The sequence below is a fragment of the Oncorhynchus masou genome, chromosome 31 (assembly GCF_036934945.1).
Source record: "Oncorhynchus masou masou isolate Uvic2021 chromosome 31, UVic_Omas_1.1, whole genome shotgun sequence".
NCBI classification, from domain to species: Eukaryota; Metazoa; Chordata; class Actinopteri; order Salmoniformes; family Salmonidae; genus Oncorhynchus; species Oncorhynchus masou.
In genome coordinates, this window is record NC_088242.1 from 78,305,458 (window position 1) to 78,420,544 (window position 115,087).

The following is a 115,087-nucleotide window of genomic DNA, read 5'->3' on the forward strand; positions in this document are numbered from 1 at the left end:
AATATTGCTGTCATTTGCTTTGCAGTTCATTCTGGTATGTTCATTTTCACATAGAAACGTAACATTTTGGTAAGTTAGCAGACACTCGTATCCAGAGTGATTTAGTCAGTGCGTTCAACTAAGGTAGATAAACAACACATATCACAGTCATAGCAAGTAAAACATTTCTGTAACAGTTACTGAGAATGTTGATGGGCAGGCTATTTGCAAATGTATTTCTGTAGTTTATTTTGATTTTTATGGTATTTTGTAATAGTATTTTGTACTTTTTGCCCATCCCTGGCTGTGTGCTTCCAGACATTGCCCAAGGCAGCTCGATCTCAGCATAGACCCAAGCACTACAATGTTTTGGACCTGCATTGATGTTTCACCATTGTTGCACTACTGTGCATTTTGAGATGCAATAATCAATGTAAATATTAGTATCAAAATTGAATGTCGACATATTTCAGCAGCACGTCTTATTTTATCATGAAATGCTTGATGTGCCCAAAATGTGTAACTGTGTATTAGCATTGCTTACATTGTCATTGTCTCCTGTCAGTATCTGCAGTCGAAGTTTATGTTTGAAATGGGAGGTCATCGACAGTGTTTCACAGAAATACTGTTAGCAGACTAATATGGCTGGCTGGATAATAACCAAATCAGTGTTCTAGCAATATGACATTCTAACCAAAACCAGATTCAACATTTCTAACCAAGGCATTAAGAAAATTGATTCCTTGTACTATCACAATCAACCCACTTCAAGATTTGAGTCATTTATTTTAGCTATGTACAGGTAACAATGAATTTCACAATGAACAGAAAAGAAAATCACATCTCACCAATCTTTCCTCTTAACAGAAGTCACTAATTATAACCACTATCTCTCTCCCATTCAAACACACACGCTCTCAATTTTAAATGTTAATTTCTCTTAGATAGATATGATATACTGGCTGTAGCTGTGCTGTTGTTGCGATTTGCAGTTGATACAATTATTTGAAGACATTATCCTGTTTTATGCTTCTGGTGTGCACTAGATCTCGTGGCTGGCGTCTTCAGGCAGGACAGAGGGTTTAGGGTCATATCATAACACTAATCTTTCTGGACCATCCCTCAGCTCACACACCTGTTCCCTACTCTGATCCTGGATCCCTTGTACCCACAACCTAGTGTGAGGATAGGTACAGGTGGGCTCCCACAGTCCTGGAAGTGGGGCTAGATGATCAGAGAGTTCATATTCCTGTGATTAACAACAAAAAACTACTTGAATGACTGACTCTTCCCTCACTCATTATGTGATTATTTTTCCCTTATTCCTGCCCGAATCCTTCGGTCTCCTCGATGGCAAACAGAAGTTTCTCTCGCAGTTGCTCCAGACTCTTGTAGGGTGGCAAGTCTAGGCGATTGAAGCTGTGTGAGTGATTGAGATGGAGAGAAAATATAGAGTGAGGGATCAGTTTGTGTTCAGTAGGGGTACACACATAGACACAAAACGAATTGATGTTATCATAGGACCGATAACATACAATAAATCAACTATGGCAAAGGAATTCAGGAAAACATGTCTCACCAGGTGTGGCTTCTTGGAAGCCAAGTCTCCTTCCCCACCTTGTCTATACAGAATTTTTGTGGGCCATTACTCCCTAAGGGAAAAAGAGACTGTTAGATTCTTAGGCAAAAGACATTTGACAGTGAAAAGGGTGGTTACTGAATGGAGGCTGAACTGCACCTATGAGTTCAGCAAAGCCTCCGACTGGCAGACGGCATGTTCCTGTGACAAACTGGAGCAGTCGGATCCGCTTCTCATTGTCCATCTCCTTTACCACCTACATAATACACAGGTAAGAGTCATGACATGGGCAATATGTACACATAGTGAGACAGACAATCACACACAGCAGTAAAGGGAGGCCAATGTACTGTACCTGCCAGAACCAATGTATCTGCTTGCTGTTCTTGGTGTAGTGCCGATAGATGGTGTTCTTCTGCCAGTCGCTGAGGTCTATCTCCTGCATCCCACATAGCATCAGCTGGAGGGAGGAATGAGAACATACCATTAACCCACAGTCACAGAAAGAGAATCTGCAACAAATAGTCCCCTCTACCAACTTAAGTCATTGTGAAATCTCCATAACCTATAACTCCGCCTATCTAACCGAGCACACTTCCTGCATTTTCTTCCAGCCTCATTACGTACCTCCAGCTCTTTCTCGTCGAAGTAGCGAAGCCACTCAAGAGGCACGACTTCATTGAAGCCATCCAAGAAGGCTTTGGTCTGCTCCTCCACCCCGCGTGTGAACCGCCAGTCTGTCAGCAGACTGTAGAGAGACAGGGATGAGAAAATAGCATTTTATAGGCAACAAGGAAGGACGTAAGTATCAAGATGAAACAAGATGAATGCTAGTCTGTGGCACACCAGTGACGGATAGCACAGTGACTGACAGAGACAGACAAGAGGGACAAAGTAGTGATGGAGATGGCTGACCTGATGTACTCCTCCTTGTTCTCCGTGGTGACCAGCTCGTCCTCTCCGTCATCCTTCAGCTGGTGGGTGGACACCTTCCCCAGAATCTCCATATCCTGAGCAAAGTACAGCTCCACCCCACCCTCCTCCAAACTGTTATCTCTGTAGACAGATCACAGATGCATCGTAAACTTATTGAAGCTTTAAGCTGCACAATTATGTCAAATGCTTCCATCACACTCTTCACATACTTTTCAGATTCACACAATTTGCCACAAGGGCGCACACATTCAAACAGACATAATGAAGGGGCGGAGTACTTACTTCACCCACATGATGGAGTTGTAAAACTCAGGGTCAATAGACTCCAAGTCTTTCAGAGTGGGTTTCTTGTTGAGCATACGCTTGTAGAACGGCAGAGTGAAGCCAGTATCGATGAACTTGCCATGGTACAGGGCCTAGAGGGAGAGGGGAGGAGAGAGTGGATGTGATAAGTACTACACCAAAACATGTCATAAGCTTCATCTCTCTCCTGTGCTGATACACATAGATGAAGACACATTTAGCCTAACCACAGTAAAGTGATCACACACACACGCACCGTTTCAATACTAACAGAACGCACACACAGAAAACACATACAAGTCTGTCTGTGTGTGGAGAAGATTGATTCAGTTAGTAGTGAAACGGTGGATAAGAGGTGTGGTCTGTGTCCGGCAGTGAGGTCATGGGGGGGGCTGTTGGTTTAGGGGCCTGTCTTTTCTGGATATTGTCACAGAGAGAGTTGGGTTTGGAAAGATGGGCGGTGGGGGTGGGGAGGGTTCTATACTTGGTTTAGGAACACGGCTTTAAAACGACTTAGAGATTAAGGAACACATACACAGACCGTCATACACTGTGCTCTCCTCTCCTGTTCCTAAAAATCCTTCTGTGCAACACATCCTCATCATATGTTAAATTCTAACCATAACTATTGCTGTAGTTTACTTTTGTTGTTGCAAATCTGCACCAAATTTGCCAATTAAGCATCACTCACCATGGCGATGAATCGCCCTATGAAACGGAAGTATGTGAGGTGGTCAGGGTTGATGGAGGAGGCGGGGTTGATCTGCAGGCAGTAGTTGTTCTTCCCAGCATACTCAAACAGACAGTACATGGGGTTCAGCACCTCATGGGACAGCAGGAAGAACCACTCTCTGTATGGAGGAGAGACAGGGCAGTACACATCTATATCTATCAGAGGGACAGGAAATCTACCTATGTGTGAGGGGTACAGATTGTCACTTTTGACACTGCTTTTTTGTATTGTCTACAGAGTAGTACAGCATTAAAAACATCTCATACATTACAAAATCACACATTTGACAACAACAATATGAGACATTCTGACAGCACAAAAAAGCATTACAGTGGCTATAATTTCTAAATAATCAGAATTGGGTCCAGTTTCTGCATACACTTGCTCATTAATAAACAAATGTAACTCAAAAGAAACTAATAAACTAATGAATAAAAGCACAATGTCAAATTCACAAATAATTCAATATGTATATCATAATTATAACATGGAGGACATTAGCTGTATGGCAGTTTCAACAAAAATATGTAATTTAAAAAAATGATCAGATATTTGGAATATCGGTTTTATTCTGGTAATGACCTTTCCATTTATCACCATAGTAAGTGCTGTAATTTATGCTAACATTTTAAAATGTCACCTCTATAACCAAATTCCAAAATGGCTTCCAAATTTCCCGTTTCTATCTGCAAAATATGAAAGAGAAACTGCCATAATGAGGAATGGTCCAAAACCAACCAGGGTTTCTGGACATTTGACCGGCAACATTTACCGGACCCATATGCATTGGGTGTGTAATATGATTAGGTCGTCCACCCATGGTGCTCAGAATGACAGAAATCACATTTTGATTATGGTAATTCATAATAACAGAACATGCAAGTCAAGGATGGAAAGATGTGCAGTCCTTCTTACCGAATTCTGATGTGCAATTTGAAGATGTTAGAATAACTGTCCACATGTACTTTTCCTCAGCCAACAAGATGAGTAACAAACAGCAAAATCACTAGCCTATGTCAATCTACTATCCTCCATAGTACAAAAGTTGACCTATTCTATTGGTCAGCTTGTCAAGCGAGAAATAACCTATTTCAAACAGACTCTGGGACAGTTGTGGGAACGATAGAACCCAAATTCATTCAACCAGTTGGCCTAGGCTACATAATATATATTTTTTAAAGCAATGAGTGATGCAACAGATCAGAACATTTAGCTTAAAATGTTGATAAACCATTATTTCTTCACATTATAAGCACAGTAATGCACACAAGGCAGTAGGCTACCCGTGAATGTTCCTTCCATAATACAATTAGCAGGAAAACACCAAAACATCCATTAGAAATGCTGAAAGAGATATCTAATAGGCTCATTTGAAGCAAGGTAAGACTCATATGTATTAAAACGTTCACGTTTAAAACAATGAAGTAAATGTTTTCAAAATGCATACTGCCTCCAACTCATTGCAAAGTGGTGATGAAGCCTGCCTTCCGTTGCCGTTTGAGATACTACAGCAGCAGCTCTCCAACTGCCTGACAGAGTTTCAGCTCAAAGGCTCAGTATGCTGTACGCGTGTGATATATAACGTATACACTGTACACGAGGCAATGGCATTCCAAGAAAATCGCAAATTAACCTATGGACTGATAAGCATGACCAGTCAAATGTATTTCCATCAATAAATAGGCTAAAAAACATTTTTCCTCAATGGGATTTTTTCATCTTCTCCCAGACAATTGGCCGGTGCCAATTTTATTGATTGGATTTTCAATATTTATAGATTTTTATCGGCCAAAAGCCAGCTATTACTGGATAATTACAACCCTGCAACCAACACAGAGACATGACTGAAAGATTATTCAAAATCTTTACCTTTACACAGTCAGCACATGGACATACAAATATACATACTAACACACACAACACCATAAAGCACCACGAAGACAAGCAGTATAATGTAGAATATGAATGCATGTAGAGAATGAAGCCCCGGCCACCACCAAGCCCCTGACCTTTGCCCCCACGGCCGGCCAGCCAGTCCCGGGGGTCGTACCGGGGCTGTGCAGACACATCCAAACATCCCGTCCGTGGTTCTACCCTGTGGTAGAACAGCATGACGTAACCTACCATAGGGTAAAACCACTGGCGCGACACCGGAGACAGAGACACACGCAAACACAGACCACGTGGAGGAGCAGGAGGAGGAGCAGGAGGAGGAGCAGGAGGAACAAAGCCCGGGATCCCACCGCTGACACCAACCAGTGGTGGAAACACTGTCACAAGTCCACAAACACCAAAACACATACAGACAACAGATGACAGTGCAAGAGACAGGGAGTTGATAAATGATGGATGATGAATAATTAAGTGAGGAACACAGGGTAGACAAAGAATACTTATAGCTGAGGTAAGAGAAAGAAAGACAACTGTTGTAAGAGGCAGAAGGCCAGGCATGCAGGCAGTAGACGGCCATCTTACCTAGCAATGCCTCCATAATCAAGACCTTCCTCTCCCCTCATGATGATGTAGAGTCTTCTACGCAAGTCATATGGTTTCACATTCATGATCTGAGGAAAGAGGACAAAACACAAGCACATACATCACAACAAAGAAACTGACACCCTACGATCCTGTATTAGTTGTTAAAATACAAATAGTGGTAAAAATGAATAGATAAACAACAGCAACCCTCATGCATGTTTAATTACATAACATTTAAAATAGAAATTCCTCAGCAGGGAAACCGACTCCACGTCATCCTTACCTGCTGAAATGAGTCCTCAAATAGAGTCTGTCTGGACACTGAGATTTTCACATGGCTGGGTAAGGCATTGGACTGGAGAGGCAGAGAGAAGTGTAAAAATCTATTTCCTCAATGCTAGACATTAGGCAAAGAGATCGAGTCGGCACAGTAGAAAATAACTTGGCTCGAGATAAGACCCTGTTCTCATAACAGAGGTCTGAGAAACGACAATCAGCACTTACATGGCACAGGAAGCGGAACTGGTGGTACTTCCACCTGAAGCTGCGATCATAGGCCCCGGGAGAACTACCACTTCTCGACCTACAGAGAAACAAATGGAGAGTCTTTTTTGCTGTACCAGCAAGAAATAAAGCCAGACTTCAAATTTGTGCATGTCAGGGGAGGGATATTGGAGCTGTACTGGGCAAAGACAGGCCTGTCATGGCTGTCCTGTGCACAAATGCTTTAGAGACAGGAAAATAGGCCCAGCTGTGGAGCTGCACAGTGAGGACTTTGGGCAGTATTCTAAGGAGGTGGTCAGATCTGATGTGCAGCAGGAGCTGGGTTAAACCCAGAGATGGAGGTATGCCTTGGTGTGCAGCTGTGTTAGTACAAGCTACACCACTTCACTACAGACATTCTGGATAAGTGCCTCGTCAGCAGAGCAAAAACTGAGGGCGAGAGACCGAGCAAGGAAGGGGAAATACGGAGGTTGAACAAAAGAGGCCTCTAATACTCGCTGATTCGCTTTGTTGAACGCTGCCAGGCCCAACTTGGTTTTGGTTAGGAAGTTTCAGACCACAGAGGCAACCCTTTGGCTACAGATATGGACTGCAGCAGTATCAAATGTAAAACTTTTGAGACAGTTTAAGAACCCTCTATGGCCTCTCATCTAAAAATATAACACCAAGACCTTCATATGTTTCAATATCAGCATGAACACTTGCTCTCTCTCAATCACACACATCCATACGTACACACAGACAGAGTCAGATAGCAGAGCAGTCTGCGTTGGATTTGATTTGTTGGCCCACATCTGTTAATTTTCCCGACTGTCTTTTTTGGAAGATGTCAAAATTAGGGCCATGCATCAAGGCAAAACACATGTGTTTATATTAGTGTGTGCTTGCTTGCATATGTGTGTACGTATATATATATATATATATATATATATATATATATATATATATATATATATATATATATAATATAAAATCCTCTTTCTTGTATCTAGGCTAGCTATCTATGCCCTAAAGATAGTCAACTTGAATTCGCTTAGGTTCAAAGAATCCAAAAAAAGATGACAAAAGCAGGCTAAGAGAACCCTACATACATCATCCCTGACAGAAAGGAGTCGTACAGTGCTTTTGTCAGTAGCTTTTATAAGGAAATGTAACTGCCCTTATCTGCAGATTAATATTTACCCTGACTCAAACCCGGGACGAGGGTCTTTAAAGCTGGTGGTGCGAGAGTTGTGATCCACAAAATATCGGACTCCCTCAGCGGTGTACTTCATTTCCCAGCCAGGGGGCAGGGGGGGTTCCTGGATCATCCTGTAAGAGGGAGAGGGCAGTGAGCAGAGCCTAAACGGGAGGCTCCCCAAACTAGGCACACCTGTCCCCCCCGGCCCCGGCTCTGGCCCCGGGCTCTGGCCCCGGGCTCTGGCCCCGGGCTCTGGCCCCGGGCTCTGGCCCCGGGCTCTGGCCCCGGCCCTTTCCCCGTCCCACTAGAAGCTCTCCCTGCCCACGACTCAGAACCTCAGAGCTCAGTGGTGATGATAATAAGACCACACGGATGTTATACAACATGAAAATATAAATATGAGGGAAAATATAACTCAAGTTCACTGGGGGGATGAATGAGGGAGTGAATTAACTAAATGATGAATTAATAAAATGTTATGACATTGTAAAATTATCTAAAAAATCCCTAATACAATTAAGATAAAGCAACCATCCACCATTACTGTAGTTTTGTTGTTCAATTTGATGTGAGGGGACAGCAATGCCATCCACACTAGTTCAGGGTTAGAGATGCCCGAGGCCTCTCTTTGACCAATTAGCTTACAATACTAATCTAAACCCCTCCCACACAGCTTAGAGGGCAGCCCTAGTGAGGTGACATGGCCTACTATGGGGTTGATACAGGACACTGTCCTATTCACCAATTATTGCAAAATATGAAGGATCTGTAAATTACGTCTATGATTATGATAACATGGTTGTGCTGCATAGTGTTGGGCCCTCGAGCTAGCAGTCCCTATCTTACACTAGTTCATGTAATATCAGTGAAAATATGGTCGCAATGTATGGTGACATTTCTCTGAGACACCTGTGTGTACAAACATGAACACGCACACATACGATGATACAGAACAAACACACACTCAAGCATGATCCCTCACACTTTCACAGTGGAGCAGACAGATTGGCTTACCCTTGGGTTCTTGGGTCCTCCCACTGTGTGGTCCGTGTGTTGTGGTTGACAAAATACACCCTCCCATTGTCCTGCCGTTTCTCTACAGGGACCAAGAGAAGTGGCTACAGTTAAAAACAGGATGGATCATCAGTGTATTCTTTTGTTACCTGACAGAGAGGCTGTACTGTGTGGGGACTTGGGACGTGTGAATAGTGAGTGAGAATCAGAGAGAAGAGGAGGAAAGAGAAAAAAATGGGTGGCTGAATTTCGCAAAGCTGTTTGCAAACTGGTGAATCTGAGTGGCATTTCTCTCAAGCTTGTTCCAAAATACCTTTCTACAATCCACCTCAGCCTTTCTGACTTGGCTCTGGTGGAGACAGTGTTGGAGACAGACGGGCCATGGGGCTCAGAGAGAATGTTGCAGAGGTGTAAAGGGCAAGAGCGAAACTGTGAGGGAAAGTAGAAGTATTATTTTATTTAAAAAAATATTTCACTAGGCAAGTCAGTTAAGAACAAATTCTTATTTACATTGACTGCCTACCAAAAAGCAAAAGGCCTCCTACGGGGACTGGGATTGAAAATAAAAATAAATGAAATAAAAAGTATAGGACAAAACAGGAGAGGAGAGTAACAATTTGCTGATTAATTTATATTTCGAGCAGTCGAGGAGCTAGACTAGTAGATATATATATATATCTCTCCACCCCCACTCGCCTCTTTCAATGACAACATGGAAGATAATAACATGGTAACCATGTCAACTTCCTCAACCAAGAACGTGTGTAGAGTGTGAGATAATATGTTAAAGTTTGTACATCTCCGTGTTGCTTTAGTTTCCTGACCATAGTTGGTGCTCCCTCCCTCCCTCTTCACTCCCCTCTCTCTCTCTCTCTTCACTCCCCTCTCTCTCTCTCTTCACTCCCCTCTCTCTTTCTCTTCACTCCCCTCCCCTCTCTCTTCACTCCCCTCTCTCTCTCTCTCTTCACTCCCCTCTCTCTCTCTCTCTTCACTCCCCTCTCTCTCTCTCTCCACTCCCCTCGCTCTCTCTCTCTCCACTCCCCTCGCTCTCTCTCTCTTCACTCCCCTCTCTCTCTCTCTCTTCACTCCCCTCTCTCTCTCTCTCTTCACTCCCCTCTCTCTCTCTCTCTTCACTCCCCTCTCTCTCTCTCTCTTCACTCCCCTCTCTCTCTCTCTCTTCACTCCCCTCTCTCTCTCTCTTCACTCCCCTCTCCTCACTCCCCCCTCTCTCTTTCACTCCCCCTCTCTCTCTCTCTTCACTCCCCCTCTCTCTCTCTCTTCACTCCCCCTCTCTCTCTCTCTCTTCACTCCCCCTCCCCTCTCTCTCTTTCACTCCCCCTCCCTCTCTCTCTCTTCACTCCCCTCCCTCTCTCTCTCTTCACTCCCCTCCCTCTCTCTCTTCACTCCCCTCCCCTCCCTCTCTTCTCCCCCTCTCTCTCTCTTCTCCCCCTCTCTCTCTCTCTCTTCACTCCCCCTCTCTCTCTACACTCCCCCCTCTCTCTCTTCACTCCCCCTCTCTCTCTTCACTCCCCCTCTCTCTCTCTCTTCACTCCCCCTCTCTCTCTTCACTCCCCCTCTCTCTCTCTCTTCACTCCCCCTCTCTCTCTCTCTTCACTCCCCCCTCTCTCTCTTCACTCCCTCTCTCTCTCTTCACTCCCCTCTCTCCCTCTCTCTCTTCACTCCCCCTCTCTCCCTCCACTCCCCTCTCTCTTCACTCCCCTCTCTCTTCACTCCCCTCTCTCTTCACTCCCCTCTCTCTTCACTCCCCTCTCTCTTCACTCCCCTCTCTCCCTCTCTCTCTTCACTCCCCTCTCTCCCTCTCTCTCTTCACTCCCCTCTCTCCCTCTCTCTCTTCACTCCCCTCCCTCTCTCTCTCTTCACTCCCCTCTCTCTCTCTCTCTCTCTCTTCACTCCCCTCCCTCTCTCTCTCTTCACTCCCCTCCCTCTCTCTCTCTTCACTCCCCTCTCTCTCTCTCTTCACTCCCCTCTCTCTCTCTCTTCACTCCCCTCTCTCTCTCTCTCTCTCTCTCTCTCTTCACTCCCCCCTCTCTCTCTTCACTCCCCCTCTCTCTCTCTCTTCTCCCCTCTCTCTCTCTCTCTCTCTCTCTCTCTCACTCCTCTCTCTCTCGCTTCACTCCCCTCTCTCTCTTCACTCCCCTCTCTCTCTCTCTTCACTCCCCCTCTCTCTCTTCACTCCCCTCTCTCTCTTCACTCCCCTCTCTCTCACTCTCTCCTCTCTTCACTCCCCCTCTCTCTCTCTTCTCCCCCTCTCTCTCTCACTCCCCCTCTCTCTCTTCACTCCCCTCTCTCTCTCTTCCCCCTCTCTCTCTCTCTCCCCCTCTCTCTTCACTCCCCTCTCTCTTCACTCCCTCTCTCTTCACTCCCCTCTCTCTTCACTCTCTCTCTTCCTCCCTCTCTCTTCACTCCTCTCTTCACTCCCTCTCTCTTCACTCCCCTCTCTCTCTCTCTTCACTCCCCTCTCTCTCTCTCTTCACTCCCCTCTCTCTCTCTCTTCACTCCCCTCCCTCTCTCTCTCTTCACTCCCCTCTCTCTCTCTCTCTCCCTCCTCTCTCTCTTCACTCCCTCTCTCTCTCTCTTTCACTCCCCTCTCTCTCTCTTCACTCCCCTCTCTCTCTCTCTCCCTCTCTCTCTCCCCCTCTCTCTCTCTCTCTCTCTTCACTCCCCCCTCTCTCTCTCTCTCTCTCTCGCTTCACTCCCCTCTCTCTCTTCACTCCCCTCTCTCTCTCTCTCTCTTCACTCCCCTCTCTCTCTCTCTCTTCACTCCCCTCTCTCTCTCTTCACTCCCCTCTCTCTCTCTCTTCACTCCCCTCTCTCTCTCTCACCCCTCTCTCTCTCTTCACTCCCCTCTCCTCTCTCTCGTCACTCCCCTCCCCTCCTCTCTCTTCACTCCCCCTCTCTCTCTCTCTCTTCACTCCCCTCTCTCTCTCTCTTCACTCCCCCTCTCCCTCTCTCTCTTCACTCCCCCTCTCCCTCTCTCTTCACTCCCCCTCTCTTCCTCCCCTCTCCCTCTCTCTTCACTCCCCCTCTCCCTCTCTCTTCACTCCCCCTCTCCCTCTCTCTTCACTCCCCCTCTCTCTCTTCACTCCCCTCCCCCTCTCTCTCTCACTCCCCTCCCCCTCTCTCTTCACTCCCCTCCCCCTCTCTCTTCACTCCCCTCCCCCTCTCTCTTCACTCCCCTCCCCCTCTCTCTTCACTCCCCTCCCCTCTCTCTTCACTCCCCTCCCCCTCTCTCTTCACTCCCCTCCCCCTCTCTCTCACTCCCCTCCCCCTCTCTCTTCACTCCCCTCCCCTCTCTTCACTCCCCCCTCTCTCTTCACTCCCCCTCTCTCTTCACTCCCCCTCTCTCTTCACTCCCCCTCTCTCTTCACTCCCCCTCTCTCTCACTCCCCCCTCTCTCTTCACTCCCCCTCTCTCTCTTCACTCCCCCCCTCTCTCTCTTCACTCCCCTCCCCTCTCTCTCTTCACTCCCCTCCCTCTATCTTCACTCCTCTCCCCCTCTCTCTTCACTCCTCTCCCCCTCTCTCTCACTCCCCCCCCTCTCTCTTCACTCCCCCCCCTCTCTCTTCACTCCCCCTCTCTCTTCACTCCCATCTCTCGCGCTTCGCTCCCCCATCTCTCGCGCTTCGCTCCCCCATCTCTCGCTTCGCTCCCCCATCTCTCTCGCTTCGCTCCCCCATCTCTCTCGCTTCGCTCCCCCCTCCCTCTCTCTCTTCGCTCCCCTCTCGCGCTCTCTCTCCGCTCCCCTCTCTCCGCTCCCCTCCCCACGCTCCCCTCTCTCCGCTCCCCTCCCCTCGCTCCCCTCTCTCCGCTCCCCTCCCCTCGCTCCCCTCTCTCCGCTCCGCTCCCCTCTCTCCGCTCCGCTCCCCTCTCTCCGCTCCACTCCCCTCGCTCCACTCCCCTCGCTCCACTCCCCTCGCTCTCTCTCTTCACTCCCCTCGCTCTCTCTCTTCACTCCCTCGCTCTCTCTCTTCACTCCCCTCGCTCTCTCTCTTCACTCCCCTCGCTCTCTCTCTTCACTCCCCTCGCTCTCTCTCTTCACTCCCCTCGCTCTCTCTCTTCACTCCCCTCGCTCTCTCTCTTCACTCCCCTCGCTCTCTCTCTTCACTCCCCTCGCTCTCTCTCTTCACTCCCCTCGCTCTCTCACTTCACTCCCCTCGCTCTCCAGCCCCGCTCGCCTCGCCTCGCTCCACTCCCACTACCCTCTCTCCAATCCCACTCTCTGACATCTTGATCTCATTAGCAGACGTGTGTGGAGTGCGCAGGAACAGTAGCCCTCATGTTGCAACTCTTACTAGCCTGTTCATTTCCCCCTCTCCTTCACCTCCCTCCTGAATTCATCTCCTCCTTTATTTTACTGTTCCCGCGCTCCGTCAAGTCATTCTCTCCTTTTCCTTTCTCCTGTTAAGAGTTTCTTTCAATCGACCCCCTCTTCTACGCCCCTCAGATGACATACAGAAATACATTACAGGAAATCCATAAAAATGTAAGTCCAAGGTATAATTGAGGCTTTTGCCTGCGATGCCGCAACATGTTGAAAACTAATCATGGTTAGAAAATAAGAGTGAGTGTGTATGTAAGTGATAAGTATGTTAAAATGGGAGACGGAGAGAAAAATGCCAATGACCATTACTTTTGAGTGTTTTGTGTATACATTGTATAATTTTTGCGTGGGAATATATTGGAATGTATGAGAGTAGAGAGCTATAGGAATATATAAGTAGAGCATATTACAACCAATTCCTTGAGATTACACTTGATACAACAACTAATCAATAATAGCAGGGGAAAAACTGAAATCTCCCACATTTCAATCAAATCATATGGTGTTGACCAATAACTAACTGTATGGAGAGTTATGCTGAATGGAAGAATAAAGGGATCTTCAGCATGAGCTTCTATGATGAAGGACAAGGCTGTATATCACAGTGTATACAAGATAGTGAACATTACAGCTGGGCCTACAGCGGCGTGTATCTGTAGGTCTGTGTGTCTGTCTGTGTGTGTGTGCGTGTGTGTGTGTGTGAGAATGACAAACAAACCAACTCTCCCACTTCAACACAAAAACAAAGTCCTGTGCCCTTGAAAGGCATTCAAGACATCAGAACCCACTCTCATAACAAGTAGTGCAGGTGTCGCGATGTAGCCAATGCCTCCCCTGCATCACTGGACGCAGTAGTATTTCCCCTCACTCATCTCACTGGTTTCAGGTCCTGGGAACACTGACGGCTAGAGCCGGGACGATACCAGTATTGAGATACTCGTTAGTATTGTGGTGAGGAAATAAAACGCGAAGCGGATTTCACTTCTTTAGGAAAACAGCCCTGATGTTGGAAACAAACATTATGTTCTCATCCAGAGTAACATTTATTGATTTCCCAAGCTATAGCACACTATATTTTACAGCAGGTTTTACCAAAGAGTTTGGTCTACTTGGTGTTGAAATTTTTGCCATGGAAAAAACGTTGCGATACTGGTGTCGTCACAGCCTTACCGAGGGCCGCTGACTACAGGACCTAGTATGAGTATGGTGAGAGGTGTAGATGAAGGTGTACTTACCCCATCCTGAAGGGAGCGCACCGAGAGGGTCATTTTCCACAGCAGGAGCACCAGACGACTGATGGATAAAGAGAGAGAATACGTTTCCAGTTAGGAATCTTTCCTCTCCTTCTTCCACCTTTCAGTCTTCTTCTCTCACGCTCTTCACTGCAGCGGCTCTGTGTGAAATTCTTCTGTCCGTACACAAAGCTCTCAACCAAGTTCTCACACTGGTGTGAGGTAGAAAATAAACTCAGAAAACCAAACATACAGGAAAAAAAATAATAAATGCAGCAAATGCCTCAAAACGCCACAGAAACCTCAAGTGTTTAACACCTCTAGTCTAGAGGAGCAGGAGCGAACAGAGTGGAGAGCGGGGTGTCACAGGGAAGTCCAGTCTTTTTTGAGGGGTGCTAAGGCGTACCCCAGAAGGCTGAGGTGACCTCTCCCATGCAGCTGGAACAGGAGACTGACAGAGAGGCTCAGACGCAGCTCGTATGCCTTCCAAAAACTACACGCTCAGGAGGAGAGAAAAAACAAACTGTTCCAATGAGCTCACTGGCTGGCCTTAAGACCCACCCCGGCTTCTAACCTCCAGCACCCCTCTCTACCCCCCCCCCTCCCCCTACCACACCAATCTGCAGAGGTCCTCCTCTTCTAGATATGCTGTGAAAGTAAGCAGGGAGGCGTGATGTCTGAGCGAACTGAGGGAACATTCATCCTTGTTCCAGACTGCCCACCCCTTCTGACAAAAGCACCTTTATTCACCCTGCACTGGAACCAGTGTGGTTTACTCAGCCTGTGCATACAGAGAGAAAGAGAGAGTGTGTGTCACTGTACGGAAAATGTGTATATAACAAATACTGATTGAATGTGTAAGAGATTGCATTTGATTCTGTGTGTGTGTGTGTGTGTGTGTGTGTGTGTGTGTGTGTGTGTGTGTGTGTGTGTGTGTGTGTGTGTGTGTGTGTGTGTGTGTGTGTGTGTGTGTGTGTGCATTTGCCACTGAGTGGAAAGATGTTTGTGAGGAGTTAGTGCACAGACTGTTGATTCCATGACTGAGTATGAAAGCTGTACCTTTGGATGAAAATCTAATTTATGCATTCATTCTCCTCACCTCAGGTCTGCAAAACTGCCCTCCAAGCAGTCCATGTGTCACTGAAGGTAACGCCACACAACTTCACTCAGCATTTCCCCAGAATAATCATACGGTGCCCCTTTATGAGAATTCATCATGGAAACTTTGAGAAGAACGGAAGGAATAAGATAGTAAAGAGTGAAAAGAGGAGGACGATGCATGTGGGGTTAAAGGGGAATGTGTGTGTGTCACTCGATCTACAGCCAATCCATGTATGAGACCCACCCTTCTGTGTTTCTGTGACTAAAAAAGGTTAAAAAAAGAAGGAAATAAAGACATGACATCATCTGCTATGCCCTGACCATTCAGTTCCTCACCAGAGGATGTGAAAGAGAGCTAGAGAGAGAAAGAAGGAGGAAAAGACAGGGAAAACAAGAGTGAAAAATTAAAAGCAGCAGAGGGGGTGGTAAAAAGCGCGATAGTAAGGAGAAAGACGTACTGAGATACTATATATGGTGATTGAGTGGTAAGTGGGTGATGTGAGTTGAGATATTATTCTTGATAAAAGTATTTAAATTGCAACAGACTCCTATCTCGCTTCAGGATGCTGAGAATTACAACAAAAAGGCCAGTTAGTCTCTAAACACTGACAATCTTGCCAGAACCATATGAATGACCGGCACTATGAGTGGGAAAAGTCACATAGACCTACATTGCACACTAATTTAATTTAGTTCCTCTAATGTTAGCGCTGGAAAAAAAGTCTTAAAAGAAGTTCACCCAAAGGGGCAAAACAATGGTAGTGGTGGAAGTAGGACCCCTGATAAAATGCTCAACAGTGACTAAAATACTCAAACTAGCTTAAACCAGGTTGTATAATAATGTGGTATCTTAGAAAGGTGTATAGAAGGTCCAATGCAGCCGTGTTAATCTCAATATCAATTAATGTCTGGGTAATAATAACAATTAAGTACCTTAAACGTGATAGCTTTCAATTCAAATGGTCAAAAGGAAACCAAAATAGCTTCTTAGCAATGGGCAATTTCTCAGGCTAAATTTTTTCTAGGACTGTCTGTGAGTGTTCTGAGTGGGGAGGGGAAAACTGAACATTAGCTGTTATTGGCAGAGAGGTTTGGAACTCTCTTTCTTATTGGTATATTAACTATACTGAACAGAAAAATAAACAAAACATGTAAAGTGTTGGTCCCATGTTTCATGACCTGAAATAAAAGATCCCAGAAATGTTCCACAAAAAGTGACATTTCTCTTAAATAGTGAGCACAAATTTGTTTACATCCCTGTTAGGGAGCATTTCTCCTTTGCCATGATAATCCATCCACCATTTTTTGGAAACAGGATGCAAGATGGAAACAGGATGCACCTGAGCTCAATTTCGAGTCTCATAGCAAAGGGTCTGAATACTTACGTAAATTAAGTATTTCTGTTTTTTTATTTTATTTGCTAAAAATGTCTAAAAACCTGTTTTCGTTTTGTCATTATGGGGTATTGTGTATAGATTGATTGTTTCAGTTCATCCATTTTGGAATAAGGCTGTAACGCAACGAAATGTGAAAAAAGTCAAGGGGTCTGAATACTTTCCAAAGGCACTGTATATTCATTATTTAGCTGGAATGGAATCTTTGTATACCGTATATTTGACTGTGCTACGTGGGTGTCTCACCTAGCTATTTTAAGATGAATGCACAAAGTGTAAGTCGCTCTGGATAAAAGCATCAGCTAAATGTCTAAAATGTCAAATGTAAATGTTTTACACACAGATCTCATATTACTGTATATTTTTTTTATAACAATATTGATGTCACAAATGTATTATTTGTACAGTTATTTATAAAAATGTTTAGTTATTTGTATTTATTTTACATTTGACTGTGTAACACCTAGCAGTACTACTTCATTCTCTGAGAGTGAGCCAGATATATAGCGTTTTGCAAAACAACATGATTATTTGTCTCTCTAAAATGATAGATTTCAAACAAATACATGTCTGACATGGAAAAACCCCATGCCGTGATTAGAAAGTGAAAAAACACCACATCTCTTTCATAAGTCCTTTAAACAATAAACGTTCATTTACCAACATTTCTCCAAAAGGATATATAGTGTTTTGGAAAGAAACTTCATATATCAGCAGCATACCACCCTGCATCCCACTGCTAGCTTGCTTCAGAAGCTAAGCAGGGTCCATCCTGGATGGGAGACCAGACTCTGTTGGAAGTGTTGGAGGGCCAGTAGAGTTCACCTTTCCCTGTAGTCTAAGGAGATCCCAATGCCCCAGTGAAGGGGACAATGCCCTACATAGGGTGTAGACCTTCAGATGGGACGTTAAACGGGTTTCCTGACTATGTGGTAATTAAATATCCCATAGAATGTATTGTAGGCCTCCTGAGTGGCACAATGTTTTAAGGCAGTGCTAACTGTGCCACTAGAGATTCTGGTTCCAATCCAGTGGTCTAAGGCAGTGCTAACTGTGCCACTAGAGATTCTGGCTCCAATCCAGTGGTCTAAGGCAGTGCTAACTGTGCCTCTAGAGATTCTGGTTCCAATCCAGTGGTCTAAGGCAGTGCTAACTGTGCCACTAGAGATTCTGGTTCCAATCCAGTGGTCTAAGGCAGTGCTAACTGTGCCACTAGAGATTCTGGTTCCAATCCAGTGGTCTAAGGCAGTGCTAACCGTGCCACTAGAGATTCTGGGTTTGAGTCCAGGCTGTCGCAGCCAGCTGCAACCAGGAGACCCATGGGGCGGCGCACAATTGGCCCAGCGTCGTCCGGGTTAGGGGAGGGTTTGGCCGGCAGGGATGTCCTTGTCCCATCCCGCACCAGCAATTACTGTGGCGGGCCAGGCGTAGTGCACGCTGACACAGTCGCCAGGTGTATGGTGTTTCCTCCCACACAATGGTGCGGCTGGCTTTCAGGTTAAGTGGGAATTGTGTCAAGATGCAGTGCAGATCGTTCGGGTTGTGTTTCGGGAAGACGCATGGCTCTTGACCTTCGATGAGACAAGACTGTAACAAGCAATTGGATACCACTAAATTGGGGAGAAAAAGGGGTTTAAAAAAAGAAATATGAACTTATTGTAAGAGTGGGGATGTTAACCCTGGTGTAATGGCTTCATGCCCACCCTGGTCCCATTCCACCATGGTCACCTAATCACTCCTATTGGGCATATATCACTCTCTACCTGATAGCTGGTAAGTGTTCTGGCACAAAAATGATTGCCGTGGATGAGGTGAGTTTCCCCCCCTACTCTGTAAAGTGCTTTGAATACCTCAGTTAGCAGAAAAACACTATATAAATACAATCAATTATTACATATAAAACAGGAAAAATCGCATTTTGAATGCCTTGGGCCTTTAAGTAGGTAGTCAATGACTCTGACTGCTCTTTGTGTTATGTACTGTGTGTTATATACTTAATCTATGCCTTGGTGTGTACTGTGTCACATAGTTGTTCATATGTGTGTGTGTGTGTGTGTGTAAGCGATGAGCGAGCAAGCATGTGTGCTCTCACAGCTGTAATGTTGGGAGTCAAGTTTGATATTTCTGCCTTAGCATGTGACAATGAGCAGGGTCAGGGGCCAGTCTACTTTATATCGACCATGACATTATAATGGGCTCAGCTCACAAACGCACCAGCACATATATGCAACATTCTCGAACCTGGTAACATTTGATACAAAGTAACAGAATGCAAGTGAATGATCTCTCTCAAACGACGAGCAAAGCTAAAAGTATAGTATAGACTAAACGTGCTCTTATCTGGCCATGGAGGGGGGTGAGTGACGTCAGAGTCCCAAGCAGCCAGCTGATCACCCTCCTCCTCCCAACTAATTTTGCACAGACCGGCCTAAAAATAAGCAAGCTAACAGCGAAGCGGCATTCCAAAACAGAGCAGCAGACCTGCCAGCTAGTTCTCAGGGACTCATGGTTACTCATAATCAATGAGGTGGATGTTATTTTGAAAAGAGGTTCGGAATTAGCTTGTCGAGCAGACTTGGGTGGGTGGGAGCAGGGAGGTTTTAATAGAAACCAATGAGAGTTTCTGCTCATTTCAGTAATTTGATATACCATGGAACGGCCATTTCAGATTCAGAATGCTTTATTATTTTTACCTCAACAAATGCCCTCTGTACCTTTGTGTTATACCCAGAATTCTATGCTGAGGGGAAGCTTTTAGAGGGCCACACCTAAAGGGGCTAAATAAGTAGTACAGACAGTACAGTAGTTCTATGTTGAGTTACCTGGTAGAGGAACCTCTGGCTGAACTGGTGCATTGCCCCTTGGAGCTGGTTGCGCTGGGACTGCCACTGCTCATAGTTCCGGACTGATTCTTCTGTGGGCCGCTGCCACGTGGTGGTTCTAGTGTTGTGGTCCACATAGTAGAACCTGCCTCGCTGGTCCACACGCTTCTCCCAACTGTACAGGGACAGAGAGAGAGAGGAGTGAGACTCAGTCAAACGTACAAACGGACATACACACACAGACATATATAATTATGGACATAGACAAGCTAGGATATGCAAACAACAGATTAAGATATGCATTATTCCACAGAAACACATGTAAACCAACACAAGCACATTCCCAGTTCAGTACAATTGTGTTTTATTTGTGTGCAGGCTGCTGCTGCTGTTCTCATATCTCTGACTAAACCAGAACAGTATTTGGAAGACAAAACAGCAAATACTTCCATATGCTAACACACACACAGCTCAGAAATTCCTCAAAAAGGAACTTTGAGAGACGCACTGTAACATCCCTCCCTGTTCCCTGTGCTGCTGTTTCCCTGAGACCATAGATAACAGTATTGTGGCTCCTATATCCTATAGAGCAGTACTGTGACTCCTATATCCTACAGAACAGTACTGTGGCTCCTATATCCTACAGAACAGTACTGTGGCTCCTATATCCTACAGAACAGTACTGTGGCTCCTATATCCTACAGAACAGTACTGTGGCTCCTATATCCTACAGAACAGTACTGTGGCTCCTATATCCTACAGAACAGTACTGTGTCTCCTATATCCTATAGAGCAGTACTGTGACTCCTATATCCTACAGAACAGTACTGTGGCTCCTATATCCTACAGAACAGTACTGTGGCTCCTATATCCTACAGAGCAGTACTGTGGCTCCTATATCCTACAGAGCAGTACTGTGGCTCCTATATCCTACAGAGCAGTACTGTGGCTCCTATATCCTACAGAGCAGTACTGTGGCTCCTATATCCTACAGAGCAGTACTGTGGCTCCTATATCCTACAGAGCAGTACTGTGGCTCCGATATCCTACAAAACAGTACTGTGGCTCCTATATCCTACAGAACAGTACTGTGGCTCCTATATCCTACAGAACAGTACTGTGGCTCCTATATCCTACAGAGCAGTACTGTGGCTCCTATATCCTACAGAACAGTACTGTGGCTCTTATATCCCACAGAACAGTACTGTGGCTCCTATATCCTACAGAGCAGTACTGTGGCTCCTATATCCTACAGAGCAGTACTGTGGCTCCTATATCCTACAGAGCAGTACTGTGGCTCCTATATCCTACAGAGCAGTACTGTGGCTCCCATACTGTCTGGAACATGAGAGCAGTTAAACCCCTACGCTGCTAGAAAAAGAGCTCAGCTCAAAACCCATTAATGCAGACCCACACCACGCCTTTCATCTGAGCTGCACTAAGGTTGGAGGTTGGGTGTGTGGCAGCGCCATACTAACTTAGACCAGGTACGTGTACCAAGCAATAACCACTAAACCCGGCAGCTGTAGTCAGAACCAGCCCAGCCTCCGAGAGGCGAGACGCTAATTGAGCCTCATATGGGTCCAGAATAGCGCTGCATACATGTGCTCTTTCTAAGAAAGGACTTTTGTTCTCCAGACCGTTCCCTTCTGTGGAAAAAGTGAGACGGGGCAGGAGTGAGCTTTACCTCAAACAGGCTTCTCACACAGCGCAAATGAAAATCAATAAATATTCACTGAAATAAAATGGCAATAAAAGGCTCTGGTACCGCCACAAGAGAGAGCTGGGTTCCGCAGCACACAGTGAGAAACACCACTGGAAATCAACAGAGACTCAAACAATCAGTGCTGGTGATTCACAGCCTGTTAAAAAGATGAGAGACCAAATGGCCAAACACATAAAACACACTAACAGACCTGACACACTACTACTGTAAGAAAAGGACTCCTCTAAATGGATAGGATAGTCTAAGTTGGGGTGGGGAGTGGCGCAAACCAATTATTCAGTAATTTATCATATTTAATGGAGTCAGCTTCTTCCAGCCAGAGAAAATAAGTCTAGTTTCAGTTCATTTGACTGTCCAGAGTCAGACCCCCAGGAATGTTACTGTGCTGTGAATGAGTCTGCCACTCCCTGACTGTGGGCCGACTTCACACCCCAACACCACCCTGCTAGGATCCTCCAGCTCTGTATGTTTATATAGGCAGCAGTCTGAGCTAAGGAGAAACATGCAGGGAATGTTCACGAGTGGGCACGATCTCCCCTTCACAGAGAGAGATACTGGAAATTGGCAATGTGAACATGTTCCCATGACAATAAAGCCCTTGAATTGAATTTAAATACCCAGCACCCTCCTCTGATGGTAGGAAGTGTGAGATAAAGAGAGGAATAGGGGGAGTAGAGGTCAAAGTGTGTAAGCTGACTGACCCAGGTGGAAGTGGTCTTTCCCAGGTGGTGGTCTTTGTGTTGTGGTCCACATAGTACACCCTGCCATGGGGCAGAACTCGTTGCTCCCAGCTGAGAGGCAGAGAGAGAGAGAGGCAGAGAGAGGCAGAGAGAGAGAGAGGCAGAGAGAGAGAGAGGCAGAGAGAGAGAGAGGCAGAGAGAGAGAGAGAGGCAGAGAGAGAGAGAGAGGCAGAGAGAGAGAGAGAGGCAGAGAGAGAGAGAGAGAGAGGCAGAGAGAGAGAGAGAGAGAGGCAGAGAGAGAGAGAGAGGCAGAGAGAGAGAGAGAGAGGCAGAGAGAGAGAGAGAGGCAGAGAGAGAGGCCGAGAGAGCGAGAGGCCGAGAGAGAGGCCGAGAGAGAGAGAGGCCGAGAGAGAGAGAGGCCGAGAGAGAGAGAGGCCGAGAGAGAGAGGGCCGAGAGAGAGAGAGAGAGAGGCCGAGAGAGAGAGAGAGGGAGGCCGAGAGAGAGAGAGAGGGAGGCCGAGAGAGAGAGAGAAAGAGAGAGAAAGAGAGAGAGAGAGAGAGAGAGAGAGAGAGAGAGAGAGAGAGAGAGAGAAAGAGAGAGAGAGAGAGAGAGAGAGAGAGAGAGAGAGAGAGAGAGAGAGAGAGAGAGAGAGAGAGAGAAAGAGAGAGAGAGAGAGAGAGAGAGAGAGAGAGAGAGAGAGAGAGAGAGAGAGAGAGAGAGAGAGAGAGAGAGAGAGAGAGAGAGAGAGAGAGAGAGAGAGAGAGAAAGAGAGAGAGAAAGAGAGAGAGAAAGAGAGAGAGAAAGAGAGAGAGAGAGAGAGAAAGAGAGAGAGAGAGAGGCATGTTAGGTCAGTCAAGTTACATGTGAGGAGACCATAATGCCAATCAGACACACTCAAGCACCTACACGCAAACTCTTACCCAGTGGGTAGTAACTCTGGAACCGGCTCTGTGGTAGTGGTTGGGTTGGCGGGGTCTGGGTTAGCTCCAGCAGGGGGTGCCTCTGTCGGAGGAGGGAGGATTGTGCCGTCTAGCCCAGGAGAGGGGCTGCTGCTGCTGGGGGCTGGGGACCGGGCCGGCGGGGAGGATGGTGGGGGTGTATGACGAGTCAGGCTGCTACGGCCATTCTCCAGCCCGTTGGCAGTCAGCTCAACTTGACCTTTGGAGTAGGGCAGGTAAAGGAGTTGATTGACCCACACTGGGAAAAATGTATCAATTCTAGTGTCAAGTGAATGGAGAGTGACAGAAAAATAGTTTCATGTCGCCAAGGTTATAGTACCTGCACTCCCAGGGCTGCTGTGAGAGTTCTTGGCTGAGTGGTTGCGACCAGAAGCCCCAGGACTCTGCTCCTCACTTGGCTCTCCATTAGCCAGAGCGACCCCCGGGGAACCCCCTTGCGAATCCTCTGCAGATTGTCTGTGAGTCCTGACCAGAACACGTACACAGACACAGGGAAGGGGTCAGGATCAATCACACCACATAAAATTAAATTCTCTTCATCTCCTAAAATGGACAGAATGTAGATTTGCGATGTAAAGCTAAGCTACTGACGTAAATGTTAATATAAAATATGTTTGCAGCTGAAACTTTGGAGTAGAATAAAGAAAATGTTTGATACTTTGACTTGAAAATGTTGAAAAAGCAGCTCAACACATCTCACACACAGGCAGCAGGGCATGCATACACACCAACAAAGAAGAGTCAGTGTGAGAATTTTCCCTCTCAAAATATACTCATATTTTCCTAAAACTAAATATAGGTTATTTCCAACAAGTGCTTTTATACAGTAAAAACATGTTGGCTTTTACCCCCCAGACATCAGAATGCTGAGTACAAAGCTGGATCATTATCAATGGAAACTTGAGTAAGGTTCTGAAAAGTTGTCTATTCACAGTGAGTTTTTCCCCCAACCAACTACCTATACTAAAAGAGGGACAGAAGAACAGTAATTTGGAAAAGGACAGGAGAACATATAAACCTTTTGGCTTTTTCCCCCATTGGGAAAGGGGGGGGGTACATGCTTCTCATCATGGGAGAATACAGAAGCACCAAAAAAACTTAGCATAGAACTCCGCACTTCTCTCTACACCTCCCTTTCTACTCCTCTCTTTAGGGACAGGTGGATGGAGCCGTTGAATGGTGTTCCAAACAAAAAGGTCCACAGCAATGCCCTCTAATGTTTTCAGGGAAATACCATACATCTGTGTGTTGCAGTATATCAGTGTCTCACGCTTGGCATGCTCATTATCTGTAACTTATCATTGGTCTGAATATGGCATCTCTGTGTTGGATCACTGCATTGACCATTTCCCTCAAAGGAGTATATTTGTGTTTTAAGTAAGACTTTGGAGAGGCCTTGTGTGCTCAGACGTATGTGTACAAGGGACTAGAGAAACGTATAGTAGATCTCTATACATCCAAACTGTGAAATGAGTGAATCTATTTGTGTGAAATAGTTTGTTCATACAACCTGTATTCTATAGGGGTATGAATCGAGTACAAATAGCTCAGGTCAGTAAAAATAAGTATTTGTATGTTTGTTCGTTCTCACCTGCCGCGGGGGCTGCAGGCTGTACTGGAGGTTTCCTCACTCTGCGTCCTGCGTAGGTTTGATCTGTCCGACTGCAGTATCTCTGTACAAACAGGACAGACAAAGGACACACCATCAATACACCAAACTTCATTATAACCATTAGTAAGAAAATAATATATACCATCCAATGTCTATAGAGAATAACAAAAATCACAGAACACTTGACGGTTACAATTTCAAAAGACCAATTTTCACTGCTATAGAATGTGGTCTGTGACTGAATGAGTGTGTTCATTCCCTGCCCTGACTGAAACCACAGTCCAATAACATGCCTTTCATTATAAAACAGGGACACATAATAGGAGTGGGCCACGAGCTGCAGTAACTAACCACCAAGAAATCAGTATATATGACAAAACAAGAAAGTATAGTGTGTAGAGAATCACTGTACCATCTAAAACGCTGTAAAATATATTTTACATGACCCCAAAGATCGTATTTTCAGCTGGTGTACAAAAAAAGAAAGACGCAAAAAAAACAACATTTTTTTTTTTAAAAACTGAAGGACGGGAAGCATAAAAACCGCACACATAAAACAGATCTACCACTTCTTAGACTTGCTATCGATGCGAATGACAGATCTATAATTCTTTCTTCTAGATCTATAACTAACATTTCTATGTGAATTTGGTCGGATCGGCCAAAAAGTTACATATTGCAGCTTTAATGTGTTAATAGATAACTCAGATCCTGCCTCAGGTAAACAGGTAGTTACTGAGAAAAACAAGCCTGTGTGCCTGTTTCACCCGTATGAAAGGGCCTCTTGTGAGACTCCATTGGACACGTAATATAAATGGTCTAGTTGAGGAGAAACCACTGTCTCATACTGCCCTGAATGCATCATCCAATGACATAGCTAAGTCTAGCGGTTGCCCTCATACACCCCCTGAGAAACATGAGACAGATCTGTTTGTTTGTGTTGCCTTAGCTAAACTTTCCGGAGATGGAGGGACAGTAAGTCGGAAAGTGGTTAAAGGGGGAAACCATCTGCTGGTGGCACACTGCTACTTGAAATCCACCCAAAAGTTCATGTTTCAACGAGTTGAGCCAAAGCGGATTGGATTCCATGTTTTCCCCTAAAATCCATCTAACTGAAGAGCCAATCCCACATCAGCAGCCAGCTTCCTCACCAACTCCATCCCCTCAAGAAAGTTGATTTTATTTGCCTTTTGTTATTGGCAATATTTACATATGGTTTAACAACAGTTTCACAATTATTCTGAACATACTGTGTGTGTTATATATATAAACACATACATACATACATACATATATTCAGGACCCTGAAGACAATTCGTAAAAATCCAAAGAACTTCACAGATCTTTATTGGAAGCGTTCAAACACTGTTTCCCATGCTTGTATAAACAATTAATGAATATGAACCTTTGGAACGGTCGTTAAGACACTAACAGTTAACAGGCGGTAGGCAATTAGAGAAAGAGATACTCTGAATGATCGGCTATGAAAAGCCAACTGACATTTATTCCTGAGGTGCTGACCTGTTGCACCATTGACAATCACTGTGATGATTATTATTTGACCCTGCTGGTCATCTATGAACATTTGAACATCTTGGCCATGTTCTGTTATAATCTCCACCCGGCACAGCCAGAAGAGGTCTGGGCACCCCTCATAGCCTGGTTCCTCTCTAGGTTTCTTCCTAGGTTCTGGCCTTTCTAGCGAGTTTTTCCAAGCCACCGTGCTTCTACACCTGCATTGCTTGCCGTTTGGTGTTTCAGGCTGAGTTCATGTACAGCACTTTGATATATCAGCTGATGTAAAAAGGGCTTTATAAATACCTTTGATTTGAATTAAGGTCAGTTATGAAAACTTATGACACTAAAGAGGCCTTTCTACTGACTCTGAAAAACACAAAGAAAGATCCGAGGTCCTTGCTCAAGTGCGTGAACGTGCCTTAGGCACGCTGCAAAGAGGCATGAGGACTGCAGATGTGGCCAATACATTGCAATGTCCGTACTGTGAGACGCTTAAGACAGTGCTACAGGGAGACAGGACAGACAGCTGATCGTCCTCGCAGTGGCAGACCACGTGTAACAACACCTGCACAGGATCGGTACATCCGAACCTCACACCTGCGGGACAGGTACAGGATGGCAACAACAACTGCCCGAGTTACACCAGGAACGCATAATCCCTCCATTAGTGCTCAGACTGTCCGCAATAGGCTGAGAGAGGCTGGACTGAGGGCTTGTAGACCTGTTGTAAGGCAAGTCCTCACCAGACATCACCTGAAACAATGACGCCTATGGGCACAAACCCACCGTCGCTGGACCAGACAGGACTGGCAAAAAGTGCCCCTTACTGACGAGTCGCGGTTTTGTCTCACCAGGGGTGATGGTCGGATTTGCGTTTATCATCAAAGGAATGAGCGTTACACCGAGGCCTGTACTCTGGAGCGGGATCGATTTGGAGGTGAAGGGTCCGTCATGGTCTGGGGCGGTGTGTCATAGCGTCATCGGACTGAGCTTGTTCTCAACGCTGTGTGTTACAGGGAAGACATCCTCCTCCCTCATGTGGTACCCTTCCTGCAGGCTCATACTGACATGACCCTCCAGCATGACAATACCACCAGCCATACTGCTCGTTCTGTGCGTGGTTTCCTGCAAGACAGGAATTGTCAATGCTCTGCCATGGCCAGGGAAGAGCCCGGATCTCAATCCCATTGAGCAAGTCTGGGACATGTTGGATCGGAGGGTGAGGGCTAGGGCCATTCACCCCAGAAATGTCCGGGAACTTGCAGGTGCCTTGGTGGAAGAGTGGGGTAACATCTCACAGCAAGAACTGGCAAATCTGGAGCAGTCCATGAGGAGGAGATGCACTGCAGTACTTAATGCAGCTGGTGGTCACACCAGACACTGACTGTTACTTTTGATTTTGGACCCCCCCTTTGTTTAGGAACACATTATTCCATTTCTGTTAGCCACATGTCTGTGGAACTTGTTCAGTTTATGTCTCAGTTGTTGAATCCTGTTATGCTCATACAAATATTTACACATGTTAAGTTTGCTGAAAATAAACGCAGTTGACAGTGAGAGGACGTTTCTTTTCTTGCAGAGTTTATATGTCTGTTGCTTTATATGATGTGCCTGCATGTATAAGAGTGTGTGCAATGTACATGCATAAGAGTGCATGTGTTTGTCCGTTTAGACCTGTATATACGTAAAGGTGGGTTCTGTCTGGTCTGGATGTGTTTTTCACTGGCTGCAGCACAAAGGTCTGTTTATGGTAGCAGTGTGTGTTAGTGTGTCAGAAAAACTGCCAGGGGAAATGAGGGAAAACACTAAACTAACAGAGCTGCCTTCAGAGAGAACACAGAGGGCCTTAACACACCTTCCCCCTGCAACACGGCGCACACTTGAACCTTTATACACCCCCCCCCCCGCCAGAAGGCACACACTCCAGACCTTCATACACGTAGCCCCTTAAAACCTGCCCTCAAGAGCACACACTCCAGGCCACTATTCACTAACACTCCCCCTGCAACACACACACACACACACACACACACACTAAGACTTCAGAAAGCACATATTCATTCCCTTAATAGACCTCTTCCCCCTCCCTTCCCCCTGTCCCACAGTGAGCCCCTACCCAGCCAGGCAGAGAGGAAACCCCCCGGATCACAGGAGCCGATTGTCCTGCACAACTCACAGAAACCAGAGTCAATTACGCAATTTTGAGAAACAAATTCCACATAAGCACTCCCAAGCGTGTGCATGGCTATGCGTGATGACGGCGTGCAGGTGTGAAAGAGCGCTTGGGGAACACCAAAGTAACAAATCTGAATGGAACAGGGTTTGTAAAGCCTATTCATCGATTTAAGAACAATATTAACCTTCATGCACAGGCATAAACACACACAATATACAGTACCAGTCAAAGGTTTGGACACACCTATTCATTCAAGTTTTTTTTGTTGGTTTTTTACTATTTTCTACATTGAAGAATAATAGTGAAGACATGAAAAATATGAAATCACACACATGGAATCATTTAGTAACCAAAAAAGGTGTTCAACAAATCCAAATATATTTTATATTTGAGATTCTTCAAAGTAACCACCCTTTGCCTTGACAGCTTTGCACACTCTTGGAATTCTCTCAACCAGCTTCACCTGAAATGCTTTTTGAACATTCTTGAAGGAGTTCCCACAAATGCTGGGCATTTATTGGCTGCTTTTCCTTCACTCTGCGGTCCAACTCATCCAAAATCATCTCAATTGGGTTGAGGCCGGGGGATTGTGGAGGCCAGATCATCTGATGAAGCACTCCAACACTCTCTTTCTTGTTTAAATAGCCCTTACACAGCCTGTAGGTGTGTTGGGTCATTGTCCTGTTGAAAAACTAATTATAGTGCGACTAAGTACAAACCAAACGGGATGGCGTATCGCTGCAGAATGCTGTGGTAGCCATGCTGATTAATATGCCTTGAATTCTAAATGACAGTGACACTCACAGTGTCACCAGCAAAGCACCCCCACACCTCCTCCTCCATGCTTAACGGTGGGAACCACACATGCAGAGATCATCAGTTCACCTACTCTGCGTCTCACAAAGACACGACGTCTGGAACCAAAAATCTCAAATTTGGACTCATCAGACCAAAGGACAGATTTTACTGGTCTAATGTCCATTGCATGTGTTTCTTGGCCCAAGCAAGTCTCTTCTTCTTATTGGTGTCCTTTAGTAGTGGTTTCTTTGCAAAAATTCGACCATGAAGGCCTGATTCACGCAGTCTCCTCTGAACAGTTGATGTTGAAATTGTGTCTGTTACTTGAACTCTATGAAGCATTTATTTGGGCTGCAATTTCTGAGGCTGGTAACTATAATGAACTTTTCCTCTGCAGCAGAGGTAACTATTGGTCTTCCTTTCCTGTGGCGGTCCTCATGAGAGCCAGGTTCATCATAGCGCTTGATGGTTTTGCAACTGCACTTGAAGAACCTTTAAAAGTTCTTGAAATGTTCCGCATTGACTGACCTTAATTTCTTAAAGTAATGATGGACTATCGTTTCTCTTTGCTTATTTGATTTGTTCTTGCCATAATATGGATTTGGTCTTACACCAAATAGGGCCATCTTCTGTATACCACCCCTACCTTGTCACAATACAACTGATTGGCTCAAACGCATGAAGAAGGAAAGAAAATCCACAAATTTACTTTTAACAAGGCACACCTGTTAATTGAAATGAATTCCACGTGACTTCCTCATGAAGCTGGTTGAGAGAATGCCAAGAGTATGCAAAGCTGTCATCAAGGCAAATGGTGGCTACTTTGAAGAATCTCAAATATAAAATGCATTTTGATTTGTTTAACACTTATTTGGTTACTACATGATTCCATGTGTGTTATTTTATAGTTTTGGTGTCTTCACTAGAAAATAGCAAAAATAAAGAAAAACCCTTGAATGAGTAGGTGTGTCCAAACTTTGACTGGTACTGTTTAAACACACAAAGATACACATTTATGAACCATACGCTCAGAAACCCAACCCTGACTTGTGCTGTGTTCATTCACTAGGAAACACTCTGGCTCTGTGATTCGGAATGAAAAGGCTTGTGTGTTATTTCATACACAGATGAGAAATGCATGAACTGAGAAATTCAAGCCACCTCTATAAGTCAGTTTAATGTGTTGTTATTCATTAAAAACACCACGTTTAACAAACTCAAGAGGCAAGTCCAATCTTTGTCTCACAAAAGTATATTTGTCTGCTGTTTGTAAACAGAAGACGCTGCTTCACTGTTTGGGTGGGCTTTTTTACCACTCATTTGTATACATGCAGTAGTAAAGTGTTGACAACATAAAAAGACCTGTCACTGTCGTTAACCCTATCTGTCATGAAAACACAGCAAAAATCTGCTTCAAAATCAGACTTTCATTTATATGCCTGTCCAGTCCTTACATTTAGCCTCACAATGAAGTGTTTGGCCATTTTCTTTTCAGGACAAGTATGAACAAATTAATTTCACATAAACAGTCACAATAATAAAAAATAAGGTCACACAAAGCAAAAACGTGATAAAAATGACTTTATATGAATGCTGAAAGTACAGAAATGGTTCGCTCAGTGGGAAATTAATATCCAACGAGTCCTTGACAACTGTGTCGTGTTTGTGACAGAAACAATGTGATCTTATTACAGTATTACAGACACTACGTCCTGGGATTTCCTATGATCTTCTATGTAGAAGAACCCCTTACCTTCTAATGACTCTTGTGTTGCTTTAGAGCAAAACATGTTACATGTGTGTGTTTGTGAGAGATCTCAGCTTTGAGATCTCTTTTAATAGTTTGCAGCTCAAACCATTTGGACTTTACAGAGGTTTTTATAAAAAGATCCAGCCCGGGCCCCTTCAGGATCCGCCCTTGTCTCACAAACAGCGCTTCTAGCTTAGCCCTCATTAATCACACAGACTAATTGCTGGTCTAGACAAATTCAATAGTACAACCCAGAAGTCTGTAGCTCAAACTCAATGTTTTAAAGGGGTTACAAGTCCAAAACACGCCGGCGTCATGGTGAGACTAAAGAGTTACCAGCTAATTATGTTTCCGTGTCATAAGTTATAGTGGATATTTAGCAATAGTATCAACTAGTCCTAGGTGCAAATTTGGAAAGTTGTAATTGTCAAATAGCCACATAAAACTCTTTGGTCTTCTTCTCAACATGTGAAAGACTGTGTGCAAACTTGCACACTAGTAACATGATGGCTCAAAATATCACTATTCTATCACATTACGTTACATTAAAAACTCCACCGCAACATCACAAAGTACACTCTTTGCCGTTCTCTAAATGAGCCCTGCACTTCTTGCTTGGGTGGAGTCTGAAAAGCACAAGTCACTAACTGTAAAGTGAGTGAATATATACCAGAGAGCAAGATAGAGAATACGAGAAAGAAAGTGTGTGGGAAGATTTTTTTGCATTAAAAAAGAGTGTGCACTCTTTTGTAAGTGTTAATGTGTGTGTGTGTTTTGCAAGGCGGGACTCACTGTCTGTTGCTGTGCTGCCATTGGGCAAAGATCCCAGATCAACAACCAGGCCGTCCAGACAGACGTTCAGCTCGCCTCCAGCTACAAGTGAGCCTTTGTTCTCGGTCTGCAAGACCAGACTGAGCTGCAGATTCTCCACTGGAGGGTTAGGGGGAAGTGTGAGATGGAGGGAAGGAAAACGAAATAGAAAGAAAATGAAGGATTTGGGAAAAGTAAGATAGATGATAAGAGATAGGTTATTGAAGAGCAGTGATCTATCAACTGCGTATAGAAAACCTTTCTTTCTTTGTCATGTTTGTAAAAAAAATTAAAGACTTCCACAATTTTAAACTTGATCTTGCAGTTCGGTAGAGGGTAACCCCAAATATTTTAAAGTAGATAGAATACTACAGTAGCATGACTGGGAGTCCTGCTAACTATCCATGGACAATGGCCTACATAAAAATAAACTTTTATTGTCTTACTCTTGCCATCATGTGTACGCAGAGTGTCAAGCAGGTCAATGGTGGCAGTCCCTAGTAACTCCTTCCTCAAAGTGTGGCAGCTCCACAGCTTAAGATCTAACCGGCTCTGAGGCGTCACATTCCTACACAAGTCATAATCAGATACAAAGTGAAATAGGCCTACATCACACACACACACACACACACACACACTCTAAACAATATACACGCATCAACAACAGAGTAAGTGAGGTTGAGATTAGGTGGGCTCACAGGGTGAGGTCCTCATTCCACTGTAGCTCAAGGTGTCCAGTTCGTTTGCCCGTTTTCTTGGTTTCACTAGTCAGGCCATCTGCAGTCACCTCCACAAAAGAGCTGAGTCTGGAGCGGGTGGGCAGCTTGGGTGACTGAGGCTTTGCTGAGACCACTTGGTGAAGAAGAAAAAAAATAAACAATTGTTGAACATATAGCAAAATACAAAAAAAGACTACTGTGGTACACCAACTCCAGCCAATCCCTAACCTACAGTTTGTAATACAAATACTTATTACAGCTACTCTGGATTTGTAACAAACAAACAAACACTAAAATGCAAATGCCGCCCTCTAGCTGTCACAGGCAAACAGGGTGGTAGTTTAGGCACAGTGTACTTCTGTTCATAAATGTGTTGTTGATTGCTCCATATTAATGTGATGCTCACTTGGCCAGTGAAATGTCAAACCTTTCTGGCTACCGTGGCTATCCATGTCAAAATTAACATTGAACTGAATTCCATATCCGCTCAGGAAAACGTGGGCCGAATAACTGTTAGGATACTGCTGAATCTTTTCAACAGGGAGGACAGACCTGAAATGTTCCAATTATTTAAAACTGTCAAGGTGAATTAAACTTGTTTCATTTGATCTTATACGAGTGGGGGAGTGAGTGATGGGTGGCAGCTTAGTAGTGCATGCAATATTAACTGAGGAAAAGAGAGAGGAAAGGGAGTAATAAAGTGCAGGGAGAACAAATGGAAAAGTGGAATAACAATGGAGGCTGAAAAATGAAAGTGGGACAATAATAGCTTGGGGTGGTTCAGGTTACATTTACATTTAAGTCATTTAGCAGACGCTCTTATCCAGAGCGACTTACAAATTGGTGAATTCACCTTCTGACATCCAGTGGAACAGCCACTTTACAATAGTGCATGAGTTTAAGAGAAATGTACACAGATACGGAAGAGGGTGAGTATTAGAGTAGGTTACAAGAGCAGGTGATAGATGAGAGGAATTAAAAGCTGCGTATACCTTTCAAGGTCAACTGTGATTTCTCTGTGGTCTGGATATTGCCGGTTCTTGTCACACTGGCTGCTGCCATGACATCACAGCCCTGAGAAAGACACAGGCACAATCTAAGAACACACATAACCGACATGACACAGCAAACTCCGAAGTGAATCACTCACTGCAATACATAAAAATTGCTATCTATCTATTTCCCCTGTGTAACCTCCTTTCCAACATACACAGTGGACCAAAACACAACACTGGGAGGCTCCTCAGAGGAAGGGGAGGACTATCCTTCTGTGAATTTCAAAAAATAAAAATTGTATTGATAACATTGAAAAAGTTATCCTTTTTAGATAAAGATGGACTAAATATATTCACATCACCAATTAATTGATTTAAACACATTGTTTTGTAATGAAGGTCTACAGTAGTCTCAGCAACACTCTGTAGGGTAGCACCATGGTATATTGGCTTCAATACAAAACCTAGGAGGCTCTTGGTTCTTACCGCCTTCAATTGACTTACACAGTAATTATGACAACTTCCGGAGGATGTCCTCCAACATATTAGAGCTCTTGCAGCATGAACTGACATGTTGTCCACCCGATCAAAGGATCAGAGAATGAATCCTGCACTGAAAGCATAAGCTACAGCTAGCTAGGAGTGCAGTGCATAAAATGTGGTGAGTAGTTGACTCCTGGAGATTAAGACAATAGTTGAACAGTTTTCAACAAATTCATTTATTAAAAAATTAAGGAGAAGCAAGAGATAGAGAGTCATTTTCTTTCACTTTCAGTTTCTCTTACTTAGCTAGCAAAATGCAGCTGGCCAGTTTAGTTACTCAAACACCTGGCTCAAACAGAGGGATGCTATGTTAGCTAGCTGGCTATGACTATCCAACACAACACTGGAACTCTTCCAAGTAATAGGTAAGCTTTAGGTTTAACAAATGTATTGCCACCGGTGCCCGCCGGTGTAACTGCTTAATGACTATACACTGTAATGTTACTGCATGATTGTAGCAAGTTTACTAACGCATTAGTTCTATTAGCTATATTGACTAAAACGTTACTTTAGCTAATATGGGGACAACGACGTAGGCTGTGTGTAGCAGTTTTGACATGGTTTGGCTTGGAAAGGTTTTTTCGCTAGGTCACATACAGCTGATGTGTTGTTCATTGAAGTCCACAAACGAAGGGAATAGGTGAGAGGAGGAGAGTGCATAGAGGCGAGAAGGAATACAAGGTGGCTGCTATGAAAGTGAACTGTGTTTATGTGTGATCAGGGGTGTATTCATTCCACTGATTCTGTTGAAAAACATTTCTCAAACGGAAGCGAACAAAGCAGGGATAAAAAATACCTGAATTTGTCTCGTTTGCAAATGTTGGACTAATGATTACACCCTATATCAGCTAGATGCAGGCAAGAGTGTGCAAGGTGGTATTGAATGCATGTATTTATTTAACTAGGCAAGTCAGTTAATTAAGAACAAATTCTTATTTGACAATGATGGCCTACCCCGGCCAAAACCTCCCTTAACCCAGATGATGCTGGGACAATTGTGTGCCGCCTTATGGGACTCCCAATCACAGCCGGTTGTGATACAGCCCGGGATCGAACCAGGGTCTGTAGTGATGCCTCGAGCACTGAGACGCAGTGCCTTAGACCTGTGTGCACCTACGTTGTCAACTGTCATAGGCTAGGATGTAGCAACCTCATGATGGGTATAGTGAAAATTTGAGTATCAAATCAGATTTTATTTGTAACATGCGTCTAATACAACAGGTGAAGACCTTATAGTGAAATGCTTACTTACAAGCCCTAACCAACAACGCAGTTAAACAAAATATATGTAAAAACATACTTAAAAATACAATTAAGAAAAACAAACAAAAAATTCAAGATCAGCAGTAAAATAACAATAGCGAGGCTATATACAGGTGGTACCAGGCAGTGGCAATGTGCGGGGGCACTGGTTATATGAGGTAATTGTAATATGTACATGTAGGTAGAGTTAATAAAGTGACTATGCATAAAAAATAACAGAGAGTAGCAGCAGTGTAAAAAGGGGGAGTAGCCATGTGATTAGATGTTCAGGAGTCTTATGGATTGGGGGTAGAACCTGTTTAGAAGCCTCTTGGACTTAGACTTTGCGCTCCAGGACCGCTTGCCATGCGGAAGAAGAGAGAACAGTCTATGACTAGGGTGGCTGGAGTCTTTGACAATTTTTAGGGCCTTCCTCCGACACCGCCTGGTATAGAGGTCCTAAATGGCAGGAAGCTTGGCACCAGTGATGTACTGGGCCGCATGCACTACCCTCTGTAGTGCCTTGCGGTCGGAGGCCGAGCAGTTGCCATACCAGGCAGTGATGCTCTCGATGGTGCAGCTGTAGAACCTTTTGAGGATCTGAGGACCCATGCCAAATCTTTTCAGTCTCCTGAGGGGGAATAGGTTTTGTCGTGTCTTCTTTCTGACTGTCTTGGTGTGTTAAGACTAGGGTTGCAAAGGGTTGGTAACTTTCCGGTTTATTTCCTGAATTTTTCCGGAAATTTTCCATGGGAAGTTAAGCCCGGAAATTTGGGGAATTTTGCTTAAATTCTTTAAAAAGTTAGCTTATAACAGTGAACCTTTTTGTGGGATACACATAAGTCAATTCTATGTATTGCGGCATATTTTGGTTAAACTATACCCAATTCAATGGAATTGCAACAATCTGCATGCACAGTGCATTCCTCCATCACATATACAGCTGATTCTCAAGATCTAATGAGATGCTATTGAGCCCACACTACTACACTGTCTGAGCCAAGGACTACATGCTTTCTGGTAAGTTTTGATTACAATACTGGGTGGTGTGAATATATTTTACATGACATACATAATTTTTTGTTAACTAGTAAATACATTACATTACATTTAAGTCATTTAGCAGACGCTCTTATCCAGAGCGACTTAGTAGCCTACAGCATAGTGTTTAAATAATTTCTAATTTGTTAAAAATTTCTGCTAGTTAGTTTTTGCAACCATGTGAGTTTTAGCTTGCTTGAGGCTGCTAACTGAGGAGTGTCAATTCACCCGTTTCCATACATGTTTAATTTAAAAATATATATCTTACAAAGGAGTTGTTTAATCTAACTGCACATGGAATTGTATTTTAGTTTTTTTTGCTATTTTTTTTCCTAATCTTTACAGAAGAATTCCAGGGCACTCTGATGTGTGGAGACATGTCACTGCTGCTAAGGTAGAAGGAAAAGCTGTGTACATTTGCAAATACGGTGCAAAATCATATGCTAAGAATGCAACAAAGATGCAGAATCATCTGGCCAAGTGCATAAAGTTCCCTCAGTACTCACAACAAGCAACCTCTGACAAAAGTCCCTCTACTTCTATTCGAGGTGAAAATTATGAATCCTTATCGATAGCAACAGCTCATTGTCCTCCTGGAATCAATAGGTTTTTTTGACTCAATGGCGGAACATAGAGAAATACTGATGAATATCTTGCTCAAGCTGTGAATGCAACTGGTTCACCTCTGATGCTCACAGGCAATGTGTATTGGAAGAGATTTCTGAATGTTCTTCGCCCAGCATACACCCCTCCAACCAGACATACTTTATCTACTCACTTGCTAGATGCAGAGTTCAAGTGAAGGTCAAGCAAATCATAGAGAAAGCAGACTGTATTGCAATCATCTCTGATGGGTGGTTGAATGTTCGTGGGCAAGGAATAATTAACTACATCGCCACCCCTCAACCAGTATTCTACAAGAGCACAGACACAAAGGACAACAGACACACCGGTCTCTACATTGCAGATGAGCTGAAGGCAGTCATTAATGACCTTAGAAGATTTTTGCACTGGTGACAGACAATTCTGCAAACATGAAGGCTGCTTGGTCTAAAGTGGAGGAGTCCTACCCTCACATCACACCCATTGTCTGTGCTGCTCGTGCTCCTCAAGGACATAATGGCACTGAAAACAACAGATACACTCTACAAGAGAGCCAAGGAAATGGTTATCAAGTTATAGCAGCAACCTACTTCACCAAGCAAAATGAGAAGAAGCTGCCCAGAAACACCCGTTGGGATGGTGTGGTCATCATGTTTGACAGTCTCCTGGAAGGGAAGGAGTCTCTCCAAGAAATGGCAATATCAGTCTGCCAATATGGACAGCCTCATCAAGAAGATCCTCCTGGATGATGTATTTTGGGAGAGTGGTAAGCAGCCTGAAACCTATAGCAGTAGCCATTGCACAGATTGCGGGAGACAATGCCATCCTGTCTGATGTTCAGACTCTGCTTGTAGATGTAAGAGAAGAAAACCGTACTGCCCTGCCCACATCACTATTGCTCCAAGCAGAGGAAACTGCAGTTCTGAAATACATTAAAAAAACGTGAAGACTTCTGCCTGAAGCCCATACACGCCGCAGCGTACATGTTTGACACCAAGAATGCTGGCAAGAGCATCCTGTCTGGTGCAGAGATCAACAAGGCCTGTGGTGTCATCACTACTGTGTCTCGCCACCTTGGCCTGGATGACGGCAAGGTTCTTGGCAGTCTGGCGAAGTACACTTCCAAGTAAGGGCTTTGGGATGGAGATGAGATATGTTGGCACGACTGCCATATTGCATCAGCCACCTGGTGGAAGGGACTTTGTGGATCTGTGGCTATTTCCCCTGTTGCCTTCATCATCCTCCAAATCCCACCAACATCAGCCGCCTCAGAGTGCAAAATGTCCTTGTTTGGGAACACACACACCAAAGCACGCAACAGGCTGACCAATACAAGGGATGAAAATTTGGTGGCCATCCGGGAAAATTTGAGGCTTCTTGAGCCTGACAAGTCATCCTCAACAAGGTTGGAAAGTGACAGTGAAGATGAGGCCTCTGAGTCTGATGTTCAAAAAGTGGACATTTTGGAGGTCCAGGGAGAAGACATGGAAACCCGAGAGGAAGACAACCATAGCTTAAGCTTCTAGACTATAACTTTACAGATTCTGGGAGATGCGATGGATCATTGGGGATCATTCAATATTCCCTTTCTTTTGTTGTTCAGTGAAATCATCCCATATGAAGAGTCAACTCATTTAATTAAAGTTCCATTTGTAACTATATAGTTTTTACATTTCTATTGGAAGGATTTAATCATTTGCAACTATGTCTACTTATGATTTTTTAAATTTAACCTTTATTTACAGTTGAAGTCAGAAGTTTACATACACCTTAGCCAACTACATTTAAACTCAGTTTTTCACAATTCCTGACATTTAAATCCGAGTGAAAATTCCCTGTCTTAGGTCAGTTAGGATCACCACTTTATTTGAAGAATGTGAAATGTCAGAATAATAGTAGAGAGAGTGATTTATTTCAGTTTTTATTTCTTTCATAACATTCCCATTGGGTCAGAAGTTTACATATACTCATTAGTATTTTGTAGCATTGCCTTGGGTCAAACGTTTTGGGTAGTCTTCCACAAGCTTCCCACAATAAGTGGGAAAAAAATTCCGCCTGACAGAGCTGGTGTAACTGAGTCAGGTTTGTAGGTCTCCTTGCTCGCATACGCTTTTTCAGTTCTGCCCACACATTTTCTATGGGATTGAGGTCAGGGCTTTGTGACGGCCACTCCAATACCTTGCCTTTGTTGTCCTTAAAGCTTGGTCGCAAATGGGTCTTCCAAATGGACAATGACCCCAAGCATATTTCCAAAGTTGTTGGCAAAACGGCTTAAAGATAACCTTCTCCTTAATGCAACTGCTGTGTCAGATTTCAAAAAAGCTTTACGGTGAAAGCACACCATGCGATAATCTGAGTACAGCGCTCAGCCACCAAAACAAGCCATACAGATACCGGCCATGTCGGAGTCAACAAAAGTCAGAAATAGCTTTATAAATATTCACTTACCTTTGATGATCTTCATCGGAATGCACTCCCAGGAATCCCAGTTCCGCAATAAATGTTTGTTTTGTTCGATAAAGTTCATCTTTATGTCCAAATACCTCCTTTTTGTTCGCACGTTTAGTTCACTAATCCAAATGCAAAGCGTGTGCACTAAGTCCAGACGAAAAGTTTTAAAATATCATTAAAGTTCGTAGAAACATGTCAAACGATGTATATAATCAATCTATAGGATGTTCTTATCATAAATCGACAATAATATTCCAACCGGACAATTCCGTTGTCATTAGAAAGGAAATGGAACGGAGCTCACGGCCACGCGCCATAAACAACTCATGGCTTTCAGCTGAGCCACCTGCTTTGAGTGGTCTTATTTCTCTCCCCTTTCAAAATAGAAGCCTGAAACAACTTTCTAACGACTTGACATCTAGTGGCAGCCTTAGGAAGTGCAATCTGACCCCATTTACACTGGATAATGGAAAGGCAATCACTTGGAAAAACTACAAAGCTCAGATTTCCCACTTCATGGTTGGATTTTCTCAGGTTTTCGCCTGCCATATGAATTATGTTATACTCACAGACATCATTCATACAGTTTTAGAAACGTCAGTGTTTTCTATCCAAATCTAATAATAATATGCATATCCTAGCTTCTGGGCCTGAGTAGCAGGTAGTTTACTCTGGGCACGCTTTTCATCCGGACGTGAAAATACTGCCCTCTAGCCCAACGAGGTTAACTTCCTGACTGATGTCTTGAGATGTTGCTTCAATATATCCACATAATTTTCCATCCTCATGACGCCATCTATTTTGTGAAGTGCACCAGTCCCTCCTGCAGCAAAGCACCCCCACAACATGATGCTGCCACCCCCGTGCTTCACGGATGGAAGGTGTTCTTCGGCTTGCAAGCATCCCCCCCCCCTTTTTCCTCCAAACATAATGATGGTGATTATGACCAAACAGTTATATTTTTGTTTCATCAGGACATTTCTCCAAATAGTACAATCTTCGTCCCCAGTTGCAAACCACAGTCTGGCTTTTGTATGGGAGTCTTGGAGCAGTGGCTTCTTCCTTGCTGAGCGGCCTTTCACGTTATGTCGATACTGAACTAGTTTTACTGTGGATACAGGGTAGCAGGGTAGCCTAGTGGTTAGAGCGTTGGACTAGTAACCAAAAGGTTGCAAGTTTGAATCCCCGAGCTGACAAGGTACAAATCTGTCGTTCTGCCCATGAACAAGCAGTTAGGCTGTCATTGAAAATAAGAATTTGTTCTTAACTGACTTGCCTAGTAAAATAAAGGTGAGTTTGAAAGTAGGCCTTGAAATACATCCACAGGTACACCTCCAATTGACTCAAATTATGTCAATTGGCCTTTCAGAAGCTTCTAGAGCCATGACATTTCCTGGAATTTTCAAAGCTGTTTAAAGGCACAGTCAACTTAGTGTATGTAAACTTCTGACCCACTGGAATTGTGATACAGTGAATTATAAGTGAAATAATCTGTCTGTAAATAATTGGAAAAATTAATTGTGTCAACTGTAACTAGGCAAGTCAATTAAGAACAAAATCTTATTTAAAATGACGGCCTAGGAACAGTGTGTTAAGTGCCTTGTTCAGGGGCAGAACAGACTTTTACCTTGTCAGCTCGGTGATTGAATCTAGCAACCTTTCGGTTACTGGCTCAATGCTATAACCACTAGGCTACCTTCCACCCCCAAAAAGGTAAAAGGTTTATGTTTGTCTCTCCATATTATATGGTAAATATAGACAATGCAAAAAACATCAACATTTAAATGGTATTAATATTAATTTGCATATATTTATTTCTGTTAATTCCCATGGAAAGTTTCCAGTTCTGAATTTCCCCAAAATGTGCAACCCTAGTTTGGACCATGATAGTTTGTTGGTGATTTGGACACCAAGGAACTTGAAGATATCAATCTGCTCCACTACAGCCCTGTTGATGAGAATGGGGGTGTGCTCGGTCCTCCTTTTCCTGCAGTGCACAATCACCTCCTTTGTCTTGATCACGTTGAGGGAGAGGTTGTTGTCCTTGCACCACACGGCCAGGTCTCTGACCGTCTCGTCGGTAATCAGGCCTACCACGGTTGTGTCATCGTCAAACTTAATGATGGTGTTGGAGTCGTGCCTGGCCATGGAGTCATGAGTGAACAGGGAGTACAGGAGGGGACTAAGCAGGTACCCCTGAGGGGCCCCCGTGTTGAGGAGCAGCGTGGCAGATGTGTTGTTCCCTACCCATACCACCTGGGGCGGCCCGTCAAGAAGTCCAGGATCCATTTGCAGAGGGGGGTGTTTAGTCCCAGGGTCCTTAGCTTAGTGATGAGCTTTGAGGGCACTATGGTGTTGAACGCTGAGCTGTAGTCAATGAATATCATTCTCACATAGGTGTTCCTTTTGTTCAGGTGGGAAAAAGGCAGTGTTGAGTGCAATAGAGATTGCATCATCTGTGGATCTCTTAGGGCAGTATGCAAATTGGTGTGTATAGGGTTTCTGTGATAATAGTGTTGATGTGAGGCATGACCAGCCTTTCAAAGCATTTCATGGAGTGCTACGGGTCGGTAGTCATTTAGGCAGGTTATCATAATGTTCTTGGGCACAGGCACTATGGTGGTCTTCTTAAAACATGTTGGTATTTCAGACTCAGGCAGGGAGAGGTTGAAAATGTCAGTGAAGACACTTGCCAGTTGGTCAGCGCATGCTCGCAGTACACGTCCTGGTAATCCGTCTGGCCCTGCGGCCGTGTGAATGTTGACCTGTTTAAAGTTCTTACTCGCATCGGCTGCGGAGTGCGTGATCACACTATTGTCCGGAACAGCTGGTGCATAGCCGGATTTCTAATAAGCTTCCGGGTTAGAGTCCCGCTCCTTGAAAGAGGCAGCTCTACCCTTTAGCTCAGTGCGGATGTTGCCTGTAATCCATGACTTCTGGTTGGGGTATGTACTTACAGTCACTGTGGGGACAACGTCATTGTTGCACTTATTGATGAAGCCAGTGACCGATGTGGTGTACACCTCAATGCCACCGGAAGAATCGCGGAACATATTCCAGTCTGAACACGCGGAACATATTACAGTTCTGTAATTTAGCATCTGCTTCATCTGATCACTGTTTCATTGACCGAGTCACTGTTGCTTCCTGCTTTCATTTGAGCTTGTAAGCAGGAATCAGGAGGATAGAATTATGGTCGGATTTGCCAAATGGAGAGAGAGCTTTATACGCATCTTTGTGTGTGGAGTAAATGTGGTCTAGAGTTTTTTCCCCCTTTGGTTGTACATTTAACATGCTGGTGGAAATGTGGCAAAATGGATTTAAGTTTCCCTGCATTAAAGTCCTCGGCCACTAGGAGCACCGCCTCTGGATGAGCGTTTTCCTGTTTGCTTATGGCCGTATTCAGCTCATTGAGTGCGGTCTTAGTGCCAGCATTGGTCTGTGGTGGTATGTAGACAGCTACGAAAAATACAGATGACAACTCTCTAGGTAGATTAGTGTGGTCTACAGCTTATCATGAGATACTCTACCTCTGGCGAGCAAAATCTTGAGACTTCCTTAGATATCTTTCACAAGCTGTTGTTTACAAATATACATACACTGCTACCCCTTGTCTTAGCAGAGGCTGCTGTTCTGTCCTGCCGATACAGTGTAAAACCCGCCAGCTGTATGTTGTTCATGTTGTCGTTCAGCCACGACTCGGTGAAACTTAAGATATTACGGTTTTTAATGTCCTGTTGGTAGTTTAATCTTGCTCGTTGGTCAATGATTTTATTTTCCAATCTTTGCATGTTTGCCAAAAGAACAGATGGCAGTGGGGGTTTACTCGCTCGTCTATGGATTCTCAGAAGGCAGCCTGACCTCCCACCTCCTTTTTCTCCATCTTCTCTTCACGCAAATAACGGGGATTTGGGCCTGTTCCCGGGAAAGCAATGTCCTTCACGTTGGACTCTTTAAAGGAAAAAGCTTCTACCAGTTTGTGATGAGTAATCGCTGTTCTGATGTCCAGAAGTTATTTTCGGTTATAAGAGATGGTAGCAGCAACACTATGTACAAAATAAGTAAAATAAGTTTCAAACAATGCAAAAAAAACCAACCAAATAACACATTTTGTTAGGAGCACGTAAGACGTCAACCACCCTCTCCGGAGCCATTCTACATGTAGTAGCCTAAACCTAGCAATGTTACATTGAGCTGGGTGCTTTCACACAAGTTTGGCTCCAGAGTTAATTAAGCAATTAACATCCCATCATGCTTAGGGTCATGTATAAACATTTTTCATGTTTACTACCATGGTTTTGCCCCCATAGAATGACAATGTTTCCATCCACAGGGCACGAGTGGTCACTGAATGGTTTGATGAGCATGAAAACTATGTCAAACATATGCCATGGCCGTCTCAGTCACCAGCTCCCAACCCAATTGAACACTTATCGGACTTTGTTGAAAGTTGTAATAGTAAAACGCACAAGGTGCAATTTCGAAATTGGGTAGTGTGTCATCAGTTTTCCCCATCATGTCAGTCATTGCATACTTTAGAGAGATATTTATAACTTGTCAGAAATGCCCAGATCAATTAGCCCATGTCAGATGTTTTTTAACTAGATTTATTAGCCCATAGATTTTGTAGTAAAGTTTGAGTCACTCAAATATCACATGAATACACATTAGACATGGCAAATGTATTGAATTGCAATAAAATGAGCTTTGAAACAGCAACATTTACTCTGCACCCAATGATAAAATCTGCAGAATTGCAGGAAACAAGCTTTAAACCTGCAACATTTTCTCTCTGCCAACAAGAGGGGTGTGAACAGTTTGTGTCATGAACAGTGCTTGTGCCCATAGAAATCGACGAGGCACATGTGTGAGGCATGAGTGAAAATGTTAGGGAACCCCTTCACTATGAGATAGTCATAGGAGACAGTCGTAGCTTGAATAGTTTAGTCATTTCTGGGTGTTATCACGTCCTACAATACACCTTTTCGATCCAGCATAAATGTTACTCCAAAAACAAACCGTTAACTAGACATCAGATCCGACCCACTTGCTCCTCCGCATACACATCACTGACAAACTGAAATGGTCCACCCACAGACAGTGTGGTGAAGAAGCCTGAAGAAATTTGGCTTGGCACCTAAAACCCTCACAAACTTTTACAGATGCACAATTAAGAGCATCCTGTCGGGTATCACCGCCTGGTACGGTAACTGCACCGCCCGCAATCGCAGGGCGCTCCAGACGGTGGAGGCAAACTACCTGCCCTACAGGACATCTACAGCACCCAATGTCACACAAAGGCCAAAAAGATCAAAGGATAACAATCACCCGAGCCACTGCCTGTTCACCCAGCTATCATCCAGAAGGCGAGGTCAAGTACAGGTGCATCAAAGCTGGGACCGAGAGACTGAAAAACAGCTTCTATCTCAAGATCACCAGACTGTTAAATAGCCATCACTAGCGCCTTAGAGGCTGCTGCCCTACATACATAGACTTGAAATCACTGGCCTCTTTAATAATGTTTGCATAACTAATCTCATATGTATATACTGTATTCTACTGTATTTTAGTCTATGCCGCTCCAACATTGCTCATCCAAATATTTATATATTCTTAATTCCATTACTTTAGATTTCTGTGTATTGTTGTTTGGTATTACTGCACTGTTGGAGCTAGAAACACAAGCATTTCGCTAGCCTGCAATAACATCTGCAAAACACGTGTATGTGACCAATGAAAATTTAGTTGACATTTTTTTTTTTATGGTAAACGAACGGAGTGACTATCTTCATTTATCCACCATCTTTGGTGTGATCCCAACAAAAGGGAACCTAAACATTTACTGCGTGTAAGATGCACAGGGTGAGACATCGCATTTGCTGATAACTACTAGCTTAATGTACATCGATTAACTGTACACATCAACAACTCAAAGTGGCTCATTGCCTCCATATTTAAATACCCTGCCAACAAAAACAAAACACGGAAGATGGTGAGCTAACGTTATAGCTCCTAGCTAGCCAACAGCTTTGTGTGGGCATAAGGACATGACAGCCACCATTTCCCGTAAACGTAGTTAGATAAATGTGTACTATTGAAGAAATGTTTTCTACAATCCTGTTTTACTTGACATTACTGGCAACGTATTTCGTTTATTTTCTCATAAATACCTTTTTCAGCTGTGGTCCTCTGGTACCGCCAGCTGGTTAACTTTCATTTCCGCCTACCTCAATGACGGGGTCACGTGATTCACAGTAAAAGGCGGGCGCAATGAATTGTGGTTCACAACATGCAAATACAGGTACAGTAATTTGATCGCTTTAATAAACCAAAGATAACAATGCATGTTTATTTAAAAGTACATTTGCACCCCTTTATCGGCAAACCTATATGTGACAAAAAGGAGAACACGTACTGGAAAGATAATCACAAATACATAACTATCTGAAATAAAATCAAACAATATATAAATACAATAGAAATGATCTTCCTAGAATCTTCTGACAGTTTATGAAATCTCGGTCAGAGGGCAAGCACATCACAACTATCACATTTCTTATAGCTTTATAAGCTTGCCAAAGTATCAAGTACAATTCAGCTATATACTGTATTTCACTCCGTTCACACTGTGTGTGAATTCAACATGGTGTGGTTGGCCAGTAAAGAATTAACAGCACAATTCAATTGGAAGCTGTACTGTATAATTCATTTTGTGCTTGAACTCAACATGGTTTGGTTTCCCAATAGTTTTCACCAGGCAGTTAGTTACCAGTAGTCTGAAAAAAGTGAATAAGCAGCCCTTTCTTTCATGTGTGATTGAGTCACATAATGACAGGACACAGGCTCCAAAGATTCAAATTCAAAATAATTATGAATAGCTGTGGTGTATATTTTGTTGGTCTTTCAACAAAAATAAAAAATAGATATTAAAGCTGTGATGACTCCCAACAAATGGACGAATCCTAAACTGGACAGTAGTCTTTCAAAGATATTGAAAAGTGCTGGAGCCTATCCAAAGTCAGAATAAGTGAGTGACCATGACAAACAGTCAGCAGCGGACAGTCCAGGAGGACGTTGGCCATGGTGACTCGTGTAGTGGTCGTGGAAATAGATAATCACAGCCAGAGAAGGACCCAGTAGCAAGCACAGCCACACCAGCCCACTGCCATAGTTACCCCTGAAATAGTGTCCAAGGTAAACAGCTACCAGGAGCTGGGGCAGGGAAAGAGAAGGGGGCGTTAACATTCATGTTCAAACACACACTGCATGAACACATATAGACCTATACTGTATGGTAGTTCAGTGTAACTCACCTCAAAGAGCATCATGATGAAGATCCCTAGACGACAGTTGTACAAGGGCAGAGCAATGAGATACTGGCACAACAAAACAAACAAAATGTTTATACATAAATCAAATCAAATTATATTGGTCGCATACACATACACAGATGTTATTGCGGTTGTAGCGAAATGCTTGTGTTCCTAGCTCCAGCAGTTGAGTAATATCTAACAATTCACAATAATACACACAGATCTAAAAGTAAAATAATGGAATTAAGAAATATATAAATATTAGGACGAGCAATGTCGGAGTCTAAAATATATAAAAAATATATAAATATATGCTGGAATTTATAGACATTAAAGACATTATGGACAGTACGTGGATAGAATATATAGTATATCTGTAGAATGCATAGGATAGTATAGTATATACAGCAATAGTTAAATAGGATGACATTGACTTGAATACAGTACACATATGAAATGAGTAAAACAATATGTAAACATTTTAGTGACCACTGACCAGTGTTCCATTATTAAAGTGACCAGTGATTCTATGTCTATGTACATAGGGCAGCAGCCTCAAGTTGCAGGTTTGAGTAACCAGGTGGTAGCCGGCTAGTGACCGTGTCTAAGTTCAGGGCACGGTACTGGGTGGAGGCTGGCTAGTGATTACTATTTAACAGTCTGATGGCCTTGAGATAGAAGCTGTTTTTCAGTCTCTTGGTCCCAGCTTTGATGCACCTGTACTGACCTCACCTTCTGGATGATGCTGTTGATGTCCTGGAGAGCAGGCACTGTGCCCCTGGTGATGCGTTGGGCAGACGACACCACCCTCTGGAGAGCCCTGAGGTTGCAGTTGGAGCAGTTGCCATATCAGGCAGAGATACAGCCTGACAGGATGCTCTTCATGGTGCATCTGTAAAAGTTTGTGAAGATCTTGGGGGCCAAGCTGAATTTCTTCAGCCTCCTGAGGTTGAAGAGGCGCTGTTGCGCTTTCTTCACTACACTATCTGTGTGGATGGACCATTTCCGATTGTCAGTGATGTGTACCCAGAGGAACTTGAAGATTTTCACCTTCTCCACTGCGGCCATGTCGATGTGGTTGGGTGAGTGCTCCCTCTGCTCTTTCCTGAAGTCCATGATCAGCTCCTTCGTTTTATTGATGTTGATTGACATGTTATTTTCCTGGCACCACTCCGCCAGGGCCCTCACCTTCTCCCTGTAGACTGTCTCGTCATTGTTGGTAATCAGGCCTACTACGGTTATGTCGTCTGCAAACTTGATAATTGAGTTGGAGGTGTGCTTGGTCATGCAGTCATGGTTGAACAGGGAGTTCAACCATGTGGGGCCCCTGTGTTGAGGATCACAGTTATTCAATCACAGTACAAACACATGCATTTAATACATAAACATATCACCTGCTGCATGATTACCACCATCATTTGAGTAAAGACCACCTGAAAGAAGAGGCAAAAATTAAGAGGGTGGATAATAGTGTGGCCCTCATCTCACCATTTTTACCAGCCTCTAACAAAAGACGTTGATTTGGACCCTGGGGGTCAAGGGGAAGTCTCACTGGTAGCATAGAGTGGGTTCCAGGAGGAAGAAGTAAAGGTCTGACAGTGCAAAGTCAATATCATTAACTCTCTATGTGTTCTTTGTCTACAACTAACCAGGCAGAAATTGTGTACGCCAAGAAAGAAGAATTGTTCTCACCTTTAATATTCAGGTGTTCTATGTGTTTGTTTGTTTCATGTAATATACACTTGTCAGTCCCTGGAAAATGTATATATATTTTTTTAACTAGGCAAGTCAGTTAAGAACAAATTCTTAATTACAATGTCGGCCTACCCCAGCCAAACCCGGACGACACTGGGCCAATTGTGCACCACCCTATGGGACTCGCAATCACGACTGGTTGTGATACTGCCTGGAATCAAACCAGGGTCTGTAGTGATGCCTCGAGCACTGAGATGCAGTGCCTTAGACCGCTGCACCACTTGGGGGCAGAATGCAGATATTTACCACAACAAAAATCCAAACTTTGCAGTTTTTCGTTTTTTATGTGTTATTTCTTACATTATTAGCCCAGAAAAGTTTTTGTGCTATTACATACAGACGAAAATAACTTTTGGATATCAGAACGGCGGTAACTCATCAGGATTACCAGCATTACGACCAGGAATACAACTTTCCCGAATTGGATCCTTTGTTCAAACCCCCCAGGGCAATTGAACTGATTCCAGAGGCTGATCCAAAACACCGGCAGTGGAGAAGAGGTATTCGGAGTGGACATTACTCATTTCATATGTATATACTGTATTCTATTCAACTGTGTTTTAATCTATGCTGCACCGACAATGCTCTTCCAAATATTTATATATTCTTAATTCCATTTCCTTTACTTTACATTTGTGTGTATTGTATTGTTTGTATTGTGTGTATTGTTGTGAACATTTTAGATATTACTTGTTTGATATTACTGCACTGTTGGAGCTAGAAACACAAGCATTTCACGACACCCACAAAAACATATGCTAAACATGTCTATGTGACCAATACAATTTGATTTAATTTGAACAAGAGAATAATTATCTTCCCTGTCCACTACCCACAATCAGTGGTAACAGCATCAAACCAACCATCAGTAACTACTGCACCCACTAACACTAGAAAGTACAAAACAAACTGGATCGAACTGATATCCCTGGATATGAAACCGACCCCCTGACGACACCAACTGTTGGTTTCTTGGTAAGAATAAAGCTTGAGCTCAAGAACAGTGTAGGGCCAGAGAGAAAAGTATGTTCCTCCTGATGGGTAGACAGTCAAACAGTCTGACCAGACAGGGTGAGTCATCATCTCAAGTTGAGGTGCAAATTCGCACAAAGCAACAGTGGCAAGAAAAAGTATGTGAACCCTTTGGAATTACCTGGATTTCTGCATATATTGGTCATAAAATTTGATCTGATCTTTATCTAAGTCATAACAATAGACAAACACAGTCTACCTAAACTAATAACACACCAAAAATTATACATTTTCATGTCTTTACTGAACACACCGTGTTAAAATTCACAGTGCAGGGTGGAAAAAGTATGTGAACCCTTGGATTTAATAACTGGTTGATCCTCCTTTGGCAACAATAAACTCAACCAAACGTTTTCTGTAGTTGAGGATCAGACCTGCACAGCGGTCAGGATGAATTTTCGACCATTTCTCTTGTGGTGTCCCAGGAGGTCTACCCTGGGGGATGGTAATAAGAGGGGAGGTGCGTGAGGCGACGTTGGCTCCTTCTGCTGGGAATACGGGAGCTAGGTACCCTGACACGGACGGCGCTCAGTGTAGGTAATTAGAGGAAAGTGCCAACCAGCCGTGGAGGCCAAATAAAAGGAGCACGGTGGCACACCACGAGAGACCAACACCAAGCCACAGTAGAGAAGAAGGACCGAGCCAAACTTAAGTGATTTTCTTTAATGTTTATTTTCTGTGTTAGTAAAGTTGTTTTTGTGGACTAAAGCCTCCCTGTCTCTGTGTCAATCTCTGCACGCTCAACACAACGGTTTACCACACTCTTTACAAACCTGTTTCAGTTCAGCAATATTCTTGGGATGTCTGGTGTGAACTGCTCTCTTGAAGTCATGCCACATCATCTCAATCGGGTTGAGGTCAGGACTCTGGGCCCCTCCAGAAAGCTTATTTTCTTCTGTTGATTTCTTTCTGTGTTTTGGGTCGTTGCCCTGTTGCATCACCCAACTTCTGTTGAACTTCAATTGGCGGACTGATGGCCTAACATTCTCCTGCAAAATGTCTTGATAAACTTGGGAATTCATTTTTCTGTCGACGATAGCAAGCTGTCCAGGCCTTGAGGCAGCAAAGCAAACCATGATGGTCCCTCCACCATACTTTACAGTTGGGATACGGTTTTGATGTTGGTGTGCTGTGCTGTGCCTTCTTTTTCTCCACACAGTGTGTTCCTTCCAAACAACTCAGCTGTAGTTTCATCTGTCCACAGAATATTTTGCCAGTAGCGCTGTGGAACATCCAGGTCAGAGAAAAAATTGGACAGCAGTGGGTTCTTCCGTGTTGTCCTCCCATGAAAAACATTCTTTAGTGTTTTACATATAGTAGACTCGTCAACAGTAAGTCTTTAGCTGACACGATTATACTTAACCTCATTGAGCATCCTGCGCTGTGCTCTTGCAGTCCTCTTTGCAGGATGGCCACTCCTAGGGAGAGTAGCAACAGTGCTGAACTTTCTCAATTTATAGACAATTTGTCTTACCGTGGACTGATGAACATCAAGGCTTTTAGAGATACTTTTGTAACCCTTCCAACTTTATGCAACTCAACAATTCTTATGTCTTCGGAGATCTCTTTTGTTCAAGGCGTGCTTCACATCAGGCAATGCTTCTTGTGAATAGCAAACTCAATGTGTGAGTTTTTTAATAGGGCAGGGCAGCTCTAACCAACATCTCCAATCTTTTCTCATTGATCGGACTCCAGGTTAGCTGACTCCAATTTGATTTTGGAGAAGTCATTAGCCTAGGGGTTCACATAATTTTTCCAACCTACACTGTGAATGTTTAAATTCTGTATTCAATATAGACCAGAAAAATACAATTTGTGTGTTATGAGTTTAATTAAGCACACTACTTGTCTATTGTTGTGACTAAGATGATCAGATACATTTTATGACAAATCTATGCAGAAATCCAGGTGATTTATAGCAACTGAGCCATAACCTAGAATGGTAAGTGCAGGTCAATATCTGTGCAGATCATATTTGTGGTATTTAACTGTTGATTTTGAAGAATCATATAGAATGGCAGGAAAAAGTGTCAGTTATCCCAAGTGCCCCAGGTGTAAACAGCACCCTGCACTGGGGGACAGTGTTCCCTAGAATCAACACATCAACCTTTGTGAGACAGTTCACATAGCTGAGCCGCTCCTATTTGAAAAGCCGGGGTAGACTTGTCTCACCTTATCCAGACACCTCAAGTAGCAGAGCAGCAATTGCAAACATATTGGCAGCTGCAAGAGTGAGAGAAGCATGAAGGATGAGTGAGTTTATTACTCATATTCCTTAACAGTATATTCCTTGTGCAGTTGTTTGAGGTAGGGTACTGTATATCAAAGCTGACAATAGTTCAGGGATGACAAAGCCTCACCCAATATGAGGTAGACAGATGGCCAGTCAGTGTCCTCCATAAGGTGTTCCAAGACCTTCTTCAAATCAATTAAGCAGCCATGTCTGTTCAGAAGAGGTCAGAGAAAAAATAAAACACATGAATTGCAAATTGTGTTTGTGTGTCATGTACTCACTGTATAAGGTTATCCATGAACAGGTGAGCATGGGTCAGGATCTGAGTGGGAAAAACCCAAACAAAATACACCATTGGTCTCTTCTCTTTCCCTGCATAGCTCATTTAGTATCCAGAGAGAATGTCTCACCAGAAGGATAATGATCCATTTGAGTATCTCTCTATAGTTTGTGAAGTCAACATGTTATTGTGACAAAATGAAGCCTACATGTTATTCGGTCAATAACACTGGGATCATGGGAAGATCTGGAGACTTTTGGTATACTTTTAATATGAATGTGTACCAGAACATGTCAATGCCTGGATGTGGTTCAATGGGAAGATCAGAGCCGGAACTGCCATTGGTATGACTCTTCCTCTTCAAGTGAAGAGTAGGAGTTCAATGCCATACAACTCTCCTTCCGTGGCCTCCAATTGCTCTTAAATACAAGTACAACTAAATGCATGCTCTTCAACCAATCGCTACCTGCACCTGCCCGCCTGTCCAACATCACTACTCTGGACGGCTCTGACTTAGAATACGTGGACAACTACAAATACTTAGGTGTCTGGTTAGACTGTAAACTCTCCTTCCAGACCCATATCAAACATCTCCAATCCAAAGTTAAATCTAGAATTGGCTTCCTATTTCGCAACAAAACATCCTTCACTCATGCTGCCAAACATACCCTTGTAAAACTGACCATCCTACCAATCCTCGACTTCGGCGATGTCATTTACAAAATAGCCTCCAATACCCTACTCAACAAATTGGATGCTGTCTATCACAGTGCAATCCGTTTTGTCACCAAAGCCCCATATACTACCCACCATTGCGACCTGTACGCTCTCGTTGGCTGGCCCTCGCTTCATACTCGTCGCCAAACCCACTGGCTCCATGTCATCTACAAGACCCTGCTAGGTAAAATCCCCCCTTATCTCAGCTCGCTGGTCACCATAGCATCTCCCACCTGTAGCACACGCTCCAGCAGGTATATCTCTCAAGTCACCCCCAAAACCAATTCTTTCTTTGGCCGCCCCTCCTTCCAGTTCTCTGCTGCCAATGACTGGAACAAACTACAAAAATCTCTGAAACTGGAAACACATCTCCCTCATTAGCTTTAGGCACCAACTGTCAGAGCAGCTCACAGATTACTGCACCTGTACATAGCCCACCTATAATTTAGTCCAAACAACTACCTCTTTCCCTACTGTATTTAATTAATTTATTTATTTTGCTCCTTTGCACCCCATTATTTTTATTTCTACTTTGCACATTCTTCCACTGCAAATCTACCATTCCAGTGTTTTACTTGCTATATTGTATTTACTTTGCCACCATGGCCTTTTTTTGCCTTTACCTCCCTTATCTCACCTCATTTGCTCACATCGTATATAGACTTGTTTATACTGTATTATTGACTGTATGTTTGTTTTACTCCATGTGTAACTCTGTGTCGTTATATGTGTCGAACTGCTTTGCTTTATCTTGGCCAGGTCGCAATTGTAAATGAGAACTTGTTCTCAACTTGCCTACCTGGTTAAATAAAATAAAATAAATAAATAGACACAGGCCTCAGTTTCTGCTGCAGACATCTCAGCCTCTGTGTTGATTGTGTCACAGCACATGAGACCAAGTTCAAAAGTCAAATCAAGATATCCACATAAACGTCTATCTGGAAAAAAAGCAGAGTTTGTCTTGTTGCAAATTGCAAGCATTGCTATAATCTTCATCAATGTAAAAATTACTTGACAAAAGTAGTGAATTTCACTGTCTGTGAAGCAATTTGCATAGTGATTATTAGGCTACTGTATATTATTTGCCCCTGAGACACCACTACCTTGTCGATTACATGAGGCATTCATTCAATGAACGCAATATTGTTACTCACTGTCTCAACATTGTTGCTGTATTTATGAGGGATATCATGAAAATAACCATGTATTAATAGGGTAGTCGGTTCTGACCTGACATTAATTGCCTGGAATTGATTATCTTTCTGCAAATCATTTGAACATGAATATCACACGTCTCAATTTTTCTGCATGTTCACGATGCACGCACCTTCCCTTTCACGTGCTAGGGAGAAACTCAATTGAATATTTCTAGCTTTCTCTCGCCTTCCCTGCTTCTCAAACTCCATTGGATGAGAAAGGTAGAGCGCCCTTCTCTCTGACCTTCTCCTCCAATGGATTTTCAGAAAGAGGCGAGGAGAACGCGATTGAGATTAACCACAAAATATCAACGCCCGGTTTTGCAGCCGTGACTAGATTGGGCTCGAGCAGCACCGAAAATGTACATAAATTATAATTTGGTGGGTGCTAATATTTGTCTTATTTCCCACATGTACAAGTGTGTATTAATACGCATCTGTGAATTAGTCATTTGTTTTCTTTCCATATCCCAACTCTCCAGGAGACACCTTCTGAGAGTGGTGTCATGGCCAGGGTCTGCCATTACCAACTCTAACCCTGGAACAATTAGGATTACGTGCCTTGCTCAAGGAAAAATTGTTCACCTTGTCGGCTCAGGGAGTCGAACTAGCGGTTACAGACCCTTCGCTCTAATAGCTATGCTACCGGCTGTCATGCCAGCACTTCATTCGTCAGGACAGGTTGTAGGCTCCATTTACGCGTTTGGCTGAGTACTGAAAAGCTGGGACCCTGTAACGCTAATTAAAGCTAACAAAATCAACCCAGTTTCCTTTCCTTAGTGGTAACTACAATAATGAAATCTGATCACTTATTCAGCCAAAACAGGCCAGTGGTGCACGAGTTGTATACGGTCTGAATATCAAGTAATGATCGCAAGACACCATTGCGATTCTGTAGGTTTCTCTTCAAACATTGATGTGACACCTTGTAGCCTACATTAGTAGGCTACATATACCCAAGTCACAATGACTGCTCACCTATGCTCTAATTCACCACTTTATTTAGATTAAAAGGCAATCACTTTCAAGCTGGATGAAAATGGGGGTTTATTGAAAAAAAAAGGTTCATTACACAAAATACTATTTAAAAAAAATAATCCTGCAAACAGCTTCTACAATGTGGAGATGTAGACAAAACAATATGGTGGATGATGTAGAAACAACAGACGATCAGTAGGTGAGCTGATATGGTTGGATCAACATTTCTCCTGCCAATATCACAAATTTGCTACCATCAAATAAATCCATCATTTGGAACTGGGTCTGCTTCTGATCTCTGTGAGCAGTGTAGAACTGGCTAAAACTGCAGGACTCAGTTGATCGTGAGGACATCACTCTGGATTTCGTGGCTCAGCTGGGTCTGTAAATCACTCAGTTTCTTTTTCAGCACTGCCAGAGCAGACATGACGATGGTCTCCGGTCGCAGTGAGCCACATGTCTCCACGTTGTAATAGAACCTGCAAGTTTGTGCCACAACACAAATTAAAAGTGACATCTCTACCATCTTTCCTACTGATCATTATTCACCATCTTTTGTCATCACATACTACTTTAACACCATCAAAACCTGTATCACACAGTCATCATTGGAATGCGACAGTTGACACTGAAGGACACAAATGCTCAATAACAGACATGTAATTCAATACATTGGTACTGACTGGTAAAGAACCATTTAGACTCCAATTAACTGATACTCACCTCTCAGGTTTGCCATTGGGGTCAAAGGGTGCTTGCACCTCATCCTCCTCAATCTCTGAGTATTCACTCTTTGGCCTGAGACAGAAAAACTCTGGGTCAATTCACAGTAACTCTCCCCCTCACAGAATAAGGTCATGGGTCTCCATTAAGAACATTAAAATGTTACCCACCATTCCTCTGGCCGTGGATAAACAGTGTGCCTCAGTGCATTGTCTGGGTCATACTCAAAGGACACCCCTGCTGTAGGGTTCCACTTGGCATGCTCCTTGCCAAAACCCTTTTTGGCATAAGCTCTGAGACGCAGCTCTTGACCCTTCCTAAGCTTCACCAGCAAAATGTCTGACGAGAGGAAGGAGTCAGAGCCAAGATGAGGAAGATGGTAGAATGATAATGCGAGAACGGCAATGAATGTAAGAGACCAAATATTTATAAAAAAAAATACTTTAATAGAAAACCATTGGAAAGAGCAGCCTACCATCCTGTTCAACATAGTCATTGGGATCATTGTCTCGACTCTTGGAGGTCACCTAAAGATCAAATAAGATAAGTCAACTCGCTTCTGAACAAAATAATAAGGGGAGGAAAATCTGTATGTGAATTACTGTTGAATGGAAGCACACTCACAGGAATGACTCGAGGGTGGTTGGACAGCAGGTCTCGTGAGGTCACATGGCGGGTCTGGTCCTCTGTGCAGCGAACGTCTAGTGTCAGTTCAACAGAGCATTCTGGGCAGAAATCGTCACATGTACAGTCCTGCGGTAGACGGGAATAGGTGAAAAGACAGTGGTTTTATCTTCAAGTGAGCATTGCTAGCAACATAACTTTCAGCCATTGTCTGGTCTTCATCAGGTGTCCAAATGCTTACTCTGGAGTACTGCATCTTGTCCACAACATCATCACTGGTAAGGGGAATAAGACCTGGAAAATGTGACCATAGACTGAGTTAGTGATTAGTACAATATTGGTATAAAAGGAGAAAGGAAGAAAAAAACCCGTAGAGTCTTATAATACATTAACTACATACCCACTCTGTGAGCAATAAACTCGTCGTGGATCACAGAAGAATTTGCATCAATTTGAATCCAATCAATAGCTGAAATTAAACAAGGACATGAACACTTCCAAAAATATGAATCATTGTGGGGACTGGGGAGGACGACTAACAAATGTCTACACATTCATGAGATTATAACAACCACGGGTGATGCTGTATCTTACCTAGTCTGATTAATCATGCCTGAAAAATCATCTAAAATGTTCCTTACAAGCCAGAATGATGAATAAAATTACATTTAAAAACTTACTCTGTCTGTGCTGTTAGTCTTTCAGCTTCCCGTAATTTGAGAAAATATCCACAGGAAAGTATTGTTTACCCAACTTTTTAGAGAGAAGGTAATATGCCTCTATAAAAAGTTGAGTAAACAATATTTTCATGTAGGTACTTTGTCTCAATTTTTTAGAAGGATAATTGCAGACTGCAATTAGGGGCATTTCTGATATGAAGTTACACCCATTGATGCTCGCCATTGGTCTGTGGACATTTCTTTCGCTTCAGGGACATCAGTTGTTGACTGTAGCAATGTAGCTGAGCCTAACCCCAACCCCTTTCCTAACCTCATTCTCCTAAACCTGCCACACCAGTAATGATCCTAACCAGCCACGTTAATGATCCTAATCTCAATTCAAATTGTATTTATCAAATGCGCCGAATACAACAGGTGTAATAGACCTTACCGTGAAATGCTTACTATCAAGCCCTTAACCAACAATGCAGTTAAGAAAAATATTGACTAAATAAAAAGATCAACAATAAAATAACAACGAGGCTATATACAGGGGGTACTGATACTGAGTCGATGTGCAGGGGTACAGGTTAGTTGAGGTCATATGTATAATACCGGTCAAAAGTTTTAGAACACCTACTCATTCGAGGGTTTTTATTTTGACTATTTTCTACATTGCCAGTTTCATCATAGCGCTTGATGGTTTTTGCGACTGCACTTGAAGAAACTTTCAAAGTTCTTGCAAGGTTCCGTATTGACTGACCTTCATGTCTTAAACGGTTCTTGATATAATATGGACTTGGTCTTGTACCAAATAGGACTATCCTCTGTAAACCCCCTTACCTTGTCACAACACAACTGATTGGCTCAAAACGCTTTAAGGAAAGAAATTCCACAAATTAAAAGAGCGTCTGCTAAATGACTTAAATGTAAATGTAAATTAACATCTGTTAATTGAAATGCATTCCAGGTGATGACCTAATGAAGCCAGTTGAGAGAATGCCATGTGTTATTTCATCGCCGAGCAGTTGCCATACCAGGCGGTCATGCAACCAGTCAGGATGCTCTCGATACAACTGTAAAACTTTGAGGATCTGAGGACCCATGCCAAATCTGTTCAGTGTCTTGAGGGGGAAATAGGCGTTGTTGCACTCTCTTCACAAATGTCTTGGTGTGTTTGGACCATGATGATCGTTTTCCTGTAGTTCACAATCTCCTTTGTCTTGATCACGTTGAGAGAAGTTGTTGTCCTGGTGCCACATGCTCGGAGTACACGTCCTGGTAATCTGCCTGGCCTTGTGAATGTTGACCTGGCGAGCGTGATCACACAGTCATCTGGAACAGCTGGTGCTCTCACGCATGCTTCAGTGTTGCTTGCTTCAAAGCGCACATAGTAAGTTAGCTCTTCTGGTAGGCTTGTGTCACTGTGCGGCTGGGCTTCCCTTTGTAGTCCGTAATAGTTTGCAAGCCCTGCCACAGCCGACGAGCATCGGAGCCTGTGTAGTAGGATTCAATCTTAGTCCTGTATTTACGCTTTGCCCGTTTGATGGTTTGTCTGAGGGCATAGCGGGACTTCTTATAAGTGTCTAGGTTAGAGTCCCGCTCCTTGAGAGTGGCAGTTCTAGCCTTTAGTTCAGATGTTGCCTGTAATTAATGGCTTCTGGTTAGGGTATGTACGTACGGTCAACAATGTCATTGATGTGCTTTGATGAAGCCGGTGTCTGATGTGGTATACTCCTCAATGCAATCTGATGAGTCCCGGAACATATTCCAGTCTGTGCTAGCAAAACAGTCCTGTAGCTGAGCATCTGCGTCATCTGGCCACTTCCGTATTGAGTGAGTCACTGGAACTTCCTGCTTTTGTTTTTGCTTGTTTGCAGGAATCAGGGGGATAGAATAATAGTCAGATTCGCCAAATAGAAGGGGAGAGCGAGCTTTGTACACGTCTCTGTGTGTGGAGTAAAGGTGGTCTAGAGTCCCCCCCCCTCTGGTTGCACATGTAACATGCTGGTCGAAATTAGGTCAACCAGATTTGTTTTCCTGCATTAAAGCCCCTGGCCACTAGGAATGCTGCCTCTGGATGAGCATTTTCTTGTATGCTTATGGCTTTATACAGCTCATTGACTGTGGTCTTAGTGCCAGCATCTGTGTTGGAAAATAGTCAGCTATTAAAAAATAGAAAACTCTTGGTAAATAGTGTGATCTGCAGCTTATCATGAGATACTCTACCTCAGGTGAGCAAAACCTCGAGACTTCCTTAATATTTAATTTCGCACACCAGCTGTTATTGAGAAAGACAACGTAGCTGTTTTTTTTTTGCAATTGCACAGGAAAACCAGCCAACTGTATATTATCCATGTCTTTGTTCAGCTATAACTCAGTGAAACATAAGATATTTGTTTTTAAAATCTGCCACGGTACTTATCCTAACATATGTAAACAAATAATCTGTGTCGAGAAACCAGTATCATAACACCAGAATTGACCAACGGCAGGCACAAATTGGCGTACCTGATAACGGAACGCCCACATCAAGAAACGCCTCGAATTGCGGTTTGCAATTACAACATATTGCAAATTTCGAGCAGCTGAAGGACATCTCACATACAACCGGTAGAGTAAGTTTAAATGTAATTTGCTATAAACATTCTGTCTTGTAAGGACAATTTATTTACACGATTTTGCAGCTATTCGTTTCAGGCTGTATATACACTAGTACCAATTAATTATCTACAGCCTGATTTAATCACTCTTACCTATTGTTGCAACTTCTGACATAAAGACACGTCGGATGGAATTCGCAACCCTGTATAAATAAGATAACACACGTGAAAGAATGAATGTGAAACTTTAGACAATAGCAGTCTCTTGTAATAAGAATATATCTAGCAGCAAGCCCTCCATGTCGTCGAGCACCACGACCCCAGATAAGAGCCAGGAGAGACAATGGTTTAAGCCCCGGTGCGCCACCCTTGCAAGCCAACTAACGTTAGCTAGTTAGTCACGTCTGTTTCCATTGCAACTTGTTTATTCACGTACAACGATCAAAACATTTACAGCTGTGATTATCAAGTTTATCGCAGGCGCGATAACATTGGCAACCCTATCGCAAGCTGGCTAACAACTTTTTGATAATCAGTTGAATGGTTACTCACGACAGGTCGGTGTTCTCAATGACAAATTTAACATTCTCATCCGTCAGTTCTGTGATCTTCACTATTGGCTGGTTAGCATACGGCATGGTTAACGTATAAGAAAAGCAATTTACATTAAAGTTTACACGTCTTGTCGGTCTAAACAACGCCACCGGGAAGGCCTCAAATTGCTTACCGCTTATTGGCCGAAATAAATCAATCGTCTGATTGGTCAGTCGTGGTGGGCGGGTTCTTTTTAACATCCGGGTCACACCGTGACGTCCAGAAATATGTTTTAAATGTAAAAAAAAAAAAAAATGCAGCAAGATAAAATCCACGCAGTGTTAACGCATTGTAGGAACTCCTAGAGATAGGTGTTAATACATACAGGATATATCTAATATAGATTTGTTTCTTAGTTGACACTTTTCGATTATGCTTTGTCCTCATCCTAAATCAATTTGGGTGAAAAACAAATAGAAAATTGTTCTGTTGTAATTCATCTGTAATTTATTTAGGAACTCTCAATGGAGCCGAACAAAAATGTTTCAAATACAATCACATTTTTGTGTCCTTCATACAAAAAGGGATAGGAGTGGGTATGAGGGAAAACCAATTGAAACACAAACTCCTGACTGGCAGAGATTAGAGGGGATGGTGGAACAGAAATAGCCATCTTGTTTCACCGTCTCTGGTTAATTCCGGTTAGATTTTTCAGCTGAAAAATAGAGAAATCTCCAGGTCACTACTAAACACACAAAATACAATTGGAACTAAACAAATGCAGTGCCTGGTATTATCATTTAAACACTGCAGAATTTTGGGGGAAAAATCCACCTAAGGTTACAAGCAATGAGGCTGTGCGTGTTCAAGACACAGATACAACATATCTTCACAATGTCTAGAGAAGCGTTTAAGCTGTCAATGTGTTATAATAATCCTTTATTCTGTGCATCTCAAACATGCATATTCTCTCTAGCATCCTCACCGTAACAGCAGCTCCCATAAGCCCCTGCACCACTGCTTCTCCTGTGGATGCCGCCTACAGGACACAATAGCAAAAGATGTCAATTACACGTATTGAGTTCCCTTAATATAGGTTGTATACTAGTGATGTCTTTCTAATGATTTATACATTTTACATGTCATTACTGGTGACCATTTACCTACACTACCGTTCAAAAGTTTGGGGTCACTTAGAAATTATTGTTTTTGAAAGAAACACTTTCTGCCCATTTAAAATAACATAAAATTGATCAGAAATGCAGTGCAGACATTATTAATGTTGTAAATGACTATTGTAGCTGGAAACTGTATATTTATTTTTAATGGAATATCTATATAGGCATACAGAGGCCCGTTATCAGCAACCATCACTTCTGTGTACCAATGGCACGTTGTTAGCTAATCCAAGTTTATCATTTTAAAAGGCTAATTGATCTTTAAGAAAACATTTTTGCAAAAAGGCTTTAATGATCATTTAACCTTTTAAAATAACTTGGATTAGCTAACACAACGTGCCATTGGAACGAAATTTCAGCCATTTCCAGATTCAAGTCATTTTACAACAAATGTCTACGCTGTATTTCTGATCAATTTGATGTAAATTTAATGGAAAAAAAAGAGGTTTTCTTTCAAAAACAAGAACATTTATAAGTGACCCCAAACTTTTGAACGGTAGTGTATATTAAGAGACTATACACAGACTGAGGAAATGGTACCCGTTTGGTGGCGTCGGCCATGTTGACAATATCCTGGATGCGGTTGTCAAGGAAGTTCCAGGTGTCCTGGAAGTCTTCTGAGGAGTCCTGTACCATCACCAGCTCTGTGGTGTTATAGATCCCGGTCAGTGCAGCTCGTTTTGTATACCAGTTCAACTGAGATGAGAACAGAGGGAAAACTGAAAAAATAGGATTTTGATAAACAGACACAGCATAGTGGTTGTTGACAGACTATCCTAAAATCTTCGTCATGATGGAAATATAAATATTTGGATTAGACAAATGTCAGTAGCACACATGTAAAATAGGGATATTATAGTGCATAGGAGATGGATTAAAGGAGTAAACTGTGCTAAAAGTGAGAGGTGGTGAGTAGTAACCTTTGCAGAGGCAGGCCAGATATTATGAGGTGATGATGAGGTGATGATGAAAAGGGGTGAGGAAGACATGGGGAGAGGGGTATTTAGGCGGATGGGATCGACTCACATCTGTGGAGCGGTCTCCAGCATAGTACCAGATATCATCCACCAGGGTGGAGAGGTGCTTCAGACTGTTTGGTATGTTGTGTGGCAGAAACAGAATACTCAAAGCCTGGAGAAAGGAAGATGTACTTTAATCAGCAGGAAAAAAAAATACATTTGTTAGAGTGTAATAAAAAAAATAATTGGGAGAGACTAAGAATGTGGATGGCAGTGATACATTTCTAAGTAAGCTGTGTGGCACATTTGTGCACAGCTCATAATGGCTGGAACTGAGAAAATGGAAAGGCATCAAACACATGGAAACCATTTGTTTGATACCACTCCAACTATTCCGCTCCAACCATTACCACAAGCCAGTTCTCCCCAATTAAGGTGCCACCAACCTCCTGTGGTGTACAGGTGTAATAAATGGTTGCCTCTATTAGTGTGTTAAAGACGTTACAGGATTAGGCTACCTTATATCAAGGAGTAGCTTCAACTGGTTCAACGTGAGGGGATTAACTGTCAGTTGTCAAGGTCTAGGGCACATAGGGCCCAATTGTTATACTGTGTTGTGTGCAAGATACCTGTGGCCAATTATTTATGTATGGGGTCAACATCCTCAATCTGGTTTCCACTGCATCCCTAAGAAACTCTGCAGTTCTCTTTGGTCTGCAAGAAAATCTGCAGTTAACACATGCTCACATACATACCAATAACAAATCACATACATGTCTGAATCCTAACTGCAATATCATTCTTCCACCTGCTAATTTTAGAGTGCGGGAACTTACTCTGCCTGACCAAGTTGGACCTGATTGTGATGCTCTGCCAGTTGCTCTGTTAGCTGGGTATTGGACTGAGCTATGAAGTGCATGACCAGGTCCCCTGCCCCATTCTGGAACATTCCACTGGAGGCTGCTGAGAGACCCAGGGTCTGCTCAGAGGAAAACAGTAATAGGAAAGCAAAAATTATATTTAGTCACATTACCTTAAACTCATCATCCACACAACTACAGTTAATCCAACATCCCTAAACTCACTAACCTCAGCTCCTGCTGAAATGGCTTCAACAGTCCAACCATGTAGTGGGACAAAGTCCAGCGCAGCGTTAAGGATGCGCACTTGCAGTTGCTCCTCTGTTTCATAGTCTTCTCCTTGTTCTCCACTCTGGTCTACATAACTGCACCATCAAATCAAAGTTTATTTGTCACGTGCGCCGAATACAACAGTTGGAGACGTTAGTGAAATGCTTACTTACAGGCTCTAACCAATAGTGCAAAAAAGGTATTATGTGAACAATAGGTAAGTAAATAAATAAAAACATTAAAAAGACAGTGAAAAATAACAGTAGCGAGGCTATATACAGTAGCGAGGCTATAAAAGTATCGAAGCTACATACACCGGTTAGTCAGGCTGATTGAGGTAGTATGTAATGTAGATATGGTTAAAGTGACGATGCATATATGATGGACAGAGAGTAGCAGTAGCGTAAAAGAGGGGTTGATGGGACACAATGCAAATATCCCGGTTAGCCAATGCGCGGGAGCACTGGTTGGTCGGGCCAATTGAGGTAGTATGTACATGAATGTATAGTTAAAGTGACTATGCATGTATGATAAACAGAGAGTAGCAGCAGCGTAAAAGGGACACAATGTAAATAGTCCGGGTAGCCGGACTACCCTCTGTAGTGCCTTGCGGTCGGAGGCCGAGCAATTGCCGTACCAGGCAGTGATGCAACCATGCTCTCGATGTTGCAGCTGTAGAACCATTTGAGGATCTCAGGACCCATGCCAAATCTTTTTAGTTTCCTGAGGAGGGAATAGGCTTTTTCTCGTGCCCTCTTCACGATCGTCTTGGTGTGTTTGGACCAATCTAGTTTGTTGGTGATGTGGACACCAAGGAACTTGAAGCTCTCAACCTGCTCCATTACAGCCCCGTCAATGAGAATGGAGATGTGCTCGGTCCTCCTTTTCCTGTAGTCCACAATAATCTCCTCATTCTTGGTTACGTTGAGGGATAGGTTGTTATTCTGGCACCACTCGGCCAGGTCTCTGACCTCCTCCCTATAGGCTGTCTCGTCGTTGTTGGTGACGTTGTTGTGTCATCAGCAAATTTAATGATGGTGTTGGAGTAATGCCTGGCCATGCAGTCCATGATCCAGTTGCAGAGGGAGGTGTTTAGTCCCAGGATCCTTAGCTTAATGATGAGCTTTGAGGGCAATATGGTGTTGAACACTGAGCTGTAGTCAATGAATAGGATTCTCATATAGGTGTTCCTTTTGACCAGGTGGGAAAGGGCAGTGTGGAGTGCAATAGAGATTGCATCATCTGTGGATCTATTTGGGCGGTATGCAAATTGGAGTGGGTCTAGGGTTTCTTGTTATCAGCCTTACAAAGCACTTCATGGCTACGGACGAGAGTGCTACAGGTCTGTAGTCATTTAGGCAGGTTGCCTTTGTGTTCTTGGGCACAGGGACTATGGTGGTATTTCAGACTCAATCAGGGACATGTTGAAAATGTCAATGAAGACACCTACCAGTTGGTCAGCACATGCCCGGAGCACATGTCCTGGTAATCCATCTGGCCCCGCAGCCTTGTGTATGTTGACCTGTTTAAAGGTCTTACTCACATCGGTTATGGAGAGCGTGATCACACAGTCGTCCGTAACAGCTGATGCTCTCATGCATGCTTCAGTGTTGCTTGCCTCAAAGCGAGCATAGAAGGGATTTAGCTCGTGTCACTGGGCAGCTCTAGGCTGTACTTCCCTCTGTAATAGTTTGCAAGCCCTGCCACACAAGACGAGCGTTCGAGATGGTGTAGTATGATTCAGTCTTAGCCCTGTATTGACGCTTTGCCTGTTTGACGGTTCGTCGCAGGGCATAGCAGGATTTCTTGTAAGCTTCCGGGTTAGAGTCCCACACCTTGAAAGCGGCAGCTCTACCCATTAGCTCAGTGCAGATGTTGCCTGTAATCCATGGCTTCTGGTTGGGGTATGTAAGTGCAGTCACTGTGGGGACGAAGTCATCAATGCACTGATTGATAATGCCAGTGACTGATGTTGTGTACTCCTCAATGCCAACGGAAGAATCCTGGAACATGTTCCAGTCTGTGATAGCAAAACAGTCCTGTAGCTTAGCATCTGCTTCATCTGACCACTTTTTTTATAGACCGAGTCACTGGTGCTTCCTGCTTTAATTTTTGCTTGTAAGCAGGAATCAGGAGGGTAGAGTTGTGGTCAGATTTACCAAATGGAGGGCGAGGGAGAGCTTTGTATGTGTTTCTGTGTGTGGAGTACAGGTGGTCTAGAATTTATTTCCCTCTGGTTGCACATTTAACATGTTGATAGAAATTTTGTAGAACCGATTTAAGTTTCCCTGCATTAAAGTCTCCGGCCACTAGGAGCGCCACCTCTGTGTGAGTGGTTTCCTGTTTGCTTATTTACTTATACAGCTGACTGAGTGTGGTCTTAGTGCCAGCATCTGTCTGTGGTGGTAAATAAACAGCCACGAAAAGTATAGCTGAAAACTCTCTAGGCAAGTAGTGTGGCCTGCAATTTATCACAATATACTCTACTTCAGGCAAGTAAAATCTAAACTTCCTTAAATTTCATGTACCAGCTGTTGTTTACAAATATGCACAGACCGCCCCCCCCCCTTCATCTTACTGGAGTGTGCTGTTCTATCTTGCTGGTGCAGCATATATCCCGCTAGCTGAATATCCATGTCGTCATTTTGCCACGATTCCGTGAAACATAGGATATCACAGTTTTTGATGTCCCGTTGGTAGGATATTCGTGATCGTACCTCGTCTAATTTATTGTCCAATGATTGTATGTTGGCGAGTAATATTGACGGTAACTGCAGCTTTCCCACTCGCCTCCTGCGGGTCCTCACAAGGCATCCCGCTCTGCGTCCTCTATACCTGCGTCTCCTCCTCTTGCAACTAACGGGGATATTGGCCCTGTTCTGACGTTTGGGGAATGTCCTGTGCTTCCTGCTTGTTGAAGAAAAAAATCTTAGTCTAATCCGAGGTGAGTAATCGCTGTCCTGATATCCAGAAGCTCTTTTTTGCAGTAAGATACGGTTGCAGAAACATTATGTACAAACAATGCAAAAAAAAAACAGAACACAGCGTAGACGGTTGGCATACACACGTCAGAAGTAACTTAAGAACAAAATGACAATGTTGTTCCAGTTGTAATGTAATCTCTCGCGGACAGATGCACGTAACAAATTGTAGCATCTGTCAATTGGAACTTTGTTCTGGTACTCACGATTTTTCAGGTGTGGCCAACAGACTGGCTGAGAGTTACGGTTTAGACGGGTGGAGATTTCGCTAATCTCGTTAGTACATTTTCTAACATGTCTCCCCCCAGAATTTATTCGAGCATCTGACACACTAAAGATGTTAGTTCTGGGTGTCCAAGATCAGCAGCAATGTCACAATGTGGTATGGTAATGTTATGCATTGTTACGGTGTGTAAGTGTCAGTTTGCAGTATCATCCAAACCTGATGTTGGGCTGGGGAGCCTCCTCAGCAGCAGCAGCTTCCTGCGCTGATGTGGCTGTGTCATGTTTAGATGGGTGAGCTTGATAATGTTCGTGGAAAGTTGTAGTTGGGGATGCGGTGGAGGATGGAGGGACTGGGATGGACTTGTCCTTGTCCTCCTGAAGCCGAAGTGCAGCACAGTGCAAGCCTCGTCTCAGGCCATTACACTGGGGACTGGATGTTTTTGGAACCACCACTAGAATAAATAATCAGAGAAAGATGCTGTAATTATGTTCATACTGAAACTTTGCATCCTGAGCACATGTATTAGCTTAACTTATACTGAACAAAAATATAAAATGTCAAATATTTTACTGAGTTAGTTCATGTAAGTCAATTTAAATAAATAAATGAGGCCCTAATCTATGGATTTCACATGACTGGGAATACAGATACCTTCAAAAAAAGGTAGGGGATGGATCAGAAAACCAGTCAGTATCTGGTGTGACCACCATTTCCCTCTAGAAGCGCGACATCTCCTTTGCATAGAGTTGATCAGGCTGTTGATTGTGGAATGTTGTCCCACTCCTTTTCAATGGCTGTGCAAAGTTGCTGGATATTGTTGGGAACACGCTGTTGTACACGTCAATCCAGAGCATCCCAAACATGCTCAACGGGTGACATGTCTGGTGCGTATGCAGGCCGTGGAAGAACTGGGACATATTCAGCTTCCAGGAATTGTACAGATCCTTGTGACATGGGGCTGTGCATTATCATGCTGAAAGCGGCAGATGAATGTCACGACAATGGGCCTCATGATCTCGTCACTGTATCATTCAAATTGCCATCGATAAAATACAATTGTGTTCATTGTCTGTAACTTATGCCTGCCCATACCATAACCCCACTGCCATCATCAGGCACTCTGTTCACAACGTTGACATCAGCAAACCGCTCGCCTACACACCACCATACATGTGGTCTGCGGTGGAACGTACTGCCAAATTCTCTAAAACAATGTTGGAGGAGCCTCATTGTAGAGAAATTAATATTTAATTCTGGCAACAGCTCTGGAGGACATTCCTGCTGTCAATCATGTCAATTGCAACCTCCCTCAATTTTAGACATCTGTAGCATTGTGTTGTGACAAAACTGCATTAGTGGCCTTTTGTCCCCAGCACAAAATGCACCTGATTAGCTTCTTATTTACAACGCTGGGCCAAATGTGCGTCACCCTATGGAACTCCCAATCACGTCCGGTTGTGATACAGCCTGGAATCGAACCAGGGTCTGTAGTGACGCCTCTAGCACTGAGAAGTAGTTGAGAAAGGCTCAATAACAGCGACGTAAACAAATCCATGCACAACATTTTAGAGAAAAGCTTTTTGTGCGAAATAAAAATATCTGGGATATGTTATTTCAGCTTATGAAACGTGGGACCAACACTTTTTATATTTTTGTTCAGTATAGTTGCCAAATAATGGGTGGGGGAGTCCCTATGTAGCTAGGTTGTTTGTGAAAATACAAGCAGGCTGACTGGACTCGCCACCCTCTCACAATTTAAGGGGTCAATTATTGCATATTAACGTTACCTAGCTACGTGTATTGCAATAAAGAGCTTAATACTTGCAGTTGTGATAACTAAGTTAAATGTTTTCTTGCGCTGAGATGTAGCTTGCAATGAGTAGTTAGCCAACATTATGTAATCTAATTCTGTCCTTCATTATCACCTTCTCCGATAAGTGTGTTCCCATTGGTTGGCTAGCTCGTTAGCAAGCTCTCTTGCGATTTAGACCTAAATCAATCTACACGATTACCAAAAACAAGTTCCTGAGCTAATGTCTAGACAGAGACCAACTAGCAAGTCTTGGCTCACCGCTGCAAAGACATCGAAGGGCTCTTCCAACTCGAAGTCCTTGTAGCAGCGCCGCCATATCTAGCTACGAACTGTTTTTTGAAGATATCAGACGCGTCATTTTACGCGACTCTCTTTAAGCAGCACGCACGTCGAATATTTCCCAGTTGTTTTGAACGAGGCAATTGTTTTGACCGGAGAGGTAAGTTAGCAAGCAGGTGATCTAAATTTGACCGAAACCCCTTTGCCCTATTTAATGTTCAGAAGTCTCAAAGTGAAAGCGGAATTACGACACGTTTTGTTGAGTTTGCATAGCGAAAACATACATTTTGATTGGAACTTTTTAGCTTATACTAGCTAGCGTTAAATGAACTTCTATGTCACGCCGTTACTAGCTGGCTGGTTGTCACAAAGACAATTAAACGAGGCGATAAGACCAATATAATTTATAGAACACAAGTTGTTTAAATATGCTTGATGGAGTCTGTTTGACTGGTAGTAACGTCGTTTGCCAGAAACGTTTTTGGTTTCTCGTCGGTTCTAGAATATTACACATTTCATGTGTGTTTATTATGAGGTTGGATTCTAGCCCTGAACTACAGAGATACTAACATTAATCCTGATGTATGTGTAACTGATGCAAGGTGCTGGCTGTAACTAGTCCTGAAAATGTGAAATCCTAACATATATCAGTAAAGCATTGTGTATTATTTATGTTTCGCAATCATTCAGGTCATGTGACTGCTGCTATCAGGGTGCTTTAGTCAAAGATGATCTATTATATTGACAAGATAGTCGAGTGACCGCTCTAACAATGAAAATGCATGTCCTCAAAGATGGAAGGCAGGCGAGATCAGTGATAGGGCAGATACGCGTGTGAATAACAGGTGTAAAACTCCAATATAAGTTGCCGAAATGCCACCTGTGTCAACTTATATCACTGCATTCGTAACAACCTAGCCATTACGAAGCATATTTTCGATCAAATAAGCCCCAAGTAGCAAATTAGCAATACATTTTTAATTGACCTGCATAAAAAAAATACTAAAGGGAAATGGGGGAACCTAGTCAGCTGTACAACTGAATGCTGGTGGTGGTGGTTTCTTTAGTCGATTTTAAATTACATTGAGTTAATTGATTGCTGCTTTGCAGGAGGACATGGCAGACCTTGGTGTGAAAGCAGGAGATAAGGTGCTTTTGGTGTGGAGCCAGCCTTCGTCCCCAACAACCCTGAAGGAGCTGGCAGAGAGTCTAGGGGCCATGGTTGGCACCGATGGCCGAGTGTCCCTGGAGAATATGGAAAGACTTATGATGTGTAAGTTTATTATCTATGCGTATTCATCTGTAATTGGTTTATTTTTATTTAACTAGGCAAGTCAGTTAAGAACAAATTATTATTTACAATGACTGCCTACACCGGCCAAACCCGGATGATGTTTGACCAATTGTGCTCCGACCTATGGGACTCTCAATCACGGCCGGTTGTGATAGTCTGGATTCGAACCAGCGTGTCTGTAGTGACGCCTCTAGCACTGAGATGCAGTGCCTTAGACCTCTGCGTCACTCAGGAGCCCATAACTCCACCCCTACCTACATGTACACTTCACCTCGACATACATGTACAGATTACCTCGACTAACCTGTACCTCCGCACATTGACTCGTTATCCCCTGTATATAGCCTCGTTAATGTTGTTTTATTGTGTTACTTTTTATAATTTTTTAATTTAGTGCATTTGGTAAATATTTTCTTAACTCTTCTTGAACTGCTTGTAGGTAAGCATTTCTCGGTAAGGTCTACACATGTTGTATTCGGCACATGTGACAAATAAAGTTTGATTTATAGTGACACTCATTCACCTGAGGATCTGTTACAACACTTAGCCTATGCTTGTTCTTAAACCAATGCATTGACATGTGGGTCGTTCCACCTCAAAAAGCACAGGACAGAGGATTTTGACACCCACCATCTCAGATTGTTATGAAATTGTTTCTGTAGTTAGAAACAGATATGAGCTTTCCTGCAACATTATTTTGTTGCATTATTTTGTTGAAATAATAAAGCTCGTTGATTGCACCCAAATTGACATTTTTTTATTATAGGATTCCTGTAATGTTCAATAAATATATTAAGTAACATCTGATTTGGACCCCCCCCCCCCCCCAAAAAAAAATGTAACAATGAGTAAGGATTACAAAGAAATGGTCAAAAGCCACCCACATCCCACGCCAATACACACCACTCCCACCCCAACAATCAGTATACAGTATCAGTTCTCTATGTCTAACAAGTAATATGGATCTGCAGCTCTGAGTATTGTTTTTTCATGTTATGTAATATATTCCCAGTGAATTTGGTGACGTTTTCCCTCCCTGTTGTTAGGTTTATGTCCCATCCTACATCCTGATATTACCAAGTTCTGACCACTAGATGGTGCTGTTCTGTATTCTTTTGTTTTGTTATGACAGCAATCCATGCTTTCTACCTTTTTAACATTTGTGGCACAAATCCAATGCAAGTTAGTAGCTAGGTTTCCAACCAATTTAGCGACAGATTTCCATGCAAATATTTTAGAATCTGCATAAAGAAAATATGCATATTCTCACAGCAGTGGTGTATCCACCAAACTGACTTGTTGTGGATAAAAATCTGTGTGTGACAACCTGAATAAAAATCAAAAGTTCAACGTGTTTCCAAAACTCTACCGATTAGTTTTATCACAAACTGTTGTGTTAAATAGCAAATGTGTCTACTACTCTGGTCTTGGCACGTGCGCTCTAGGCATCAGTTTGCAGATAAGCTACTGTAGGGTATTCTACATGATGAGATTATTAATTTGTCAAATGGCAGTCAAGCATCAATCATCATGTCACCAGAATATTATCAATATTTATTTGAAAGGAGCTTCAAGATCACCATGTACTATTTCATCTGTAGCCTAATAAACTGCATGGTTTCCCGAATTGTAGTGGGAGGACCACACAACATATCATCTCGTAAATCCAAGTTTACTTCAATATGATGGTTATTATATAAATATTTGCGCATAAAAGCATTTCCACCGCCATTCTTGTATAATTAATTTAACTGACACAAAAAGATCCCACCAGGTCGAACGAACAAATTCTGTTTGCATTTAAAAACCTAAACGTCCTGTTTCCATCACAGCTGTCATGATTTAAAAAAAAATAGTGTCTTTAATCGCATAAAAACTGTGGATGGAAACGTGGTTAATGGTACTTAATATTAGCAGTTTCATGCTTCATGTCCAAATCATCCTAAAGTAGCTTACAATACATTTTATAACTAACTCAATAGCAAAAATGCTATTATAGCTAACGTTGACTTGCATTGGATTTGTGCCACAAATGCAAAAAAGTTGGAGTATGGCAAAGTAAACAAAACCAAAGCATGGGTTGCTGTCATAACTTGTCCATAAACTGCTTACAGGGTTAGGAAACCAATATGTATTTTTCCCTTTAACATTGAGGGGGGCTTTTTGAGGTGGAACGACCCACATGTGGACCCACATGTGGAACGACCCACATGTCAATGCATTGGTTTAAGAACAAGCATAGGCTAAGTTTTGTAACAGATCCTCAGGTGAATGAGTGTCACTATAAATCAAACTTTATTTGTCAGAAATTACCTACTAGAAAGAACAGCACCATCTAGTGGTCAGAATATCAGGATGTAGGATAGGACATAACCCTAACTGCTCCATACTACATTTATTTTATATTTAATTTTAATTTATCCTTTATTTTACCAGGTAAGTTGACTGAGAACACGTTCTCATTTGCAGCAACAACCTGGGGAATAGTTACAGGGGAGAGGAGGGGGATGAATGAGCCAATTGTGACCGTGATGGTTTGAGGGCCAGATTGGGAATTTAGCCAGGACACCGGGGTTAACACCCCTACTATTACGATAAGTGTCATGGGATCTTTAATGACCTCAGTCAGGACACCCGTTTAACATCCCATACAGTACTTGTCAGACATAGAGAACTGATACTCGTTGTTGAGGTGGGTTTGGCGTGGGGGGCCGGGGGTGGCTTTTGACTATTTAGTTGGATTCCACATGTCTTATTATTAGAAAAAAAGTTTGGTTCAAAGCTGGTGGGTGTCATGGGTGTGAACAACCCATGTCTGATATGTCTAGCTATATATACAGTTGTTATAAGGGCATCGGATTGTACAATTTTATTAACTACATGCTCTTTTCTCTCCTTTCCTCAGCTTCACATGCAGCATCAAGCTACGACTGGGTCCTCTCAAGTGTACTCTCTGACAGCTTTTCTGTCCACACCTCAGAGACACTAGCAGAGATGGCCAGAGTGATCAAACCTGACGGAAAACTAGTGCTTGAAGAACCTGTTACAGGTAAGAAGGTGGAGAATGCAAAGTGTTTGAGTGTCCTGGTCATGATTGAGGACACGTCGCTCTGGATAAGAGCGTCTGCCAAATGACTTAAATGTAAATGTAAAGGACTCAGATTCTTGACACCTGTCCTTAGGAACTGATGACCAAAAAGTGAGGACTGCTGAGAAGCTTATGTCAGCCTTGAAGTTGTCTGGCCTGGTGTCAGTGACTGAGGTGAGTGAACCAGCACTGGAATGTCATAGATTCACTCCTCCAGGCACTGTGTACTTTACACATTTTTTTCTTTACCAACATTGACAGGTCAGTAAAGAACCCCTGACCCCAGAGGCTGTGTCTGCCCTGAAGACATACACAGGCTTCCAGGGAAACACTCTATCCAGGGTGCGCATGGCTGCTTCGAAACCCAACTTTGAAGTGGGCTCTTCAAGCCAGCTGATTCTTTCCTTTGGGAAAAAGACCTCAAAACCAGGTATGTGGAGTTCTCCTTCCTTCTGTTAACATTTCATACTATTCCTCCTGGTCTCCTTTGAAAATGTAATTGATTTTGTTTCAGTAGACAAACCTGTACTTGACCCCAATGCTGCCAGGGCGTGGACCCTGTCAGCCAATGACATGGATGATGATGATGTGGTGAGTGATTGATTTGTGTATTTTTTAGTTTTTATATTTCTCTGATGGTGATTGTCAATATGCCACTCCCTTGTCTTGTCAGGACCTGGTAGATTCAGATGCGCTGTTGGATGCAGATGACTTTAAGAAGCCAGACGCATCCTCCCTCAAAGCGCCCTCCTGTGGTGACGGAACCACCAAGAAAAAGAAGGCTTGCAAGAACTGGTAAGAAACACCCCTCACTCTTCTTTGGTTCCAGAAAAGAGAGCTCACCCATACACCAACAAGTTAGTTGGTATCATCACAAGTTCAACTGATTATTGAATATCTCTAGTGCAAATATGGAGATAATCACACATGGTTGCCTTGTATCATAACTATTCTCTTGTAAATGTCCCCCACAATGAAATTGGGGAGGTGACTGTGGATTTGTCTCCAGATTAAAAATGCGAACTTTGAAAGGTCACACCCCTCACCCTGTTTGACCTTAAGTCATGAAATTCAGTACATAGGGCCGTATCCCCACAAGGAACACATTTGCCTCAGGGACCCATCAGGTCAGATTTTCCACCATTTTAAATTTGGTTTAAAAAAACTCTGCTGGCACCAAATGAGTGGTGTGTGTGTGTGTGTGTATATATATATATATATATATATATATATATATATATATGGACAAAGGTCTCTCAATATAATATTTTCTGGAATAGTACCTGGCCACTATTGACCAATAAACATGGGTGCGGTCTGGCACAAATGTATAGAAATCAGTCAATGATATTCATATTGTAACACAATTTTGGTGCATATGTTGCAAACACTGAAGTATCAACATATGCGAGGACATTCATATCAACCACACGGTGACGCTATAACAAGTTATAACAACGCTATAACAACTATAACAAGTTAAACCATGTTTAACTCGGTGCTGAAATGAGTCTAGCAAACCTACGCATTATCCAACACAACTGGCCTGATTTTAACAACTTGGGTGAATGATGCTTCTTGCCATAGAGATCTGGCATTTACAAAATGGCTCTTAGTCCAAGGGGTCGCTGCATCATTTGTGGGGGACGGCATGCTTACTGTTGCCTTGTTTGTCATTACTCCTATGTAGCTCATGTGGTCTTGCTGAGGAGTTGGAACAGGAGAGCAAGGGTGCCAAGACAATCAGCCAGCCCAAGTCAGCCTGTGGAAGTGTGAGTGTTACTCTTTGCCCATATGCCACCAGCATCTTTATGAAGCCAGTTTGTAATTGTTGACCTGATCTTTTGACCTGTATTTCAGTGTTACCTGGGCGATGCCTTCCGATGTGCCAGCTGTCCGTACATTGGGATGCCTGCCTTCAAACCTGGGGAGAAGATTGTACTAGCCAACACAGGGCTAAATGATGCCTAGGAACAACCACAATATATACTTTCTGGAATATCACATTCCTTACATCATTCTAACCTCACACCCCCTGGAGTCAATGACCAATGCCAGGTTCTCACTGAGATGGTCAGAATGGCTCTTCTACATCTCATGTATAAGAGCAAAAAGCAGGTAGTTTGAAGTAGCGAAACAATCCAGATTACAGGCTTATTTGACCATGTAAAAACTGTTCCTGGACATACAATGAAGATTTCACAGGGCACTCACCATATTAACATACAGGTGTCCATAAATGTGTTTGTATTACTATCTGTATTGTTTTCTACAATAAGTCATTAAATGGGAAATCCTGAAAATAGACTAAGTCATTCACAGACTCAATGACAATTTTTCAATCATGGCCTGTTTATATATTCACTTTCACACTTAAAAGCACAAGAATACAGTATAAAACACACCATCCATCAGTATTTGGTTTTACTAGAGTAATTTGGGGCTGTATTTGCAATGTCTGTCCTCTTTATAGAAGCCAACCCAGAGATGTCCAATTTCATGTGTACCACTACAGATCACTGTGAGGCAACTGTGAAGTCCATTTTGATATCCCCGATGCTGGGTTCAAAGGTGAAACTATAAGACACTGAGGCCCTTCCATCCCCTGAGCTCTCCCATGGGGACCTGAAGAAGTACACGCCTTGTTTCCGATGGAGACTCCATTCACAGGCACCCTACAGGGGAATAAAGAGGGGTTCATTTACTATACAACCATTTTGGATCAGTGAATTTATTTAACCTTCATCAGGGATTCATACTGAATTACAATGCATTAGTAGTATTGAATGAGTGATGTTAGTACCTCTTCACTGACTGGTCTCGTCAGGCCCATGCTAACTTTGATGTCATCATTCAGTTGGTACTCCATCCACAGGGCCACACCATGGCAACGTCCCCTCCTGTACAGAAACACAAATGGTGTTGGGGACCATTTGGAATGCCGTTATCAGAGGATATTTGAGAATGTGCTCTGGCTAGGAGATAATGACAATTTACTTACCGGTATGAGAAATAAAATTCTGACCAAAATAAGAGTCCATACCTTGTAAATGGTAGTGATCCCTGACATCTGATTGGCTGTTCAGGAACACACTGTAGGAAGTCAAAGGTCATGACAGCTCTGGGCTGGGTCAGGGCCCGACACGGGTACTCCCATAGGGGCTGTGGCTCGGCCTCATGGGACTCACGGAAATCCAGAGACTGCTGCGCGAGGAGCGTTAAAGAGGTGCACTGCTGTGAGTGAAAGCTAATGAATAGACTAGAGCAGTGCCCATTCCCATTGCTATCTTCGATCACATTGATAAGTGTATTTTTCTCCATTCACTTAAAGGTAGTTTAAGTTCATATTGAAAGAGGTGGATTCTAACCTGAACCATCTCATCCATAGGTCCAACATCAAAGCCTTCACATGTACCACAAGGAGCTCTTATCCTCCACAGATCCTGACAGAGGTTGAGTGAATGAGAGAGGCACAAGTTCAAAAGTTTACTTTTCATTTTGCTACAGATGCCAATATCTCTTACCTGAAACTCCACAGCGACCATGCACAGAGTGGCAGAGCAAGGCAAGATGGTGGCATTGGGTGTCAGCAGACGGACCAGGGCAGTACGACAGTACCAGAAGTACAGGGAGTGCCAGGGCAGAAGACTGGTGCTGAAATAGGGCTCACCTATCAACACTGATATCTAGGGGACACATGAAATAATATAAATACATTAATCAAATAAAAGCAGTAGAAAAGAGTAACAACTTTTACAAGTGTAAAATAGTGTCTGTACAGACACTGAGGGGATTGTAATACTGTATATCATATACAGATCACCCCCAACAGTGTTACTGTTAATACCTGTTCCCCCGCCAGGTCAGTACTGGACAGCTGGTCAGGACGAATCCCCAGAATCTGAACTCCTCTCATGGAGTTGGCATTCAGCACCTACAGAGATATACACGTTTTTAGCAACCCTGTGTTCATTGACTTTCACTAATAGATTTGAACAAAGTAACAGCTTTTGTTATGGAGACTCTCACTTGTTCAATGACCTGCTTCAACATTCCAGAGTTTTCCAAACTGAACACCTGGATGGATACAGACAAACCTTAGTGTAGCTTTGTTGGAGTCATTTCAAATACCAAATAGGTGAGTAAACATATACAAGTAAGAGCATGACAAAGTCAAAATAGTAATACCTTCTTAGCTCCAAGCATGTGAGCGAAGATGGGTAACAGACTCCCATCACTGACCCCTACGCACACGCTGTCTGGTTTTATAACCTACAATTGACAAACATCCATATTCATTATTTGTATCTAATAGTAGCTACACCATATCCATTATGGCAAAGCCGCACACACCCTGCTCTATGCCTGACCCTCAAACCTCATCACTCACACTGCGTAGAGCTCTGACGTAGCTCTGTGTGCGCTGGCGGTCGTTGAGCTCCCCGAAGCGTGTGCGTGTCCACACCAGGTGAGCCTGACAGACGCAACATGGCCGGCAAGGTGGTGCCTCACTCAACATGCCCTGTTGACTGAGAGGACACATAATAAATAAATCACACACAGCTCTGATGAAACAACCTTTACTCACCCTTCTTTGTTTGTGCAACATTAGGTAACTACAGAGTTTTGCACATCGAAGTAGTCTATAGTGTGTGTGTGTGTATAGGAGTTAGTTACCGGTCTGGCTGTAGGCTGTACCACAGGCTGTAGTCATCATGGGAAACAGTAAGGCTAAGTTCCTCTCCCTCTGCCACCCTCCTCTCCACAGGAAGGAAGTAGTCTATAGTGTGTGTGTGTGTATAGGAGTTAGTTACCTGTCTGGCTGTAGGCTGTACCACAGGCTGTAGTCATCATGGGAAACAGTAAGGCTAAGTTCCTCTCCCTCTGCCACCCTCCTCTCCACAGGAAGGAAGTAGTCTATAGTGTGTGTGTGTGTATAGGAGTTAGTTACCTGTCTGGCTGTAGGCTGTACCACAGGCTGTAGTCATCATGGGAAACAGTAAGGCTAAGTTCCTCTCCCTCTGCCACCCTCCTCTCCACAGGAAGGAAGTAGTCTATAGTGTGTGTGTGTGTATAGGAGTTAGTTACCTGTCTGGCTGTAGGCTGTACCACAGGCTGTAGTCATCATGGGAAACAGTAAGGCTAAGTTCCTCTCCCTCTGCCACCCTCCTCTCCACAGGAAGGAAGTAGTCTATAGTGTGTGTGTGTGTATAGGAGTTAGTTACCTGTCTGGCTGTAGGCTGTACCACAGGCTGTAGTCATCATGGGAAACAGTAAGGCTAAGTTCCTCTCCCTCTGCCACCCTCCTCTCCACAGGAAGGAAGTAGTCTATAGTGTGTGTGTGTATAGGAGTTAGTTACCTGTCTGGCTGTAGGCTGTACCACAGGCTGTAGTCATCATGGGAAACAGTAAGGCTAAGTTCCTCTCCCTCTGCCACCCTCCTCTCCACAGGAAGGAAGTAGACACTCTGCATCCAGTGATCCCGCCACTAAAAAGACAGACACAAACATTACTTCCTCAAACTGTATCACACATGTACATCCATGACATACCCACTGCACTTACAGGAGCGGACTGAGGGTCTGGGTAGGTCCAGCTGGGAGCCATGGAACACACAATGGAGCCGCTGGGGTCCATGTCCATGTCCCACCAGGAGAGGACCACTTGAGCCCGGCCACTGGACTGAGCTGGGAAGCTGGAGGAGTGGGACTGAGGGGCACTGCTCACTGGCTTACTGAAGTCCACACTGAGAGGGAGAGAAGAGAGAAAAGCATAAATTACCACTGAATGGAGAAGATTCATTGGGAATAAATGAATAATACATGCTTGTTCAACAATGTGCATCTCACCTGAACATGGTGCAGAGAGGCCCTAGTGGTGTGAAGCGGTGAGGGGGCACCTGACTGAGCTGGATGTCACAGACCGAGTGGGCTCCAGCACAGTGGCTTACAGCAGGAGGAGGCAGCAGTTTGCGACCATCCACCTCCATGGGTTGTAACTGTGCCCAACTCCACAACTGCTCTGACTCCACTAGCTGGGCATACACTGTGGCACGGTGGGGCACAGCCTCACAGCCCGCCTACAGGAGAAATACACATCTGCTTCACACGTCGGACTATTTCTCACAACACACACACGTGCACGCAAGCACACACAGACACACCTACCTGGACCAAGTTGAGATGAGCGTGTTCATAGCTGGGTAAGGCTCCCTCTCCAATTAGTTCAGTGTCAAACAGCTCTGTGACAAGGACATTGGCTCGAGTCTGCATGTCTCCACCTGGAGTGGAAACACATGTAGCAGACATATGATAATACAGTTGAGGTTATAAAGTTTCCCTGCACAGTTAAAGAAAAGTGCTCCAAAGTGGATGTAACTGCACTGTATGAGGCATATTTCAGAAATCTTTCAGGTCACAGTTCATTACATGGGTTATTGTTAAGGTGATTCAAAAACAAACTTTGCACTTGCCGTCAAACTTGGTGTTAGTCACACACAGGAGTGATGCTGCAGCACAGGCCATTTGAAAAGACATTTTTGAATCAGCACAACTGTACATCACATGACTGTGTGTGTGATAAGTGTGACTTACCTAGGCCAACTGTCACTTCTGTAGAGTGTTTATTGATGATCTTGATCTTGTCTGAGAAGCCATTTTTCTTCACTATTCTGAAAGCAGCGTCTGCCATGGGCTTGAAAACCTATTGGATGAGACAAACAAATCACAATTAAATTGTGTTTCAAAATCAATTCTTCCATAGAACACCTTTTCCTATATTCCATTATCCTGTCATTGATGGTGAATTCTAAACGCTATCGGATTGATTTGCCAATGGTGTGTGGGTTTCAGCAAACTCATGCTCACCTCTACAGCGTAGCAGTAGTCAGCCCCAGCTGTGACAGCCATCATGGACAGCAGTCCTGTTCCAGTGCCAATGTCCAGTACGATGACTTTCTCACCCCGGGCCTTCACTCTGCTCACAGCAGCCCTGATGCCCTGGTAGTATTTCTCATTCTGGAGGGCAGACAGACAGAGGTTAAGATACATCAGTGGTTCCCAACCAGGGGTACTAGGCCTACTGGTAAAATGCACATGAGGGGTACTTCAGGGGTACCTCCGGGGCAGAGAACCACAGAAACATACAGGGAAAGTACAAACTGTATGTTGTAAGTGTTATTTCCTGTCAAAGGAAGCATGGACACACACTCACCCTATCGTGATCGTGCAGCATATCAGCATAGCAGGACCTGAGAAACAAACCGGTGATCACAATTTGATCAGATACGGACGTGGGAACACTGCCTTAACGCCCCGGACGCTAAATCGAGCTCACCTCAAGGTTAAAAAGTGATTTGACAAAAATACAGAAAATAGTGCTTTGTATAGCTAGTGCAATAAATTAATATTAAATTATATACAAACGAAATGTTGCATTGGCGGAATCTTTTAATGGAATATAAGTGGTTGGCTTGCTAGCATAACGTTAACTACCTGGCAATCTCTTGATGGTAGTCATACTCTTCACTCTCCTCGACCCAATCCAACGCGCCTGTGGCCGGGTTGGCACGTCCGCAGAAAGTCTTCATTACGGTAGCTATATATCGTTTCCGATGCCGCGGCCTTGATTCAATATAATATATTGTATTCCAGAATAATACCGCTTTTACACTAATCCCTACCAAATTGGATTATGGCAGCATTGCTTTAACGGGGGCAGACATGTTTTTTCTCCCCCGGAATGTGAATTGGGGTGTATTCATTCCGTGAATTCTGTTGGAAAACATTTCTCAAACGGGACAAAATGGGCGGAAACTACCTGAATGTGTCCAATAGAAACTCAAGTTTTACTCCGTTAGCTTCTGTTTTGTTCGTAAACAGTCAACGGTTCCCGTAATGAATACTCACCTGATGTCACCTTCCAAGTCATATGACTCGTGTCAAATTAACCCCTTGTAATATGAGCGCCTCTGCTCTTTTTTCTGGCAGTGTATACTTGTGATTGTAACAGATTCATCAACTATTTTTCCAAGTAAAAAGTAACGAAATCCACAGATTTTCATTTAGAATGTATTGTTCATCTGAATATACATACAATGAATAATACAGTAAAATACATCACATTACTACAGGTGCCCCCCGATGTTCTGTAGGTAGTTTCTTGTGGTAACAATCAATTCAGAACATCAAACGGATTGATTTACATTGGAATTGTAATGTATTCATTAAGACCATCTCACCAGACAATATCCATAGTACCACCCTGTGAAGCTGGACAAGCATTTCACTGCATCTGCAATAACACCTGCTAAACTGTGTACAAGACCAATAAACATAGATTTGAACTCTGCAGACCATCAAGCTTGATATACAATCCACTATGCGTTGGATGGATGTATTATAAAGTTGATATAATTTATGAATCACAAGCTGTGTGTTGTGTGGATTTAAAGGCTGCAAAATTGTAGTCAGGCACACTTGGCAGTAGGTAGACAGAATGGCATGCTAGGAGTAGGGACCAGGATGTCAGAGAAGATGGGTCGGTAGCCAGCAGGAAGAGGAGGAGTGCTCTGCTCCAGGAGGTCCAGAACTGTACCCCTCACATCCCTGGAAACATCTCCCCTAACATCCAGCAACACTGACACATGCTCATCACTGAGGGGCACAGACAGAAGACCAACACAGAAGATCAACACCTGACTACTGAAGAGACAGCTGTACAAGTGTCCCTGATATAATCATGTCTTAGGAGTGAGGTCATTAAGGCAAATGTTAGATGTGTTAAAAAACATGAATTGAATTATAGGAAATTGATATGGTAAGGATTGTGTGTATACCTGATATCAGGGTACTTGGCCACCAGTCCAGACACCTCAAGCGTAAGCATGCCAGGGTCTTTAAGCCGGATGAAGTCAGCCAGAACAGGCAGTAAGGCCATTGGGTTCACCTCACTCACTGATCCCTCCACTTCCTAAACAGACACAGTGCATGCATGAACATGGAATACTGTAAATAAAATGGTGTAGTGAACAAAAATGAAGGAAGGGGTGGGTATATGTTGAGTAGGGTGTGGGTTGGGTATGTAGTCTGTGGACCGTGGGATAAAGGACAGAGCAGAGCGGAGCTGAGTGTCCCACTAAACTGGGTGTGGCTAAACTCAAGACTATCCTCACCACCAGGCCCTGGAAGAGATCCCTCAGATGCTGGGCATCCAGTGCCATTCTCTGGGCCAGCTGGCGCCGCTCCTCTGCATTCCGACACACCAGCCTCTTCTGCATCAACACCCTCACATACTCCACCACCGTCAGCCACTGACACTCTTCCTGCAAACGCTACAGGAACAGGGAGGGGTCAACAATACCATACAGAAGACTAGTATAAGTCAGCTACAGACTAATTTGATTGTCAAAGAGCCTGACCTGCCGGCAAGGTGGGCGAACACGACTATACAGCTCAAAATGGCGCTCCAGGACACCACATAACTTCAGGGTAACCGTGACGTCTCCCTGGGCCAGCCAGGAGCGAGACAGTAGTCCCTGCAAGAAGGGCTGGAGCTCTAGCAGCAGCTGGTCCATCACCAGGCGGCAGGCCCTCCTCACTGCTCGGTCCAGAGCAGCCAGGGGGCCGGGGGGAGTCCGGGAGAACCGGCTGGCTGAACGGGACGAGAGCTGCTGCTGCAAACTCTCTGTGGAGGTCCTGAGGAGAGGATAGGATAGGGGGAGAAACAGAAGATAGGAGGGGAGGGGAAGAAGAGGAAAGGAGTTGAGAGGAGAGGCAAGGACAGTCTTGAACAAACTCTATAATATACTGCATGTATGTGTATACACAGACTCACATTGATGAACGAACAGAAACAGATAGCACTGACAAAAATAAAACAATGTACAGAAGCTCACTTGAGGATGATGCAGTTGCTTATAGAGGCCAGTAGATAATGGAGGTAGAACTTGTTTTGATTTGTGCTCTGATCCCTGCGGTGCTCCTTCCCAAAATCCACAAGAGCCTCCCGAAACCTGGAAACAGAGGGAGACGGAATGAGAGACTTACATGATGGAAAGAGAACGAGGACCCCGTATTTAATTGCAGTTGCAATAAAATATCATAGGTTGCATTAGACCTTAAATGTGTGAAAAGTATCACTGATTTTGTGCCACATTCGCAAACGTACTGACATAAGAACACTGACCCACCTATTGAGGAGGTTCTCCATCTCATAGAGCCCCATCTGTATGGTCTGATCCCGAAGTGATTCACTAACCATCAGAGCCACCCGTGCATTCTCCTCCAGCATCTAAGACAACCACAACACAAACACAATATCAGTTCAACTCAATCACCGGCCTCAAAACACTCAACGTGTCGCCACAAAAGAAACACAACATTGCCACAACTCATGTATCTGCATAGAAATATAATTTAACCACATTTTAAACCAATATTAATGTAGAGGTAGTGAGGTATGTATGTTTACCTGTGTGATGATGGTTGGCAGGCTGGTGAGGTAAAAGCCTTCGTGGTCTGTGTCTGGTTCCTGGTCTCTCTGCCAGTCTGTAAGCTCCACCTCCAGGGCCTTATGCATCCACTCAGACACACTTTTCTACAGCACAATACACACTCCACTCAACCACACTTTTCTACAGCACAAAACACACTCCACCACACCTTTCTACAGCACAAAACACACTCCACCACACTTTTCTACAGCACAAAACACACTCCACCACACCTTTCTACAGCACAAAACACACTCCACCACACCTTTCTACAGCACAAAACACACTCCACCACACCTTTCTACAGCACAAAACACACTCCACCACACCTTTCTACAGCACAAAACACACTCCACCACACCTTTCTACAGCACAAAACACACTCCACCACACCTTTCTACAGCACAAAACACACTCCACCACACCTTTCTACAGCACAATAAAACACTAACTCCATAGGGACCTCCTGAGTGGCGTAGCGGTCTAAGCCATGGCATCACAGTGCTAGAGACATTACTACAGACCCGGGTTCATTTCCGGGCTGTGCCACAACCGGCTGTGGCTGGGAGTCCCATGGGAAGGAGCACAATTGGCCCAGCGTCGTCTGGGTTAGGGGAGGGTTTGGCCGGTGGGGTGTTACTTGGCTCATCGCACTCTAGCGACTCCTTGTGGCAGGCCGGGTGCCTGCAGGCTGAACAGTTGAACAGTGTTTCCTCTGACACATTGGTGCAGCTGGCTTCCGGGTTAAGCTGGTGGGTTTTAAGGAGCGCGGTTAGGCGGGTCATGTTTCAGAGGATGCATGACACTCCACCCTCGCCTCTCCCGAGTCCATTTGGGACTGTCAGAAATGCGACGAGATCAAAAATTGGGGAGAAAAAGGGGGTAAAATACAACAATAACAAAAAACTCCACTGAGACAGACAGGGATATCCCACACCACAGTGTACATGCACAGAGGCATTAGTACACAGACATACAGGCACACTGACAAACAAACAAGACCTAGTTAGAAACACAGATAGATAGGCAGACAGACAGACAACTCAAAGACCCAGAAGTCTCACCCACCCGCACACTGTGTACGTATTTGTTCTGCAGCTGTTCCAGACACTCCTGGGAGATCAGGGGTCCCAGCTCCTCTGACTCCAACTCCACCATTAGGTCTGGATGCCCCATCATATCTGAGCTGCACACATACAGTACACACTGATCTAAGTTACCAGAGTCTTCAGTAATTTTGGTAATCAACAGAAAATTGATTAAAATCTATGGTAACTTTGGTCATTTATACTTGAATAACTGAAATTATATATAGCATTAATTTGTCCATATTGTCCATGAGTTTCTAGTAGATAGATCATATGGTTCAAGAGAAAATAGCCTAATTAATGAAAAAGCATTTATTCAACAATAGCATTATTTTCAATTACCTTTGCAACTCCTCAAACTATTGACTTTTTTCACAACTGCCACCAGTTTGACACAAAAACATTGTCAACAAATACATAGACAATGCCATAATCAAATAAATAAAAATATAAAGGATATTTAATTCTCAAACTCCTGTATTGAACACCAATGGTATTATGGTTTATATTTAGGATAGTTTTTTACAGCTTAGTCATTCAATGTTTTATTTTGAAATCATCGTATGCAATTATTTCATATAATAATGGGATAAGGCCAGACAACGGGCCAGAGATAATTACAGACACCTGTGATAACCTGAAGTTCACGAAAGGGCCACTAAATACATAAAATCCTTGAAAGATACCAACATTCTGTAAGTTTACTGGTAAACTTATAAAGTTTCCAGTAATATACCCTTCTTTTGCAACCCTATTAGCACATAAAAACATATTTTGGCTCAAATTGTTTGGTCTATATTTGCTCACCTGTTGTAGATGTGTAGAACCCAGTTAAGAACAGCAAAGATCTCCCCGCTCTCCAGCTCCCATCCGCTGACCTGGCCCAGGTGTGACTGTAGACAGCGGTGGCAGGCCCGGAGGTAGGCCCTGGTCAGGTTATAGTGGGGCGGAACGCAGTGGTCCAGCAGGTGGCGCACCGTGGCCAGGTCTCCCATGATTCCGTGCTGTAGGGCAGACAGGTGGCCTGCAAGGCCAGGCCCACGGGTGTGCAGGTAAGAGACGCTACGGAAACGTGCAGACACTGCCTCTTCCAACACCTAACAGAGTACAATATCACTGTAAAGCACCTGTGCAATGCTACTGTCAAAACATAAGGAAAACCATCCATGTATCTCATTAACATAGGACCTAGGCCTATTGCATCATGCTCTATTCCAGTCATTTATTGTGATGTACATGTGTGGGCTCTTGAACGATGCTCAACCCTATCATTGAATCTCACAGTATTCAATTAGTGTACATTCAAGTCTAGACATACTTGGAAGAAGCGCTCCCTCCAGCAGCGTGGCCGTCCAGAGGGAAGAGGCCTGCTGTGCCCCCCTACACCTCCTCTCTCCTCCAGCATGGCCTGATCCAGTGCCTCCTCTCGCTCCACAATCCTCACAGCAGACACAAACGGCGTAGGGTTCTGCCGGGCTAAAGCCAGTCCACTCCCCACCACTGCCCACAGCTCCTTCCCCAGAGCCTCCACCAGCTTTCCAACGCCTGAGAAGTAGTTCCTGACCAGCTCCTCATCCTGGGCACTGAGGGCTGTCCCAGGGGCCCCTGCTCCATGGAGCTGCCACAGGATGTCATCCTGCCAGCACTCCAGCTCCATCAGACGTGCGTGGGCCTCCAGGAGCCGGCGAGATTCTACCAGCCTCTCTGTCTCCGATACCATGCTCTGTACTGACAGGTAACAAGGGAGACACTGTAGTTTTAGCCAAGTTACAGATTGACATAGTTATTAAAGTTTTGGCTGGAAGGGAGTCAATTATTCCTTAAGGAACAGGATATGTGCATTTATGGGAGTCTCTCTGAAGATTCAATTAAGTTTTATTTGAACAGATTCATGAAATATTTTCCCAGTTGTGAAGCTACAGAACCATGGAAGCTGTTGGGGCAGTCTCACCAGAGTAGAGGCGTGGCAGGTTGCTAACAGCAGCAAGGAGTTGACAGTGATTGACAGAGACTTCTCGCATCATCTCCAGAGCCTTGACTCCCTCTGCGTTTCTGCTGGACTCCACCCCTGCCTTCCCCAGGGCACGGGACACCTCTTTCAGCTCTTCCCGGGCCTCACGAAGCTGCTCCAGACCCCAGCCCACCCCCTCTAGGTAGGACTGGACCACTGACTGGAGGAAAGGCAAGATATGTAGGATCTCACAATCAGAAAATCAATCAAGGCACAAGTGGAAGTGCCATATAATAATAATTTGTTGGGTGCTTATATTTGTCCTATTTCATGTACAAGTATGTATTATACAAATGTGTGAATTAGAAATGTTTTTTTTTTGCATATACCAACTCCCCCGAGACACCCTCGGAGAGTGGTGGTACGGCCAGGGTCTGCCATTATCAACGGCGACCCTTGAGCTATGAGACCAGGGCTGCCCAACCCTCTTCCTGGAGATCTACTATCCTGTAGGTTTTCAGTCCAACCCTAATTTAGCGTATCTGATTCAGCTAGTTAAGGTCTTGTTGAGCAGCTAATAAGTAGAACCAGGTGTGTTAAATTAGGGTTGGACTGAAAACCCACAGGACTGTAGATCTCCAGAAAGAGGGTTGGGCAGCCCTGCATTAGGCCATCAACAGATTTTTCACCTTAACATATATTATGTTAACATAGACACAGATTAATAACCTGCCATCACATAAACATTTTGAAAAATCAATTTCTCCCTCAAGTTTTTAAAATTTCATGTGGAAAGTGACAATAGCCTCTAGTGAGAGCAGGTGTGTTTGTCGTTACAGAATACCTTGAGTCTTGACTGGATGGACGAGGTCCTCTGGCTTTCCCTTTTGCGGTACTGTCCTAACCTCTCCAGATGCTCAGGGCGACAGAACACACCCGATGCCCACTTCAGGGCCGCGCCCCTGGCCAAGCTCTCTGCCCTCTCCGCCTCTGGCCACACCTCTGGGAGCGCTGCCGCATCGGTCAATCACACAAAAACAAGCTCAATTCACCAGACATTATGTGACAGGAGGATCCACGTGAAAGTATATATCTCTGTCTATCTTTATAGAATAAAATCCCTGTTTTGTTCAGCTTGTATGTGTGTGGGGACATGAGTGATTATGAGTCAATGGAGAGCAGCACAGTGTGTTAATCTGTGTGTGTGCGTGTGCAATTTAAACAAACAGCTCTGTCTCACTGGTGGTCATGAGACAGAGCTGTTTACTACAAGCATTAAATGTGACATCAGCATTTCTGCTGCACAATAAACCTATGGAGAATGAGACTAATGTATTCGTTAACAGCACCATCATGCTTGAAATACAGAAAAGAATACGCTTCCTCTGTCTTAAACACAGAAACAATTCAATTTGGAGAGGATGAAAGATATACATGCAAATGTATTACAATCTATTATTTCCTCTGTTGTGAGTTAGTGAGAAGTGGGTGTTGGTTAGAGTCAGTGGGTACAGTCTGTTTTAGTTGTTAGCAGTGTGTGTAGAGTAGACGTCTGTACCTTCAGGTTTGTCACCACCATTCTTGTCTCCGTCTGACATTTAGGTTCAGTTCAGCGGTCCGCCTGTCCACCACCAACAGTGGCCTACCCAGAGGGCCAGAACACCACTGAACGAGGGGGATGATCAGAGCCCGAAAGAGAGAGAAGGGGTGGAGGAACGAAGGCACATAACCATTGTACTGACGGCCTTCCTCTCACACTCCCAGACACATCCTCTACGCAGAGGCCGGCAGGAAGGGAGGGAGAGGGGGCAAAGAGGGGGAGGGCAAGAGGGAGGGGACTCCAGCCAAAATACAAAATCCAGATGGATGGGGGGAAAGGGGGAGAGCTAGGGGTTATGGTCTTGTTTCGAAGAGTGCCGCTCCTTGTCTGAAATTATTATTTTCCTTTACGGGCAAATTCATTTTATACATACTCGTTGATAGAAAAATGCATGCATACAGTACTTACCATTAGAAATTAAGGGGAAAACTCTTCCATATTTGTAAGACATTGTAGTTTGTAAAGCAGCTCAATACAATGAGCAAATGATGTACTGACCTTAAGCTGTACATTGGTCTCTGAGGAGCGAAGTCCCAGTAAAGTCCTCTGATCCTCCACAGCTGTTGAGATCTGGGACAAACTAGGGACGTTTCACAACTGCTACCTCTAAAGGGAGTTTGTTTATTTGTGTATCAGTCAAAGCCTCTGACCTCTCCCCACGTCTGTGTTTACATCTCCTCGTTTCCTGGACCTCTTCAAAACACACTGAACTATGCCAAGTGGCCCAAACACTAGCCAACAACAGCCTCAGTGGGGGTATTATTACAGCCTTGGTATTCGTGATGGGATTTCTTACAACTATTTTCCTTTCCAGTTTGTAACACAATCCAGTTGATGCAGCTTCCACAAATCAGTGAGGCAGTCAATTAGAGTTTATTTGATGTAAAGCCTCCTGCACCATGTCTTTAGTGGTTCATATGCCAAGTACCATAATGGGTTCAGGCCAGGTATCTAACAAAACAAAAGACTAAGAGAAACTTCCCAAATATGACAGCAACAGATTGGGAAGAGGATGTTATATTGTCTCCTCTCAGGGTGGGACTGTTGTAATTTCAAGGCCAGTGCCCCATTGTTCTTACTGTATCTTACTGACCACCCGGATCACTAAAGTCACTGGATGTCTATCATTACTTGCCCCACAACATTGGCCTTGTGTGCACTGGGCATCTCACCACTCATGTCAATGATATGCTAGCTATATGCCCAGTATACATACCAAATGGCATCATATTGCCTACAAAGTGCACTACTTTTGACCAGGTCCCACATAGTACACTACATTTTAGAACAAGGTGCCATTTAGGACCCCAGTTTGCTGGCTGAACACAACACTTTGAGGCGTGGTCTGTACAGATGTGTACCCCTGTGCCACTCCTCCACTGTCATCACCTTGAGCTGAGAACAGCCCCACCTCCACCCAGAGGGGCTCAAGGGAACAGGAAGTCTATTTCTGTAGTAGTAAACCAAACACAGGGAGTACTTCCTGTCTGGCATTCCTGACCTGGGCTGAGTTCCTGCTCCACTTCAACCCCATTCACTTAAAGGCCCAGTGCAGTCATACATGTAATTATCCTGTTTAATATACATATTTCCACACTAGGTGTTTGGAATAATACTGCGAAATTGTGAAAATTATTTTGATGCCCTTTTAGTATAAGAGCTGCTTGAAAAGACTGCCCAAAATTTCAGGCTGTTTTGGTGGGACGGGTTCTTTGCCTGCCTGGTGACATCACCAGGTGTCAAATCAGTTTATGTAAACTGTGTGGTTTGAGCTCTGAATACCGAATGGCTGACAGCCATGGTATATCAGACCGTATACCACTGGTATGACAAAAACGTCTATTTTTACTGCTCTAATTACGTTGGTAACCAGTTTATAATAGCAATAAAGCACCCTGGGGGTTTGTGATATGGCCAGTGTACCACGGCACTCCGCGTTGTGCCTTCGAACAGCCCTTAGCCATGGTATATTGGTCACATACCACATCCCCTCAGGCTTTATTGCTTAAAATAGACCAATAAGATTATCAAACTTTCTTGCCACTCTCATAGCCCAGCAAAATTCTTGCTTGAAAATTCTCTTTGCTAAGAAGCTATTTTGTTTTTTATGGCCAATTCAATTGAAAACAATCACAATAAGTTCCTTCATTGTTACCCAGAAATTATTTTATAGAATATTAGTCATTAATTAAGGTCACACTGCATTGTGTGTGTCAGCTTTAAAGACTTTGCGGACAATAAATGCTACATTTGAGCCCATGGGGCTTTGAACTCAATGTTCATATTCTCCATATAAAAATGTACAGGGTAAAAAAGAAGGAGGGACATAAAACAAATGCATCAGAATGTACACAGCCATTTTTATTATTTACTTGTAGTACCTTCATCAAATCAACTGCATATAAGAATGTTGACAGGTAGCTGATAACATCCACATACAAAAAGAGAATGACAGATTGACAGCAAATACATCAAGGGGGGAGGGGTGGGGAGAATAGGTTAACATCAGAGTCTACAGACAGCAGCAAAATTCATCATGTCCCTTTAGGGTCCTACTAGGATTTATCATCAGATGAGGCACTAACATTATGCCGAACATCTCCTTCAGACGTACATCATTCTATACTCTCAATTGCCTTGCCTGGGTAGCTGCCATTTTTGTGGTCTGGCCCCTTCCGGGTTATGCACAACACAGCACTACATTTTGAATGAAGGAACTCATTAATGGTCAGTATTTCCAATTGCACTGCAATTCTACTTAAATCACTAAATTAATGAGTTTTTAGATTAGGTATTTATATATTTTAGAGGTAGACTATATTATTTCTGAGAGACATATTTCCACACTTTAGAGGGTATGACAGCAATGCTGTAGTACTGAAATAATGCTGTCCAGTAGACATGTCATGCTTTGTAGTGTTTGGCTTATCAGAATTATAACTACACTATTGGCCTAATCATCCATTTAGTGTTAGGGCTCTTCTGCACGAGCTTTGATAGTTATTCAGTAGTGTTTCTAGATTATATGGATGTAGTTAAATTGTCCACTTCAAGCTCAGTTAAATAGTATATAATGCTAATAGGCCACAAGATGGAGCTCTATTTTAAAGAGCTATTCAAAGTGACAAGGCAAAAATATCACCACGTATAAAATAACCTCCCAATGGTAATCATAAGAATCCATAAAGATATATATATAAAGAGAGAGAGAGAGGGATAGATATATATAAAGATATAGCATAGCATTATATAATAGTGTGTTACAGACTGCTCTCCCTTATGTTCCCACTGCTGGCCTGAGTGTTGGGCTGTGCTCCAGCATGATTCAGGGCTCGGTGAGTCCAGGCATGCAGGTCCAGGAGAACCTGGTTCAGCTTCTCCATCCAGTCCTCTCGATCCTCCCGCGTATCTGCTGAGAACCAGCACCTGAAGAACAGAGAGATCATGGAACAGAGATTGGATTCAACACTTAATGGGAATAACGAAATGTCATGCTAGATCTATGAAGATACACCACCGTCTATGACATACACAGATATGCTTACTTTAGCAGGATCCGTCATTCACAAAACATTCATATTGAAGACATCCATGACCACTTGTTGTCAAGGAATGGTAATTTGCTTGTATCATGTGAGTAGTTGTCTAGCATGAACTGTAAAGTAACAACTATTAAATATAATCTTACTTGGCCAGAGCGAGCTGGTCATTCTGTTGTGCAGTCTGGATGCCACTGACCAGTTCAAAAGTATAAGGGCGAGCACAGGAGTCCCTCTTCACTGGCTTCACACTTTGACTAGAGGAACTAAACAAAGAGATACTGCCTTCTGCTACCTGCAAGCACAACAGACAGTACAGTAGAGGGAATAACAGAATGTTTTTAAGAGTTCAATGACCATAAGAACTATCAAGTCAAGGTGTAACTTGGTCTACGAGAAATAAAACCGAGAGCTCCAGTCTATAGTCGTCTGTCACTTCAATGCCCACCTTGCTGCCCTGGTCATTGGGGTGGTTCCAATAGGACATGTGGTTTCCCTCCAGGACAAAGAAGCGGCGATGCCAAGCTCCAAATCCATTCACCACCTCAAACATTGTCTGAATGGAAGGAGAAGGGAGAAAGAAGGGGTGGGTGGAAGATGAAATACAGTAAAGAAAGTATAGAGGACAGAAGCAGGAAAATATTCACAGGAGAGATCCCAATGATTTGGGTTTAAACAAAACAGTAACTCACAAGGAAGCCCTGGTGTTGGACGTTAGAGTGGCTCTCGCTGTCTAGTCGCAGGTAGATGTTTCCCTCTAGTGGAGATAGGAAGGGCACCTGTGCAGAGAGGAGGGGGAACTAGCAGGACATGGATGCCAGGGTTGTGCTGCTTGTAATAGTGCATCTAGCTACGGAGGTAAACAAAACATGCAGTGGAAAGCAATATGCAATGATTGTATTTTGCTCTAAGTCATAGGAACATACATTTATTTCTACACACATTTTCATCTACCTATAGAGTACACCATCACTGATATTGAAGCCAGTGTAGCTAAGACTAATTATTGGTTGTTGATACCAGTGTTGCTGGCCACACACTCAGAGGCATGAAAGGGGTCAAACGGAGAAGCAAAGAGAAAAAGTAAGAGCAAAACCTTTTCCTGAAACTCATCTCCCAGGAGTCTCCTGATTTTGCCATCAAACTGTATCTGTGCACAAGTGGAGACACAGCACAGGGGGTGGTAAAGGTTACGTCACTAGTGATCCCCACCCAGACACGGGAAAACTTTAAACCAAAAACAAACTAAAGTCATGTGAGGAAATGACAACCATTCCAATCTGTATATCGCAACTGACAGAATTACAACGGGTGGAAAAATCTGAAATGTGACATGACATAATAGATTCAATCAGATGGTAACCCACATCCTCAAGTGACCGTGAGTGAAACAAGCTAGCAATCAGGTGGTTCAAAATCAAAAAGGACAAGATAAATCCACAAATGCAGTGACAAAAACATCAATCGCCACATCTTCCCATAATGCAGTAAAAACATCTGATACCAATCATCCAGGCTGGAGCACTGCAGCAGGTGACTGTGACATGCTGCCAGGTGGTGAGTCTACCTTGTCCAGGGGGAACTTGCTATGGCCCAGGGAGGCCAGGGAGATCTTGTGAGAACCAACCAGAGAGAAGTGGCTGGTGCGGCGGGTGTTCATGGCTGGCATGGTAGAAGCTGTGGGCGGTTGATTTGATCTAAATCAAAAACTGCCACCACTCAGGATGAATGTTTTCTTCAGATTATATGCAACCGGGACAATAATACTTACATGTCACACGGTGGTTGGATCTCTGTTGAAAAGCAACAAGAAAACGTTTTCAGATGAGAAATGTGTAACAAGTAAGGAAAAAGGGGCGGCAGGGTAGCCTAGTGGTTAGAGCGTTGGGCTAGTAACCGGAAGGTTGCGAGTTCAAACCCCCGAGCTGACAAGGTACAAATCTGTCGTTCTGCCCCTGAACAGGCAGTTTACCCACTGTTCCCAGGCCGTCATTGAAAATAAGAATTTGTTCTTAACTGACTTGCCTGGTTAAATAAAGGTAAAATTAAATCTATTCCAAATTAAATGCATGTGTGCCTTTCTGCACTCTTACCGATCAAATATGTATTCTCTGACATCCCAGATCTATACAGTGTCCTAACATATATAGCATTTCATTGAAAAGGGTCATGCAGATACATACACAGTGAGTGGGACATTTCAAGTATTAGGCAGATAAGAAAGCTGATCACCTTTATGGTGCTTAGAAGCTTCCTTGGGGTGATCTTAAAGAAGAACAAGTTGTAAGATCAGAAATTAGCTTCGTGCAGAACACTCGCATGTATACTTCATTGTAATCTATAGAACATTGGACAGCATTTCTTAAATCAGAAGATTAGCTCACTCACCTTTGACCTGGAAGAGCTGCGGAGATCCACATTACAGGTGTTGCCTGAGGTGTGGGACTGAGTAATAGAAGAAAGTTTGGAAATAATACATACAACCTATTAACACCTTTCTCAACATTGACCCTCTATTGTAAAGATTTACTAATACACCCGTTTTAAGTGACACATTCAGTAATACGTTCCATCTCACCAGGCTGTAGACCTCAACATCAATCTCAAAGTTGGAGTGAATGTCCTGCCTGAAGGGACACAGTACAGAATCAGAAAGACTTGGACAGACGAGGGGTGAAAGCCATTCAGCCATTCAGCAGTAATACAGTAGACATTACATAAGCATCTCCTTCAAGGCACGGACAGACCAGTAGGATTGCCGGCCGAGAGTACTTGGCACCTCTGAACAGAGCCGGCCGTAATTTGCAAACTGATTCTATATGTAGAAATACGGCCAAAATGATGGCCGTCAGTCGTCCACCGGCGAGTGGTCTCTATAACACGCACACCGACAGCAAGCAAACGGCGAACAAACAGCCCCCTACTGTATAGACCGACAATCGAGTTGTCACCTTTACTCCACATACTCCATATGTGGAACCAGTGGCGGGACTCACAGGGTGATGGAGGTGGGGAAGGAGATGGTGTCTCCATTCTGGGCATCCGCTGCAGTGGCCAATGGGGTCGCAACAATGTTGCAGGGTCCATAGCGAATCAGGACAAAGAAATAGTGAGTTGGGCGACCTTTAGGGAGGAGAGAAATATTCAGGAGACTTGTTCATTAATAATCTGGTATGGTGTCTTGAGCTGACCATGAATTGGACTACACTGTTTTGTGCATTTAACCTATGAAGAGGCAAACAACTAACCTCTGCAGCTGGCAGATTCAAAATAAACTTTACATTATAAAGGTGACAACATGCATAGCCTATCGGATGGTAGGTACCTGTTTGTGTGCGGGCTGAGCAGACAAACTCCACCTTGAGAGGGAGCTGGACACTGTTGATGCTGACGGTGCCCCTGCAGGGGTGCTGGGACATGCTGGTGTCCTCCTCACCATCACCGCCCTCTAACTCCCCTGAGACCCCCCTCTCCCTCAGCCTGGTCACCTCAGCCAGCAGGCCCGCCAGCTTCTCACCTGACACACAGAGAGAGAGAGAGGGGACAGTCAGATGACAATACAATGGAGACTAATCAAGAGGTTCATCATTCACTCCAGAATAGAAGGATTTGGGAGGGAAAGGAGAGGAATAACCATAGGACAGAGATGAGTTTGTGTAGAAACTAACTGAGCAGATGGAAAAACTGGAATCATGGCGCTAGAAGGTGGATATGACCAGCGGCAACTCACAGGAGACGAGCAGTAGTTTCTCAGCCTCGGCCTCCTCCAGGGAACCTCTGCCGTGGTCCTCGTCAGTGCAGCAGCTCAGGGCCTGCAACGTCTGATTGATGACCGTCTGCAGCTTGGCAGCCTCCTCATTCAGAACCTGACCAATCACAGCAGGACAGGATATTCACTCCTCCCAGCCATAATCATTTAAATAATATTTCTTTACAGTGTCAGAGGCATAGTTATGTTATCCATGTGGTAATTTGTCAATGCCTTCACATAAAGGAACGTTTTGGATGAAATGCTACAGTGGTAGTCACACTCCATGACACAGAAGACACACTAGACTCAACCGCTCCAAGTTGTACTACAGACCATGATCCTGTCCTTCGTGTTGACAGTTTGCTGGGGGTGGGACTTCTCAGCGGCATGCCTCTGCAACCCTGGGGTTACACTCTGAATAGCTGGCTTGGTGCTCTGCCTCTGGGTACGGTAAGCATCGATGCTGTTAATCAATCAATGACAAAACACATTGGAGTCATCAGTCACAGGTAGAAATCACAAGCCAATAATATTTTTGTTGTACTTTTTACCTACATTTCTTGATAGTCAATTGGTAGTTACAGTCTTGTCACATCACTGCAATTCCCGTATGGACTCAGGAGAGGCGAAGGTCGAGACCCGCGCGTCCTCCGAAACACGACCCCGCCAAGCCGCACTGCTTCTTGACACACTGCTCACTTAACCCGGAAGCCAGCTGCACAATGCGTTGGAGGAAACACTGTCCAACTGGTGACCATGTCAGCGTGCATGCGCCCGGCTCACCACAGGAGTCGCTAGAGCGCAATGGGACAAGGACTTTCCAACCGGCCAAACCCTCCCCTAACCGGACAACGCCAGGCCAATTGTTCACTACCTCATGGGTCTCCCTGTCACAGCCCGCTGTAACACAGCCCGTGACTGAACCCAAATCTGTAGTGACTTAGACCACTGTTCTACTCGGGTGACTGCCAATCATATCTTTTGAAAGATTTTCATAGTAAATATGTTTTTCCAATTTCACTCATGTTAGCTGATCATACCCCCTCCCACAGTTTTGTTTTTTTACACCCTAATAACAGACTCACCATCAAGCTTTGATTATTTGAATCAGCTGTGTAGTGCTAAGGCAAAAGCCAAAATGTGCACCCTGGGGGGGCAGGACAGAGTTTGGGAAACCCTGGTGTAGAGGACATGATGGCTCACCTGTAGAGAGGGGCACTGTCGGCAGGGGGAGTGGTCAGCTCTTCAGGAGTCAGAGGTAGGGATGGTGGGGTGGCTGGCTGACTAGCTGCAAGTCTCTGCAGGGATATTAAAACACTTAGATGTCAATTTGGAAGTGTAAACACTCCAAGCTTTAAAACTGCAGGGCAACACTTTCAGAATCACATTGAACAAGGTGACCCTGGCACCCTTTGTCTGTCTGCAGAGCCTTACCATTGGAGTGACCACAGCTTCCACAGACCTGCTGAGAGGAGAGAGGATGCAGCTGGGTGGGAGGGTCAGCAGCTCATCTACACTGGAGTCCAGTTCCCTGATCTCTTCCAGGTCTTCACCCTCCTCAGCTTTCTCCTTGTCCAACTCTGTTTTCTCCTTTCTGCGCATCACTGTGGCTATGCCACCGTCGTAATCCTCAGTGCCTTCCTTCTCCCTTCCCTGGGCAGAAGCCTCCAGCATATCCTTAAACATCAGGTCAATCATCTCAGCAGTGCTGGTTTCATCTTGAGAGCTCAGCTCAGCCTCTGTGGATATATCCCCATACGCAGTAAGTTAACATTCAAACAAACTATTGCTGTAGTATGTCTGGGACCTGGTTTTCCAACTTGTAACAAATATTTCAAATGGCTCATCATTTGGTTGTTCAGTGTAAAACAAAAATTGATAGGGGTGTGAGGTGGTGGCAGTGACCCATTGAACAGATTGTTTAGAATGGAGTGCACTGCAGACAGTAAAATATGACCAGTATCTTTATAACCCAGGTGTGTAAGCGACTGCATGTACAGTGCCTTCGGACAGTATTCACACCCCTAGACTTTTTCCAATTTTGTTGTTACAGGCAGACTGAATTTAAAATGGATTCAATTTAGACTGCGCATCACTGGCCTACTCACAATACCCCTTAATCTCAAAGTGGAATTATGATTTTAACATGATTACAAATTATTAACCAATTTAAAGCTCAAATGTCTTGAGTCAATAGGTATTCAACCCCTTTTATGGCCAGCCTAAAAATGTGCTTAACAAGTTTGCGATAGTGTTTAACATTTTTGAATGACTACCTCATCTCTGCACCCCACACATACAGATAATTGTAAGGTCCCTCAGTCAAGAAATTAATTTCAATCACAGATTCAACCAAAGACCTGGGAGGTTTTCCAATGCCTCGCAAAGAGCACCTATTGATAGATGGGCAACATTTTTAAAAGCAGACATTGAATATCCCTTTGAGCATGGTGAAGTTACTAATTACACTTTGGATGGTGTATCAATACACACAGGCGTCCTTCCTAACTCAGTTGCTGGAGAGGAAGGAAACTGCTCAGATTTCACCTTGAGACCAATGGTGACTAAAACAGTTAGAGTTTAATGGCTGTGATAGGAAAAAACTGAGGATGAATCAACAACATTGTAGTTACTCCACAATGCTAACCTAATTGATAGTGAAAAGGAAGCATGTACAGAATACAAATATTCCAAAACATGCACCCTGTTTGCAACAAGGCACTAAAGTGATAGTGCACAAAATGTGGCAAAACAATTAACTTTGTCCTGAATACAACGTGTTTTGTTTGAGGCAAATCCAATACAAGCCATTACGGAGTACCACACACACACACACGGTGCATCATGTTATTGATATGCTTGTAATCGGTTTGGACTGGGGAGTTTTTCAGGATAAAAAAAGAAACAGAATCGAATGGCAAAATCATAGACGAAAACCAGGTCCAGTCTGCTTTCCAACAGACACTGGGAGATTAATTCAGCTTTCAGCAGGACAATAACCTAACACCCAAATCTACACTGGATTTGCTTACTACTAAGACAATGAATGTTCCTGAGTGGCTGAGTTAGTTTGGACTTAAATCTGTTTAAAAATCTATGGCAAGACCTGAAAATGATTGATTAAGAACCAATTTGACAGAGCATGAAGAATTTTGAATACAATAATGTTACACAATCCAGGTGTGGAAAGCTCTTAGACCTTCCCAGAAACACTCAAATCAAATTTTATTTGTCACATACACATGGTTAGCAGATGTTAATGCGAGTGTAGCGAAATGCTTGTGCTTCTAGTTCCGACAATGCAGTAATAACCAACAAGTAATCTAACTAACAATTCCTAATCTACTGTCTTATACACAGTGTAAGGGGATAAAGAATATGTACATAAGGATATATGAATGAGTGATGGTACAGAGCAGCATAGGCAAGATACAGTAGATGGTATCGAGTACAGTATATACATGTGAGATGAGTATGTAAACAAAGTGGCATAGTTAAAGTGGCTAGTGATACATGTATTACATAAGGATGCAGTCGATGATATAGAGTACAGTATATAGGTATGCATATGAGATGAATAATGTAGGGTAAGTAACATTATATAAGGTAGCATTGTTTAAAGTGGCTAGTGATATATTTACAACATTTCCCATCAATTCCCATTATTAAAGTGGCTGGAGTTGAGTCAGTGTCAGTGTGTAGGCAGCAGCCACTCAATGTTAGTGGTAATCGCTGCCAAATGTGCTTCTACAAAGTATTGAGTCAGGGGCGTGAATACTTATGTAAATATATTCTGTATTTAATTTTCAATAATGTGCAAAAATGACTAAACATATTTTCACTTTGTCATTATGGAGTAGTGTGTGTGTAGATGGGTTCGAGAAATAAATAAATATTTAATCCATTTTGAATTCAGGCTGTAATAACAATGTGGAATAAGTCCGGGGGTATGAATACTTTCTAAAATCACTGTAAGAAACCCAAATTGTTTATTTATCACCTCACCAACTTGTGCCAACAGCCCTAAACCACATTGTCTCACCTGACATACCCTCTCTTCTCCAGCTAGATGAGGAGTCCAGCTCACACAGGGCCTAGTCATTGATCATTTCTGGCTCCAGGGTAAAGGTGACTTTCTTTAGCTCTTTTGCCTCTGACTGCAGTTCACAAGCCTGATCCTGATCTGAATGCAGCTCAGAGTCTTCCTGTTCCCTGTCTGATGAGTTTGTGGTCAACCCCTGCTTATGACCCAAAACAGAACCCCCCTCCCCTGGTCTTCACCTTCAGCAGATGCCACACCCTGGACCTAATCTACAAGACTTTCTGGCTTCCCTTGTTCTTCAACTCCTGAAGATTTCATCTCTTCTTGCTCCTGACATAATGGAAACCCAACCTTCTCTAGTGGGGACCCCACTTCCATCTGCTCCTCACCTACAAAGTACCCCATCTCTTCAACTACAGAATACCTAATTTCCTTCTTCTCCTCCTCTAGTGGGGACCTCATCTTCCCCTTCTCTTCCTCTATCATGGACCCTACCCCCCCCCCCCCGACTCCATTGACACTTGCTTATCATCTAAAAGGGAATGGGACTCATCATCCAACTGTTCACCTATATAGAAGTGCACACCCCTCTGCTTCTCACTAAGGACTGAACCTCTTTCCTCCTGCTTGTTACGAGCAGAAGACTCTGCCTTGTCCTGCTCTTTCACTACAGGACCCTCTGCTGCCTCATGTCGTTTATCTGGCAGAGCATTTCCCTGACAAATGTCCAGAGTGCACTCTGCCTCCTCTGTCATGCGTCTCCTCAACCTCTTGTGGTGGGACATTCATGTTGTAAACTGAGGCTCTCATCTCACATCTTTATTCTACATTGACATTTGCACAAAACTCTGATTAACAGGAACAGTTAGATTTTTCTCAATATATACCGTTAAAGTGTCTATCTCCAAGCTCTTCATCTGTAATAGTGACTTCTCCTCTTGTAGTGTCTTACCAATGTCTTGGATTGGAGGCTCCACTCCATGGATCTTAGCAGTGACAGAATTCTCGGTAAAGCTGCCATCCTTCACCCAGAGAGGCTCATCACCAGTCACATTGAGGTCTGCCTGCTGGACAAAACATTTTTTTTATTTTTTATAGCTCAGGCCAAAATACAAGCAAGCACCTTTGTTCCTCTCATGCACACATCTATGAAGCCTTTTGTAATACACATATTACAAAAGGTACCACTATGTGAAGGACCAGGTGAACCCTTAAACCCAATTACCATTCACATGACTTTGAAGAGGACAATGATTGTCAGTGACACCTGTGACATTGAGACACCCCGGTTTCTCCACAGAACCAGTTACACCGAGTCTAATGTCCATATATGTAAACTCACATTCCATGGTTGGAACGGTGGCCACTGCAGTCTCCTGCTATCGCCAACCATCATCCGAGGGGAGGATGAGGAGACAGGTGGGGTCGCCCTCTAATGATCTCACAACAAATACCATTGTTCTATCAGGAACCGAGTACTTGAGCTCAACCAAAGAGCCACAAACATAACCCTTAAGAACAATATGCCATTACCAGACAAGGGGAGGGTAACACCAAACTTACCTCAGTCAGTGAGGAATCAGAGAATCTTTGATTTAGAAAGACATTCTTTGCAATTGGCTGGGCCCTTAAGAGTCGCAGCTCCTCCTCCCTTTCCTGATTGGTCAGACAAATAGAAGCCTTTAGACAGACACTTCCCAGGAATCTTAACAATTGTGTAATATCAACATTTCAACAACCTCTAGATAAGCTCCTGCTGTTCTCAAGAGAGTTGGTGAGCACACAAACCACATCGAAAATCTTACTTCACTACCTGGCGTATGCGGCACAGACCTGACGTATGCGGCACAGACCTGGCGTATGCGGCACAGATCTGGCGTATGCGGCACAGACCTGGCGTATGCGGCACAGACCTGGCGTATGCGGCACAGACCTGGCGTATGCGGCACAGACCTGGCGTATGCGGCACAGATCTGGCGTATGCGGCACAGACCTGGCGTATGCGGCACAGACCTGGCGTATGCGGCACAGACCTGGCGTATGCAGGAGACTTTCTTGGAGCTGGGTGTTTCACTGTCCTCAAGTTTAAGCTGTAAGTTGGTAACGGCGTTGGAGAGGGTACGGGGGCACCAGTTTCCTGGCAGAGGGCTGGCCAGACAGGTGGTGGGGGCGTTAAACCGCTCCACCCGTGAGCTGAATTCTGCCTCACCTGAAAAACAGACCAGATGCTCCTATCATACAACAACCTCAGAGCAGACAAGTGTTCTCCCTCACATTCAATGACTGATAATGATGCATTCTTTACATTGGCAAGTGAGTGTTGCACACTGTAAAGAAGCATTAAAGGTGAATGTGTAAGATTACTCACCAATAAGAATGTGCTCTTTGAACCCTTCCTGGATTATAATGGATGGTCTCGGAGCCAGTAGAGGGCCTCCTACAAACAAAACAACCACCATTAGTCACTGTTTCTCAATGACAACAGATCTAAGTATTGCAAGTAGGTTATTTTAGGAGGGAGAGTTATTAAATCAAACCTGGTCACATGCTCCAAATACAACAGGTGTAGACTTTACCGTGAAATGCTTACTTAACGAGCCCTTTCCCAACAAGGCAGAGTTAAATAGTACAAAAAAATGTTCTAAATAGAAAAGAGTAACAATGAATATCAATAAAGAGGCTATAATACAAGGATAGCCCTAGTATCATGATGACTCGCAGTTCCATTACATAAGTCATTGGAAGAAGGCATTTTCTGTACAGGGAGGTTTTATAAGACTCAACGCTTGGTCTGAACATTAACATGGATTGCTGGCGGTATGGTTTTTGAAGCACAAGGACCTTTTCTTTCATATCTGCGAGAAATAATCTTCAAAGAATAAAAGGTTAAATTGATACACCTTTATAGGGTCAGGTTTCCCACACAGCCATATTTTTCATGTTACAGTGCTTGTTTACAGGAAAACAGAGTGGACTACCTGTGCAAATTAGCTATGTGCATCTCCGAAAACCTGTGTGTAAATCTGGAAGTCAGACGACACAAACATGTTGTCACTGAAAAATAATGCAACTATTAAAACACTGTACAGTAACTATGTACTTTGCATTTGTGAAATTTTGAAGTGATATTAAAATAGAGGGATTTATGTTTTCAGAACCATACCACATTTGAGAATTGATTCACGTTTAGATGGATTGTTTGGCCATTTGGGCTGCCAGAGCCAGTTCGCCTTTAAAAAGAACATGTAAGGTCCATGAGCTATAAGGAGTAAGGCTCCTTTAATCCATTATTGGGCTATATAAAAATCCCTTTTTCAGGACCCTGTCTTTCAAAGATAATTCATAAAAATCCAAATGACTTCACAGATCTTCATTGTAAAGGGTTTGAACACGGTTTGCCATGCTTGTTCAATGAACCATAAACAATTAATGAACATGCACTTGTGGAACGGTTGTTAAGACACTAACAGCTTACAAGCGGTAGGCAATTAAGGACACAGTTATGAAAACTTAGGACACTAAAGAGGCCTTTCTACGGACTCTGAAAAACACCAAAGAATAGATGCCCAGGGTCCCTGCTTATCTGCGCGAACATGCCTTAGGCACGCTGCAAGGAGGCATGAGGACTGCAGATGTGGCCAGGGCAATAAATTGCAATGTTTGTACTGTGAGATGCCTAAGACAGCGCTACAGGGAGACAGGATGGGCAGCTGATCGTCCTCGCAGTGGCAGACCACGTGTAACAACACCTGCACAGGATTGGTACATCCGAACATCACACCTGCGGGACAGGTACAGGATGGCAACAACAACAGCCCGAGTTACACCAGAAACGCACAATCCCTCCATCAGTGCTCAGACTGACCGCAATAGGCTGACAGAGGCAGAACTGAGGGCTTGTAGGCCTGTTGTAAGGCAGGTCCTCAGACATCACCGGCAACAACGTCGCCTATGGGCACGAACCCACCGCCGCTGGACCAGACAGGACTGGCAAAAAGTGCTCTTCACTGACGAGTTGCGATTTTGTCTCACCAGGGGTTTGCGTTTATCGTCGAAGGAATGAGTTACACCTAGGCCTGTACTCTGGAGCGGGATCGATTTGGAGGTGGAGGGTCCGTCATGGTCTGGGGCGGTGTGTCACAGCATCATCGGACTGAGCTTGTCATTGCAGGCAATCTCAACGCTGTGCGTTACAAGGAAGACATCCTCCTCCCTCATGTGGTACCCTTCCTGCAGGCTCATCCTGACATGACCCTCCAGCATGACAATGCCACCAGCCATAATGCTTGTTCTGTGCGTGATTTCCTGCAAGACAGGAATGTCAGTGTTATGCCATGTCCAGCGAAGAGCCCGGATCTCAATCCCATTGAGCACGTCTGGGACATGTTGGATTGGAGGGTGAGGGCTAGGGCCATTCCCCCCCAGAAATGTCCATGAACTTGCAGGTGCCTTGTAGGAAGAGTGGTGTAACATCTCACAGCAAGAACTAGCAAATCTGGTGCAGTCCATAAGGAGATGCACTGCAGTACCTAATGCAGCTGGTGGCCACACCAGATACGGACTGTTACTTTTGATGCTCCCTTTGTTCAGGGACACATTATTCCATTTCTGTTTGTCACATGTCCAGTTTATGTCTCAGTTGTTGAATCTTGTTATGTTCATACAAATGTTTACACATGTTAAGTTTGCTGAAAATAAACACAGTTGACAGTGAAAGGACATTTATTTTTTTGCTGAGTTTACAAGGAGATAATTGAGATAATATGTACATGTCAAATCAAAATCAAATTTTATTTGTCACATACACATGGTTAGCAGATGTTAATGCGAGTGTAGCGAAATGCTTGTGCTTCTAGTTCCGACAATGCAGTAATAACCAACAAGTAATCTAACTAACAATTCCTAAACTACTGTCTTATACACAAGTGTAAGGGGATAAAGAATATGTACATAAAGATATATGAATGAGTGATGGTACAGAGCAGCATAGGCAAGATACAGTATATACATGAAATGAGTATGTAAACAAAGTAGCATAGTTAAAGTGGCTAGTGATACATGTATTACATAAAGATGCAGTAGATGATATAGAGTACAGTATATACATATACATATGAGATGAATAATGTAGGGTATGTAAACATTATATTAGGTAGCATTGTTTAAAGTGGCTAGTGATATATTTTACATCATTTCCCATCAATTCCCATTATTAAAGTGGCTGGAGTTGAGTCAGTGTGTTGGCAGCAGCCACTCAATGTTAGTGGTTGCTGTTTAACAGTCTGATGGCCTTGAGATAGAAGCTGTTTTTCAGTCTCTCGGTCCCAAGTACAGTGCCGTGCGAAAGTATTCGGCCCCCTTGAACTTTGCGACATTTTAGGCTTCAAACATAAAGATATAAAACTGTATTTTTTTGTGAAGAATCAACAACAAGTGGGACACAATCATGAAGTGGAACGACATTTATTGGATATTTCAAACTTTTTTAACAAATCAAAAACTGAAAAATTGGGCGTGCAAAATTATTCAGCCCCCTTAAGTTAATACTTTGTAGCGCCACCTTTTGCTGCGATTACAGCTGTAAGTCGCTTGGGGTATGTCTCTATCAGTTTTGCACATCGAGAGACTGAAATTTTTTCCCATTCCTCCTTGCAAAACAGCTCGAGCTCAGTGAGGTTGGATGGAGAGCATTTGTGAACAGCAGTTTTCAGTTCTTTCCACAGATTCTCGATTGGATTCAGGTCTGGACTTTGACTTGGCCATTCTAACACCTGGATATGTTTATTTTTGAACCATTCCATTGTAGATTTTGCTTTATGTTTTGGATCATTGTCTTGTTGGAAGACAAATCTCCATCCCAGTCTCAGGTCTTTTGCAGACTCCATCAGGTTTTCTTCCAGAATGGTCCTGTATTTGGCTCCATCCATCTTCCCATCAATTTTAACCATCTTCCCTGTCCCTGCTGAAGAAAAGCAGGCCCAAACCATGATGCTGCCACCACCATGTTTGACAGTGGGGATGGTGATGAGCTGTGTTGCTTTAAGCCAAACATAATGTTTTGCATTGTTGCCAAAAAGTTCAATTTTGGTTTCATCTGACCAGAGCACCTTCTTCCACATGTTTGGTGTGTCTCCCAGGTGGCAAACTTTAAACTACACTTTTTATGGATTTCTTTAAGAAATGGCTTTCTTCTTGCCACTCTTCCATAAAGGCCAGATTTGTGCAATACACGACTGATTGTTGTCCTATGGACAGTCTCCCACCTCAGCTGTAGATCTCTGCAGTTCATCCAGAGTGATCATGGGCCTCTTGGCTGCATCTCTGATCAGTCTTCTCCTTGTATGAGCTGAAAGTTTAGAGGGACGGCCAGGTCTTGGTAGATTTGCAGTGGTCTGATACTCCTTCCATTTCAACAGTATCGCTTGCACAGTGCTCCTTGGGATGTTTAAAGCTTGGGAAATCTTTTTGTATCCAAATCCGGCTTTAAACTTCTTTCCAACAGTATCTCGGACCTGCCTGGTGTGTTCCTTGTTCTTCATGATGCTCTCTGCGCTTTTAACGGACCTCTGAGACTATCACAGTGCAGGTGCATTTATACGGAGACTTGATTACACACAGGTGGATTGTATTTTTTATCATTAGTCATTTAGGTCAACATTGGATCATTCAGAGATCCTCACTGAACTTCTGGAGAGAGTTTGCTGCACTGAAAGTAAAGGGCCTGAATAATTTTGCACGCCCAATTTTTCAGTTTTTGATTTGTTAAAAAAGTTTGAAATATCCAATAAATGTCGTTTCACTTCATGATTGTGTCCCACTTGTTGTTGATTCTTCACAAAAAAATACAGTTTTAAATCTTTATGTTTGAAGCCTGAAATGTGGCAAACGGTCGCAAAGTTCAAGGGGGCCGAATACTTTCGCAAGGCACTGTAGGTAGGGGTAAAAGTGACTAGGCAATCAGGATAGATAATATAAATAAAGAGATTAGCAGCAGCATGTCTTATCTTACCCTCATGTCTCTGGGTTAGTTGCTGTACTCTGGAGCGGACAGAGCAGAGAGCGGGGGTGTCTGGCTTCACCTCCAGCTCTGCACAGCAGAGGTGGTCTCTTGATGAAGATATCTTGTTAGGACTGACGTTCTCCTCGCCCAACAACTTCAGGCGACGCCTCTTCTGAACATCATTGACCTCTAAGACAGGATAAGGAAGTTCATTATAACGGGTATGCCCCAAATCTGCACTGTTAGTTAGGTGTTTGTTAATTACACATTGACAACACACTCACCTGACGAGGGGACATTGTCCTCTGTGTCAGACAGAGGACCTTTATGTCTCTTCAAAGCTGTCGACAACCCACTTCGATGTTTCCTATCCATGCTCCTATAAAATAAACACCAAATGAAGTGCAGTGCCCAGCTAGCGATCGATTATGCAAATGAGCTAACTATCTGATTTACCCAGCAGCAGGTTCAGCTACGAGCCTGCTGCGTACTGCTGTTAGCTAACGTATGTGGCTGAAACGACTTGCCGTTAGCTAAAATGTGTAGGATATAACATCCTCTTACCTTAACAGAAATGTCAGTGTGTGGCAAACAAGTCACGACTGGGCATAAATTGCAGTGAAGATTCAAACGACTTTGTTTATTCCACGCCTTTCCTACTTTAAACTTTGAATTTCAGCGGGTTCTCGACGTACGTCTGTTGTGCTTGAAAACATCGCCCTAAGACTACCGTAACGCCAAGCGTTAGTGCGCAAAACTTTTGGTATTGTATTTATGGTAGGTAGACGATTAACTTCCAGAGCGGAAGAGGCAAGGAACTTCAATAACTAACTTTATTAGATCCTTGAAGTCTTCCAAACTCTCGATTTGCCAAATACAACCAAAATCCAATACAAGTCAACAGTAAACATGTTGTCCCCCACGAATGGTGCAGTGCCCCCATTTGGGCCAATTAGTGATAACAATTCAAGCACCAACGGGACAGGGGATATGCTCGTTCAAAGTTTGGAATTTCAGTTGATTACTGTAAGCGCCCCCTTTGGGTTTATCGTCGTGATATCGTCATTTCAACATACTGTACGTATTTTATCAAATGGTAGGCTCCAGTAGCCTACAATGACATATCAACTACTTGATGGCCAACAGATGCAAATGTAGCCTATCATTCTCCACATTTAATGTCATTTTCATTGTCAACTCAAAGTACAAGGAGTTCCATAACTTTAATTTCAAATTGAGCAGCGCTCCAGACCCTAAAACTGAGCATGAGTGAAACCCTTCGCTTAATACTGTTATCCATAAGAAAAGTCAACATTATAATTCAGTTTACTTTAAACCACCTCTGAGCGAACTTATCAAAAGAGCTCTAGTGCGCCTAAAGTCGTCTTCCAATGCTTTGTCGCCGTTATATCAGGTTTAGCACGTGAATATGTTTTGAGCGTCTGCCAAATGACTTAAATGTAAATGGAAAAAGGGTGTCTCCGTAATGACCAATCTAAATAGCCAACCAACAACTGGTAAACAGCACGATATGGGGGCATGCTGTTCTGTCTCCGTGACTCAGCTGCCTCTCAAAGCACACACATCCCTCCACCACTCACTTACTTACTCAGTAACAGCCTGCTCACTGCCTGATAGTCAGCAGCAGCAGATCAACAGTGAAATATATATATATTTTTAAAGATACATGCCAAGGCTGGCGCGGTGCAATTTAAAAGTGGCCCAAATACCCACCACCCGCAACATAGTTTTCAAAGTAGCCCAATTTCGCACGAAAATCGCTCACATGGCAACACTGATCATTAACCATGTTTAAAAAAGGCAATAGCCTAAACATATAGTCCTTCACGACTGATGTAGCGCCTCCATTGGGTCAGTCAGTGTAATTGAGTAAATTATGGATCTCTATGGCAAGACACATCATCTACTCAAGTTTTGTCAAAATCGGGCCAGTGGTGTCTGAGATATTGTGTGTGACAAATGTACATACAATGGATTACAATAGTGTCCCCCTTGGGCATATGAGTGTAATTTTGTAAATGCCGGATCTCTGTGGCAAGATGCATCATTCACATACCTTTTGTCAAAATCAGGCCAGTGGTGTCTAAGATATCGCTTGGGTTAGCTGGACTCATATCCCTCAGCATGTGTGCTAAATTTCAGCTCTCTGAGTCAAACATATCCTGCGTCTCGCCCGTCCATAAAGAGTTCTCCGAATCCTGAGAAGCTTTGGAGTGGGCGGATTTCCTTGTCCTTCTCGCCAGCCGTGATTCTGGGAAGCTCCATGATAAGAAATGTGACCGTTCCTGGTGCAAAAACAATGTCTTATCCCAGAGCTCGAGTAAATCACATTACTAAGCTGCTCCCGACTGTATTACGCCAGGACATGGACATCGATTCTATCGTAGTCCACATGGGTTTTAATGGCATTATGAAGGGCAGCTCTGAACAGTTTAAACTGGATTTGAAAGGGTTGATTGACTCTCTGCTAGACACTAACAAAAGTCCCATCATATCTGGCCCTCTGCCATCTCTAAATCGCGGTATTGATCAAATCAAATCAAATTTTATTGGTCCCATACACATGGTTAGCAGGTGTTAATGCGAGTGTAGCGAAATGCTTGCGCTTCTAGTTCCGACCATGCAGTAATATCTAACAAGTAATCTAACAATTTCACAACAACTACCTTATACACACAAGTGTAAAGGAATGAATAAGAATATGTACATATATGGATGAGTGATGTCCGAACAGCATAGGCAAGATACAGTAGATGGTATAGAGTACAGTATATACATATGAGATGAGTAATGTAGGGTATGTAAACAGTATATAAAGTGGCATTGTTTAAAGTGACTAGTGATACATTTATTACATCCCATTTTTAATTATTAAAGTGGCTATAGATTTGAGTCAGTATGTTGGCAGCAGCCACTCAATGTTAGTGATGGCTGTTTAACAGTCTGATGGCCTTGAGATAGAAATTGTTTTTCAGTCTCACGGTCCCAGCTTTGATGCACCTGTACTGACCTCGCCTTCTGGATGATAGCGGGGTGAACAGGCAGTGGCTCGGGTGGTTGTTGTCCTTGATGATCTATTTGGCCTTCCTGTGACATTGGGTGGTGTAAGTGTCCTGGAGGACAGGTAGTTTGCCCCGGGTGATGCATTGTGCAGACCTCACTCCCCTCTGAAAAGCCTTGCGGTTGTGGGCGGAGCAGTTGCTGTACCAGGCGGTGATACAGCCCGACAGGATGCTCTTGATTGTGCATCTGTAAAAGTTTGTGAGTGTTTTTGGTGACAAGCCAAATTTCTTCAGCCTCCTGAGGTTGAAGAGGCGCTGTTGCGCCTTCTTCACCACACTGTCTGTGTGGGTGGACCATTTCAGTTTGTCCGTGATGTGTACGCCGAGGAACTTAACTTTCCACCTTCTCCACTACTGTCCCGTCGATGTGGATAGGGGGACGCTCCCTGTGCTGTTTCCTGAAGTCCACGATCATCTCCTTTGTTTTGTTGACGTTGAGTGTGAGGTTATTTTCCTGACACCACACTCCGAGGGCCCTCACCTCCTCCCTGTAGGCCGTCTCATCGTTGTTGGTAATCAAGCCTACCACTGTAGTGTCGTCTGCAAACTCGATGATTGAGTTGGAGGCGTGCATGGCCATGCAGTCATGGGTGGGAGTACAGGAGAGGGTTGAGAATGCACCCTTGTGGGGCCCCAATGTTAATGATCAACGGGGTGGAGATGTTGTTTCCTACCCTCACCACCTGGGGGCGGCACGTCAGAAAGTTCTGGACCCAGATGCACAGGGCGGGGTCGAGACCCAGGGTCTCGAGCTTAATGATGAGTTTGGAGGGTACTATGGTGTTAAATGCTGAGCTGTAGTCAATGAACAGCATACTTACATAGGTATTCCTCTTGTCCATATGGGTTAGGGCAGTGTGCAGTGTGATTGCATCATCTGTGAACCTATTGGGGCGGTAAACAAATCGGAGTAGGTCTAGGGTGTCAGGTAGGGTGGAGGTGATATGACCCTTGACTAGTCTCTCAAAGCACTTCATGATGATGGAAGTGAGTGCTACAGGGCGATAGTCGTTTAGCTCAGTTACCTTAGTTTTCTTAGGAACAGGACCAATGGTGGCCCTCTTGAAGCATGTGGGAACAGCAGACTGGGATAGGGATTGATTGATATGTCCGTAAACACACCAGTCAGCTAGTCTGCGCATGCTCTGAGGACGCGGCTAGGGATGCCGTCTGGGCCGGCAGCCTTGCGAGGGTTAACATCTTTAAATGTTTTACTCACGTTGGCTGCGGTGAAGTAGAGTCCGCAGGTTTTGGTAGCGGGCCATGTCGTTGGCACTGTATTGTCCAGAAAGCGAGCAAAGAAGTTGTTTACTTTATCTGGGAGCAAGACATCGGGGTCCGCGACAGGGATGGTTTTCTTTTTGTCGCCCGTGATTGACTGTAGACCTTGCCACATACCTCTCTTGTCTGAGCCGTTGAATTGCGACTCTACTTTGTCTCTATACTGACACTTAGCTTGTTTGATTGCCTTGCGGAGGGAATAGCTACATTGTTTGTATTCGGTCATGTTTCCGGTCGCTTGCCCTGATTAAAAGCAGTGATTCACGCTTTCAGTTTTGCGCGAATGCTGCCATCAATCCACGGTTTCTGGTTGGGGAAGGTTTTAATTGTCGCCGTGGGTACAACATCACCAATGCACTTGCTAATAAACTCGCTCAACGAAACAGCATATACATCAATGTTGTTGTTCGACGCTATCCAGAAAACATCCCAGTCCACGTGATCGAAGCAATCTTGAAGCGTGGAATCAGATTGGTCGGACCAAGGTTGAACAGACCTGTGCACTGGCGTTTCCTGTTTTAGTTTCTGTCTATAGGCTGGGAGCAACAAAATGGAGTTGTGGTCAGATTTGCCGAAAGGAGGGCGAGGGAGGGCTTTGTATGCGTCGCAGAAGTTAGAATAACAATGATCCAGAACTTTTCCAGCCCGGGTCGCGCATTCGATATGCTTATAAAATTTAGGGAGCCTTGTTTTCAGATTAGCCTTGTTAAAATCCCCAGCTACAATAAATGCATCCTCAGGATATGTGGTTTCCAGTTTACATAGAGTCCAATGAAGTTCTTTCAGATCTCTTCATAGTCCCCAAGTCCAAAACAGACTATGGAAGGCGCACAGTACTACATAGAGCCATGACTACAGGGAACTCTATTCCACATCAAGTAACTCATGCAAGCAGTACAATTTGATTTAAAAAACAGATTAAAAAAACACCTTATGGAACAGCGGGGACTGTGAAGCGATACTAACATAGGCACAGACACATGCATACACACGATAGCATACACACTATACACACACGTACACATGGATTTTGTATTGTATATGTGGTAGTGGTGGAGTAGGGGCCTGAGAGCACACAGTGTGTTGTGAATGTATTGTAATGTTTTTACAATTGTATAAACTGCCTTAATTTAGCTGGACCCCGGGAAGAGTAGCTGCTGCATTAGCAGCAGCTAATGGGGATCCATAACAAATGGGGATCCATAACAAATACAAATCAAGATATAAACATGTGCCCGTTAAAGCGCCACCGTGTGGTCGATATGAATGTTCTTGCATATGTTGAGTCTTGACAGTATTCGCAACGATATCAGATTTGACTAAAATAAGAATGAGAACGTGTATGGACAGAGACAGATCCACAGTCCCCTCCCTGATTTAATTGTGGGGGACAACAAATCCCAAACACATTCTACATTCATTTAACATTGATTGAACATACATGCGAGGTCTGAAGTAATCTCATTAGCATTATTGCAGAATACCAATGATTAACTGTCTGTGGAAATTGGTGAGGGTTGAAAATGAGGGGTTGCAAGTGTGTGGGAGTCAGCCTGAAAATGCTACTGTATGTATGTGTGTAAAAAATATCTGATAAGATCTGTTGTCTGTACAATCTCCACTTGTCACAGACAGCTCCACACCGCAGACTTCTGCAACAGCGTCCTACACTGACATTTTCACAGTGTTGGGGAGTAGTGAACTATATGTAGTTCAACTAGTAATTTAACAACATTTTGCAGTAGCTTGGTGGTAGTTTAAGTAAATTCAAATGTGGATGGTGTTTTCAGTAGTTAATTACTTTTTGCCATGTAGCAGTGTAGCTAACTATTGAAACTACACCCTACATACCTTACTAAGTCTCACCTTTAATAGGATAAATTACACATTCTGTTATTATATGACCTCAAAGTGTCCTGTTATTACATTTTACATTTCATATTTACATATGATAATTTTTCACAAAGTAGTTTGGAGGTAGTGAACTAATTTTTCAAAGTAAGTTTAGTTGAGTAAACTATATTTTTTGTAGGGCTAGCTTAAGTGTAGCTTAACTTGTTCCAGTGTGAAGTAATTGGTAGCTATATATATATATATATATACACACAGCAAATTCAGAAAGTACTACTCAGTACTTTGTTGAAGCTCCTTTGGCAGTGATTACAGCCTCGTGTCTTCTTGGGTATGACAGTACAAGCTTGGCACACTTGTATTTGGGGAGTTTCTCCCATTCTTCTCTGCAGATCCTCTCAAGCTCTGTCGGGTTGGATGGGGAGCGTCACTGCACAGCTATTTTCAGCTCTCTCCAGAGATGTTCGATCAGGTTCAAGTCCGGGATCAGGCTGGGCCATTCAAAGACATTTGGGGACTTGTCCCGAAGCCACTCCTTTGTTGTCCTGGGGGGGGGGGTGAACCTTCGCCCCAGTCTGAGGTCCTGAGCGCTCTGGAGCAGGTTCTCATCAAGGATCTCTCTGTACTTTGCTCCGATCATCTTTCCTTCAACCATGACTAGTCGCCCAGTCCCTGCCACTGAAAATAATCCCCACAGCATCATGCTGCCACAACCATGATTTACCTTAGGGATGGTGCCAGTTTTCCTCCAAACGTGATGCTTGGCATTCAGGCCAAATAGTTAAATCTTGGTTTCATCAGACCAGAGAATCTTGTTTCTCATGGAAAACTCCAAGTGGGCTGAGGAGCCACTGAGGAGTGGCTTCTGTCTGGCTACTCTACCATAAAAGGCCTGATTGGTGGAGTGCTGCAGAGATGGTTGTCCTTCTGGAAGATTCTCCCATCTCCACAGAGGAACTCTGGTGCTCTGTCAGAGTGGCCATTGGTTTCTTGGTCACCTCCCTGACCAAGGCCCTTCTCCCCCGATTGCTCAGTTTTGCCTGGCGGCCAGCTCTAGGAAGAGTCTTGGTGGTTTCAAACTTCAACCATTGTGTTGTTGGGGACCTTCAATGCTGCAGAAATGTTTTGGTACCCTTCCCCAGATCTGTGCCTCGACACAATCCTGTCTTGGAGCTCTAAGAGGAGAATTCCTTTGACCTAATGATCTGGTATTTGGTCTGACATGCACTTTCAACTGTGGGACCTTTATATAGATTTATTTTTTTTGCAAACATTTCTAAAAACCTGTTTTCCCTTTGTCATTATGGGTTATTGTGTGTATATGGTTGCGAAGAAATATGATTTAATACATTTTAGAATAAGGCTGAAACATACCAAAATGTGGAAAAAGTCAGGGGTCTGAGTACTTTCCTAATGCACTGTATATAACTATATTTTCAGAGTAGCTTCCCCAACACTTCCTTTTCAGACGCATTTGAAAAAAATGATCTTAAATAGAAAATGCTTGGGGGTTTCCTGATGTCATGGGTATCATTTGACCAAATGAAAATGGTCATACAGTAGACCTAGCATGCATATATACAGTGCATTCGGAAAGTATTCAGACCCCATTATTTTTTCCACATTTTGTTACGTTACAGCCCTAATCTAAAATAGATTAAATGTCTTTTTTTCTCATCAATCTACACACAATACCCCATAATAAAGCAAAAACAGTTTAGATTTTTGTTGCACTTTATTACAAATAAAAAACACAAATACCTTTTCTACATAAGTATTTAGACCTTTTGCTTTGATTCTCAAAATTGAGCTCAGTTGCATCCTGTTTACATTGATCATCCTTTAGATGTTTCTACAACTTGATTGAAGACCCCCTGTTGTAAATTCAATTGATTGGATATGATGTGGAAAGGCACACACCTGGCTATATAAGGTCCCACAGTTGACAGTGTATGTCAGACCAAATACCAGATCATGAGGTCAAAGGAATTCTCCTTAGAGCTCCAAGACAGGATTGTGTCGAGGCACAGATCTGGGGAAGGGTACCAAAACATTTCTGCAGCATTGAAGGTCCCCAACAACACAATGGTTGAAGTTTGGAACCACCAAGACTCTTCCTAGAGCTGGCCGCCAGGCAAAACTGAGCAATCGGGGGAGAAGGGCCTTGGTCAGGGAGGTGACCAAGAACCCAATGGTCACTCTGACAGAGCTCCAGAGTTCCTCTGTGGAGATGGGAGAACCTTTCAGAAGGACAACCATCTCTGCAGCACTCCACCAATCAGGCCTTAATGGTAGTGTGGCCAGACGGAAGCCACTCCTCAGTAAAAGGTACATTACAACCCACTTGGAGTTTGCCAAAAGGCATCTAAAGGACTCTCAGACCATGAGAAACAAGATTCTCTGGTCTGATGAAACCAAGACTTTGGCCTGAATTCCAAGTGTCACTTCTGGAGGAAACCTGGCACCATCCCTACGGTGAAGCATGGTGGTGGCAGCGTCATGCTGTGGGGATGTTTTTCAGCAGCAGGAAGTGGGAGACTAGTCAGGATTGAGGGAAAGATGAACGGAGCAAAGTACAGAGAGATCCTTGATG

The 115,087-nt window shown here is 43.6% G+C and overlaps 7 protein-coding genes across 18 annotated transcripts; 1 reads left to right on the forward strand and 6 right to left on the reverse strand.

Moving 5' to 3' along the window:
* Positions 1–745: 745 nt before the first annotated feature.
* Positions 746–45,466, reverse strand: LOC135524490 (NEDD4-like E3 ubiquitin-protein ligase WWP2). 2 transcript variants are annotated; one of them, XM_064952064.1, is made up of 24 exons: positions 45,392–45,466; positions 33,339–33,420; positions 32,326–32,479; positions 32,074–32,195; positions 31,610–31,747; positions 24,555–24,636; positions 23,283–23,428; positions 22,925–23,162; positions 22,025–22,114; positions 19,598–19,772; positions 14,284–14,341; positions 8,707–8,788; positions 7,695–7,823; positions 6,513–6,591; positions 6,292–6,363; positions 6,006–6,094; positions 3,489–3,648; positions 2,777–2,910; positions 2,474–2,614; positions 2,186–2,306; positions 1,914–2,018; positions 1,718–1,814; positions 1,559–1,631; positions 746–1,398 (listed from the first exon to the last, which is right to left on the reverse strand). In XM_064952064.1, the coding sequence occupies exons 2-24, from the start codon at positions 33,406–33,408 to the stop codon at positions 1,299–1,301; spliced, it is 2,655 nt and encodes an 884-aa protein (XP_064808136.1). In that variant the 5' UTR covers positions 33,409–33,420; positions 45,392–45,466; the 3' UTR covers positions 746–1,298. The 2 variants fall into 2 exon arrangements, with proteins under 2 accessions (XP_064808136.1, XP_064808137.1); XM_064952065.1 differs by lacking the exon at positions 7,695–7,823.
* Positions 45,467–54,777: 9,311 nt separating this feature from the next.
* On the reverse strand, positions 54,778–60,258 carry polr2c (RNA polymerase II subunit C). The gene is made up of 9 exons (XM_064952068.1): positions 59,887–60,258; positions 59,488–59,537; positions 56,473–56,541; positions 56,314–56,366; positions 56,073–56,201; positions 55,924–55,975; positions 55,619–55,787; positions 55,449–55,523; positions 54,778–55,204 (listed from the first exon to the last, which is right to left on the reverse strand). Exons 1-9 carry the CDS (start codon positions 60,126–60,128, stop codon positions 55,060–55,062), a joined length of 984 nt encoding a protein of 327 aa, XP_064808140.1. The 5' UTR covers positions 60,129–60,258; the 3' UTR covers positions 54,778–55,059.
* On the forward strand, positions 59,288–75,131 carry ciapin1 (cytokine induced apoptosis inhibitor 1). 4 transcript variants are annotated; one of them, XM_064952070.1, is made up of 9 exons: positions 59,288–59,349; positions 69,545–69,707; positions 72,634–72,777; positions 72,911–72,990; positions 73,078–73,246; positions 73,331–73,407; positions 73,490–73,611; positions 74,507–74,588; positions 74,677–75,131. In XM_064952070.1, exons 2-9 carry the CDS (start codon positions 69,551–69,553, stop codon positions 74,785–74,787), a joined length of 942 nt encoding a protein of 313 aa, XP_064808142.1. In that variant the 5' UTR covers positions 59,288–59,349; positions 69,545–69,550; the 3' UTR covers positions 74,788–75,131. The 4 variants fall into 4 exon arrangements, with proteins under 4 accessions (XP_064808142.1, XP_064808143.1, XP_064808141.1 ...); XM_064952071.1 differs by having other exon boundaries at positions 59,323–59,344; XM_064952069.1 differs by lacking the exon at positions 59,288–59,349 and adding an exon at positions 68,513–68,594.
* coq9 (coenzyme Q9 homolog (S. cerevisiae)) lies at positions 60,350–68,500 on the reverse strand. Of its 2 annotated transcripts, none has more exons than XM_064952067.1 (9): positions 68,414–68,500; positions 66,559–66,793; positions 63,095–63,230; positions 62,842–62,984; positions 62,635–62,719; positions 62,073–62,177; positions 61,587–61,742; positions 60,854–60,907; positions 60,350–60,583 (listed from the first exon to the last, which is right to left on the reverse strand). In XM_064952067.1, exons 1-9 carry the CDS (start codon positions 68,469–68,471, stop codon positions 60,548–60,550), a joined length of 1,008 nt encoding a protein of 335 aa, XP_064808139.1. In that variant the 5' UTR covers positions 68,472–68,500; the 3' UTR covers positions 60,350–60,547. The 2 variants fall into 2 exon arrangements, with proteins under 2 accessions (XP_064808139.1, XP_064808138.1); XM_064952066.1 differs by lacking the exon at positions 68,414–68,500 and adding an exon at positions 66,994–68,391.
* A 17-nt stretch (positions 75,132–75,148) lies between the features above and the next one.
* Positions 75,149–80,568, reverse strand: prmt7 (protein arginine methyltransferase 7). The gene is made up of 17 exons (XM_064952074.1): positions 80,310–80,568; positions 80,029–80,065; positions 79,683–79,832; positions 79,410–79,518; positions 78,984–79,096; positions 78,666–78,895; positions 78,382–78,562; positions 78,177–78,304; positions 77,207–77,345; positions 77,005–77,088; positions 76,846–76,893; positions 76,664–76,750; positions 76,341–76,502; positions 76,185–76,259; positions 75,860–76,020; positions 75,620–75,716; positions 75,149–75,491 (listed from the first exon to the last, which is right to left on the reverse strand). Exons 1-17 carry the CDS (start codon positions 80,402–80,404, stop codon positions 75,333–75,335), a joined length of 2,055 nt encoding a protein of 684 aa, XP_064808146.1. The 5' UTR covers positions 80,405–80,568; the 3' UTR covers positions 75,149–75,332.
* A 295-nt stretch (positions 80,569–80,863) lies between these two features.
* Positions 80,864–88,578, reverse strand: exoc3l1 (exocyst complex component 3-like 1). 3 transcript variants are annotated; one of them, XM_064952076.1, is made up of 14 exons: positions 88,446–88,578; positions 87,906–87,989; positions 87,192–87,358; positions 86,348–86,567; positions 85,715–86,124; positions 85,204–85,493; positions 84,377–84,494; positions 83,287–83,412; positions 83,006–83,106; positions 82,712–82,828; positions 82,235–82,511; positions 81,989–82,147; positions 81,653–81,786; positions 80,864–81,470 (listed from the first exon to the last, which is right to left on the reverse strand). In XM_064952076.1, the coding sequence occupies exons 2-14, from the start codon at positions 87,943–87,945 to the stop codon at positions 81,284–81,286; spliced, it is 2,346 nt and encodes a 781-aa protein (XP_064808148.1). In that variant the 5' UTR covers positions 87,946–87,989; positions 88,446–88,578; the 3' UTR covers positions 80,864–81,283. The 3 variants fall into 3 exon arrangements, with proteins under 3 accessions (XP_064808148.1, XP_064808147.1, XP_064808149.1); XM_064952075.1 differs by having other exon boundaries at positions 87,906–88,120; positions 88,446–88,577; XM_064952077.1 differs by lacking the exons at positions 87,192–87,358; positions 87,906–87,989; positions 88,446–88,578 and having other exon boundaries at positions 85,715–86,119; positions 86,348–86,436.
* Positions 88,579–90,290: 1,712 nt separating this feature from the next.
* Positions 90,291–107,263, reverse strand: LOC135524497 (anillin-like). Of its 5 annotated transcripts, none has more exons than XM_064952079.1 (24): positions 106,844–107,262; positions 106,564–106,658; positions 106,289–106,468; positions 101,648–101,716; positions 101,313–101,488; positions 100,843–100,935; positions 100,622–100,711; positions 100,232–100,343; positions 96,672–96,976; positions 96,441–96,535; positions 95,571–95,700; positions 95,217–95,352; positions 94,812–95,003; positions 94,483–94,609; positions 94,065–94,113; positions 93,875–93,931; positions 93,719–93,751; positions 93,258–93,279; positions 93,054–93,163; positions 92,583–92,636; positions 92,179–92,265; positions 91,935–92,042; positions 91,636–91,781; positions 90,291–91,373 (listed from the first exon to the last, which is right to left on the reverse strand). In XM_064952079.1, exons 2-24 carry the CDS (start codon positions 106,652–106,654, stop codon positions 91,208–91,210), a joined length of 2,628 nt encoding a protein of 875 aa, XP_064808151.1. In that variant the 5' UTR covers positions 106,655–106,658; positions 106,844–107,262; the 3' UTR covers positions 90,291–91,207. The 5 variants fall into 5 exon arrangements, 4 of the variants coding, with proteins under 4 accessions (XP_064808151.1, XP_064808150.1, XP_064808153.1 ...); XM_064952078.1 differs by having other exon boundaries at positions 100,232–100,346; XM_064952081.1 differs by lacking the exon at positions 100,622–100,711 and having other exon boundaries at positions 106,844–107,261.
* Positions 107,264–115,087: the final 7,824 nt, after the last annotated feature.

Coding starts and splice junctions, on each gene's coding strand:
- coq9 (XM_064952066.1), bottom strand. CDS start 67,084: ATGCAAAGGAGATGTCGCGCTTCTAGAGGGAAATGGTGGTCACACCAG. Junction 63,231..66,558: donor GCTCCCCAGCCCAACATCAG/GTTTGGATGATA, acceptor TTGATGGTGCAG/TTATGTAGACCAGAGTGGAG. Junction 60,584..60,853: donor TTATGGGAGCTGCTGTTACG/GTGAGGATGCTA, acceptor TCTATTTTTCAG/CTGAAAAATCTAACCGGAAT.
- LOC135524490 (XM_064952064.1), bottom strand. CDS start 33,408: ATGGCAGCAGCCAGTGTGACAAGAACCGGCAATATCCAGACCACAGAG. Junction 23,163..23,282: donor CAGCAGCCCTGGGAGTGCAG/GTACTATAACCT, acceptor CCTACTCCAAAG/GTCAAGTTGAGCTGACTGCC. Junction 2,307..2,473: donor AACAAGGAGGAGTACATCAG/GTCAGCCATCTC, acceptor GTCTCTCTACAG/TCTGCTGACAGACTGGCGGT.
- exoc3l1 (XM_064952076.1), bottom strand. CDS start 87,945: ATGTCAGACGGAGACAAGAATGGTGGTGACAAACCTGAAG. Junction 84,495..85,203: donor GTTCTACACATCTACAACAG/GTGAGCAAATAT, acceptor GTATGTGTGCAG/CTCAGATATGATGGGGCATC. Junction 82,148..82,234: donor TTCGCCCACCTTGCCGGCAG/GTCAGGCTCTTT, acceptor CTGTTCCTGTAG/CGTTTGCAGGAAGAGTGTCA.
- prmt7 (XM_064952074.1), bottom strand. CDS start 80,404: ATGAAGACTTTCTGCGGACGTGCCAACCCGGCCACAGGCGCGTTGGAT. Junction 79,833..80,028: donor TGCTGCACGATCACGATAGG/GTGAGTGTGTGT, acceptor TCTGCCCTCCAG/AATGAGAAATACTACCAGGG. Junction 76,021..76,184: donor CTATGGATGAGATGGTTCAG/GTTAGAATCCAC, acceptor CTCCTCGCGCAG/CAGTCTCTGGATTTCCGTGA.
- ciapin1 (XM_064952070.1), top strand. CDS start 69,551: ATGGCAGACCTTGGTGTGAAAGCAGGAGATAAGGTGCTTTTGGTGTGG. Junction 72,991..73,077: donor GCCTGGTGTCAGTGACTGAG/GTGAGTGAACCA, acceptor CAACATTGACAG/GTCAGTAAAGAACCCCTGAC. Junction 73,247..73,330: donor GAAAAAGACCTCAAAACCAG/GTATGTGGAGTT, acceptor ATTTTGTTTCAG/TAGACAAACCTGTACTTGAC.
- polr2c (XM_064952068.1), bottom strand. CDS start 60,128: ATGTTAAAAAGAACCCGCCCACCACGACTGACCAATCAGACGATTGAT. Junction 56,542..59,487: donor GTCAGAAGTTGCAACAATAG/GTAAGAGTGATT, acceptor GTTTAATTTCAG/CTATTGATTGGATTCAAATT. Junction 55,524..55,618: donor TATCCACGGCCAGAGGAATG/GTGGGTAACATT, acceptor TTTCTGTCTCAG/GCCAAAGAGTGAATACTCAG.
- LOC135524497 (XM_064952078.1), bottom strand. CDS start 106,654: ATGGATAGGAAACATCGAAGTGGGTTGTCGACAGCTTTGAAGAGACAT. Junction 95,353..95,570: donor ACACGAAGGACAGGATCATG/GTCTGTAGTACA, acceptor GTGATTGGTCAG/GTTCTGAATGAGGAGGCTGC. Junction 92,266..92,582: donor GAGATGAGTTTCAGGAAAAG/GTTTTGCTCTTA, acceptor CTCTCTGCACAG/GTGCCCTTCCTATCTCCACT.